At 39.1% G+C, this 144,179-nt stretch overlaps 6 protein-coding genes across 9 annotated transcripts; 4 read left to right on the top strand and 2 right to left on the bottom strand.

Moving 5' to 3' along the window:
- Nucleotides 1-4,456: 4,456 nt before the first annotated feature.
- Nucleotides 4,457-20,688, bottom strand: bmf1 (BCL2 modifying factor 1). Its single transcript, XM_077555379.1, has 4 exons — nucleotides 20,546-20,688; nucleotides 18,863-19,059; nucleotides 17,443-17,666; nucleotides 4,457-9,256 (listed from the first exon to the last, which is right to left on the bottom strand). The coding sequence occupies exons 2-4, from the start codon at nucleotides 19,032-19,034 to the stop codon at nucleotides 9,137-9,139; spliced, it is 516 nt and encodes a 171-aa protein (XP_077411505.1). The 5' UTR covers nucleotides 19,035-19,059; nucleotides 20,546-20,688; the 3' UTR covers nucleotides 4,457-9,136.
- A 37,618-nt stretch (nucleotides 20,689-58,306) lies between these two features.
- cyp1c1 (cytochrome P450, family 1, subfamily C, polypeptide 1) lies at nucleotides 58,307-71,687 on the top strand. The gene is made up of 2 exons (XM_077555373.1): nucleotides 58,307-58,363; nucleotides 68,696-71,687. Exon 2 carries the CDS (start codon nucleotides 68,715-68,717, stop codon nucleotides 70,290-70,292), a length of 1,578 nt encoding a protein of 525 aa, XP_077411499.1. The 5' UTR covers nucleotides 58,307-58,363; nucleotides 68,696-68,714; the 3' UTR covers nucleotides 70,293-71,687.
- Nucleotides 71,688-73,499: 1,812 nt separating this feature from the next.
- cyp1c2 (cytochrome P450, family 1, subfamily C, polypeptide 2) lies at nucleotides 73,500-75,437 on the top strand. Its single transcript, XM_077555374.1, has one exon. It carries the CDS (start codon nucleotides 73,500-73,502, stop codon nucleotides 75,063-75,065), a length of 1,566 nt encoding a protein of 521 aa, XP_077411500.1. The 3' UTR covers nucleotides 75,066-75,437.
- Nucleotides 75,438-81,991: 6,554 nt separating this feature from the next.
- dnajc17 (DnaJ (Hsp40) homolog, subfamily C, member 17) lies at nucleotides 81,992-143,924 on the bottom strand. Of its 4 annotated transcripts, XR_013290477.1 has the most exons (13): nucleotides 143,734-143,924; nucleotides 137,457-137,526; nucleotides 136,033-136,091; nucleotides 135,844-135,931; nucleotides 135,625-135,701; nucleotides 134,748-134,865; nucleotides 133,962-134,011; nucleotides 132,725-132,802; nucleotides 131,296-131,376; nucleotides 130,555-130,656; nucleotides 111,595-111,783; nucleotides 111,428-111,489; nucleotides 82,223-82,336 (listed from the first exon to the last, which is right to left on the bottom strand). XR_013290477.1 is itself a non-coding variant. In XM_077555375.1 (11 exons), the coding sequence occupies exons 1-11, from the start codon at nucleotides 143,812-143,814 to the stop codon at nucleotides 111,652-111,654; spliced, it is 936 nt and encodes a 311-aa protein (XP_077411501.1). In that variant the 5' UTR covers nucleotides 143,815-143,924; the 3' UTR covers nucleotides 111,169-111,651. The 4 variants fall into 4 exon arrangements, 1 of the variants encoding a protein (XP_077411501.1); XR_013290475.1 differs by having other exon boundaries at nucleotides 81,992-82,336; nucleotides 111,428-111,783; XR_013290478.1 differs by lacking the exon at nucleotides 82,223-82,336 and having other exon boundaries at nucleotides 111,169-111,489.
- Nucleotides 106,284-109,035, top strand: gchfr (GTP cyclohydrolase I feedback regulator). Its single transcript, XM_077555378.1, has 3 exons — nucleotides 106,284-106,431; nucleotides 107,308-107,402; nucleotides 107,861-109,035. The coding sequence occupies exons 1-3, from the start codon at nucleotides 106,396-106,398 to the stop codon at nucleotides 107,988-107,990; spliced, it is 261 nt and encodes an 86-aa protein (XP_077411504.1). The 5' UTR covers nucleotides 106,284-106,395; the 3' UTR covers nucleotides 107,991-109,035.
- LOC144041954 (cdc42 effector protein 3) lies at nucleotides 121,340-126,652 on the top strand. Its single transcript, XM_077555377.1, has 3 exons — nucleotides 121,340-121,795; nucleotides 121,937-122,026; nucleotides 123,177-126,652. The coding sequence occupies exon 3, from the start codon at nucleotides 123,316-123,318 to the stop codon at nucleotides 123,928-123,930; it is 615 nt and encodes a 204-aa protein (XP_077411503.1). The 5' UTR covers nucleotides 121,340-121,795; nucleotides 121,937-122,026; nucleotides 123,177-123,315; the 3' UTR covers nucleotides 123,931-126,652.
- Nucleotides 143,925-144,179: the final 255 nt, after the last annotated feature.

The raw sequence follows: 144,179 nt of genomic DNA, 5'->3' as shown, positions 1-144,179 counted from the left end.
TCAGATTTGCTGCTCTTTAGCCCCAACAGAAAACCGCCAAGTAGAGTCAGGCAAGTAAGAGTTAAGCTGCCGTGTTTTGATTGACTTTGCAGACATAAACAAGAGCCGCACTTGTATGTGACCCCTGAGCCTGACCCCAGAGATAGAGCTTCTCTAATGGGTGTCTCTTTCAGCAGGAGGCCAGTCCAGTGGAACAGAGGAGCCATTGTTTGGGCCTGGGGAAGCCAATTCTCTCCCTATTAAAGAGCCCAGCCTAGAGGAGAGGAGCACTGGGGCTATGAAGCTGCGTAAACAGCCAGGCGGACCACGAACATCCTTAGCACGATGTCACATCTCGTCTCTGATACAAGCCAAATCAAGCAGATATGACACGTGTCCTACATTCCTTCACTTAAAACACCCAAGACAGGATTAGGAGGGGAACAGTTGTGTACACTAAGCCAAGGATGACTGAGGAAAAGAGCTGTTTTTCTCTTCTCTAACCACATCCTGCGCTTATGTTTGTGTTGAAGGGCTGTAGACAAGAGTGTTTTTTTTTCTTTCTTAGCAAGTGGCCAAACAGGTGAGTCAGGTATCAGCGAAGCGTGAAACTGTACCTGGCATGTATGACAATACGAGTGCCACGTGTCTACCCGGAGGTTATGGACTGGAAGCAGCATGCTTAAAAACAAAACAACGCATGTACACCCACAGGCCACAATAAAAAGTAGGTTTTCTACCTTATGCCGTTCTTTAATAATCACCATTTGAAAATTGGTAATTTGAGTGACGGAAGTTGGAAAAAACAAGCTTTTTGTGAAAAGATACACTTTCTGCACAACAGTGACTTTGCCACTAATATTTTTGTGTAGTGATGCTCTGTGAATTAGATTTAATGTGACAAAAGCTTTGATCAGTCACGTCATCCTTGAAAATGTAGTATTTCATCAGATTCGTCATGTTTCATTGTAATTTCATACTACCGGGAGCCCATTGAAAAGAGATACAATGCTTTCATCTGCTGGCAATAGTTAGTGTGGGTGTTTTTGATTTCACGAGCCCATTGACCAGGCAGCGCTGCACAACGCGTTGCACTGCCCACTGAGAAAGAAAAAAAGGAGTAAACGTCAATTAACGTTTTTGGTGGCATTCATTTGGATTTTAGTATATGTCATTAAACGTTTTTTGGGCGATAAAAGAGTTAAAGATCCAAATCGGCTCCATTTTAAATGACATTCTGTTTACAAGCAGTCAATAACCCTTTTCAAAACCCAAGTATTGAGAATATTCAAGTTTAGAAAGGTAATGTAAACACGTGCAAAACCTTGAATATGCTCTTATTTGGTTACCCCTTTTTGGACCTTTATCTGATTTTTTAAAGACAATCTGAATGTCTCAATTCCGATTTTTTTCAAATCTGACGCGTCACTTTTAGGGGTGCGCCGATCACAATTTTTTTTTTTTCTTAAGCAACATTCACCTTCAAGTGTTCCAAAACATGTTTTTTTGGAAAACATTGAACAAAATCTGTGAAATAATACAAATGTGTTGCTTTAACTGCACATGAAGTCGTTTTCTCAGATAAAAATGAAAAACCTATTAGTCATTCAGCAGAAGAGGACAGTGGCTAACTTTTTCAAACCTCTGAGGAGGGAGATGAGATCAGTGGAAAAGATCGGTTCATTTTGTCAGCGATCGGCCGACCCCCCCCCCAAAATTAAGGAAATTGGGGCCGAAAAATAGGCCGGCCAATTGACCGCACCGGTGCGCCTCTAGTAACTTTCATTTGTGGTCCTAGATTTACTACGTATCGAATTTTTCGCTATACAACCTCATTTTGAACGGACAGGTCGCATGTATCCGACCTACACGTCATCAAAAGCCCAATTCGTGCTTCAGGCAGGCGGGCGAGAGCGCATGAGGGAGTATAACTGACAATCTTAAGTAACAGTGTTGACTTTAGATTTGACTTTATTACATCATACTTGAAACACGAAGCATAACTGCAGAACCACACTTTTAGCAAACGAGTCTCCAACCACGGGAATAAACACATTAACGGACATTAACCATTGCAAAACTAACACCTCAATGTCATTCAAACTGTCTAATATTTCTGAAATTTTTTTGATGGCCTGCATCGGCTCTCTATTCTAATTGAATTAAAATACTCAGAAAAGAGTGCACTTTTGGTGTCTACGTTCACCAGTGATAAGCTGTAGAGTTTCATGTTTATGTGTGTCAGGAGTAATCAATCACTCTCATGCCTTGAGGGCATCCATGCTGTGGTGTAACTAATCTGTATAAGCTCAGCAGCCTCTGCCTTAATGCAGTGTGAGGTAACGCTCATTGGCTCCGTGCATGGGCTTATTTTGTTGTCATGCAACACTTGCCTGTGTACGTGTACGGGGCGGGCAACAGATATCGGAGAGGTTTGGAAGCCCCGCTGCGCTCGCTAAATTAACGACCTAACAGCGGGAGTGATGTGATGAGGACAGACCTTGCCAAATGTTTGGCCAGCCTCACAGGCCTTGTTACAACATACAAACATTAAGTTCATCCATCAGGTGGTTCAGTTTGCACAACATACAAACGAGGCAATTCTCAATATCCGCCATCTGATGTATTTTAACTTTTACATTGATAGTGACAGCAGCTAGTTATTGCACAGCGACACCAATTTTGTCTTCTGCTCTAAAAAAACTACAGAAACTAAACTATGTGGTGTAAAAGTTGATGAAGCCCCCCCCACCCCCACCCACGCATTAATTAACCCCTTCAGACTCATAGATCGCGTGTCTGATAAAACGCATAATTTGGATGATGTCGACACTTCTGGTTCATGATTGGATCTTCACTAACCAATCACAATTGCAAGTTGATTTGCATGATGTTTATGTTAAAAATGTTGCTACAGCCATATTATCCTGGCGTCAACTATAACTAAAAACACAAGATAAAAAAAATTAATTAAAAAATTCCATGTTGTTCTTATCAAAATCAGCCAAAAAAATAAATAAATTTTGCCTGGCAAAAAAATACATTTTCAGTGCACTTGCACACCTGGGGTCTATTTCACAAAGCATGTTCAACAAACACAGAGACTAATCCTGAACAGAGAGTTCCAGCTGATTTGAGGTCGTTTTATCCATGCAGAGTAGTTTCACCTGGCGTTACCACTACACTGAAAAGAAGACCACATGAATGGAGCCCCGGTTTGACGAGCCACCATGGCAACGGGGAAGCAGAGGGGGGCGTGTTTTTTACCCCTCTCAACTGAAAATCTTAATGCGATCATATGGCGAATTTGAACATGTCTTTAGCAAAAAAGTTAGTTTCAGCTTTCTGAAACGGAAAACGCAGAGTTTCCCACATTTCAGGGTTTCTTGACTCAGGGTTCTGACTAAACTTGCTTTGTGAAATAGAACCCTGCACACCATTTGCAACCCTTCTAATAGCATACTTGCCAAAGTCATATTACTACTAGTTACTACTATTATACTACTATACTATATACAATTTGTAGCAAGCTCACTGGTATATTTTATTGATTTGGAACATAAGTTAAAAATGAAATGGGAATTTACACTATTAGGCTAACAATTAAGGATGTTCAATACCACTTTATTGCAGATTGTTACCAGTACGAGTACTCAACGTTTGAGTAGTTACCGATACAAAGTACTGAATGATAACAATAGTACTTTTGATTTTGATAAATATCCCCCCCCCTTCCCCTCAATGACAGATCTTCAAAGATGAGAAAAGTACTGACATTCTCTACTTGAGTAAAAGTATAATGACTTGTGCAAAAAAAAGTTGGTAAAAGTAAAAGTATTCAAAAATTACTCAAGTAAAAGTAAAAAAGTACAGACTGAAATATACTTGACGAGTACAAGTATTGTAATTGTTTTCATGCATTTAAAAACAAAAGAGTAAGAAGTACAGATACTCATGTTAAAATGTAACGGATAAAAGTAAAAAGTAGTCTAAAAAATAAATACTCGGCAAAGTACAGTAACGAAGTATTTGTACTTCATTACATCCCATCTCAGTTATATCCCAATATAGCATTTCCACTTAAAATGCAGGAAATGAATGAACATTTTCTATTCTTCCAATTTGTTCCTGATCATAAAACAGCCACAAGTGGGCTGCTGATACTAGTATTGTCAGGTATCGACCCGATACCTGGTATCGGTACTCGTCCGTTCACATATATGTGTGGTGTATGTACAGTATGAATTAATGTATGTTTATTTTCTACATTGTATTGCTATTTATTTATTTTTTGCATGTCTGCACTTCAAAAACATTTCTTTAATCAAGAATGGGTTAGGATATGAATACGTTTTATTTATCTCTAGTACTCATTTTAGGACAAGCAGTACATAATAATAATAATATGAAAAAGAATACTATAAATGATCTTGCAAAGGCACACATTCATAAATACAGAAAGACTCAACGCCACTCGACACGTTCAATAAAATTTTATTGAAAAAAAGTACCAATAAACAACAGGAAATCCAGAAAAAAAAAGATTTGTAGAGCAAAGCTCCATATGTACAGCATATTGCACTACATAACACATTGTCTTTACTTCCATAATATATGAACAACCGAGAAAAACGACATATAAACACAAAATGAGTGCACAGTAGAGTCTCGAAAACACACAGTCAATGTTTACAAAAATGCTACATTTTCGCTGGGTCTCCTTTCTTGGTATACAGAGAGTGTGTGATAATCAAGACTTCATTTGAAACTGAGCAGTTAAAGGCATATTCCAGGGTTTTACAAACACATGTACACTCCATCGGGTCCCAAAAGAAGGGCAACGGAACACGCTAGATTAACAACGGTCAATTGTTTTGGTTTGCTTTACACGCTGCAAAGAGCTGTGCAAGGAATGTTGAAAAAAAAAGAGGAAAAAAAAGCCCTTGATATCATGGAGTCGCAAGGATCCTAGTCTTTAAAAATCAAATCCTTATAAAAACTGACAATTTTTTCTGTTAAGAAAATACATTTTAAAAAGTTAAGAAAGAACGTGAAGAAGGAATCTTATCAAAAAAAAAAAAATCAAAAACTTCCTCAAAAACTTCAAATTTATATAAAGTGGACTACAAAAATTGAAAGACACTGACGGTTTCCGTATAACACAATGCCCTCCCGCACACGGGGGCCGCTCCACTCTTGAGTGCAGCGCGGGAACGTCGTCGCAACAAAACGCACGTGGGGGGACCGCGGCAGATTGTTTCCCTTTCCAATAAATCAAACGTGTGGGCCGCCTTGGCCAATGCACGGATATACAGCTGATGTGACAAAACATGAACAATCCAAAGCAAACTGTACATCATATATGAACACACAACACGTAAGGGACCCAATGGGATCGACAGAAACAAAGTACTTTCCAGTGCATGTTGATTACAACACATTGATCAAGATTGCGGGACTTGAACGCATAAACCAACACCCTGTGTCTTCAAGGAACATGAATCCAACTCTTTTTCGATGGATGACTTTTCATTAGGGCAAAGATGTGCCGTTATAATTATTATGCAAATGAATAACTGCATTGAAACTGCTGCTGTTCTCAACCGCACACGGGAGAATCTGCTGAATTGAGCGGGATCTCTTTTTCGAGGGGCAAAACGAGCTCCCATGGATTGAAAGGCTATTGGACGAGGTTTTGTATTAAAGAAGAGGCGGAGCTGCTGTCATCAATAAGGCAAATGATATTCAAGTTGAAAGGCAAGATGTATATTCGAATCAACTTGAGCCAAGGTCCAAGTCTGGTTTTAATTGACAATGTGATTTTTGGTGACAGAGTGGGTTACTTTCGTCCATTTTGTACAAAACTAATTTTAAACTAAACTGCTCTTCATGGCTACAACTATCACAACTTGAAATTAGTGAAAGCCTTGTATAGCACCCTATAAACGAATAATTTCCTGAAAACACTTGAAAATGTATTAGTTTTCACTTAACTCGATCAAAAATGTTAGAAAATCTAATTTTACCAAATACAATTCAAAATACTGACTGATATTGTAATAACACTTTTATGACAATGTAATAACATTACATTACATTTTTCAGGTGTGTCTTACTTTTCTGTCAAAACTGATCATGTAAAGCAAGCAGATAATGTGTTTATTTCAGTCCAAAGTTCACATTTTGTGTTTTGAGAATCTATGACTATACGCATTCACAGTAAATATTGGAGTGTTAAAATGTTGGTGTTAAATTCAGAGTTGATTTCTACACCCAAAGTGTATTTTTAACACTTACTGACTGATTTAAACACAGGTCAGTGCTGAAGTTATTTGACAAAGCCGATTTATTTAGTGTGATACCAAATCTGCAGAGCATTGATCAAAGTAAGCTCCGCCCACTTGACTGCTCTGCCGCAAAGACCTCTGGGATATGATATACAGCAATACATCTTGCTGGTGCCCGGACAAAACCTCATAATTCATAATTTGGTAAATTTCACATTTTTCTATACAATTGGTCAGTCTACAGGTGCGGGTGTTTTTTTGTTTTGTTTTTTTACAAATTATTGACCAAATTATTGACTAATCGAAAGTGTTGTAAATGACTTGCTTTCTTTAATGATGTAATGTTAATGATTGAACAAATATGCGTTTTGGGGTCTCCTGAAAAGTGACGATTTTGGAGGTTTGGCTTGACGCCAGTGATATGATATAACAATGTAATAAGGTAATTACACTATCGTAAAAATGTTATTACAATATCAGTCTTTTTTTTAAATTAAATTATTGGTGGAATTATATGATTGGGTTTTATTACATTTTTGATCAAGTTTGAGTGCAAATCGAATGACATTTTCAGGAAATGATTGCATTGGGTGCTATAAGGCTCACAAGGTTAATAAGAAGTGATCGCACACACGAGTGTATACAGTAGAAAAGGGCAAATATACAAACCGAAAAAAAGAAAATAAATAATAAGAAAAAATAAATTACATAAATGAACAATAGGTGTGTCTTAAAGGAGCAGTACAAAGAGGACTTGAGAGCCAGAGGTGGGACGGGGCGCTACATGGACTGGCTCAGCATTGAGGATCCGCAGGAAACTACAACCACATTCAGTGCACATCACACGCCTCCTAACTACACGCTCAGTAGCCCCCGTCACCGCCTCCTAACAGTCAGCCTCCGACTCCTTGGTCAAAATGTACCTTTGTGTGGACGAACGGGGAGAAAAAAAAAAAAAAAAGAGTCTTAAGAGACGAGGTTTCGTCATGGGTGGCAACGCCGCTCTTCGTCTGACCGTTAAAGCCATTCTCAAGGTCACCAGTGGCCCACAAAGCCTTGTCCCTGAGATTGCAAGAGGAATCTAATAATGACGCAGTGATCAACTTGACACATTGTTAGGAGCAAGTAATTACAGACCCTTGACACGTAAATGCTCCGTGGGTCCAAAAGTTGGCATGTGTTCATCAATGGGGGGGAAAAAAATAACACAAATCTTTGACAGTGTCTTCAAAACATCGTGACTAACTATACAGTCTTTAGTGAATGGTGGTGCGGAATGAAACTGCCTCACATCTGGATCTGAGCACCAAAGACAATACAAGGGGGTATTAATCCCCTGAGAGTTGCCTGAGAGGATTTCGCCCGCGGACTGTTTGGTGTGGAAAACGACGAGCCATTTTCTTCCCAGCCCAGAACCCAGATACTGATTGAAAAACGGGATGTTGTGATCATCGACTGAGTGAAAACCTTCATATACAGTTAAGACCGGGCTTGGTTAGGTGAGTGGAAGTCTTAAAGGGTGTGCTAGTGCAAAAACAGTGGATCCACAGCTCCACTTCAAGGGCATGGAGGTCTGCAAATAACACGGACAGAACAAAGCAGAACGACGGGATGCAAGAGGATTTGGTCCTCTCACTAAATACGCAATTGGCTTGACGCGAGTTGTCATTTTTGCGCACTTACTGCAAATTGCAACTAACGTTTTTGTGTCTGTCGTCGGACAGCATTACAGCAGATGGGTCGATACGCTGTGTGGACAAAAGTATTGGGACGAGATACATGACACCTAAAGGAAAACTTAGAGGAAGACGCGAGTCTCACTTGTGCAGCTCTAAAACGTCTCACTTTTCGAGGAAGACTTTCTACAACATTTTGGAGTGTGTCTGGGAGGTCAGAGGTTGCTGTTCAAATTCATTCTGGGAAAAGAAAAAGGCCCTCCCTAAACTGTTGGTATGAATTTGGAAGCATAGTATTATGGAGAATGAAAATTTAGAGAAGTCTACAAAGAAAACTCCATTAATTAAATATATATTTCATGTGGCAATACGTGCATCTGCGAAAATACCAAAACTTGGTCTAACCTGCCTTCGCGTCGATTAAGACTGCGCCTTGCGCCAGACCTGCGCCGTATACGAAAATGGAGCCCAAAATTCTTATTCCTTCCAATCCGAATAGTTCCTTTTTACAGAAGTTTGGTTGATGAGTGAGCAACATTAAAGTTCTGCAAACTCATGGGATAGCGACATGAACTAAATGTTTGTCTTGGTGAGGAGACGTCATGTACAGAAACAGTCTGTCAATGTTTTTACAGCAAATGACTGAGTAAGAGAGGGAAATGACAAGCTAAAAACATGTCAAAGAAGATAACCATTAACTGAGGTGCAAAACGCTTTTTTTTTTCTGAGAAGTTGCCTCTTTGGAAATTATAAATCAACTTGAGTGGTTACCTGGAAAAACTTCACAAAGGTTTAAAAGCCACATTTCCTTTTGTTTTCTAACCATCGTGTAAAATTCTTTCAATACTCTTAATGGCAGAAAACATTGAATAAGGCATTCCCAGGATCTGTGGAGGTCATCAAAAATTGTGAAGTGCAAAAAAATGGAACTAATGATCTGTACAAAACTACTACACCACAATTATCGCAAAATATGAACAATGTCCTGTTGAGGAATCTCTGGGCATCATGGCATCTTCTTGGAAAGAAAAACCCTTGTATAAAAGTTGCGTGTCTCCGTCCCGCGGTGACCTTTTTCAAACACTTCCTGTGCCACCACTCGCCGCCAACAGACCCGTGTTAGATTTGACAGTGCCATCGGGAGTCCGCTTCCTCGTGGAGATGATTACAACGGACGCGAGGGGAAAGAGCGCCTCACCTCCGTCTCGCTCCGCCTCGCCCGGCCAAGAAGAAGCCCCTGTCCAAGAGTAGGCCGAGGACGGCCGTGGCCAGGCGCCACCACAGCAGCCCCCGGATCCTTTGGTTTCGATGATACTGCAACAACAAACAGAGCGCAACGTTATAAATAGGCAGGGGGCAATAAACATGGATTTGTGTTTGCTGAATGAACACAGCGAAAAGGTTACAGCGGCTAAAACGAAACCACATGCTGAAATGATGATATTTTCACAGCGGTCTTCTTTACCAAACTGCAAATCGTCCCTGAGACGGCCTTTTTCAGCAGACATTCCCAGTCCTACTGTAAAGGCGTCCGCACTTTTGTAACCTTTCTGGCAAAAAAAAAGCAGCAGCGATGCGGGAGGAGGAGACGCTCAGGTTTTGTGAGCCAGTTGGACTGTGCGCCATTAGCGGGATAATACTATCTCAGCCATTGAGTAGCTGAGATAAGATAATTGCGCCAAATGGGATTAGGGAGTTCTTGATGAGAGTCAGGGAGCCGCTGGGAAAGACGTCTCAGCACGCGAAAGGTACAGTAGCAGACCGGCGGCTCATCTCTGGACGAAAGGCAGACGCCGCCACGCCTGATAACGCAAAGGCCGTTTAAGACTCAAAGGGTTGTAAACAAGAGTTCAAGTGGTGGGATTCTTAGTGCGCTTTCACTGTGTAATTCAAATTTAAGCAGAAATCATGTCTTTGCTAACAAACGGTCGTAAAATTCAAGAAATCTTTGCCTCTAAAGTTGGACGAGTTCATGAACTGATTCACTCGCAGCCATTTTCACTGAAGCAACCCCCTCCGCTCCCGGCTGTTTTACTGGATTTTGACTGATTTTGCAAGGTCTACAGAACATTGTCTTCTATTGCTATAAAAACATGGAACCTACCAAAAGAAAGATTCGAGTCTCTTAAAAAAAAGATATTTGTATCTGTTTCCATTTGCAGCAATTAGGATTAGAATATAGCTAAATTTCATCATTATTCACAAACCTGTTGAAAACACTGGGAAAAATAGCTTGTTGCAACATGGTCCTGGCTGATCTCTTATGCTCTGCTGCCCGTTTACTGTAATAAAAACAATTGCTTTAAGCGACCTTTTCAGGTCAGAAGCTGCATCTATGCCTTCTGTATGCTCTAGCACAAATAAAAAACATTAAAAACGTATAAATACGTTTTTGGGAGTAAATGACAAAGTATTAAAAACATATTTATACGTTTTTGGGTTTGAATGAGTTAAGATGATAATGACAAGCGATTGAGATAATAAATGGGTGGATGTTCAACCCTGAGGCAGCCATTTTGCCTTGTACAATACTGTCACTTGCTGTCAACTGAAAATGACATCACAGTTGCTCAGGTAACAATAAATTAGAACTCAATTTGCGAATGTCACATGACCTAACTCAGAAAACAGGTGAACCGTGATTGGTTGTTACCTGAGCCCTGAGAAACTGTAATGTCATTTTCAGTCGACAGCAAGTGACAAAATGGCCGCCCCCTGAGATGGATAAAGTTTATATTCCACAAACGTAATATTAATCAGAATGCCATTTTAGACTACTGGGGGCGCATGTAACATTAATGTTTTTAAATTATTAAAATAAAAATTTTGTGGTTGACTTATTATTTTCTGTTTTAATATAAAGCTACATTTACGCTTACTGTTATATGACCATTTTAAATGCTCAAATATCACTTAAAAATTGCCTGTACGGTTAATAAAGGTTCGAACGTCCCATAGAAAATGCCCTTTCTTTTGGACAAAATATTTTGGAATCCACACAGACACATGGTCACAGGTGGTCTCCAAGTTATTGAGATGTTCTTGCAGTTCTTTTAAAATGATGAATTAATAAATACATTTGCATGTGCCAATCTCCTGCATAGACTCTAGCGAGTCATTCCGCTGTCTTTGCGGAAGGGAAGAGCAGGGAGCTGCTTTAGCCCACAACGGCGTAAACACCCTTATCTATCTGTGCTAAAAAAAAAGGTGTTCTACTTCTACAGTATTGTGGTGAAGATCTATGTGTTGTGCCGTAGACGGTCTTCACTGCCACCTAGTCGGGGAGAATATCGACCACAACCGGGGCACGCTGCGCTGAGTTTAGAGTATAGAAGGCCACAAAAGTTATGCCAACTGGATTCCGCACGTCTCATTTCCATGTGGAATCTTTAATCACCACCATTTTTTTTTTACCAAGGTGATTGCCATTGCAATACCGATTATAGCTGCAACTATTTCAATAATTGACTAAAATGTCAATTATTTTTACGAGTCATTAATGAATCAGATTTTTTTTAAACATGTTTTGCAATTTCTATTGTTTTATTCAAAATCAGGACTTTGTTTCAAATTAACAGTGCGGAAAACATGCAAACTTAAATTGATTCTGATTCTGTGACTGGTCCGTAACATGTCAGAAAATAGTTGAAAATGCTGACCGTTGCTTTCCAAAGTAAAAACAGATGTTTGCAAATGTCTTACTTTGATTCAACACAAAGATAATCAGTCTACTTTCATGGAGGATTGCAGAAATCTGAGAAGTATTTACTGTTGAGAGGCTTACACTTTTTGAAAGGATTTGGACATTTTAAGTTAAACAAATGATTAATCAATTATCAAAAGAGCTGTTGATTAATTTGATAATGTATTAGTTGTTGATTAATCTATTAGTTGTGCACCCTGATACACGGCAAAATCACTACTTGTTTCCTTGAGAACAGTTTTCCACAAAAGTGTCATCAAGCCAAGAGGTAGCACTAAGGACATCTCCATTTTTTTTTTTATTTATTACAGTTGTGTGATGAACATGTACAGTGTTAAGGTTAACTGACTTCCAACCAGGGTTTTTACATTTATTCCAAACTATTACTCACATGTTGTTCAATTAAAAAAATAAAAAGAAGAGAATTTTGGTGTTGTGAGTTCTGCCCTGTGTGTCTGGCCATGTGTGGGGGTACTTTTCAAGAATCTTGCAGTTGATGAGGTCACTCTGACACATCAGTGCTAACATGTCTGTGCTTGGTAAACTTTGGTTTTGCTTTTATGACAGCGTGCAAAAAAAGGCGGCAGTTATTAAGTCGAGGGAACAAAATGAAGAAATCTTTTGCACTGACGTACAGAAGTAATATAAACACATGCTAACGCAACAGACAACAAAAAAGAACAATTGGGCGCTAAATCCTGCTTACGTCCGATTCAAAACAACTTGTACATGACTCAGCATGTTAACTATTAATGATTCACTTGTTGCATCAATCAGCATAAAAAGTCCACCTGTAAAAGCAAGATTAAAGCAGAATACTGTAAACAGTGGTTCTTAACCTGGGTTCGATCAAACCCCCAGGGATTTGGTGATTCAGTTTCAGAGGTTCGGGCATGTCGAGAAAAAAAACAAAGTGGTCGGACGAATATGTGCAATAGGAATTCACATGTATAAACGGAACGTATGGTGTTCCACAGGGTTCAATTCTGGGGCCTCTGCTATTTTGATTGTATCTGCTGCCCCTGGCTTCCATCTTAAGAAAACAGCGGTGGTTCTTTTAAAGTGCTCTATAAATATAGAGTTGAGTGATGGGAGTCATCATAATAACTGCGTGATTTTCTAGTCCAGCACAAATAGCTTTCAAACAAAACGAAAGTAACACGTCCATCTTAAAGGTATGTGTATTTAGATGACTGATATGGATGAGTCAAACCTTTCACACTACTACGCACAAGTGTGTTTACTACAAACCAGATGAGAAGAAATTCATCTTGACTTTTGCACTTTACTCAATCAAACTGAAAAGAGTGACACTGAGACAGAAAGAAGCGAGGAGGCCTGTCAAAACTTCCAAATAACTCATGCCACCAACTGTCAAAACTGCTCTAAATTTAGCCGGCAACAGCGCACCAGAGTTTAGCCAGATGCTCGGTGTCGTCACTCCAACGCCGCACTGATGTGCTTTATCAGTGTCCCGTGTGGGCTGTCGATCAGGCCAGCTGCTCACAAGCTCGCCCTTATCTCTGCAGCAAAGCAGGCCCGCCTCCGAGCAAGAACAAACTCTCATCAGGGAGGAGACGTGGAGTCAAAGAAAAATAAACTTCATGACGTCGGATGCTAACTATCAACAAAAAAGCAGCACAAGTAGATATCCAAGTCACATTGGTGTGTTTTTATTTCTTCTCTTCTGCAAAGTGCTGAAACAGCAGAGATAAAGTCTCACACACACACACACACACGCACAAGGCAATATTCAAACCAGCTTTCAACACCTCCTATCAAAAGCAACAGGAGTCATTGGTGTGTTTAAAAAAAAAAAACACGGGATGAAACCCGACTCTGCTCCTTGCCCTGTGCAAGCTGGAGCCGTCTTCCTGCCATTGTGACTGTCATTATCGCTATGTCTCAAATGGCCGAGCGGCTAATGTTGGCAATCCTCTGGGGACTCGAGTGTCCCCTCTAGCCCTCTCTGACAGAAGAGCAATTTATCTGTCAGCATCCTCCGGCACTCCTTGGCTACCTAATCCCTGCTTTTGCCAAGGGGGCCGCCAACTCCCACGGAGGACCCTCACAGCCACAAGGCTCCCCGATCCATCAAACAGATGGCAGTCCAAGCACTTGGACGGCTCAGGGACAAGTGTCTGTACTGAATAACTGCAATCACCCACTGACAGGAATGAAAATGGATGAACACTAACACTATTATTGAGTGAGGCAAGTTTTTTTCCCCCTCTTTCACGGGCAAATAGTGAGAAGTGAGAAATGGCAAAAAGCTGATAAACAACTTGTGTTCGTGTACGAGCACGTGCAGCCTCAATGAAACTAATTGCACAACTGCAGCACAGAGTTGGAAAACCAATTACTGAGGCTGCAAAACCACACACACATTCACACATACAAACTGCAGGTATGCGATTCTCTAATTAATCGCATTAATTCCCTCGTTCTGCTCACCATGCAGCAACATTCACATTTACAAGGCCAAGTGCTGTCGCTGTCGAATCTTTTAAAAATCAATTATCCTATTGATTATTCCATCATAATTTTCCAGAATAAAGTTGACTTAAGTAACTTGACCTGAGTGCATATAAGTTCTCATAATTTATTATCTTCTATACACGGGCATTATTAAACACCAACAAAATTAGCTTATGCTAAAAGGTTAGCAATCACGATTAGCATTAGCGCGCTAGCGATTAACCACTTCAGGCAAACAAATACTAACGACCTATTTCTTTGCCTGTGTTCACACACAACTGATTATACATTACACATGTAATTGTGTCTTAAAAGCCACTTACAAACGATGCTTCAACTTTATTCCATGAGTAAACAAGGGTAGAGCTAGCTGTTAGCCACGTGAGGTCAATAACTTCCTGTTCCTGTCTTCTTCTGGCAACGTTTAATGCATGACTGCCCTCCACTGGTTATAAGATGAACACCTAAAACTGAGTGGCAGGTTATGTTTTGGAACTGTAGTACCCATTGTGAACAGCAAAGGTGTTAATCTGCTCATTAGAAGACGCTTGAGTCATAAATGGTCAAATCAAAAGGCTATTGTAAAGATATTTAAGGACAAATTCCTCCATAAAGCAGCTTTAAAACTTGCACATGTCTTAGTTTTAATTTTGAACAAAACACAAAAGGTGCAGAGAGTTCCCAGGGTCAGCGACATCTCTTATAAATTAACTGATTTTATTATTATTTATTTAGTCTGGAGAGTGCATGTTAATGAACAAAACATGAGACTCATGCATATAAACGCACCGTATTGTAACCTACATTGAAATAAGTAGTTCCTTAAGGTTAATGTCGATTTTTTTTATACTAACGTGGAGTGCCGTATGTATGAAAATATTTTAAAACAGATATTGCCTAATAATTTGGTGTGCCCAAGTTTCGAAAACTACGGTACCGTATTGACACAGTCCCATCTTTTAAAATACAACAAAACACACAAAAAAAGCCTTCTGAGGTCTCATGAGATTTGCTGACAAGAAGCTTTAGTGTGACTTTTTGGGTATATTTTTCCCAAAACCGTTGGTCCCATGTCAAATTTGACAAGCTTTGGAGCGTTTGAATTATAAGGTAGCACTGTACTTGGTAATTTGAGGTTAATTTCTCCACCTCACAACCTCAGTGACTGTAATACAACCTCCCCCACCCCTTCACCCCAGCCCGCATGTGTGTAGACGTCTTATTATGGTTTCTCAGCTGACCACTCCTCGCCCAGTAAAAGGGGCTGATCGGAGACTCCCTGGAACCGCAGCTGCTCCCCTCGGACTCACGCGCTGGGTTTCAGGTTACATGTTTACGCACTCCCGCCGCTTCTGCTTTTTTGTTGCGTTCAAACATACCATTAACCAGTTGTGCAACAGAACACTCGCGCTTTGCAAAAGAAAACCCGTGCACGGTTTTACAACCCGGCACGTCAAATACATAAAAGTGATGTTGCTCAGCGCGCTGGGTGACTGTGTGGACAGTGTGGACAGTGTCACCCTGACCACCACAGTACATTGTGCTTGCTGAGGCCAAGCATCTTCTATGCGACTTGCCGAAGAGAAAACAAGAGAGAGGAGAGTAATAAACAGGAAGAGGAGGCAGGGGAGGGCTTGGTGAGGTGGGGGAAGGGCTGCCCTGGTTCAGCTTGTCTTTGGCTTGGGAGGGAGGGGGAGCATACGCACGCACACACACATGCACATGCAAGCGTCTCCAAAACAAATATGGGGCTAACACAATAAAGGAGAACAAACTTTTGACCCAACATACTCTTTCTTTACAGTAAGTGTTGGAAGGTTACTTTTGAAAAATAGACTGTGCTCCGAATTGGGACAAACTTACAAAGATATTTGCTGATGGTGGCATTACTAACTATTTGCAATGACATAACTAACTTTGAGTTAATAGTTTTTGTTTGGGTAAGATTAGGGACGTTTGATACCACTTTAAGTACTCAACTCCTAAGTAGTCACCAATACTTATAACAAGTACTACTACTAGTACTTTTGATACATAACCCCCCTCCCCCCCCACACACACACACTAAAAAAAAAAAAATACATATATAAAAAAACACTGACAGATTTAAAGAAAGACCTATAAGGCCTATACGAATATAGCAATTTTCCTTTAAAAAAAAAAAATCTACTTCCTGATTGTAAAACGACCACAAGGCCATTGCGAATACCGACACGTTGGGTATCAGCCCGCCATCTTGTATTAGTATTCGCCCATCCCTAGGTAAGCTAATGACCCAATAAATAACATCAGATAAATTACATGACATCAGACTACACTTAACATATCATCTCTTAATGTTGTGAAGCTCTAAATACCTAATAATATCTCAGATTTCAATTGAGCTTGAGCATTATAATATTTCTACGGGCTCAGCTCTTGTATTTCTTCTCACTCAAATGTGCAGGAGTAACTAATGAAGAGGCAAGTGAGTGTATACTGTAGGGACGGGTAAATGCCAATACCTGGCAAGAAATGATAAATTACAAGAATAGAAAATTGCCATTAGTTTCATGCAATTTTAAGGATAAATGCTTTAAAAGAGCTCTTTTTTTTTTTTAATTGTCTGTCATTGATCTAATTGGGCGATTTTATTTATCAAACAGTACTAGTGGTATCAGCAGTATATACGGAGTATACGCACTTCTTTTTCAGTCAGCATTGAGTATAATGCTCTAGTTAAGTTTTATATTAGCTCGGCTGGTACTTGATTTTTAAGTACTGGTAAGTTAAAACACAAGAATGGGGACAAATAGTTTAAGATTCAACGCAAAAAGACGTTTTCCCACTATTTTTGTTCATTGTTCACTAAATATTGTAATTAGCTTGATAACACATACATTTTACATTATTTCAGGCTGCTTGTGTTACCAAACAGTTCTTAGCAAGTCATTAAATTGTATTATTGTGAGCAATTAAATTATCACATTTTTAATTCTTACATGCCACTGTTTTTAAAAGAGGACATTTTTCTGGACTACTTTAAAAAAAAAAAAAAGGTGAAAATTGAGAATATACCCACTTCTCCAGGGGCCACTACACCACTGGGTATCGGTACTTGGTATCGATGACTACTCAAGAATTGAGTACTCGCACTGGTATCGGTAAGAAATAAGTGATTTACATACTACATTAAGCATATGTATTTTGCCAACTGAGCTTTTGATGACTCAAAATAGAGGGATGTATACTTTTTTTTTTTTTTAAATCCATTCAATCCAATCAAAAGTCACTGCTTGAGCCAGTCCTATTTGTGTTTGTGTTGTTGATTCCTCCTCACCAGCTGTAAGTGTTCCCGATGAAACTGGTCTCCAATCAGCTGGAGTTTCTGACCGATGCAGGCCTCTATGCTGCGTGCCACAGGCTGCGGCTGCAGCTGCTGCTGCTGCTGCGGCTGCTGCTGGCGTTGCCGCTCCATTCCGTCTTCGCTTTCTTGCAGTCTGTCCTCCTGATCCCCGACAAGTTCAAAGTGGGCCGGGAAGTGCAATCGAAAACCTGCGTTACCTGTTGAAGAGTCGAGGTTTGGTCTTAGAATGTGTTAACGTGACACCTGATGGGCTTTTCTTTGTGTGTGTGTGTGTGTGTGTGATGATAAAGCAGGCAGAAAGTCAGTCTGCTAGGCTTCAAACTGAACTTTCACAGCTGCTGTATTTTCTCCTGAGCCAATCACAGCGAGTCATTTTACGGTGTTAAAAGTCACGCTCACCTAATGTGGTGTGAAGTCGGTATCTATCATCACTATGGAGCAACCCAGAAATGATTACATATACAGTATATGGTGCCATTGAAACTTCGCTGCCACTGATAATCAGTTACAGCCTACTCACACAGGTAGTCAGTCGCCCCTGTCATGTCCGCTCAGTCACAATGACGGGGGCGCCTTTTGAATAGCAAAGCAGCTGGGTACACTCCACACGCGCCATAAAAGCCCGCCGTGATCACGACTATCAGGCGCCACAGGTCACATCAGCGCAACAACACACTTTCACATTTCTCACATTTAAGCGTCACGCTTGCTTTTACAACAACTCTGTCACGCACGAGAAAACGTTCTCCGCGCAGTTTCTCGTTGGTGATTAGTAGTGATTATCGGCCGGCCTGATTATCTATTCTGCATTTTGACGAATATCAGCATTTTTTTATTTATTTGATGGACGATAATAGGTCAATTTAAAACTGCGTTAACGTCAGGGAATCTATTATTTAAATTAATAACTATTATTATTATTTTATATTTATATGTGATTATAATATATCATTTAACTTCTTCTTTTCTGTTTATTTTTTATTAAAAACAAGATAAATTAACATTTATTTGAAAAATATTTTGTAATTTTTGAAAACGTTATTTACTACAGAAAACAATAGGTAGCTATTTACTTGTTTAAAGTTTTTATTTAATTTTTAAGGCACATTAATTACCCTGGGAGAGAGCTCCCTAAACTATTTTTTAGAATTTGAAAACAAGGATGGTATTATCAAAGATTTTTAAAAAATTCAATATTTTACTTAATATTGATTTTTTTTCAGATAAGTTTGATTTTTTTTTTTTTTACGCCAATATTTTTCCCTTTTAGTGAAAGTGAATATCAGCTCGAAATATTGGTGATCGGCTTCCTTGACGACTAATAATCGTTATCGGCCCTAAAAAAACTAAAAACAATAAAGCGGCCTATCGCTAGTGATTAGCTCCAACTCACCGTAGAAGAGTGGTCTTGGCTCCTCTGCGACTCCACAGGGCAGCATGCCGTTGTTCGATGCCAGGACGGGGCCAGGTGTCTGTGTAGCCCGCTCCTCACACTTTATCTCCTTGAATGTGGTGCGCCAGCAGTGGGGGTCTGGCTCAAACACATCATCCTCCTCATCCTCCATGCGGGGACACTACACGATGAGCACACTACAAGGTTAAATGGGGGAAAGAGAGCGAAATATGAGAAGGAGCCCACAATGAGGACACACAGCAATTTGCTGATTGTATCAGACGTCTGCCTAATACACTCATAAGCATACTAGACAACCTGTCTGGTTTATAATGTGTGTTCTCCAATCAATAAAACCACAATGGACAAGCTGGGTAAGAGATGAGGCTTCCCTCTGTGAAGATGATAGTTGTGTTCCTTTCACTGTTTAAACCACACAGTTCACTGTGGTCAAAGATTGGCTTCTGAGGTAAAAGGTAATAACAGAAGGTAATAAAGGCAGTTATCAGTGTACATTTAACACAACACAGAAACAATGATACAAAATCTTGCAACTCTGCCGCCAAAAGGCAAAAGGTGCTTTTCTCCAGTGACATTATGATTTATTGCACTCAACCCTGAGTCAAAGAGTTATCAAAATACGGGTGACATACAAGTTGCATCACCGAGCTAATCCCCCAGTCAACATGGAGTTGTAATACAGGGTTAGACTACTACCACACCACCAAATTAGGGCTCACAGAAAAAGAGTAATGACAGTCTTGGTGGAAAATGTTCAATCCCTCTCCCTACTCTGGTCTGTCAGCTTGCCAACTCTCTGACATGAAGTTTTCATTTCTTCACCCCACACAAGCAGCCTGAACATGTTAAACCTTTTGATATACTCTACGGTATATACTGTCTGTGCCTTCACAATCAACACTCCAGGCTTTGTTAAACAAACATATTACAAGGACCATAGAAGACTCGGATGAGCCAGAAAAAAAACTTCCAGATAACCTGAGTTGCTCTTTGCAATGCAGTGAGCAGTATTTGTGTCATGGCTCCCCCTGCTGTAAGACAATGCAGCCAAGGGAAGGCGATGGGGGTTGTGCACTTTATTTATACTCTCCGAGAGCCTCACATCAAGATACTATCATTGTCAAATGAAAATACAATCATTAAGTTGACATATATACATATTAAGTTATGGCATTATAACTCGACTCGTTTGAGAACTAAACATTCCCATGACATTAGAAATAATCATATACACATAAATATGTTAAATAAAAACATCCTTAACACAATAATAATGACCCCAAAAAATTAAAGCGCACATTTCCAACGATTACACTGTTAAAAAAAATAATTAAAAAAAGAGGCTCGTAAATGTTTTATTGTATCGTTGTAGGCGTTTGGCAGTTAGATTGCTTGTTTGTTTTTAATAATAATGCAATTATAATAAATGTGAGTAAAGCACGCTATGTTTATATATACTTGTAGTTAGTACACATTGTTGTTAACACAGAAAAGTCAGTAAAGCGCATTGTAATCTTAGTTTCGGTTTCGACACGGTGTTAAGACTAAATTGGGTTATACGGGATAAAAGTGTTTTGATGCTAATTTACGTAAAACCCGGCTTGCCGGTCTGTTTAAAAAAAAAAAAAAAAGGCCACCTTGAGTGTATTAATCGGAACTTACCCGTTACACAGGCTTCCTTGTTAATGCTCAGAGAGAGAAAAAGAAACCGTAAACCGACGTCAATATCCTGCCAGGTCAACCAAGTTTAGCCCGTACCTCCGCCACGACAAGTTCCATTCTGTTGGGAAAACTGCAACAAGCCGATTTCATTTCGCCGACGTCAGCTGCAAAACTAAACTCCGCCGCCGAGGCGTGGCTCCTCAACCTGGTAAATAGACCCTCTTAAAGACGAACGTATTTATGTCGGTCATCTCCTATGGCCCCGGGCGGGGATGCAGCACTTCCCTTTAAGAGTGCCTCGCCGTAACCAATCGTCGAGTTTGTTGTGATCCCGCCTCCTCCATCGCGTCTTCAGACACGTGGACGGGAAATTCCCACTCTCACGCGAGCTCTTGCACGCTTCTACTACTGTGCGGTGCTTTTCTCATCTGGTTCCAAACATGCACTTGAGTGTGCTGCTTTAGTTGCCGACGCCTCCATTGTGCCCCAAGCAAAACATGGCGTTTTTGTCTTCTATGTCTGCCAATATTATAGATTATTGATAATTTATTGCTGCAAGGCAATGGCGGTAAAACATTAGTAGCATACTGAAATCAAGTACTACTAAAATGGACGAAAAAAAGAGAATCTAGCATGCATTTATGGTAATGGTATAGCAAGAAAAAGTCTACTTAATGTAATGTAGAATACAGCACTGACTCATAATGCAGTATTTCTAATAATTTGGTCTTTTTGACAGTGTTAATTAACTGAGTATAATAATTTACTTCAATGTACATTGTTCTGTATTCTACTACATGGGCAGGTTTACCTAATGTAGCGGCCACAAGTGCATTCTGACATTTCACCAACAATCTCACTGTGCCAACTCAAGTATTGTTGTGCAGATCAGGTGTTGCTGATCACCCCTACCCACAGGACGAGCACTGATCAATAACCCTGTGGCCAGCTGGTCCTCTCACCCTCAGCATTCTCCCACAGACCCTTCCCCCAACTCCTTTGCCCTTCATCTATGTCGTCCCCTCCACCAGAGCTGTGTGAGAAGTCATGGGTCCCTGCTTCTGTGTTTCTAGTGTTGGACATACCGTGAGTTTGTAACTTTGATCCTCCTGCCGTCCAGCCAGAATGAGTGGATGCAATGTGGGAAGAGCGGATTGGATTTCATGTCCACTGAGATATTGGAAAGCGGATCACTTCTTGCCTGAGCGATCGCTGTAAACAAGAAAAGATGTGCAAGCATTAGTTGCAGCTTCCCTTTGTTGTGCTCGAGCACAACAAAGGAGCTCCAGCTGACTGTCAAGAAAACATGTGAATTTACTAGAGTGAATTTGGCTTTTCAGTAGAGATAATGTATCAGGGTTTCTGGATTGTAACAGACGCAGCACAGTTAGTTTATCATAACACATATAAAATATTTATTCTTTATTATTATTTACTATTATTTACAATTTTACTATTAGGACATACATTTATCATGGAAAGCTTTCTACAATAGGCGCACCAGCTAATATTTCCAACTTAGTTAGGAGGCTAGCTATTAGCCATCTAAACAAAGCTAGCTAGCCAAACAAAATGAAAATATACATTTGTTAGACAAAATTAATGTTTTTTTTCCAGTCATACCACATGATGTCAATATTTGACCGCTACCTACCAGTTGTTAAAAGGGCAAAACCCTTTTTTTTTTAAGCATAGTTATGATCCTGCTTGTACAAACCTGATACCTTCGATTGTCTTCTGGATGATACAAACTCCTGTATTTAAATGTTTTTCAAAATAAAGGCCTCATTTGGTTATTTCACGTGATAATTCATAAAATGGGCATCTTATCAATTGCAGAAAAGAAAATAACAACAAGATGGGCATTTAAGTAGCACTTGCCTTCTTCTCAGTGTTTACAGTATATGACAGTTAAGAATGTGAGAGATTTACTTTTGTGATACATTGGCCCAAATAAAAGAATAAAATCACACACTACGCCGACATCAGTTCACAAATCGTAAGAAAACAAACATGATTAATTCATCACGCATTTAACTCTTTGTTTTAGCATTTGGCAGTTGCTGCCGAGAGCATTGGCTGCAAGGCAACACTCACTGCAACTCAATACATCATCCATTAATAATAAACATACAGTAGATGAAGTCCTTGCACCTCTTAACTTGATATAAATAGACTCACTTGATGTGTTTTTGACAGCGAGCTTTTTGAAAACACTGAAATCCACTAACACATATTACTTAATAATAAATAGCGGTGACCGTGCCAATACACTTTTTGACATGTGTTTTTTATGGGAGAGTGCCACATCGCATAAACAGGTTCACATGGACGCCCGAGATCCCTGGGAGAGAGCAGGCGGGCATCAGTTTATGTTACATCAGAGAGTCGTTTCCCAACAGCGATGCTTGCACAAGCGCCCTTGCGCGCACACACATGCATATGCACAAACACACATGGCTGCACAATCACACGCCCTACTTCCCCTGTAACCTCAAAAGCGTATTCTCCCTCATGATATCACCCCGTCTCTGTACGGGGCACGTGCATCACACACGTGCGCCATCCAAACAAAGCGGCAAATCCTGCCTGGAAACTGCAAAGCGAGATCATGGACAAGCTCCGTGGCAACCATGGCAACCCCATCCTGACTGCGGGTCTGTTAGATGAGACATGTGTGGCACACTGACCCAATGGCAGAGATGGCACTGGAGCAGTGACCTGATAACAACAAGGGGGGTGGGGTGGGGGTTCTGACATTCCGCTTGATATTATGAGCAAAACAAAACAACAATGCCGTAATCTATTTCCTTGCGTTTATTTCCCAACATTTTCAATAATGTTACACGATCAGGATCAGCCGAGTCAGATTAGCAAAAAAGGAGGCGAGCACGTCTTAATCTTTGTTTCAATGTTGGCACACACTGACTCGAAGATCCATATACAGTAAGCATAAATGTTAAAGCTCTTACGGGATTAGGTTTGTTATTGTGTCATCAAAGTGATCTGCTGTTTTAAGCCTATTAACGACTGCAATTTTAAGACTTTGACATGCAAGGCTCGTGTGTGACATACTGTGTTTATTACTTGTATTTAGCAACAGTCTGGAGTGGTTGCTGACTAAATTGGAGCTTAAAAGAGTAGTCTGCCCGCCCATGCCCCTCTTGGGTCTTCTCAGGTGAAGACGGCGTGAATAATAAAGTCGTGGGGGAGTCGAGTCTTTTTGGCTTCTTTTCGTCGAGGAGCGCGGCCTGGTTATGAAGCAACGCCACCTGATCTGAGCCTTGTAACTGAGAAGACGAGGCGGCCACCTCTGTGTGTGTGCCTGGTCACCATGCATCCCTGTATGGTCAAATGACCCCCTCTCAAGTAACCTTTCGGGGTTTCAAAAACAGAGTGGGAACTCAATCACGTCATTCTATTTTGCTTTGAAGTAGGTCCATTTGTGCCCAGCTAGTTTTCTGAGGTCCTTTGCTCATTATCTTAAACGGCGGACCATCTTGTGGTAATGATGGTGAAACAATATTTTTCAAATTTTTGTTTCTAGTCTTGCATTTGACAAAATAATTCGCCGTCGCCGTGTTGGGATGGATGTGATGTCACCGCGTTGACAGGCCGTCACTCACACCCACTAATGAGTGATATGCCAGATCGCTTGCTTTTGGATGTCAATCTGACATTCAGACTCGGATATTTATTCATTATTATTTATTTAAAGTGAAAGGATATAACTAGTGCTGTCAAAGTTAAAGTATTAACTGATTAATTAATCACAAAAAAATATGGCATTAATCATGAATTAACACAGATTCATCGTACTATTAATTTTGACCATAGATGATCCTTTAGCGTGACAGCGGATGGCTACGTTTAAGGTAGCACAGGTTGTGTTTGAGCAATAAACATAATTACATGCATTAAAAGTAAAGCATTTAATAAATGCTTGCGTATCACATTTAGAATATTTGTTTATGTCAAAATATTGGGGTCATTTTAAATTATGCAAGTAATTAACTGATTAGAAAAAGAGGAGGATGAGCGTGTGCAGGGGATCCAAAAATGTTGAAGACGTCCTCATAACATTAATTGTCGAAAGAATTAACACATGCTCTTCAAATTTGGCGGGGAAAAAATGTTGATAAAAAAGCCTTTTTAATTAAGCAATTAATCAAAATTCTATGATGTGATTATTCTGATTTAAAAAAATCTTCAAAAAAAAAAAGTTTTTTTTAAAGAATGTTTTTCTTGCATATTCTTCTGAGCACCACACGTACACTTTAAGTGACACAGTTCGCAAGGGTACGCGGGGGTTCTGGAGCCTATCCCAGCCCGCTTTGGGCAGTAGGCGGGGTACACCCTGAACTGGTTGCCAGCCAATCCAGGGATTATTACATTCCTTTGCGAAAATTATATTATTTTCAACTAATTTGAACATTAGTGTGGAAAAGTTTTCAAATGATTCATCTTGGTGATGTTTTTAAAAAAAAAATCACAAATACCTGGCATTTGAACAGGGGTGTGTACACTTTTGATAGCCACTGTATGTATGTACCTTGGTTCAATAAAGTTTGGGAAACACTAAAGAATAATGCATGGGGGAAAAAATTATGGTAATTTGACGTGTTTTCATGTTGACAATGTGCAAATGGCCCCTAATCGTGTTGAACAATCTGTAGACTGTAAATGATTGTTTTATTCATCTATTAATTGAAACTAATGGAGGTCCTCTTTTACTGGATTTGAAGAAGAAGGAAAAAAAACCCTCATAACTGTTTAAGTACTTTGAACTGCTCTGCATTCATTGACCCTAGCTTAGGGGGTCAAGCGTTTGATCTTCTCTGCAGGCTGCCGTCACGTCGTAGAGCCCGACATGATCCGCTGTATTTGATATCATGAATTGGATACATTCTACTTTAGCAGTTCACAGACTGCAGGTGATGCTTTCATGTTAAGTGAGAAGAATCGCTTCAAAACGGCGACTCATTTGCTCCTAAATTCCCTCCATAGATTGCCCGTCGGCTCCTCGTTGTCGGGAGTCATCTGGAGCAACCTAATGAGTCTTGACTGGCTGTCGAGCGACTCCGCTCGCTCTTTTTTTGGGCCTATGAGGACGATAAACAACGCAAAACCATCACGCCGCAACATGCACAGACTTGGATTGGATAACAGTGTGGGAGCTGACCACTTAACAAAGCCGGGCTGTTTAATGTGCCGGGCGCATTTAAAGCCCCGCAGCCTGAAAGCGGGGCATGTCCTCACAGCTGTGGACATGACTCTGCCTCTCCCCTCTGAAGTGTGGAAGCCCAGCGGTATCCAAAGAAAGAAGAGCTGGATGAAAACTTGGAAAGCTCTCGTCGTGAATGAGTCAATCTCGCACCGGGGTTATGACGATCCAAAGAGCCCTCGGAACCTTCGGCGCACACACAAAAGGGCTTTTACCCGCCATTAAAGGCGTCACACTGGCCTGTCAGGCTTTGAAATGGTGATATGTTTTTTGCAGGATTTTCATCATTCTTTCAACATCATCTAGCCAGAGGTTAGACTACAGATCAAATAAAAGTTACAAATAGCTTAATATTTAATCACTTGAACAATTCAACTAAAGCTGATTACAATCCAAAACAGCACTCGCGACGCCGTGCAGTCAGATTTATTTATTTGCAGCTTAATGAACTGGATGGTTCAAAGGCTGCCGCAGTATTGGAGGTCCGGCTTAGAGGCTTGTGAGCATTAATGACATCTATCATCAGCTACTAATTATGTTGCCAGTGGCCCACAATGGATCTGGTTTCAGCTTTGGGCTGCAGCCACCAAACACTTAGCAATCATATTTAATCACACTTTGTTATCGAGGAGGCTGGGAAAGCCTCACCTGATTGGACAAAAGATACAGGAGCAAAAAATCATTATAATCCGTCGCCTCAATTCTGTGCTTTCTCAACAAGATGGGCCTTTCATGCGAGAGATTTTCTTTTCTGTTGTTTCAGGTTCAAAGGGCAGCGAGAGAGAAAAAAAAACAAGCGCTAATCCTTTTAACCTCACAAAAAAAAAACGCTTGGGTCAGCAGCTCGGGGGTCATGACGACGTCACCTGCCCCAGGTGTAACGCAACTGATGCTGGATGTCAAATATGACCCAGGCCACCGGATGCCTTTGTTATTGTCATGCAGGTGAAACTAAATATAGTGACTCATGCCCTTCAAGTGTCCTGCAGCTCACGCAGTGTCGGGTTGTCATCTCTGCACAAGTGACAAGCATTCGCCGTAATGTTATGCTGCAACGAAAATGCTAAAACGCATCCTGTGACATGACAGGTTGTTACAATCAGCAAACTAAGGTCTTATATTTTCAATATGATGTGACACAAATTGCACTATTGCATTGCGTTTAACTTGCAAAGAAAATCGCAAACTTCCAGTTGGATTATTAATCAACATCATGCCTCTAATAACATCAGGATACTCGGGAGTATATTTAGGGATAATGATATCCTGTGATGCATTACCAGTAAAATAGCCCTCGGGTTGTTTTTGTAACTGATGCGGTAGATTATGAGCACAAATGTCAGGCAATAACTGAGGATGAGGATAATAATGTTCAGTTTTTATATGCACAACATCATAATTTTGAGTTAGACATTAATGTGTGTTTAATATCTTTGGGCTCTTATTTCATATTAGCATAATAGTACTGTAGGAGCACCTCTCTGTAATTAGTGAGGCTACTTGAAATGCACCACAAAGTAAGGCCCAAAGTATAACCATTAATAAAACACAGTCTACAGATAGGGGGGGGAGGGAAGAGGGTTTTAATTCTCAGGATAGTTTAATCTAATTGGCAGGATAGTGTTTGCCTGATTTGCAAATCCTTTTAAGAGCCATTCTGTGCAATTTGTACTTAACACTGGTACGGCTAATTATCCAGCGCTTGTTTGTCCACTTGGAGGACTTGAGCCTGTTGAAAGGGGAGACGCTTCTGAAAGATTCACAAGCTATTAAAAAAAACACAACAACAAAGCCAAACACGTCATTATTTGTTTTCTTGGAACACAAATTTAAATATGATTCTTTTCAATGATATCATTTACTTAATGGATGTGGATAATACATGTCTTACACCAACAAACTTCAATTAAAAAACTAGTCCACAACTGAACACACAATTAAAATGGAGTCTTTTTTGTATTTATTATTGATCCATTCATTGTTTTTAGATAAGTTACCCTATGTTGTTGATTACGTGTTCGCCATTTAAAAACAGACTTTGCAACATGCACTTAGTGGTCATGGCATTAAATCAATGGTGTCAAAAATACGGCCCGGTGGCGTTTTTGCGGCCCACCATCTGTTTTTCAGTGGCCCATAGCATACACCGAAAATGACATAGCTGCCACTACTACTAATATGCCACTAATAATAATAAATTGGTTCATATACTGTACTTATAGAGCTTTTCTAGATGTGCAAAGATAATTAAGTAAATATTTAAAACTTCCACTTTGTGCTGTGTCAAGATCCGATTTATGAACCTTAACAATCTTCAGGTAACGGTTTAAAAAATGGTCAGCTGACTACAGTTTGCCCTTACTTTGGTTCCCAAGTGCAGGGGTGGATCTAGACTAGTGGGAAGCAGGGCCGAGGCCACCCCGAAATGTTGAAATCTTATTTAACAGAAAGCTGTCATGTGGCAGTTTTTCAAAAATAACTAGGAAAATATAAACAATATATAATTGATTGCTTGATTGATTTGAGTGTTGTCAAAGAATTTCAAAGCAGCCTTTTCCTTTTAATATAAATAAAAATGGATGCAATAAATAAATAATAAATACATATATAAGTAAATAAATAAACACGTTTGGACACCCTTGCATTAAGCACAATGAGATCAAATACAAATTCTGTGTAAGAAAAAAAAAGTCTCCTATGAAAATTAATGCCCCCCCCACATTCATGCATTTAAAACCCCTATGAGGTCACTACAATGTTTAAATCACTTCACAGTATGATGCAATGCAGTTCCACATCATTGGACGGTGGACACAAACCACAGTATCAAGCACATTGTACCTGTTATTGCCTTGAACGGGAGCTTTAGATCTCGTATCAGTCCTCATTAGACTGTGCAGTTGTACCTAATGAAATGGCAAACGGGGGCACGTATAATAATGACAGGCATTTCCGTCATCATCAGTTTCACCTTGACTGTTACGTAACATTAGATTTATTAACAGCCGACACATTGTTTGTAACGAGCTTTACGCAACCTCAATGGTTCACTTCACTTGGGTTTAGAGGCTGGACGTGGTTGAAGAAGTGTAAACAAAGCATTTAAGAGTCATTTAAACCCCGTGTGGGGACAAGTAATCAGTGTGTGACCTCAGACGCCGTCGTCTCACATTTCTCCGGGCAGACAGGAGGCCAGGAGAGAAAGTCGACCTGCAAACTCCTCATGAGCGTACGCCGCACTCGCACGACCAGCTGATCTATAGAATTATTTTATATAGCCTAACTGTCTGGTCTTGTCTGTATCCAATTCCATGATTTGCGGTGCTAACTTTTAACATCAAACAGAACGTTGTGGTGAAAAGAGTGCAATGAAATACGCTGGAGGTGTCACAAGCATACTTTGGTCTCCAGCTATAACACTGAATTATTCATTTAAGAAAAAGCAGCCTGATAGAAAATCAATCATTCAGTCTTGATGTGATATTCAGGCTCCTGAAATATTAGCTGCGGGGAAAACATCACGTATCAGTCCGTGAATGCTCCTTAATGTACATTTCATTAAAAATTTACACTCTGGCCGCGAAGACCTGGGAGCGCGTCAAAGTATATGTCATGTGTATGTGACCTGTGTGAGTGGGGGCACGTCCATTGCCTGGGCTTGGTCTGGAGGGGTCACAAGGGCGGAGTGACCTCGAGCCGCTGTTACGTGAACCCCCTCGTGGATAGGCATGAAGTCAGATTAGTTAATCCACGGAAAACAAAAGTGCTGTCAATCACACTCCACGTCAACAACGGCGGCGGCGGTGTTAGCCTGGGAGAATCGTAACGGGCCGGGCGGGCCCTCGCCATACACGCCGTGGCCCACTTATCTGATATTGATGATGGAAAGATGGTCAGCTTTTACATTACTGCTAATGGTCTTTAAGTGTTCGGCACAGAAAATGGACTGTGTCTTTTCATATGTGGCCATTATATGTTCATTTATTAGGAGGTGCTCATTATGAGCGTGCCGCGCTTTGTTGTGAGTGCTTTCGGCGATTGATCTCAGGGTATTGAATGGCAATCGATGCTAGGCCTTCAAATCTGCATGAGGTGTAAATGTATGAAAAGCATTTATGTGGGAGGCATAAACAGAGTTATAAATATATTTACATGGATACAGATGGATTATGTAAATCTCCTGGATTTAAAAGGCATTTCTAGCATAGCTATGGAGTCAAAGTACTCCCTGTTCATGTGATGCTATGCTGTGTTACGCAGATGTTATTGTGCTATCACTTTTTTAATTGTCTTTGTTTTGTTTTTTTAAATCGTAATTAATTGTTTCGTATTTGGCTGAGACCACCAACCAATGGAGAAAAAACTGTGCAGTGCTGTATGAAGTTGACAACTGACAAATATCAAAGGTGGCCATTTTATAAAACTTTGCTGGTCCGTCATTCGTCATTCATATTTTCAAGCCGAGCCAAATTGTAATCGCCGGTCCGTCATTTTATTTTAACCACGCTTCCGTCATCACTTGGTCACCACTTCTTTAGAACCGACAGACAGAGGTGGATATTCTGTCAGTACAGTACTGTCTGTCAGTTCGTCCTTCAAAAAAATGTGTGTCTGTTAATGACGGACTGAGAGGTCCGTTGGTGCTTGACCCGGTTAGTGACGATTAAGCTAATAGGACGAAAACCCACTTCTGTCATTTTGTATTTTGTTATTCTTTACGTTTCCCGTCATTTGTCAGCAAAGCACTAAACGATATAACTTGGAGAAATCAGTATTTCTAAGTTAGGTTTGTTTAGCGCGTGGCAACGTAAGATGTCCGCCACACATGTAAGTAGTTAAAAAAAAGTTTCTTTGCGAGTAGACAATGTTCAATTTAAAGGAAGTACACCGATCGCGTTTACAGTATATGACCAAATATTTTTCAATTATAAATATTTGCTTTATTATATATTTCATTATATTTACAAAATATTTACTTAATCTTAAAAAACAGAATAAGTGTATTTGGGTTTTTGTGTGTGTCTACATGGCCTTTTAAAACCTGAATATTGACAATATTTGGGTTTTGAAAGGGTTATATTACTGCATGTAAACATAGTCTATGATGTTATCTGACCTAGATGGAGGGAGTACAGCAAAAGAATAGACAAAAAACTAAGACTAATTATATTTACATAGTGTAGTGGTCCACATAGTTACCACTCATGTACTGGATGTACCGGCTTTGGTTTTCATGGAAATGTATACTGTGATGATGTCATTGCAACTGCTTTAGCGTATGTTACGAATGGAACTCAGTTGTTAAGAAATTCCACTTTCAAAGTTTGTTTTCAGACAACTTTGAATCCCCACAAATCCCTCCCTTTCCTCTTCAAATGATGTCATTTTGAGAGCTTTGTTATTGTGTGTGAATATTTAACCCAGAGAAAGTGCCTCTCAGACAGGATGAGCCAAACAAGAAGGAGTCCCAGCACATTCCAGGAGTGTGATGTGACCACGCGTTGACTCCCCCACGAGGAATCCCTTTGATTGTGCTTATCTGCGAGGCGATCAATACATGGCACGATGCTGATAAAAGAACAGTGCGCGCATCAAAGCGCGCGCGAGCCACGAGGAGAGAGGGGAAAGTCATAAAATGTCAATTATTAATAGAGGGGAAGGGTCCCCTTTCATGTGGGAGAGAATTTGGATAATGAAAATCAAACAAAATCCAAGCACAAATAACATCCTCGGGGCATTCCCCCCCAAAAAATCCCTTTAAACTGATGCTACTTTAAGCCACATGTAAGCAAACTTCTGTTGTTTTATGTAGGCCGTGCTGCAGTGGCGAAAATGGAGCAACAAAAGATGAATGTAATCTCTGTGAAAGTTTCAGACTTCACTCCACAGCTGCGAGGAGTTTGAACCTGTAACCCCTACCTCCACATAACCCCGGTGTCTGCCTCAACCACAGTATGAGCGCGCAGATCCCCGCGCACGACGCACTTGAACTCAACACGCCGCGCCACGGCGCTTGATCAATATTTCCGTCCTGGAGTGGCGTTGCTCTTTCATGTTTGGATTCAGGTGGTCAGTGAAAGATGTTTGATTTAGTTTCATCCTGGCAGGCTTTTGATTGTCAAGCGCTATCATTTATTGATTGCAGTAAGATGGGGGGGGGGGGGGGGTGACATAGAGGTGATGCAGGGTTATGAGTTTAAGCTTACGTATCTGCATAGCTAGAATGTTAAATATTCATGGAGAAAGACTCAACATATGGATTAACATTCATATTTAATGTAGGCTGTCCCATATGGCAAGTGAAAAAAAAAACATTTCTTTGTCTTTCTGCCCTTTCACTTGCCCATAGGCAACTGCTGGCTGTTTGAGTCCTGCTGCGAAGAAACTCAACATAATCACTGAAGTAGCTGAGCGAGTGTTTCTGGGTCATTCTTTCCTGGGAAGTTCATACGAAGAAAGATTTATTGATTTCTCAGACCAAACAAATGTGCTGTGAGGTTTTCGCTCCCCTCCCACCTCGAGCCTCTGAAGCAACTCAACCTTCGTTGCTGTGAACATGCGGGAGGTCATCTTTTTTTCTTTATTACTATCTAACTATGAGACTTTTTCAATCTTTTTTTTTTTGTGCTCACAGAACTTTTCATTTGAGGGTTTATTGACAGTTTATGTGAAAATTGGGTGAACAGGAACAAAATGTGGTTTGAAGCCTACACCTGCTCACACCTAAATTGAAACTGATGGACAAATTTAAATGCAAATTATCTTATTACCATTTTAACACATTCAAGTTGATATTAGTTAATTATCAGAATTTACAGCTGCAAAGCAGTCACTGGGGGGTCTCAGTAGGGATTCTTTCCCTCCAGCCATCCCCGGTTGCCTAATCTGCTCCTTTTGACAGGCTAATGTGCTGACTCTGGGATTCTCCCTGCCTCAGCGGGAGGCTTCTGGCCACCTGCAACCGAGGACTGATCACGCTATTGTCCTCAACAATGGGATGCCTTTGAGGTCATGCAGGACGGCTGTTAAGGTTTCCCTTCGAGAAGTCAGGAGGGGTGAGGGATTGCTTTCAATCAATACAACGCAACAACAGCAGGGGCAAGTTGTGACATTGAAGCTAATGAATAAATGGGTTTTCAAATCTGCACCACCGAGCTGAAAAGTGGTGACAGGCGGGAAAGTGGATCCCACTTTTTATTACCTCCAGAAAGGGACAACTGTTGTGTCTCGTGTTTTCAATACGGCCGCAAGCAGAAAGAAAAAAAAATCAGACAACTGTAAACAAGACAATCACGTGAGCAAAGTCTCAGACGAACAAGGTTTCCATTGCAACAGTGTAGGGGCATATTGAAAGACAGCAAAGAATGTTTACTTCTCCAAGAATGCCTCGAGTCATAATGTGACCAAAACAATTGAGACACATCCTGTTAACTGACTGTTTCATTCAGGCTGTATATTTTATTATTTGTTTGTAGCCTATAGCATTACTACAACTCCATTTATCTAGCTAGCTAGTTACTAGCTATCTAGATATAGTCATAGTAGGAAGATAGCTAGCTAGAAATAATTCAGGCTGATATATAGCTATTAGCTAGATATTATTCAGGCTGTGTATTTTATGATTTGTTTTTAGCCTATAGCACTAATACAAGTCCATCCATCAATCTATCTATCTATCTATCTATCTATCTATCTATCTATCTATCTATCTATCTATCTGTCTGGATAGCTAGTTGCTAGCTAGCTAGAAAGGTGGACTTTTATTAATGCTATCGGCTACAAAGAAACCAAAAAATACACAGCGTTCTAGCTACTATAGCTATCTATCTATCTAGATATTTAGCTAGCTATTTAGCTACCAGCTATATATCTAGTTAGAAGATATCTCGCAAGATATCTAGCCAGCTCAAAATCTTAAGAAATGTCAGGAGTGGATAATGCAAAGGGGGTATCAACCCAATATTTTCTTCTACTTTCACTTCCTGATGGCCAAGTGTTCCAATATCTAAGTTTTTGTATCACTTTTTTACTCCAGCCTTTGCCCAAATGGTTTCCTCTCAGTCATGTATATTAAATATATAATATGTCTTGTTAAGGCATCGCTGAAGTTAAGGGATCATATAACTCATGGGCAATAATATACTGCAATATAACATCTTTCAGTTTTAGGTGACATGGTTGCATTCAACCTTTAGACAAATTATGTCCTTGGGCGCAGTGCCAGGCAGGGATTCCTGGCAGACACCGGGCAGACAGACAAATCAAGCTGCTGGCAGCTCTTCAAACAAATTACAGACAGTTACCAACACAATACTGCAGCACAAAGAGAATGATGTCATGCAGTCTGATGCCTGGCAGCAAGTGGCACTTCCATGACAATATTACACCAATCAAAGGAACAGTCTGAAAAAAGGTCCTTTTTTTCTGAAGAAATTGCTAACCACAGACTGCTGCCGCTAATAAAGGAAGTAAAGAAGTCTTGTGTCACATAGAGTCTATCATTTCAGTCAAAATATCCTGAACAATTCTGTCTGCCGCCTATATGAAACTCTACCCGGGTGATGAAATCATCACTTTGCAACATAAATGGATCTTTAAATGTCTCAGATAGTGAGATTGTGCCTTTTAAAAAAACAACAACAACAAAAGTTTTCCTATTGAGTAAAAAGGCAATGCTGAAGATGCAGTTGGTGATAAACTTAGCATTTGTGGTGACGTTTGGGAGGCTGGAATGGATGTGACCAAACCTGTTTTTAGCACCTAAATCCCAAAGCTGAAGTCAACATTTTCATGTATATGTGAATTACTGCTCACTTCATGACCTCTGTCATTATCTAAATAAAAGGTCATAAGCTACCCCAAAGATGTCCTGACCTCCCCCCGATGAACCATCATCACCTGCACATTCACATTCCTTTGCTTTTATAATGTCTTCACACTCTTCTGCTATTTCACACCTCTATTGTGAAGGGGGTCCAAAATTTGTGATCTTCAGTCCTTCGGCCCCCTCCCGAGCCCTTCACACCTCAGTGTGGTGGTCCCAGTCTCATCAACATTGGTTTATCACTAAAACCTCACCTCTACCCTACGCTGCCCCACAACACTATATTTTTACATGGTGCACTATAAAGCCATTTTCCAGTCACATGTACATTAACAATTAACTTTTTTTCCCCCAGTGTTTTTTTTTTAAAAAGTTTCACACTTTTACTTTTACTCTTATGTTCAAAATAATTTATGCTTAAAAAGCCACCCACGATGTCACCAAATGGTAAGAGAAAGAGAGAAAAACTAGATGAATGTAAAATCAATAAATCAATACAAGCAGATCATTAAAAAGTAACAAACAAACATTAAACTCACCTGAGTACAGGTATAGGACAACTAAAAGGGAGTATATGAGCAAAAGCAAATGGCCAAGTGAAACTCAACAGAAGCAGGGAACTAATAGAAGCAAACTAACGAGACAGTCAGAAACACCTGGACACAACACAAGTGGCTGAGGGAGTTGATAGGAAGACACAAGGTAGAAGAGCACAGGTGGAAACAAAAGACCTGACGAACGGGGCAAACTGTGAACCACAAGAAAACACAACGTAACATGAATCAAAACCAAAACCAACTCTAAATGAAAGCATGGATCATGGCAAGTGCTACTTTACATGTATAGTTACACAAGTGCAATCTTACTATCATGTTTATGAAGGCAAAACTTTGCTCTACCAGCTCACCATATTATCCTTCATTTAATTAATCATTTTTTACTTGTATTTGTTTTTGTCAAATTGCTTCTATTGCTTCTGCCACATTATTTCACGATTTTCAATTGCATATAAACGAGTAGTCAACATACACATTTTCTTTACAATAAAATGTTCAATACAGCCCCACTAGTCTAAACATATCATTCTGATTAATATTGCATTTGAGGAATATGAATTAAGGGGTACGGCCATTTTAGCTTCAAAATCCACCCGTTTTTATCCATTTAAGGGGGGCGGCCATTTTGCCACTTGCTGTTGACTGAAAATGACATCACAGTTGCTCAGGTCACGACCAATCACGGCTCACCTGTTTTCTGACTTTGGTCATGTGACGTCCGCAAGCTGAGCTGTGATTGCTCTTTGCCCGAACCCTGAGCAACTGTGATGTCATTTTCAGTTGACAGCAAGTGGCAAAATGGCGGCCCCCTTAAATGGACAAAAGCGGATGAATTTTGAAGCTTTAATCATATTTCACAAACGCAATATAAATCAGAAAGCTGTGTTTAGACTAGTGGGGCTGCATAGAAAAGTTTTGACTTTCCCTTACATACACATCAAACAATTGTTTGTATTTACCGCTTTTTTTTTATCACAGCAAAGGAGTAGTATTCCAGTTTTGTTGTGTACTTCAATAACAATAAAGGTTATTCTACTGTATTCTATTGTTTTCAACTGAAAGTGCAACTTAGTGACTCTTTTGTCCTTCCTTTCCTCACACTTGCCGGGCGACTCCGAAATAGCAATGTGATGTGAGGGGCAGCTGTGATTGTGCATAATAAACAGGCTTAAACATGCAGGGACAGCATAAAACAGGTGCACATCACACAAACACACACACATGATATGCCACATTCCAGCGCGACGCCAAGCAAGCTCCTCTTCCTCACGTCCTTCATCTCAGACCCACTCGGCTCCTAAATACCGAGTAATTCCGTTACACCGGCGACACGACAAAGAGACTTTTGTTGGAGGTGACTCTCTGTCATGATTACGGAGCGTGTTGTGTGGAGGATGAGGTCACCAAGCAAACGCATAGTTGCTTTGTCTCACTGTCACTTTCTTAATTGGAAAGACAGGCTGGGTCATATCTCTCTTCACCGAAGATCTTAATCGGCTCAGCCGGATTGGTGCGGACAATGTTTCATACTCAGTGGACATAAATATTGACATGTGTCCAGATGTATGCGGGGTGACTTATAATATGACGCAGAACCTGCGTTTTTATAGATGGCGGCTGATCCGGTGGCCTCAGCGATGACAAGTTCGTCCACAGGGCAAAACAACCAGCTGCGTGCTCCGGGTGGCTTTTGTGCTCCGCCATTGACTTCCACATCACTACCAGTTGTCTGTCAACTTTGTAGCCAGGCCGCCAACTGCTCTGATGAAATCTGTGCAGCTGTTGAGCCAGACCGGCAACCGAATTCACCGGGGGAAGCACCGAAAACGGATGCCAAAACGTGGCGCTGGGCTGCGAAAAATAGAGCGGCGGCACGAGGGCGATGGGTCCATTAAGGGCCATCAAATATTCATCTGCCATACGGCACTGAGGCTTGCCTCTCTCCCCACTGCGGCGTTAAAAAAGAAAACCCAGCGAGAAAAGTGATGCGGAAAACAACAACAAAGTGAGGACGCCTGCAGTGAAGTGCCAAGACACAGCTTTAATGAGACTTCACCTCCACCCAGCGATGCTGATTTATTCATTTGTGAAAGCTGGCAAGGCTACAATCAATACAAAGCAATTCATGTGTTAGTTATTTCAGACCATCACAAATGCAACCAAATAGAACTAAAGCAATTATGAAACACCTTGGCCTTCAGAATATCACTAAAGAGAGAGAAGAAAATGATAGCGCCACCAGATGACTTAGTCAAATTCATGGCTCACCACTGATGGGAGCCAAAACAAGCAATTACTGCTTCTTTAACAACACATATATACTGTATAGGCACAATAATGCACATAAGAATGACATCAGCCGACTGACCACATCCTTCAAGTTAAGCCCGCACTGTCAATAAAAACGGCATTATTGAAGGCAACCAGGTCTAGCGCGACCGCGATTGAGTCTTAAACGCATTTAGCGTTGCTGCTGCTGCCGGAGCGCTAATTGCCTCAGCAGGCTAGCAGGCTGCCTGTAATGATGTTAGCAACCTGTTAACAGACAAGCACAACTTGCGTCTCCAAAGGCGGAACCATCCATCAACGTACGCTCACTTGCACTCTGCTTATCACGGCTATTTGTTTCAATCGCTCGTGCTTTCGGGTATCGTTTGTCTTCATGAGTCTTGTTTGGATACGTCTCTGATCAAATGAGGTCTTTCTAATTCTGTGGAAGCCTTTAGTTGAATTCATAACTACTTAAATATGTTAAAAATAAGGAAAGAACACATCCATTATTATTATTATTACAATACATTTAATTTTGAACTGAGCATAGACAGTTCAAATGCTTCCATAATAATCCTAATCATGATCAAAAACATGTAGTATTTTGAGTTTACTTTCTTTTTTTAATCTAAGTGCATTTGTTGGGCATGTTCACATTGGTTAATTTTCTTAAAAGTTGTATGAAGCCTCATAATTAATTTCGCACCTCCTCCTACGTGTTTTTTTATTTTATTTTTTTTATTGCTTTATTTAACAAATTGAAATCAAAAGCCAAACATGACAAACATTAGGCAAATAAACATCATCACAGTACACAACAATCTCAGAATAACAGTAAAGGAAAAGGGGAAAAAAGGGAGGGGGGGGGGGTAATGTCAGGGGTCTTAAACTAAGAAATATTAAAAACACCAAAATGAGAACACAAATTTAAGGTCTTGATAGCCTTCTTATTTTTGGAAGTGGAGAAATTCCCTCCTACGTGTTTTCAGAAGGTTAGCGTGTGTAATGACATCTGTATGTGTTACACTGTCGCCATCTTCTGGTCAGTATTGGTGGCGACTTCCGGTAATCTAAAACAAATCTAGGGACCATCTATTTGTTTATTGTGCTGTATTTTTTTTTCGTTTCTGGAATATAAATTGAAAATGAAACTGTTTTTACAATTTCTCTTAATCGTCCGTGATAATAATCAATAAAATCAGGCTATCATTCAAATTTGGTGTTTCTAATTTAAATAATAATAATTAAAAATAATAATTAAAATAGAGTCCTCGTTTCCCCCGCTTTTTTTCTTCCCCCTGTTTTTCATTGCCTTTTATTATTATTTCCAAACATAATACCCAATTACCAAAAGAAACAAGGACCTTTTTGATTGAATACATGTTTCTTCTTCTTCTTCTCGTAATGATTGAAGACATGTGTGACAATTAAGTTAGTAAGATATTTGAAGTGAAATAGTGAGACAAGTGAGACGCTTCTCTCTCTCTCTCTCTCTCTCTCTCTCTCTGTAATTGATCAATTTTGCCACAGTGTCAACAACTGTTGACATATCAGTAAGTATACATTCACATAGCCTACATTTCTGACGTAATCATGACAACAGTGGCCCGCTACGATGCATGAAAACGTTCAAAATTGACTTCACAATGACCCGCCATGTTTATATACCCATGGGATGATTTACAGTGCCTTTCATTCAGTCGATGTTCATGTTTTCAATAGATCTACATCTTGATTATCTGGTTCTGAAATGTTAGCAGTATAATTGAAATATGATGAAATACCGAATGTAAATCATCTCACAAGCCATGAAAGCATGGAAATGTGACATGAAAACACCAATAATAATAATAATAATAATTTGAATTTACAGTTAGAGGCATTTGCTTGCATACTGATTTATTTCAATTACAATGACCACATTATCATACTATTTTAACAGGCCTCCTTCCTATCTCAAAGTCATTACAAGTCGCCTTTTGAGTTTGTATTGTGACTTTTGAAATGCGGGGGGGGGGGGGGGGGGGGGTACATGAAATGGTCTGCCACAAGAGGGCGACATTTAATTGCACATAGTTAAGAACAGACAGACGTCCTAAAACATGGATCGTCCTCCTCATTCTTTTTTCTTTCTTTTTTTACATTAATGGCATTTCCTTTTCATGACTAAAGACTGGATTGGTTGAAAATGAATAATTCAGATGTTTTCATCAAAGAAAACATCCAACTGAGGCCCAAGAGAACATTTGTGAACCTTTATTTATGCTGATGACTCAGTTTCCGACATAAGTCTTATCTTACTCATTTAGAAACATGCAAAAAATGTTGTGACTCACTGAGAATAGGCATTTTATTTATTCTATTAAAGTATCAGTCATGAATAGGAATGCAATGAATAATTTTAACATGAAAATACGTTTTTGCTGTGAATTCTTGACCTTCACTTTCTGTAGGATGTTGAAAAGTTAAGCGGAGTACACATGTACTGATGACGGGCCAAATTGAGCATTTTCCCTCACTTCAGAAGTTCACATCAAAGTCAATTATGACCTGGTAGACACATTTTTCTCCTGATTCTGTAGACTATAAAAGAAACTTTCACGCCATCTCTAAGCAATCTCATGCCTCACTGACAGACACCTACACAAATTGTAATAAAAGCCACTTGTGCTGCAAAACACGTTGAGGGTGTGCATATTTATGCAACATGTTATTGTATGTTAAAAAAATAATAATTCAGTTATGCTGCACAGGTTTAAGGTCACAATAATGATGTGAAAAGTTTTTAAATAATTTCTCTTGGTCTATTTTTTTTAATAGCAAGAAAACGTTACATTTGAAGGGGTGTGTAGACTTTTTATACCCACTGTATGTTTATGTGTGTAGTGTGCTTGATTGGCCATTTGGAGTAACAGCAGTAACAAGACCAATTTTCCTCATTTTTTAGGTATGTCATATTTTTTTAAAAATTGGTTAATACTACTAATAATATTAAAACTAGTTTAAAAACAACTAAAATTAAGCATTTCAAAAAAACTAAAATACTAATGAAAATTAGAACAACCACTACATTAACCCTGGAGAACCCAAGAACCCTTTTCTTCTTTGGAAAATTATGAATTATACATTAAATGACTGCTATAAATTCACTGAACACCAAAATATATGTTTTTTCAATGTTTTTTTTTCAATTTATTCCCTAATTTAGGATTAGGGCGAAATTTGACCCTTTGGGATTTAGGGGTATCATTTCGAATAATCTGAATAACAAAAACTGTCAGTAAACTATTTAGAATTTAAGAAAATAATCAATCAAATACACAGCTACATTGAACAATATAATTTTTTTTGTTTTATTTGTTGCATTTTAGCCATCTTGTCACCACCACTCTGGGTCATGTAAGTGCAATATTTATCCACTAGATGGCCCCATGCAGGGGTCAGAAGTGGCACTCTGGACTTTTGAAGTTAAATTTGTAAAAAAAAAAGAAAAAAGGTCTTTGTTATTTGAGTAGCATAATTTATAAGGGGCAAATTTGACCCCGTGGGTTCTCCAGGGTTAAAAAAACACACACACACAAGTCAAAACAAAACAAAAAATAACTAAAGTATTATGAAATCCACATAACTAAATCTAGCACCAACATATAACAAACATAAAGCAAAGTTATTAAGACAGTCTCAGATCTTTTTCATTACCATTTTTTAATGAAATCAAGGTGGGATATGCTCAATAAATTGCATCAGAAAGTGATAAAAGAACACCTTTTCCATTTATTGAAAAGTTTTCTTGGTGCCATTTCAACTTCCTGACCCGAGCTTTAATTCTCCAGCTATATGACCTTGCAACTTTTGTGAAAGTAGCTGTTTGCTGAGGAAATTCTGGGGCGGGGGATCCTGCTCTCGTGTGGACAGACATAAGACTGTGACAAGAACGGTGTTTATTTATCTATGACTAATTAATCTTCTAAACGAGCGGCTTTTGCCAGGCGAAAAGTGCTGCAATTACTGCCATACACATCTCATTTGCGTTTCTCCCCAAAAAGGCCTTTCATGCCACGCACAGCAGGTTTCTATGGCGTACTGGTGAGTGTGCTTAAATGCGTGTGTGTGTGCGTGTGAGTGCAATTCCATGCAGCCCCGTTGAAATGAGCACACTGATATGATATGTAAAAAATGAAAGCGCTACATACTTGAATCGGCCCTGCGGGGATTTCTTCACAAAGCCACAATCGTTTTTATGCGCTAATCTGATTAATACACTTAAAAGTCTGTAAAGATCGTCACGCGAGACATAAATGATTTAACGTGTCGTTTTATAACTTCTCTGAAAAGCAGTTTGAGGGTGGGGCGGGGGGGCTGTATATATGCAGCAGACTTTTGAGAGGAATGCGTAAAAGGAAGCTCTTGTGTCGAGGCCAATGGGAACATTTTAATCACGGTGTCAATCCAAGTCATTTCATAATGAGACGCATGAAGAATGTTCAACTTTCACGCCATCTCGTAAAAGTGTCAAATGCGGCCGACTGATTAAAAAGCCAAACATGCAAAGTTGTGTTTCCGTCAGTGGAGGGGAACGGAGAAAACTCTTTGAATGCTTCTCAGCCTTAAACCAGATGGAGCGGCGGCTTGGGTCTTCACCAGCGCAAATCTCCCGACGTTTTAAAAACGCCACCAAAATCTCCGTAGCGTGGTTGGATTGCATGTCATCTGACCGACCTCAGTGAATTATCCCCCGTCATCTGCTTCTTTAGGGTTTGTTTGCTTAGTTTTAGTGGGACAGGATGAAGAATAATTGGTGTTTCTAATCACAGCCAACGTGTGAATGGCTTCGGTTTTACGAGTGGCGTATTTCAGGTGCAGGAAAAGAGACGTTGGCTTTGAATGTGTTTTATGAATCGCAGTCTGGATGGAGGCCTGCCCTATAAAATTCAGAGTGCAGATCTCAAGCCACCTATAAAGCCTTGAGGTCTTGTTCCTGGAATCTCGCATGTCTGCACCAAATATGATTTGGCAAATGGAAATATGCCGGAACCTCAAAAAGCAAATAAATGCCCTCGAGGTTCAAACAGAAGTAAAGGCCCAAATGTTGGGTGTCTCTAAAATATTAGGGTAATCGGCACTTCCTGTTGATTTGGGGGCATTTCAGGTCACTTCCTGTTCAATTTGGGGCACTTCCTGGTGATTTTGGGGCACTTCATGTCACTTCCTGATGATTTTAGGGCACGTTTGCTGATGCTGTTCAATTTGGTGCACTTCCGGAGGGTGAAAGCAAGCCTTGTCCGTATTTAATAACTTAAAAAGTTTACTGTCCGATTAGAACTTTTGTTTTTGTTTTCTTTTTCTTGTATCTTGTTTGACAGCACCATTTATGTGCTTAGTTTGAATTGGATGTTGAAGTGTGAATTAATAAAGAAAGCAAAAAAAAATAAAAAATTTGGGGCACTTCCTGTTGAATTTGGGGCACTTCCTGTTGATTTTGCGGCACTTCCATGTCACTTCCTGAACAATTTAGGGCACTTCCAGGTCACTTTCTGTTCAATTTTTTATATATTTTTTGCTTTCTTTATTAATTCACACTTCAACATCCAATTCAAATTGAGCACGTAAACGGTGCTTTCAGAAAACAAAGGTCGACATTTAATAAATCTACATTTGTGAATACATTGTTTTGCTATTATTGTCAAAGTATTGATCATCATTTCCCTTGTTCTGTCTTGTGTTACAATCCCAAACGTAATATTCTTAAAATCCAGTGTTACTTCCTGTTCAATTTGGGGCACTTCCTGTTTATTTTGGGGCACCTCAGGTCACTTCCTGTTCAATTTGAGCCACTTCCTGTTGATGCTGGGAAATTTGACACCCCTGACCTGGCATACCGTTTCACTCTCTCCCTCCTGTTAGGAGACTCTGTCAAATGACAGTCCAGAAAAAAACAAACTGGTAAACAGTACATTCATTTCTTTATATTTCTTTGAGTTAAACATTTGTATGATATGTGTCATCCGTATTGCAAGTAAACTAATCTTTTTTTTTTTTTTTTTAAACAAGCCAACTTTCAACATGTAGGAAATATAGTGATCTTATAGGGTAAAAAACTAAACAAAAAAAAAAGTGTATGCACAAGACGGTATTGTTAAATTCCTGTTTCTCAAAATCAATAACAACAATAAATATATGTCTTCCTTTTAAAATTCCGAGTGAGCTCTACACAACTGGATGAAAGAAACTAAATGTGACGTCACAATTATGGCAAAAATGAAAATCATAAAGTTCTTATACTTTGTTTTGAATGGCTTATCAAATTTAAACATTGGACATTGATCCCCCCCCCCCCCCCAAAAAACAAACAAACATAAGAAATAGCACAACTGTGCAGTACATAGTCAACTATACAGCATGTAAAGAAAAAAATCTGCCTCCGCTCTTGTCTCCGTATATCATAAATCCTCCAAATGATTTATTTCCTAGTAACTGCTCATGAAAGTGATGTCGAGTGAGGCCTTTGGAGCGTCTGGTTTCCCTGCTGGCTGCAGTAAAATCAGTCTGAGGTCTCCTGGCGTGGGGCAGCGCTTGCGTGACTGCAGAGTGTCGGGGGCGGGGGGCGGCGGGGCCGGCAGTAAGTTTCGGCACGGGGGCACCTGTGAGAACGCGTATCCTCGCACGGGACCATGTGGGACCCGGACTCAAAGCGCCGCAGCTGATGGAGCGCAGATTTATGACAAAGCGTGTCGTGCAAACCTTGTTGCTTTTGCACGAGCACTAAATTCAAGTAGGATGGTCATTTCGCGAGGACAATATAGGCATGAACATTTATGAAAAACAGACCTTGAAAGAAAAAACAGGCGATAAACCATCATCTTTTTTTTTTTGTCCAGCTCCACCATCAACGGTAGCTACACTTTTTTTTTTTTTATGAGATATTTTTTTGTCATATCTGTCAGTAAGATAGGGGCTTTAGGACCCAGATGTGGGAAGGCAGAGCAAGGAGGCAGAGGTGCAGTCCAAAAAGAGGTTTTAATTTCTAATCAAAAAAAGCTAACTTCAAAATACAAAATAAACTGAACTAACAAAACATGAAGCTAAACATGACAAAACAACTAAGGCCAGACTAACAACATGACATGGATCCTAATAAGGCAAAGAGGTCAGCGTGACGTGGCGAAAGACTTACGACAGTGGCAACAATGAACCGACACAGACAGGGGGGAGACAACCGACTAAATACACCAACACTAATGACATAACAAGACACACTATATAATATAATATAATATACAATATCATATATTTAGCTGTTTTTGGCCCAACTCTTACTCAGGCAAATGAAAAACAATTTCAAAACAATTTCTTAATAAATCATTTACATTGAAACAAAGAAAGTTACATTTTATCTGAATACTCATTTAATTTTAGTATTACGCTAATTACAGTAGCAAAGTTGCTAATCGCTGATAATGTTAAGCGTTCTTGCTCCTCGGTTAACTGGTCAATAACAAAATTTTGCGATAACCAGGGATGTAACGATAACCAAACATCACGATACAATATTATCACGATATAAACCTCACGTTATGAGGAGGTTGGTGATATAAAAAAAATCTCACGATACTGTAAAAAAAATACTTACAATATTGTAAAAAAAAAAAAAGGCTCAAATTGGCAAAAATAAATATATAAAAAAATTTAAAATAAAAAAATATATATAGTTTTTGTACATAACAGCAATGACAAATAAATAGGCTTGGCCAGTTATTTTATTTTAAATATCTCATTTATACAATGCTAATTAGCTGAGGTCATTGCGTAGTTCAAATAATACATGCAATACAATAACCTCAATGCACATAAACACTCACTAATAACACTTAATACTGAGGCACAAATTGAGTTCCTTGCACTACGTTCCCCTTGACCTGATGATTAGCGTGGGTCTTAAACGTAGGTGGCCAAAACATGCCTAATTAAAATGAAACGAACCAAAAGAGGGTGCTTTGGGACTGCACAAAAGGAAATCAGCGTGGCTCTTTTATTAACGGACGTGCTGCTTTTAATATTGGGACATGACGGTTTTTAATTTCGCAAAATCTCAATATTGCTGTTCGTTGTTAACTCCCTAATAATAATGTGAGCTGCTTTGGTTTAAATGACACACTCCATTACAATGGAAATAATTAAAAATGTGTAAAATAGAAAAGAATTACCCGAGGTCTACCCACGGTCCGTGCAATTAGCTTGATGATGTCACTTTTTTGTCTTCCTCTAGTTAAAAAAGTCTATGAAACTGAACGGAGATTTAAAATATATTTAATCTGTTGTGCAGTATTTGATATCCAAGTTAAACATCAGGAAAGAGGGACAGGAACTATTTGGCATTCTAAATCATATTTCAGAATCACTTTAACCACAGCTAGTTATATTTTGTCACAGGGTAACTATAATCGATGACATTTTCCAAATCGAAAAAAAATGACCCAGGAATGTTGAAAAAGGTGCTTTTAGGTTATTCGCGACACAAACAAAACCACAAACAACTCGCTCTCATTTTGATGTAGATAGCTGCAGATCATCAGGTAGCAAAAATGATGGAGGAGTCGTCACAGAGGGGAAGGAACTAAGGGGAGGGTGAGGTGACCGAGGTTACGACCTTTCTTCAACACTCACATGGAAAACATGATGTGCGGATTTCATGCTTCTCCTCCCCGCAGTTGCATGTCGGCCCTTCGCACGTTATGCGCCGTAGCAGGAAGGCTCATTCTGTCTTATGTTATTATTATGGGCTCATCTTTAGCGCCCCCTTTCAATACAGACTCCCCGCCGTGTGGAGCCCAAGGTACGATAAAAGCCGATAAAGCAGGAGGCTGTAAATTCTATTCCATCCGTGACAGTCACGTTCACAGAGAAACTCTCCCGCACGCGAGGTGTCACATACAATCCTGGAGGAATCTTGCAAAGAAGATAAATATTAATTGAAAAAAGATGACGGGATTTACGATTTCCTGCCATCGTATTCTTATTCAATAGAACCACAATAAAAAAAACAACTGGCAGTAGTAGGAAGGATGTTTTTAACAGTAAAAATAGTTTGCCCCCCCTTTTTTTTTTTTTTGCATCACGCTCCCCATGCAGTTTTTAAGATGCAATAACTTTTAACCCTTATTACAATAAAGAAGTTCAAAGGCATACATTTTAATAGTGATACTTAACATATGATCACTACTTTAGCCACTGCGTTAGAGAGCTGAGAGTATAGTTTGATTTTTTTTTCCACACAAATTTGAAGTTCATTCTATATACTGTACTTGACATTTTTTTTAAAACTCATTAAAATCGGGCAAGTGTGTCAAATTTACAAGACATTTTATGTTCACTTTGCTGGGATTTTGAAGTGTAAAGTGCCAAATCCAGGTCAGATCAGCTAAAGGTGGTACCTTATTGTCTGTACCTAATTCATATTTTGTTGTTAACTCATTTATCCCAATAACGTGTAAATACGTTTTTTTTAAAGTTTTTTTTAAATGCCAGAGTATACAGAAGGTTTTGATGCAGCTTCTGACATGCGAGGTGGCTTAAAGCAATGGTAGTTTTATATTTAAAAAAAAAAAAAAACTAATTCCGGTTACTTAATTCTGTCTGTTAGCGAGAGCCACTACATCGTGATAACTTACATTGATGTTTCTGCATTTGGCAATTTATTATTATATTATATTATTAGTATGGGATTTTTTTTTAATGGGCTTTAGGTGAACTGATGAATACACACACGCTCGCACGCACGCACGCACACACACACACACACGCACATACACATACTCACCCACATACAAAAAAAAAGTATATATATATATATATGTGTGTATATGCATATATATATGTATATGTATTTAAAAAAAAAACAAAAAAAAAAACATTTATTAAAATTTTTTTAATTGATTTGTTGTTTTTTTTTTTAAAAAAAAAAAGGAGAGCAATGATGATGTCAAATCGAATGAACAATACTGAGCTCTTCTGTAAAAAAAAAAAAAAAAAAAAAAAAAAAAAAAACGGGCAGCAGTGTTGTATAAGAGACCAGCCAGGGCCATGTTGCAACAAAGCTCTTTTTGCCAGTGTTTTCACCAGGAATGTGACTATAGATGACACTATATTCTAATGCTAATTGCTGCAAAACGGAAACAAATACAAATATACTTTTTTTTTTTCCTGATGAAAGAATATCTTTCTTTTGCTAGGTTCCATGTTTTCATAGTCATAGAACGCAATATTCTGTGGGCCTTGCCAAATCAGTCAAAATCCAGTTAAACAGCCGGGAGCGAAGGGGGTTGCTTCAGTGAAAAGGGCTGGGAATTAATGAGTTGAAATATTTAGCTAAATGGGAAGCCAACCCCCAAAATTTCTTTACAACAATATTTTCTATGCAGCCCCACTAGCGGTGTTATGGTTAATATCGCATCTCTGGAATATGAGTTAGCAAAATCCACCTGTCTTTATCCATCTCAGAGGGCGGCCATTTTGCCAATTGCCCAGCTACCGATCAATCACGGCTCACCTGTTTTTCAAAGCTGTGCCGTGTTTGGTTGTTACCAGATTGCCCTATTGTCTACTTGACACCGTAAGCAAGTGGAGGTCTGCTTGAAGTTCCTTATAAACACACTTTGCAAACCTCCATCTTCTGCAAGGACTGCAGTGCGTTCCTCACAAAGCTGATATACTTGGAAGGAAGCCATGACTTATTCTGTGATCTGAATGGCAACAGTTTATTGTACCTTCCGCTGTCTTAAGGAAGAGCATGTATTTGTTCAGCATGATACATCGCTGGCATGGATAGATAAACAAAGTTACAGTTTTGGACAATTAAGTGATATTTACCCTCATTGATGCATACTAATGTGTAACGGTCACCTGGTTGGGAAGCACTGGTCTAAATTGTCTGCAAGGATGAACACTAGGGGTGGAAATCTTTGAATGTCTCATGATTCGATTGCGATTTTTGGGCCAGGGATTCGATTCAGAATCGATTTTCGATTAAGAACGATTTTTGAGGTCTAACCTCCTCATAAATCACATTTTAATGGAAAAAATATCTGCCTCAAATAAAAAACAAATATCAAAATTTATAGAAACATGGTCTACGGATATAGAATTTTTTAACCTAATTCTGGCTACTTAATTCTGTCTGCTAGCGAGAGTCACCACATCGTGATAACTTACATTGATGTTTCTGCATTTGGCAATTTATTATTATATTATATTATTAGAAACGGATTTTTTTTAATAGGCTTTAGGTGAACTGATGAATACACACACGCTCGCACGCACGCACACACACACACACACATACACATACTCACCCACATACAAAAAAATAAAAAATATATATATATATACAGTATGTATAAAAAAATATATATTTTTTTTAATTAAAAAAAAAAAAAAGGAGAGCAATGATGATGTCAAATCGAATAAACAATACTGAGCTTTAAAGAAGAAGAAAAAAAAAAACTATTTTTGATTCTAAATGATTTGATTGACAAGGATTTTTGCTTCAATCTATAGATGTGCAAGGAATTGTAATGATCTACTCCAGACGCGCTAATGCTAATTAGCGCACTACTCTTGGCACGTTTATCACTCAAAAGAACGGCTCCACACTGCAAAAAAAATACTTTTATTGGAATAACTTGATCGTGACTTTTTTCTTTTACTTTCTAGTGTGGCTACAACTTAACAGTGTATTAGACCGCGTGGAACCACACTGCCCCTCAGTGGCCAAATTGGGTACAACATAAACAGTGCTCCCAATAAAGGCACACACAGACAAAGGCAAGACAGTATAAAATAATTTAAATAAAATCGATTTTGGGACATTTAAAATCGATTCTGAATCGTACTGAATGAGAATCGCGATTCTTATGAGAATCGATTTTTTGCCACCCCCCCTAATGAACACTGCCGCTCAGCCGTAGCCACATTCCTCCGTACCACACCACTCAAGGGAGCTCTCCATCACCCTTCTGCACATCCAACAGTGACAAACTCTTATTGCGTGTAAACAAATGAAGTAAGAGAAGACAAACCGAGGAAGCCTCCATGCTGGAGCCAGTCCTAATCAAATCGTGTTTGTATCTGTTTATTTGTGTTTGGGTTAGTGGCAGCGTAACGTGCGGAGACCACCAGGAAGTCGGTTTCCTGGAACAGCAGACGACGCTCGCTTTTTCATCTTCTGCGTGGCTCATTTTTAAGGTCTGGTTTGTCATTGACGGCCATGTCAGCACATAAGGTTGCGGCTCTTCTGTTGGCGCAGGGGTCCGAATATGTGGCCAGGTCAAGCTTGACGAGCTCCCAATTTCAAGCAAATAAATGCTAATGATTTTGTTTGCAACACGATGACAATGATATCAATCAGCCGGTGGAGAGAAATGCGGAAAACCATTTGAGTGTCAGTATTTAATAGCCAAAGAGGTTCCTTGACAGAAACGGTGGCAGAGGTTAATCAGGAACGTATCCTGCCGTCCCAAAATCCCGCAATTGCTCCTTGCCTTCCCCGATTTAAAGGATTAGCGAATAAACCTGGCTTCTCCAGGAGTCAACGTACTATATCAAAAGTTGTATGACTGCATGTGTCAATACCCCGGGATAATAATACACCCAAAACCTTGGCTAGTAGGAGGTCCATATTGTTGCTGTGTTGAGTCTAATGATCATACACTAAACACTGTGGTGAGTTTGATCAACACAGCCAGTTTAAAGTCTCCGAGCAGGGAATGAATACCACATGTGCACATGCAGTCATTGAACATCTTTAATCACAATCACAAAAGCTTTTGCGTGAACAAAAAAAAGCCAGGAATATTTTGCGACTCTCTTGGTCTCTTAAGGGAATTTTGCTTTGTGGTATATTTAGTCATAACTTGTGCCAGGTTAAATTCTGTTTTGCCATTTTTTTTATGTTGCTTAAAGATGTCACCAAAATAATAAAAATGACTCTCTTCTATTAACGGTTATTTGTCTATAAGTGCCATGCAACTGGCTGGCCACCATTCCAGGGTGTACCCCGAATTTCGCCCAAAGACAGCTGGGGGAGGCTTTAATGACCCTCATGAGAACAAGCAGTACAGAAAATGGATGGGTGGATCTTATTGTACGCCTTTTAATAGAACTCCTGTGGCAATGTATCATCCTATTTTTTTTGGCATTACTGTCAATAGGGATACAATAAAAAGTTGGAAAAAAAAAAACGCACCACATTGAATTTATCACTCAAAAGTCACGCTAACAAAACAGAGAGAAATTTCATTTCTCACTCTCTCAATTTTGAATCTCTCAATAAGGCAGAAAGAACGTACTGTCACATCGAGGGATGCAGCAAATTGGAGACTGTGGACCATTACGCTGCAGCATCTGCTGGGAGAAAAAAAAAGTTTGTTGACCACAAAAATTGGTCGATGCAAAAACGTATGCCTCAAAACTATATAATAAGCCTTTATAATCGTTTTAAAGCGTATTTGCGATGCCCGGAACCATTGTCCCGTGTTTCCGTATTGACAATTGTTGTCGTGGATGACGCACATTGTACTCTTCAGGCTACAGAATTTGGAGTTGTTTTTGTCCTCAAAATTGTAAAAAAAAAGTTTCTCAGATCTCGTAACTGCGGCGCTGGGGTCGCTTGCAAATGGGAACCCAGACAGGTATGTAAACACCACAGTGACCATATTTTGATTTCTTAAAAAGAGGACACTCGGCCTGGCCTTGAGACACTTAAATAATTCTCAAAGTTGATCATACTTTACATTATAACTATTTTAGCATATGCCAATGTATGCATAGAAAATAGCGTTGTTTCAATACCGCTTTTTGTCCCCCGATATCGATTCTCATACCCAATTCGATGCCAATACCGTACCGATACCTACGTTTTTTTCTCAACATGACAAAGCTTTCCTGCCATTGGTTCAGAGCATTCAAGGGCCAATAGGACATCTCGGCTCGGCATGCAGTGAACACGTCACACATCAGTGAATGTCGTGCACGAGCAAGACACAAGATGCTGCATCCAAAGTCCTATATTAGCGTCGAAAATAATGGTATCGGCATGATACTTGTTAGTACTCGCCGATGCCGATACCACTGTTTTTAATGCAGTATCAGGGCCTCTCCCGATACCTGTATCGTTATCGGAACAACACTTGTAGAAAATAAAACAAAAAATATAACTCTCCATATATATATATATATATATATATATATATATATATATATATATATATATATATACAGTATATATATATATATATATATTTTTTACTTATTAGCACCATCTAGTATATCCTACCATTGCTTGTTAGAACACACTATATTGAAAAACTTTCCGCTATTTTGGACTGCAGGATACCTTTATCTCCAAACTTGTGTTTGCTAGGTGACCTAACAACAATTGACTTACCACATAAACAATTTCAATCTACACTTGTAGCCCTTACTATCGCTAAAAAAACAATTCTTGTTAACTGGAAAAATAAACAAACTCTGAATATCGACCAATGGTCTAACCTCGTCATAAATCACATTTTAATGGAAAAAATATCTGCCTCAAATAAAAACCAAATATCAAAATTTATAGAAACATGGTCTACGTATATAGAATTTTTTAACCTAATTCTGGTTACTTAATTCTGTCTGTTAGCGAGAGCCACTACATCGTGATAACTTACATTGACGTTTCTGCATTTGGCAATTTATTATTATATTATATTATTAGTATGGGATTTTTTAAATAGGTTTTAGGTGAACTAATGAATACACACACACGTACATACACATACTCACCCACATACAAAAAAACAAACAAAAAAAAAAATATATAAAAAATATAATAATAATAATAATTTAAAAAAGGAGAGCAATGATGACATGTCAAATCGAATGAACAATACTGAGCTCTCCAGAAAAGAAAAAAAAAAAAGAACACACTATATTGTATTTTGACGCGAGTTACTAGTGAACTTAGCATACTAGCTAGCTCAAAAAAAAAAATTATAGCGCTTGAGTGTAACGTGATGTGATTAATTGTAGCAAATATCATACAGTGTGTAAGAAAACGAAAGCTTTAAAAAGTCCTCAGGTCCGCTGGAGTCATTAATGGCCGCATTAAAAACGTTTGTAAAAACGTCACGATGCAAGACCCTGGCTGTTGTGTTTGTTTCTTAACAACAATGTTTATGAATTAATGTAACCCATTCTAATATTTAATCATTAAAAGCCAGTAGACTAAGGTGAATGCATTTTTTTTTAATTCTAGCTTTTCCAGAGACAGATGTGCTAATTAATCACTGTGCTTCCCTTCATAGTTGTCCAAGTCGTGATGTTGCTGTTGTCATGAAACATTTATGACTGTAAAAAAAACTACATTATAAAATATAAGTTTTTATTTTTTTTTAATTTTGTTTTGATTAAAAACATCCGATATGCAATGAGTGTATTTTTCATGTTTACAAAAGTGTCAATTGACAGGAAATGACCGTGTGAAGCTCTGTTGTCGCGTTCTCCTTCGCCATCTTCACTCGGAATACAATACAGGACATTTGGCAGCAGACATGAATGTTAGCGTGAGCGTTGTGCGGATTACATCAGTGGGAACAAGCGAAAGTTCCTCCCAGTGATCATCATGTTCCCTTTTTTTTCCCCTCATCGGTAGACGGGACAAGTGGGACAGTAAACTCTGAATGACCTGCTTGTGCATGTCACTCCCCAAAAGTAGATGGAGTGGACCTTGTCTCCTTTAACCAGACGCTAAAAGGTCACACGCTCAAATACGCCGCGGCGCACAAAGTTCTTTCTGTTCCGCACACGGCTACCTCGCGACACCTCCGCTCTATGCGATGACCCCTCTGTGAACATTGTCACAGAAAGTGCCTTTCACACGGGCGGGCGGCCAAAGCAAATAAACCAGCACCGTGCCAGCTAACGAGGGCACGAACAGGGTCAGAGGGGGGTCCCGCAGGAAGGTGCCAGGAGTGACGGAGCTGAGGGACATGGTCACGCAAAGAAAACAAGCCCAGCAAGAACGAGGTGGCCTTCTCACGCAGGGGCCCAGACGCGTGTTTTGTCATGCACCGGCCGCCCCCACTATGCCACATTAGGGTCAATGTAGGTAATAAAGCACAGGGAGCAGACGAGAAGATGACCAGTAGGGGTGTGGCAAAAAATCAATTCTCATTTAGTACGATTCAGAATCAATTTCAACCAAAATCTATTTTGTTTAAATTATTTTATACTGTCTTGCCTTTGTCTGTGTGTGCCTTTATTTGGAGCGCTGTTGTACCCGGTCTGGCCACTGAGGGGCAGTGTGGTTCCACGCGGTCTAATACGCTGTTAAGTTGTAGCCACATTAGAGAGTAGAAGGAAAAAGTCACGATCAAGTTATTCCAATAAAATATATTTTTTTCTAGCGTGGAGCCGTTCTTTTGAGTTGATAAAAGTGCCGCGAGTAGCGCGCTAATTAGCATTAGCGAGTCAGACTAGACTGGAGTAGATCATTACAATTCCTTGCACATCTATAGATTGAAGCAAAAATCATTGTCAATGAAATCATTTTCAATCAAAAATCATTGTGAATCGAATCGCAAGCCCCAAAATCGGAATCGAATCGAATCGTGAGACATTCAAAGACTCCCACTCCTATTGACCAGTGTCCTTAAAGTCAGAGGGGGCAACAAAAACAGCGGTATGCAGAGCAGAACCAGAACCATCTTCCCTCATCCTCCGTTGACTTTCAGTTGAGTTGAGCTAACAACATTTAGCCAGCCTTAAGTGTGCAGTTTTATTTTAAAATGATCCCTCAAGGGAAATTGAATTAACATGTCTCTGTGACTTCTAAGCACTGCGCCACTGCACATTTAGCGTGCCGTGCAAAATCATCCATTTTCACTTTCTGGTCTGAAAATCTTTTATTTACTACTAACAATGTATCTTTGTTCATCTATCTATGGCAGTGACCTCTAGTGACAGGCAGAACAATTTACTGAGCATTGACAACATTTTATTAACATGCCCTTACCTTTTTTTTTTTTTAACTTAACCCTTAAGCCAGGGGCGCATTACTGCATTTCTACCACTAGTGCCGGGAGCACTGTTGTGCATTTCTACACAGTAAATTCTGTAGAGTAAATATGACTCTATTTAGATAGGGACTCAGTTTTAGAGTAGGCTAAGATTTACACTAGGAAGAGAGTAAAATAATTGAAAAAATAAAAATAAAAGTCACTCAAGGGTTGAGGAACAAACTCAGGACCTTTAGCTTGGGAGACTGCCACACTACCACCTGAGATATGCCCCTCCTACTGTTTGCCTATGTCCAAGAGACCAAAGACATCATTTTTGGAAGATTCCAGCTGACATGAGTGATATACTAACACACAGCAGGAGCTGCGTAGCTCAGGGAGTAGATCGTCTGTCTCCCAAGCTGAAGGTCGTGAGTTCGTTCTTCCACACTTGAGTGACTTTTATTTACTTGTTTCCCAATTCTTTATTTTACTCTCTTCCAAGTGTAAGTAACTATTACTCTAAAACTGAGTCTATTTGGTCCTACTCTAAATAGAGTCAAATTGACAGAATTTACTGTGTGCCTTCAAAACCGGAAAAGCACATCCGTCTCTTTTTTTGGACCAATTCTTGTTATTCTAGTCAATGAAATGCATCAGAATATACACGTGAGGGTGATGTGGGCCTGGTAGCATTTCCTGGAATTTTTTCCAGCTGTTATGGCAGACGCGCAATTTTTTAAATAAGTGACGGTAGTGATATAAACAACACGCTTGAGGACTTTCAACCATAATGGTATGGAATCAAACCCACAACCTCTGGGTTGCGAAATGACCACTCTACCACTGAGCCATGCCGGCCCCAATGTCAGGGAAATACAAACTGTACGCCTACTCCAACACTTCCAACTGTCTGTAAATTTTGGGGGTTTTAATATGGCCGACCAGGATTTTCATACCCATTTTAAAAATCTGGCCAGGCATCCATGGCAATCACGGCCTGTCTTGCGTTCCCATCCTCTCTGCCACATTTTGTCACATCCATCTCGTTTCCATCAGCTAACATAGGTGGTCCGAGCCACATGTGGAGTCGAGGGTATACCTCTCGGCCCCCTGAGAAAGAATGTGGAACACATTGTGCATGGGAGACTTTATTTACCTTGTGGGGCAGCCCCCACTTTTCCCTTAAGGAATTATTTAGAAACGTATCACCTTGAGGGGAGGGTGCGACATGAGAAGGGAGGATTGTGGGGAGAACTGAAAAGGTCAAAAAAAAAAGTGTTGTTTGTGTCGAGGTCTGCCGCCATGGGAAGTCCGAGGGTGGCGGGACTCAAGATTTGCTTTAAGATGTCATGCTGTTGGACATTTTTGATCTATGCTCTTTGAACTCTTTTGTTCCCCAACGTGTTTATATGAATAAATTACAGCAAAACATAAACTACACACAGGGAAGCCGAAGCCCAGATTTGAACGCAAGGAAGGTGTGCTAAACCATTCAGCCACCATGTTGCCCTTGAATTTTTTTTTTTATAATCAAATTACAAATAAATCATTATTGAAGCATTTTTAATAATAATTATTCAAAAAACATGTCTACAATGTGCATCCATTTTTGTTGCTAACATAATGACACAAATTGATGCTTACACACACGCGACCTTGTGCTTGCTTGTACATAAACACCAAATTTAAATTACTCGCAATGGGGACTTGCAGAGAGACGCCTTGAAAACGAGAAAAAAAATGACCATGCTTATTTTATCTTGCATTTGGATTTCATGACAAAGTGCCTTTTGTAGCATGCAATTTTAGAGCTCTGGGAGAATGGACTACACTCCTTTTTTTTTTTTTAGGGTAGACTTGACACATAAAAAACAAACAAAAAAACAGTTGACTCACTCATTCTTTTCTTGAATTCAAAATATGACATTAACTTCCTTCTCATGCATGAAATCTATAATTGGGAGATCGTGGGATGGAATTAAAAATATACAAGTAATAAATAGTGTAATCAGCAACATCAGATTTGGAACATGTTCTCGTAAAATTTTTTGTTTATCTTTCCTCCAATTAGTTGTAAGTAGTAGAAACACATCATTCTGGGTGTTTTCTTTGGAAAAACTTAACGTGTGTAAATATGTACAGAATATGTATGAATGTGTGTGTGTGTGTGGGGGGGGGGGGGGGGGGGATTGGCCAATAGGACAAATGGCCAATTAACTGTTTTGTGTTTACATTCCATAATACTAGTGAAAAGTATTAAAATAGAATCCAAAATGCAGACAAGAATATACACGGTGAAGATAAAGTGGCTGTAAATGTATTTTCCTTCTCTCAATTCCTGGCTGAATGCAGCGGGCCTGACTATGTGTGAAATGGAAAGTATGAACTTCAGTCATGCTAGCAGAAGTAGAATGACACAAATTGGATGTGTGCGTGTGGCAAACTGCTTGAAATCATCTTCATGGCAACCGTGCACATGGTGGTCAAACATGCATTGGAAAATGAAGAAATAAAACCGACTACTGTAGTGGTGATGACATAATGCGACACGATTATGTGTGACAGATGAACTCTTGGTACGTAAATAAATGGTGCACTTTGTGAAGATCCATATCACCTTTGTCTTTTAACACCACATAAAATAAAGAATGAATTTAACGATCACCAATTGCTTATGGAAAAGGTCAAAATTCACTTTTTCAGTAGTAACATTAATTCCATTAAAGCATATAATGGAAGCAATTAAACGTTATATTAACCAACCACAGACAGCAGGTCGACTTTTCTTTTTTTTCTATTTTGAACAAATACATTTCATTTCATTTCAATTATTCGTGAAGTACCACAACACATTCAAATACAATAATGCTCTAAAACAGAGGTCTCAAACTCACGGCCCGGGGACGATTAGTGGCCCGGAGGATGATATTTTGCGGCCCCTACTTGACATCAAAGTTCAATATTAATGTGGCTCCCAGGGTTTTTTTTTTAAATCACTTAGAGCTACCGTAGCTCAGGCTCATGACAGCTTTTTAATTCCGAAGTGAACCATTAATGTTTTGAACTGTAAATAAACGTTGAAAAGATTGGATTAGTTGCATTTTTTTAATTTATTGTCTACCCCTGCATACTCACAATTTGACACCCAGGAATGTACATATTTGTGTGTGCGCGTGTGTGTGTGTGTTTTTCCCACAATTTCTTTTTAATATTTTTTTTAAATACTTTTGTTTTTTTCTGTTGAGATTTTTTACCCAATTTTTCCTTTTTTGTGGAAAATGTATACTATATGCAATATATATTGTTTTTTTTATTTTATTTTATAATTTTGGGTGTTTGTAAACCCCCCCCCCCTCCCCTCACACACACACACAGTGACCCCAAATTTACAAAAATACTACCTATACTTCACATGCATATTGGATTCATATTATGCATAAATCTTAAAAATATGTATACAGTATATACAAATGCAAATCATCTTACTTATCTTACTAAAAAAAAAACACACATGCTTGCTACTTTGTGGAGTTAACAGAATCCCAGGTGGTTTAAATACATTTTCTTGGTCCCAAAAGTATAGGCATCTGTGTAAAAGAGGAGGGATCACCCTAGGATCCATTTTTTTTATGTACAATACACAGCATTGTGTTATTGATGCTTAGTCATCATTTGAGCAAAGGAATAAGATCACGCAATAACATTAAAATGTGAGAGCGACCTAAAACATTCCGTGCTAACAAGGAGGCGTGAACGTTTTAACATTCAGGCGCTCAGAGGCCCCTCATCAGTCAACTGAAAGCAAATATGACACATCGCACTAGCGGAGTGCACCAGAGGACAAGAGGCCGTGAGAGATGTGTCATCACCAAGGATCACGCTGTGATTATCCATCAGCTTGCTGTGAGTGCTCGTCAGTTACATACAATCTATGGAGTAAAGTAGCTTAGCTCGGTAGCTTCACAGTAGCTATTCTGATCCCTAAATAGCAGAAATGTAAGCACAAGACTAACGCCCGAGGGGAAAAAGGTCAATTAATAACCGGGCTGATGACCTGCCAAAAAGTGTTAAATGCTAGCAGATGGTTTACAAAAAATGTGAAATCCTTAATTCATGTTTTTGGAAAGTGGCAGCAACTCCAAAGAGAATTTCCTTGCAAGTGTATATACAATATAGAACAGCAGATTGTGCACACTCAGCACTCGCACAAGACAGTTTAGAGAAGCGCTTGTCTGGTCTAGCGTTAGGATGACTTATTCTCCCCGAGTTGTCTAGCATAAGTGAGCTCTATTCTCAGAAGGGCCAAGGTGGAAACAATTATATTAGACAAGGTTACAATTTATTTTTGTCTCCCACTGTACTTGGCTGGTGCTTTTATCAGACAGGAAAATCGTTTTAATTAATCAATGCCTGTTTGCTTTTGAGCAGAATTATGTAAAAAGTGCTGAACCAATTTCCAAGAAATGTTGTCCAAACGTTTTATTTTGGTGCAAATCCAGGGTTACTGCTAATTCCATACATACTCCTTAATTAATCAGTGAATAATGCTGAGGTTTGAATTAAGTGCGCAAGAAGCGGGCATCCGTCATTGATGGATGCCCACTTCTTGCGCACTTAATTTTTGCGCTTTGTTGACGAATAAGGAATGACGGTAAATAGCTTGACATTTGGCCTGATTACCGCAACGCTACAATAATAGCGGCTGAAGGCAGACGGCAGCCATCTTGTGTTGCCTTCTACTGCCAGCTTCTGTCAAGGAGAAGGAGACGAAGAAGAAGGAGGAGGAGCTGGAGGAGGAAAGAAGAAGAAAAAAGGAGAAGAAGAGGGAAGAAAAAAGAAAAAGATTTGATTTGATTTTGAAAAAATACATTTATTTGCCGCTCTTATTTGTCACGGCTTGAGAAGGGCGGACCCAGATGCAGTGAGGAAGGCGAGCCACGGCAGGGATGCGGATAACTTTGATTTAATGTGGCGATAAACGCAAACACAAACTCACGCACACAGGCGGACAAAAATAAACACAAACTCACGCACACAGGCGGATAGCAAACAAACACAAACTCACGCGCACAGGCGGATCACAAACAAAACTCAAAAGCACGCACAGTGGCGGCAAAAAAGGTAAATCATGGGCAGCAGGAGTAAACATGTAAGACGAGTACAGTCAGGTCAAGAGAGCGGCGTCTCGGGGTAATCACCCGACACTCCTTGCTGTGTCCATCAGGCTTTTATTGAGGTCTGATTGCATGATGGGCAGCAGGTGTGTATGGTGGGTGGAGCCCACCAGCTGACCCAAATCATGACATTATTTACATTATTCTCCTAACACACAGCTCGGCAAGAACAATTAAATAAATAGATAAAAAAATAAAAAAGCTTTTACATCAAAACTAAATCACTAAAACATAGCGCCTCCTCATTCACGTCGCACAGTGCCCCGTTAACAGTCCACATCTCACAAAACCGATCCAAATCTCCTGCTCTCTTGTAAAAACTAAAATCAATAAAGAGTCTGGACTTTATCAACTTTAGGAGGAGGAGGAGAAAGCGGAGGAGGAAAGAGGAAGAAGAAGGAGGAGGAAAGAAGAAATGAAGAAAAAGAAGATGGTAATGAAGGAAAAGAATGAGGAGGAGAAGGAGAAGATGAAGAAAGAAGGAAGAAAAAGAAAAACAGAAAGAAGAAAAAGAAGAGGAGGAGGAAGAGAAAGAGGAGAAGAAGAAGGAGGAGGAGGGAGAAAGAGGAGGAAAGAGAAAGAAGAAGAGGAGGAATGAACAAGAAGAAAGGAGAAAAAGAAAGAAGAAAAAGAAGGAAGAAAGATTTGATTGATTTGATTTTGAAAATTGACATTTATTTGCCGCACTTATTTACATTCTATTCTTAACACACTGCTCGGCAAGAGCAAGAGGAAAAAGAAGAAGAGGAAGAGAAGGAAGAGGAGAAGAAGATATGATGATGATGATGAAGTTGAAGAAAGAAAAAAAGAAAGGAGGAGGAAGAGGAGGAGAAGATTTGATTTGATTTTGAAAAAATACATTTATTTGCCGCTCTTATTTACATTCTATTCACAACACACATCTTGGCAAGAGCAATTCAATAAATAGTTAAAAATAATAATAAAATGCTTTCACATCAGAACATCACTAAAACACAGAAGAAGAAGAAAAAGAAGAAGAAGACGGGTGTCTCGGCCACTGATGAATGACGGACCGTCAAAATTAATTGACGCGCTGATTCAAATTAGGATTGTTTATCGTTTATTCTCAACATATTGTGATACAGTAATCCAAAGTGACATAATCAGCATTAGCATGGAAAAACAAACAGCTGGTGCGTCAACAGTAGACCAAAACACTTCTCCTTTTACTAGCCAGTGTACCGTAAAAATGGATCATTTCTCTTAAATTAAAAAGCAATTAGTAATAATTGCAGATTTCAGACAAATCGCAGGGCATTTGTAAGAAAGCAACAATAGCTGTGAGATTACTCTTGAAGCGCCGAGAATGAACTCTGCCCTCAGTGCACTGCCCCAATCTTGCGGCAATTCCATCCACTCATCTGCAGAATTGGAGCAGCGAAGGGGGCGGGGGGAGCTTAGGAGGGGGGATATCGTGACCGCACACTGACCCGGCTTCATTTTCAGGATACTAAAATGCACAGAGCCGCTCATGCAGAACACATGGAGGTGCAAAAGAGAGGGAATCACGGAACTTTATCCGCCCAATTACACAATGAGGAGAGCAACCTGCTGCTCGTATCCATACTGCACGGAACGCTCCGTGCGCCTGAGGCCGAGCCACTGGCCTCTGCCTCCCCACCTGCCGAGCCTTGCACAGACACAGACAAAGGAGCTCATCAAAAATTGCCAATCAGTAACGAAAAAAAAAACGATAAAAACAAAAAACAGCAACGTCCTGTTTCATAACAAAGACGACGATCTAGTTCATCACAACAAACGGCAGCAAAACAAATAAATAGGAGCAAAACAACATTAGCATGCACTGGGTTTAAAAAAGCAGTCTAGTCAACTCATTAGCTGCTTTGTCGCACTTCACATGTTGCATGAAAACACTGTCTGGTTCCACAGCTAACAAACTGCTGGTAATTAGGAAGTAATTTAGGAGCAAAGAAATTGAAAAAAAAATACAGTAATTAAAAAGGTAGGAACGTCCTGTGTTTTAAGAAATTAAAATTAAAAATTTTTTTTTAAAAGAGAGAGCAATGATGATGACATGTCAAATCGGTACAGAATGAACAATACTGAGCTCTCCAGAGAAAAAAAGAAAAAAAAGAAAAGAAATTATGGTGCAGAATTTTTTTAAATGTTTTAAAACTTTTTCTGTAAAAGTTTGTGTTCGTCTATATGTAGAGCGCCAAAACAGAATGGGAGGATACGACCTGAGAGTTTTTCTACTGAGGTTGGATTTAAATTAGGGCTCATGGAGGGTCACTTCAGAATAGTCATTCTTGGGTGTTTTTTACCTGTGTTTTGGGTCATTATCCTGTCGCAAGACCTGTGACCCGTGACTGACACCGGGCAGCACATTTCTCTCTACAATACCGTGATAGTCTGAGATTTCATTGCACAGATTCAAGACGACCCCTGACAGATCTGAGCAGAGCCTGTTTCTGATTTCACAGTTGGGCTAGTGTTCTTTTCTTTTTATGGTTCAATTTTGCATCTGTGAACATAGAGCTGCCAGATTCGTCTCTTCTTTACATAGGAAATTCTTCCAGAAGCTTTGTAACTTGTCAACATGCACGGAGGCTTACTGCAGCCCCATGGATCTTAAATTTCGGAATAATTCCTGCAACTGCAGTCACAAGAACATTAAGCTGCTTGGAGATTGTCTAAATAGCCTTTACCTTTAATTTGCATTTCCATCATTTTTTTCTAAGCTCCTGAGACAACTCTCTCTTTTTCTTCCTCTGGTCCATGTTTAGTGTGATACATTTTGTTACTAAGCAGCACACTGACAATTCAAAAGCAATGCCTGATTTCTATTGGTCAATATTCATGATATTTTGTATTTATTACAGGGAGTCCTCAATTTAGGGCAAAGTTCGTTCCATTCTTACGCTGGCGATGTAGCCCGAATTTCGACTTAAGTCGGATTTCACCATTAAAGTCGATATTTACATAAAAAACTTTGTACATTAATTTTAAAAAACATATTTGCGCGACCCGGTAGAGCCGGAACCAATATTTCACATCTTCGCACAGGCTTTCATTGCTGAAAGACGGCACAGCGGAGCTAAATCAAACTTAAAAATGGAAATGTGACGCGCCTGATGGCGAGCCGACCTGCTCGATGGACGTCCGTTGCTGGAGGTAACAACCACACAACTTTAAATAACTTTAAAATGGCGTGATTACTGTGGGAAACTACAATTCGATTCGATTACGATTTGTGGGCCTGCAATCCGATTCAGAATCGATTTTTGATTAAGAGCGATTTTTGATTCAAAATGATTTGATTGACAATGATTTTTGCTTCAATCTATAGATGTGCAAGGAATTGTAACGATCTACTCCAGTCTGACTCGCTAATGCTAAATAGCGCGCTACTCGCGGCACTTTTATCACTCAAAAGAACGTCTCCACGCTGAAAAAAAACCAACTTTTAATGGAATAACATGATCGTGACTTTTTCCTTCTACTCTCTAATGTGGCTACAACTTAACAGAGTATTAGACCGCATGAAACCACACTGCTCCTCAGTGGCCAAAGTGGGTACAACATGAACAGCGCTCCAAATAAAGGCACACACAGACAAAGGCAAGACAGTATAAAATAATTTAAATAAAATTGATTTTGGGACATTTAAAATCGATTCTGAATCATACTAAATGAGAATCGCAATTTTTATGAGAATCGATTTTTTGGGCACATCCCTAGTACGGACGAGGCACGGGTGCCATAAAGTCAAAACGACGTAGGTCGCGTACGACGTAACCCGAGGACTCCCTGTATTACTTTTGTCAGATGAGTTATTTCTGTGTGTGTTTTTCTTTCATTAACAGTGAGAAACTAACCATTTTGTCAATGTGTGTATATAGTATGTAGCAAATACAGCTAACCAGGAGAAAACAAAGTATTTCACATTCTGTCTTTTTTCTATGCAAAAGGTGGACGGCCAAAGAAGGACAGAAAATTACTGTAGGTATAAAACACTTATTTGCACCATAACACAATTATTGAGGGATCTATCATCTCTTTTGTATTAGTAGGTCGAGATCTCCTCTAGAGTGATTCCATTTGTATTATTCAGACAGGAGGTGAGACACCTAACAAAAGTGTCCTAACAGCGCCTTCTGATGAGCTCACAGACTCGGGGGTCATCTGGAAGCCATTTCTCCTCACATTCTCTCCCTCGTCTCATTTTAATCTCTCGGTACAGCGCCGCACCCCCTCCTCCACGCAAGCCCCCACCTCCTCGCTCCCCGCTCCCCTGGGTAGCCGGAGTTCAGTGGCCGAGGTCCGCGCACGCCAGGCCGGCGCGGCACGCAAGCTCATCCCCGCCCGGCTCCCCAAGCACGCAAAAACTCCACGGCATTAGAAAGAAATCTAAAAAATATATAGAAAAAAATATTTAAAAAAAATAAAAAGAGAGCATTGATTGATGACATGTCAAATCGGTAAAATTACCAAATGAACAATACTGAGTTCTCCAGGAAAAAAAAGAAATATCTCTATAGTGTACATAATACATGGCTGCTGTGCTGGGTGCCACGCAGCGAAGTTCTATCACGCAGCCTGCATGCAGCGGACGGAGGTGAGAAGTGCCCAAATAGCTCAAATGAGCTAGGACGGATTGGAATTCAATAACTGTAGTTATCTACTTAACAACAAAACCAGAAGTTAATGGTGTCTTTGTGCGAGTCTTTAACCTTTATAGTGTGTGACTTAGCATCTTATATAAACGTTAATGTTAAGAATTTCAGGGCAGCCCTGTAGTGGTTAACATGTCTGCCACACAGTTGCGGGATCCCCAAGCAACTCATCTCATCATTTTTAGTGGAAAGCGTTTACTGAATATTCATTAGAGGCTATTGAAGAATTTTTGGCGGTATTTAAAAAATAATAATAATAATAATAATTAAAAAAGGGGGCTATTTGACATTGACAATGACAAAAAATATGCTGTCAATTTAATATGTATATCATTTTTAAGAAAGCAAGTTAATAAGACACCTGGGAAGTGTTAGAAATTATACACAAAAAGTGTCATTCTTTTTAAACTTATCGAACGGCTTCAACCCGTATGTGCCAAAACAGCGTGTTCCTAAATGACCTGGAGTAAAAGTTGAGGTCACACAAAAGTATAACCATGCCCTGCTTTGCACTCTGTTCCTGCTATATTTATTCGCACGACCTCATAAAAGAGATTTTTGGAAGGCATCTGCAAATCTTGAATCATTCCTAACATTTTCCAAAATGCTCGTCTCTCTTGGTCATGGTTGATTTTTTCTTTGGGTCTGACACAAATGAAATAAATATTTCACAATAACCAGATTCATTGGCTTTTTATTTGTTCCAAATGAACACAGGGCCTCAGTGACGTTGTAATTGAGCCAATCTTATATCAGGTTGCATGTACAGCTGCACGCAAAATGATCACGGCCGCTTTGTAAAATTACACAGTTGGCAACAAACTGTCACGCTTCAACTTCAAATTATAAATTTATTAGGGGGATTTAAGCACCCCAGTTCATAAAAAAAGATGGAAAGTGACATTCCGACAGCGGAAGAGTACAAATTGACATTCTTTAGAAGCAAATTTTTCACATTTTACTTATGCACTTAACCAAGGCTGGCACGTGAGACTGACCGCAGTCCTTGAAGTGTTCCCCTTCAGTCTTGTAGGGAGGGGGGGGGGGGGGTCCTTTTTTAAAGCATGTAACAAAATACTACTTACATACCATTTTAGATCACTTTGAATGCCTTTTTTCCACGCGAACAACAATCATGTCTGACATTGACAATGTTCCTCAGTTAACTTGCTTTCACATCGTGGTCTGGCATGTAAAGACGTGACCAAGTCCAAGCGCAAATGCCCCGTGGTTGCCTCCTGGTTGTCTGCGGAGGTGCTTGCCCACAGGATGTTTTTGTTGGTGTGTTTACAGCTTTTCAGGAGAGAAAAAAAAAAAGCTCCTATATGCACGCTACACTACTTTTTCCTAAGTTTCGCCAGCTCCCCAACTGTCTGTTGGACCCCTGGCTTTGCTCTCACTGCCCCCCCCCCCCCACCTAACCCAGTCTGATCCAAAACCCGACCCCCTTTCCCTCTCTTCCGTCCTCCCCGTCGGTGCTGTGCGTGACAGTAGCTCACTGAGAAGTGGAAATGAGACTAGTAAACAATGATTAGCTCCAGAGCCAGAGCAGCCTGGTCTGCCATTGGTCCTGTCTCCGCATACTGACTTCCCCCACCCACCAGCATATGCAGCATATAGACATCCCCCCCCCCCCCGCACCCACCCCCCCAAAACCACACACACACGCACATGATGCCTTCAGCTAGAGTCAACGCCGGGTCAGGGGCAGCCTCCCACAGCCAGGTTACAAGAGGTAATCACAGGCAAACACAGCAGCCACACGCAAAATGAACACATGACACCCCCCCCCCCCCCCACACACCACCACCACCGTGACCGCCCCTCCCACCCTACCCCAACACCCTACCACCCTCTTCTTCAGCCACAAACCTGGCTCGAATTAGCATGATGGGGATGCAAGTGGCCACATGTGTGCGAGGAGCAGACTAAGGCGAGGGGAGGGGGGGGGGGGGGCGCCCCTATAGGAAAAGAGAAGAACCAGTCATCCCCCCGTGCAGTGTATTCAAAGACATTGCTATTTCTCTGGTTAACCCAGGAATCATTGTGGAGGCTTTGGTTCCTCGCCATGCCACATTTCTACAGACAGACAGCTTCCAGGCTGGGAATCAGCACAACTCCGTATCTGTAAATTCCCTCTTGTCAGCAATTAACATCAAAGAATGACACATTGTGATACACCAAACGTTTATTGTTACCTTCCTGTTTGTTTACATAATTTAGGCATGAGGACATTTTCACTTAATTAAAAGCAAAAGGTTTAAACCATAGGCGTGTCTAGCCCATTTTGGGGGTGCTGAAGCACCCCTTAAAACTTGAGAGATCTTGACATTTTATTTACTCTCTCTTTTTAAAAAAAATAATTATTAAACAAAATAGATATGTGTTAAACTTAAAACCATACAGTACTTGGTAAAAACTTAATATTTTATAAACAAAAATACAGCAAATACACCCCCCCCCGGCCTTATTTATTTTATTGCATAAACAAGGTAATGTGGCAAATTTCTTAACTTGTACCACTCAATATCGACTCATTTTTATCATTACCAGCCGTTAGTTTTGCCGTATGTAACAGTTCATGTTACTAAGTAGAAAGTAGATGATATTTTTTCTACCGAGGAAACGTTACAAGTGGTGGTCTTGGTTTGGATTTGCAATGAGGAAAGCACACTTTTGGCATATTAATGGGTTCATCTTAAAGCCAGGGTGCTACTGACTACTTAACGGATGCCGATATTAAAATTGATATGCAATTGTTTTCTGTTAAAAAAAAGAAAAAAAAGAAAAGAAAAGAAAATAAAAACAAAAGGCTATGTTCATGAAAGTACGTGTTTTTCCTCCTTTTTAGATAGAAAACACATTGTTTGGTTATCTTTCTATTATTTTTTTTATCATTCTTTTGCAGTAATTTTATCATTTATTATTCACCGGGCATTTGAACATCATGACAGAAAATAAACCAGCGGGTGAAAGGACACCATCACTTATAGAAACAAGCATGCTGTGTGTTTACAGTATTATTCATTATTATTATTATTAGTCACGCAGTTGTCTTCACATCATTGTGTCACAAAAAAAAGTGTTTTTTCATTTGTTTGAGCAAGTTGTAAATGTTATTCTGTCTTTATTGTCAAAAAGGCTCGGGACTTACTGGGCTAACGTGGAACAGGTATTATATTTTGTGCCAAATGTTGTGCCAATGAAATTCTTTAAATCCAATACACCCCCGTTGGACAAATGCCCACCTCAAAGTGGGCCACCTGAACATACTCAAGTAACCCCTGCTGTAGAATATATGTGCAGCAAGAAAGCTGACGATGTGGCAAAGTCGGTTGCATGCACTGGTGCATCAATATTTTATACGTCTGCACATATTTGTCTCTCATCTGGTATTTTGATGTTGTTGTTTTTTTTTTCATTGTACTGTCTTTCATTGCTGAATTTCCCTGCAGTGTGGTCAGTAAAGTCGTATCTTGTCTTATCTTAATTATTGTGCATTGTTTATTGTGTCAGTCCTCAAGCTATTCTATACGTTTTATACGTTGTTTATATTACATTTAATAGTTTTATTTTACTGTTTGTTTATTTGTGCTGTTTTTTGAAATTATATATATATATATATATACATATATATATATATATTTCTTATTATTAAATTTATTTAAATAAATTGTTAAAACAGACTATTATTTTTCATCACATATTATTTAAAATGAACAGGTATTTTACACAAACAAATATTTTAAACATGTATTGTAGAGTTCATTAATAAACTAGTTCACATTCAAAGTGCAGCAAATTCCATTTAAAACATGCACACAGTCCTCAAAGTCCAATTCCTGACCAAAACAAACTATTACCACAATAAATCACTCATCCACAGTGTACACATTAACTTCAACTGCAAACCAAAAGTTACACCAACCATTTACATATATTTTTTTCTGATCACAGTCAGCTTTCCAATGACCGAAAAAGAAGGAATTAAAAAGGCATGTCAAAAAAACGTTGCCAGTCTTCCAATTAGTCAAACAAACTGGCGCGACGCTCTCTCCACTAAATCTTTCACCGGTTGTAAAGTCTCTACTCCTCCAGCCCCGCGTGCGCTCCCACTGCGGCGCTCGCTTCTGAGAGCGCTCCGTGTCAGGGAGATCATGTAATGGGGGTCTGCAGGACTTCCTCAATGGGAGGAGTATGACATCTATTCCGAGCCCTGCCCACCAACAGCAAAATATATAAGGTGGAGGGAGGCAGTCAGCCACTCAAACCTTAAATCATCTGCAAAAAAAAAAAAAAACTTTAGACAAACTTATTTATACTAAACTTCCTGGCATTTACGGAACATTTCTCCTCAGAATTGAATTCAAATTTTTTCTTCTTTTTTTTTTTTTTTAAAGCAGTGTCTGAATATCCGTCCCAATGGCAGTGGACGCTGACTTTGCTGTGGAGAGCAGCAGCATCATGCGCGAGTGGAGCGGACAGGTCCAGCCAGCTCTTGTTGCATCTTTTATCTTCCTCTTCTGCCTGGAAGCATGCCTCTGGTTCAGGAACCTGAGGCTGAAGAGAAGACTGCCGGGACCCTTCGCCTGGCCCGTGGTGGGCAACGCCATGCAGCTGGGCCAGATGCCTCACATCACCTTCGCCAAACTGGCCAAAAAATACGGTAACGTGTACCAGATAAGGCTGGGCTGCAGTGACATTGTGGTGCTGAATGGCGACCGGGCCATCCGTCAGGCGTTGATACAGCACAGCAGGGAGTTTGCCGGCAGACCCAACTTTCTCTCCTTCCAGATGATCTCAGGAGGAAGAAGCCTGACGTTTACTAATTACAGCAAACAGTGGAAGGCGCATCGGAAAATCGCCCAGTCCAGCCTGAGAGCTTTCTCCTCTGCAAACAGTCAGACCAAAAAAGCCTTTGAGCAGCACGTGATGGCTGAGGCCATGGAACTGGTGCAGGCGTTTTTGCGACACGGCGCAGACGGACGATATTTCGACCCGTCTCACGAGTTCACGGTAGCTGCTGCCAACGTCTTGTGCGCTCTTTGCTTCGGGAGGCGATACGGGCATGACGATGTGGAGTTCAGGACCATGTTGATGAGGCTGGACAAGTTCGGAGAGACGGTGGGAGCGGGCAGCCTGGTTGACGTCATGCCGTGGCTCCAATCCTTCCCCAACCCGGTCCGCAGCATCTACGAAAACTTCAAGAATCTCAACGAGGAGTTCTTTGCCTATGTGACGGATAAAGTGGCGCAGCACAGAGAGTCCTTCGATCCAAACGTGACCCGGGACATGAGCGACGCCATCATCAACGTGATCGAGCACGGGGAAGAGAGCGGCCTGACGAAGGAGTTCGTCGAAGCCACGATGACCGATCTGATCGGAGCGGGCCAAGACACGATATCCACCGTCATGCAGTGGATCGTCCTGCTGCTGATCAAATATCCCGAGGAGCAAGCCAAGCTGCATGACCTCATCGACAAAGTGGTGGGTCCCGACAGACTGCCCTCAACGGAGGACCGCGGGAGCTTGGCATACCTGGACGCCTTCATCTACGAGACCATGCGCTTCACCAGCTTCGTCCCCATCACCATCCCTCACTCCACCACCTCGGACGTCACCATTGAAGGTCTCAGCATCCCCAAAGACACGGTGGTCTTCATCAACCAGTGGTCCGTCAACCACGACCCCTTGAAATGGAAGGATCCGCACATCTTTAACCCCTCGCGCTTCATGGCTGACAACGGAACCCTCGATAAGGACGTCGTCAACAGCGTGATGATTTTTTCAATAGGTAAGAGGCGATGTATCGGCGACCAGATTGCAAAGGTGGAAGTGTTTCTATTCGCGGCGGTCTTGTTGCACCAGTGCGGCTTAGCGAGCGACCCCTCTCAGCCCGTCACCCAGGACTGCGCCTACGGGCTCTCGTTAAAGCCCCTCAGATACTGCGTCACAGCCAAGCTCAGAGGAAAGTTACTTGGCTTGGTTTCCCCAGCGTGAGCCGCATGCGTCGGAAATGTGACTCAAGACCAGCAGAGACTTCTTCACACTTCTTTCCCCACCAGTGGCATCTAACAGTGCTTAGTCTTCTTGTAAAATGTTTCTATTTAAAGGGGACGTCAACAACCTCCAAAAATTCTTGACAACAATATGTTATATTCAGCCCCACTAGTCTAAATACGGTATTCTGGTTATGAGTTAAGCAGCAAAATCCAGCCGTTTTTATCCATGTCAAAATGACATCACAGTTGGGCAGGGCTCAGGTAACAACCAATCACAGCTCAGCTACAGAAAACATGTGAGCTGTGATTGGTCATTGCCTGAGCCCTGAGCAACTGTGATGTCATCTTCAGTCGACAGCAAGTGGCAAGATGGCCGCCCCCTGAGATTGGTAATAACCAATCACAGCTCAGCTTCAGAAAACAGGTGGGCTGTGATTGGTCATTGCCTGAGCCCTGAGCAACTGTGATGTCATCTTCAGTCGACAGCAAGTGGCAAGATGGCCGCCCCCTGAGATGGATAAAAATGGTTTAATTTTGCTTCGTAAATCATATTCCACAAATGCATGTCATGTTTAGACCAGTGAGGTCGCATACAACATATTATTGTCCAGAAATGTGACTCCTCCTTTAATGTATTTGAACATGCATCGGGAGTGTGTTGAATCTGAATTCAGGTTCGTGCAAGAAGTTCAACAAGTTCTCCAAATGTTCTCCACAATGTTAAAGAGTTTGTTTGTTTTGCATGTAGATTCTGCACAGGGGCATCTACAGATCTTTAATGCCCATTTCAAACTAACATTGTAATGTAATAAATGCTTGTGAATGTTCCAGTCACTTGTTGACTCACTGTTCTCAGTCGTAATATGTAATAAGAATATATTTAACCTTTGTCACATTTACAATGTGGTTTTATAAGTTTGGGGTAAAACACAAAATATAAGAATATCTGTCTACTATCATCTACTGTATTCAAAGCATGTGAAGACATTGAAATAAAGCGGGATGATGAAAGGGAAAAGAGAACCTGGAAGTGAAGAGGAAGTCTTTCATCAACATCCATCAGAGAAAATGTGCACAAACTTTTTTTTTTTTGCGGCCGGCCAGTGTTCCCCCCGAGCACCGCCTGCCAAACACGCTCCCACCAATACACACAGCACAGATGTGCGCCATGTTTTGTTTCCCCTTGAGGCATTATCATGACTATGTTTGTTTACAAAGTTTTCAAAGCTACACGGATGTTCCTGCACCGGTTTTCGGCCTGCACGCTCAGTGCACGTTTACCTTCTGCGACCAACTACTCAGCGGGGGCTTCAGGTGACGGCTTTAAATGATGAGAAATAATAAGCTATATCTGAACTTAATACTGATAATGACAATAAAAAATGTTGAGTGATTTCTGTGTCTGGATTTAATTTCATGTTATTTTTTGTAATGACCTAAAATCCCACAGTAGAGACTGACTGACTGACTGTGTGAATCTATCATGTCTGCCATGCAATCAAACATGTGACAGCCACCATTGTCTACTTGTTTGTCAATAGACATTGTTTTTAAGTGCTATTGTTTATTTGTTTGACATTAGACATTGTTTTTTAAGTAAAACAAACCTTGATTTGTGGCTGCGTAACAACCAGACCACGAAACAATGACTTTTTAAGTCCTTCATATTGTTGCACAAGCACTCACATGCACACATGCTAGAGACTTCACAACTGTTTGAAATTAACGCAATACACATAACAGACTCTTTTGGACTGACCAACACATTACGCAGGGTCGTGATGAAACTTGTATTGTATTGTATTGAAACCTTAAAACTAGGGATGGGCGGATACTGACACCGGGTATCAGTATTGTGCCAATACAAGCCTTATTTTAAGGTATCGAGGAGCTAGAAATTAAAAGAAAAGAAAAAAAGCTATCAATTTCATACAATTTTAAAGCAAAAAATGCTATTTTGGGATATATAGGTGTGTCATTGTTTATTTTTTAATTTAGTTTTTATTTTATTTTATTTATTGGATTTAAGCATTATATTGACAGTTTTTCATTTTTCGTAGTAATTTGTTTTTATTTGTTATATCGTCCAACTCTATGTGCTTGTTTATAAAATGCGCTATAGAAATAAAGTGGATTGGATTGAATTGGATTTTTGGGGGGTAAATTTATGTATCAAAAGTACTAATGGTATCTGTACTTGGTATCTGTGACTATTCAAGCGTTGACTCATATTGGCATCAGTCTAAAAAAAAGTGGTATCAATCATCATTACTTGAAACCCTACACATTTTATGGAAATGTCCTCGTATTATTTATTATGAATGTTTGATACCACTTTTTTTCAGACTGATATCAGTGCATGTACTTAACTCCTGAGTAGTCATCGATACCGATACCAAGTAGCGATACCACTAGTATTTCTGACATATAATCCCCCCCACCAAAACAAAAATATTTTAAAGAAAGATAGACACGTCCCAATATATTATTTTCCCTTAAAATAGCATGAAATTAATGGCCATTATTCATTCTTCTAATTTCTAAATTCTAGTCCCTGATCATAAAACGGCCACAAGAGGGCAGCCAATACAGGTATTGTCAACCTCGCAAGTACAATATCTTGAAATAAGGCCTGGTATCGGACCAATACTTGCCCATCGCTAATACAAAATTTGAAGGAAAGCAGTCAGCCTCCAAAATAACACCGTATAATACACAAAAAAATATTTATATTACAGTTTAGTAGAAAATGTTCCATTTCGACATGCTTATCGTCTTCATACCATAAATCATGAATATATCTAGTTTTTGGCAACATGGCGTGCAGTCTCCTTCTTTGCTGTCATTCTGCAAGGGATGCTGCTGGAAGGAGGCCTAAGTGGGACTAAGGTCTGCAAACTGTGGTCAAAAAGGGAGGGGAGTAACTGTTAAAAAAAAAAACAAGTGTAGGACCCCTCCCACCATCGCGATACATATAAGTGAAGGCTTGAATCTGCTTTCTTCTAAAGTGGTGATCTGAAGACGAGCTGCACCACAACTAACTGCGCAGCCTAATCGAGATCTTGTCATAAACTGCAGTGGCGATTGTAAGTGCTGCCTTTATTTGGGCTGATCATGAATGAGCACGCACAAGAACGGCCTTGGCTGTGACCTCTTGAAATTTCAAGTGAGTTGTCTTTTCTCTGGATGCAAAGGAGGACGGACGATGGCTCACGTGGACGCCGAGTTTGCCGTCAAGGGGAGCAGCTTTGCTCGAGAGTGGAGTGGACAGCTCCAACCTGCTCTCCTGGCGACGTTTATTTTTCTTATCTGCCTGGAGGTCGGCCTGTGGGTGAGGAACCTGAAGCTGAAGAGAAGACTGCCGGGACCCTTCGCCTGGCCCGTGGTTGGCAACGCCATGCAGCTGGGCCAGATGCCTCACATCACCTTCGCCAAACTGGCCGAAAAATACGGTAACGTGTACCAGATCCGGCTGGGTTGCAGTGACATTGTGGTGCTGAATGGCGACAGGGCCATCCGTCAAGCTCTGATTCAGCACGGCAGGGAGTTTGCCGGCAGACCCAACTTTGCGTCATTTCAGTGTGTGTCGGGAGGGAAAAGCCTCACTTTCAACAGTTACAGCAAAGAGTGGAGGATGCACAGGAAAATTGCTCAATCTACCATCAGAGCGTTCTCATCTGCCAACAGTCAAACCAAAAAAGCTTTTGAGTGGCAAATTGTGGCAGAAGCGAAAGAACTGGTTGAGATTTTCCTTAAACTAGGTGCTCAGGGTCATTATTTCAACCCTTCCCATGAGCTAACAGTAGCCGCAGCTAATGTGATTTGCGCCCTGTGCTTCGGAAAACGTTACGGACACGATGATGCGGAGTTCAGAGCCTTGTTACAGAGGGTCAGCGACTTTGGACAGACGGTCGGAGCTGGCAGTTTGGTGGATGTGATGCCGTGGCTGCAGTCGTTCCCGAATCCCGTCCGCAGTGTCTTCAAGAACTTCAAACATCTGAACAAGGAGTTTTTCAAGTTTGTTCAGGGTAAGGTAGAAGAGCACAGACAGACTTTCGATCCCGAGGTAACCCGGGATATGAGCGATGCCATCATTGGGGTCATTGACGAGGCCGAGGGTGACATGGGCCTCACTCAAGGCTACACTGAGGGGACGGTGTCAGATCTCATTGGCGCAGGTCTGGATACGGTTTCCACCGCTCTTGACTGGTTATTACTTCTTCTGGTGAAACATCCTGAAATCCAAATGACACTCCACCAGCTGGTGGACAAGGTGGTGGGGCCAAACAGGCTGCCCTCTGTGGAGGACAGAGGTCATCTGGCCTATCTAGACGCCTTCATCTACGAAACAATGCGGTTCAGCAGCTTCGTGCCCGTCACCATCCCACACTCTACCACCTCGGACGTTACCATTGAGGGTCTTCGCATTCCAAAAGACACAGTGGTCTTCATCAATCAGTGGTCCATCAATCATGACCCCCTGAAGTGGAAGGACCCGCAGATATTTGACCCCTCGCGGTTCCTTGACGAAAACGGCTCCCTGGACAAGGATCTCACCAACGATGTTATGATCTTCTCCGCAGGGAAGAGACGTTGCATCGGCGACCAGATTGCCAAGGTGGAGATCTTCTTGTTCTTTGCAATCCTTCTTCATCAGTGTCACTTTGAGAAATGTCCTGATGAAGACCTGTCCCTAAATTGCGCCTATAGTTTAACGCTGAGGCCTTTGGATTTCAAAGTCACTGCCAAGCCCAGGCGAGAGCAACTTTAAACTGAAGATGGTAAAATGTATAAGCTTAAATGATTTTACAACATGCTGTAAACACTTTTGACATTTTAAATCAGAACAAGGATAAAAATTGTACAAGTTACATTTGAGTATAGTTATAGTGTTATTGGTTAACTCAGTGGTGTCCAAACTACGGCCCGGGGGCCATTTACGGCCTGCCATCCATTTTTTTTAGCGGACTGCGGTATATACTAAAAATAACTTTTGACATGGCCCGCAATGCTATTTTTTGTATTCTTATTTTTAAAGTGGACGGACATGAGTGATGGGAACTAAACATTTCTAGCCATGCAAAGATACAAATTAATTTAAAGCTGAAATAGTAACAGAAGCTCTCTTCATAACACTGATGAAATAAAAACAACTTTCAGAAACAAAAATTGTTTCTCCCCTTTCTGCTTATTGTCAAAGTCCGATTTGCGAACATATCTGCTGCTCAGTGGAGTACAATAAGTGTTAAATAATAAAATTAATGAAATAATTTAACAAAAATGATAACATAAATAATTAAAAACTGTATCTTTGTATTTTTCTGTAGTTTGGACACCCCTGGTTTAACTTATTTCACTGTCTGTGAATGGACACATAAGCAACCCTGTGTGTACTTGTTGGGATTGTTGTGTTTAGAAATTTACTGTAAATAATGCATAGCACGAATATATCCCTGGCCACTTTATTAGGTACACCTGCAAATTATGATGAAGTGCAGTATGCGCAACACTTAAACTCACTGTTATTAAGGTTAGAGATGGGCGAGTAACGATACCACGTATCGGTATCGGGCTGATACATTGCCATTTTTCAAGGTATCGGTACTCACAAGGGAGACCGTTTACGATCAGGAACTGGAGAATAAAAGAGTAGAAATTTACCATTAATTTCATGCAACTTTAAGGAAAAACGTTGTATATAGAGTTCTTTCTTTAAAATGATCTGTTATTGTTTTTTGGGGGCGGGGTCATTTATGTACTGTCAAAAATACTGGTGGTATCAGTACTTGGTATCGGCAACTACTAGTATCCGTCTGGGAAAAAAAGTGGTATCAAACATCCCTTTTCCACATAATGTACCAAAATATTTTAAATAAAATCATCTCAGCATTAGACGTAATGCCTCTAACATTGTTAACTCATTTGCTCCCAAAAATGTATAAATATGTTCTATTGTAAAAGCTGTAAATGTCCCAAAGACATATTTATACGTTTTTTATGCTAGAGCATACAGAAGGCTTTGATGCAGCATATCAACTGCAGAGAACGGTTGAAGAAATTGTTGCTATTACAAAAACGGCCAGCAGGTGGCAGCAGAGCAAAAGAGATCAACCAGGGCCATGTTGAAAAAAAAGCTAATTTACTCACAATTCTAAATAGATTTGTGAATAATGATGAAACTTAACTATATTCTAATGCTAATTGCTGCAAAACGGAAACAGATAGAAATATATTTGTTTTTCCTGGTGTAAGAAGTGGTTCTAATCTTTGTTTTGTAGCAACAGATCACAATATCATGTAGGCCTTGCAAAATCTGTCAAAATCCAGTAAAACAGCCAGGAGCGAAGAGATTGCTTCAGTAACGTACCTAATTTTGAGACCAGGGTAATAGATAACTATTTTTGTTTTATTTGTACATTATGTATAGTACAATTATGACTAATTACCACATTACCCGAGAAAAGAGCTGAATATACTGTATATAAACAGTAGTTTCTTATAATAAACTTGAGAAATATATACTTTGGAGTGTGACTAAAACCTCACAGGTAAAATAAACATCTCCACTGACTTACAAGTGAAAGTGTGGTGTGTCAGCGAGGGTAGCCAGAATTCCAAAAAAGAAAAGTCCGATGAGGTCAAGGAGATAATAATAGCACCTCATGTCTGGCGTTGTGTTGTTGTGAAAGATTAATATGTGTTACTGGCCGATGTCGCGCCTGCACTGAACCCTTAACCAGCAGGCCGTGACTCACTACATCAGCCACTCATTAATGTTTAACACAGGTCTCTCGGTTCATTTTTTTTGTGTTTTAGGTAAATTGAGAGCAGACGAGTTATTTTCAGGCCTCTGTCGATACAGTGAGTTTTATATCCTTGGAAAGAAAAAGGTTGAAATATTGTAGTGATTGTTGAAGGAAGGCAGTTTGAACGGTTTGACAAATGGAGGACAGGCAGCACAGTCCCAACACTTTTAAAAATTACTAAATCATCTTCAGGTTCTGTGACAAGTAGCTACTCCACCCTTGATTGGCTCCTGTGAGTTATCCCACTTTGGTAATTATGACAATTTATTGAATGGGGGGAAAAATACTTTTGGCTGACCTTTGCAGCTTTGTTTCTCGTGGAAAACTGTCTCCAAATTTCTGTTTTGGTTAGTTTCACAATGTTTTCATTTTTGCTGTTGTAGATGCAACCAACTGATGATATGTTATGTGCAGAATGTGAAGATTCAAAGGGGTGAATTAAGTGCATCACAACAACAGACAGTAATAGGCATAATATATATTTCTGTATATATGTGGTATGTTCGATACCACTTTTTAGTCACCAATACCGATACCAAGTACCGATACCACTAGTACTTTTGATACATAAAATTTACCCCCCAAAAAGAGACAGTTTTAAAGTTAGACCTATATATCTAATATAGCATTTTCTTTTAAAATTACATGAAATAAAATGGCAATTTTCTATTCTTCTAAATTATACTTTCTGGTTGTAAAACAGAGACCCGTATCATTCACCAAGTACCAATACCTTGAAATAAAGCCAGGTATCAGCCCATACCCGCACATCTCTCATTTTCAGTTGACAGCAAGTATCAAAATGGCCACACCCTGAGATGAATGCATGAAATTTATGGAAATTTTCTATTCTTGTAATGGCCACAAAATGCCATTAACAGCCACCGTTGTGAATACTAATACCTTGAAATAAGCTGGTGTCGGCCCGATAATCATACCTGGTATCGGTACTCGCCCATCCCAATATATATTCACTATAGTACTCATGTCATAGTCAATCATGCAATTGTACATTTTTTGTATGCACATTTTTAGGTGGATTGTTTTTTTTAAATTTGTTATCATATAATATGGTGTTTGTTTTAATATTGGACTGAAAATGTTAAGGAATTTAATATGTAAATGCAATTGTCATTTTGGCCACTGGGCAGAACAACTTCACCAAAATTGTGCTTTCTCCTCTATAGAATGAATGCATTAGAAAATCCAGATGGTGGGATAAATTGTGGTTGCTTTTCTGGTTGTTAAGTTTCAGTTTTAAGGTGACATACATCTGTATTCATGACTTACATAGAAGTAAACAATGTGTCACAGCAGCTAATTACACTTCTCTACTTTTGCCAAATAACATTCCAATATTGTGTTTACGTTGTGTTGAAATATGTCCTACCTTAAAGTATATTAGATCAATATTAGTCCAAGTGTGCGTTAGCTGCTTATCATCCTTATCATAACTTTGGCTTTACTTTACTTGGTGCTAAATCCCCCTCGCAGGAGCAGCCCTGTGAAGGAAGCTTGTTTTTGCTGACATTCTGTCCTCGACAAGTTCTCCATCACGTTCTAACTTTTGCTCTGACACCGCAAGGACCTCAGAGGGAGGAACGGGCAGGCCGACCTCCCCGGTTTCCAACTTCCCAAAACATACATGATTTCTGTCCAGTTGAAAGGTTCCCTTTCACCTCCTGAGTTTTGCGGCCCCCCCACAGCTTATGACCTGCAAAGTTTGACTCCTGAGAGAAAAACAAAATATGTACAAGCTGACAGTTTTTCTCTTGGGGGTTATTCACATTGCTGCAGAGCGAGTCTCCCACACGCATGTCTCCGCTAACACCATTCCAGCTCGGCTGTCGGAGCTCTGCCAGTTTTTTTTTTCTTCTTAACATGCACACGAGAGTCATTTCTAGATGACACACAGTGGGGTAGAGTTATTTCTTCCCTCATCTTCTACTGGAACACATGCGGAAAATTGTGTCTGCGTATTGGCTGGTGTCTGTCAGTCTTTCCTACAAGGCTGCCCTCGACACCAACGTATTCACCGCAACTTCACTTCTTATCCAAATTGTTGCCGACAAAAGAAAATACAGCTGTAATTCTGCGGGTTCCGAGCCAAAGCATAAACATAAAAACAGAATGAATCACTCTTTTGTTAAAAAAAAGAAAAGACATACGGTATCCATAGAAGGGCAAGAAGTATTAGTGTCATGATTAAGAAAATAAGTACATATAATAATGACAGTTATATCACCATCTTCAATCAATCAAATGTGTTTAAAATACTTAAAAACAAGTATGTGCATTTAATATGAATTACTCCAGTGTATTCGAAAGAGGTTCACTCACTTTATCCCATTTGAATGACATGCATAAAGTTAATGTATTTACAATACCTCAAATCAATGCATTTCAAATTTTTAACCAGACATTTAGATTTTCTTGCATACAAAGACCCCAAAACGGCATATTTGTTCAACCATTAAAAGAGGAAGTCAACCTTAAACATTTCTTATGTGTGACCTCACTAGTCTAAATATGACATTCTGATTAATACTACATTTGTGGAATGTGTTATGCAGCAAAAAAGATTTGCATCTCAGGGGACGGCCATTTTGCCACTTAGTGTCGACTGAAGATGACATCACAGTTGCTCAGGCAACGACCAATCACAGCTCACGTGTTTGCTGAAGCTGAGCTGTAATTGGTTGTTACCTGAGACCTGAGCAACTTTGATGTCATTTTCACTTGACAGCAAGTGGCAAAATGGCCGCCTTCTGATATTGATAAAAACTGCTGGATTTTGCTGCATAACTCATATTCCACTAACACAGTATTAACCAGAATGCCGTGTTTAGACTAGTGGGGGCAGGTAAAACATATTGTAAAGAAAATATTTGACTTGACTTTAAATAATACTCAATAGGGGCAAAACATTACATTTACGAATGAGTCAAAACATACATTAGTGGTCGGACTAGATAAGTTTTCAACTTCTTCCCAAATGAAAACGACATCACAGTTGCTCAGGGTCAGGAAGCAATCGGTCATGGATCACCTGTTTTCTGACTTTGTGTCAGGTGACAGTGAGCACACAAAAAAAGAAGCACCATTTGAACATTTTCAAGTAGTAAAAATTGATAGTCATAATTAGAGAGAAAAAAAGATCGCATAAAGATCCAGTGACGACAATCCTGCATTCCTCCATGGGTTAAAAAAAAGAAAGAAGATTATTTATTCCCCAAACAAATTGTAATTTGCACTCTGACCATAATATATTCCATTGTTTTCCTGTGATGTTCCATTGGTTCCCCTCCCAAAAAAAAAACATTTTCCCCATTTCCCACTGTGGGATTATGTCATAGACATAAACACTAAGTAAAAACCTTTTATATTGTTCCAATTGACATCATAATGACTTTGCAGCACCAATGTCTGGTTGAATCTATATTGTGGTATGGGTCAAATAACCAATAAGCCGTCAAATTGTTCCTGTTTTGGAAGACAAGCAATTGTAAAACCGTGACGTGAAGTGACCCGTTTCACTAAACATTCGCCCGTGAGCTCTCAGGGCGTAACGCTGAGCACCGAAGGACCTTTTCTTATAAAATCATACTTTCCAAGCGATTATTTTCAAGAGGCGTGGAAGAAAGTGCTCCATGTTGATCAGTGTGGCCAAACGCTAACATGTATTCTGTCATTGTTTATGTCGTGTGTTTTTTTCCCTTTGGTATGGAATCATGGCAACAATGTTGCTATTAATCTGACGTCTAGCATACACTGACCAGCCACATCATTAGGTACGCTTGCCAGTGGGGGTCAATACAAGAACTAAAAAAAAAAAGCCCTCACAAAGGTGATGCTCAATTTGAGGCCAGTTTTACTCTTTTTTTAAATTTTTTATAATTTTGTCTCTATTGTGACAAATGTTCATTTCATGGCCATTTCATTTCTGTCTAACAAATCATGCAAGTGATTTGATGTTGTGACATCTAATTTTATTGGACAAACCAAAATAATTTTAATGCATGCGTCAATGTCCATATCTTTTTTTTTTTTTTTCATCCACAGAAAATTGTATCTTGATTTCAGTCCATAATCAAGAAATGTTTTTTCTTTTGTTTCTTTGACAAAAATCTACAAGGGGTATGATTCTCAAAAGCAGTGCAAGAGGTCCCGGTTTGAGATCCTGGACGAGCCCCCAATATGTTACGGCCAGCTCTGCTCCACAACAAATAAAGTTGTCACTGTTGTTTGAACATTTTAGTTTAATATTAAATAGTCAATACTGTATACAAATAATATTGAAATTAAATGCATGTTCTTATTGCACTTAAATATAAAATATTTGTATTAATATTTATATTAAAGGTGTCAGGCGATACAATTTTTAAATCGTAATTAACCGCATGACTTCAATAATTAACTCACAATTAAGCGCAAATTAATATCACATTTTATATCAAAATTTATATCTAAATTTACAATAAAATGTACAATAATTTGTTCCTCTAATTTTTCATACTCTATAAAAGTGGGAAGAAATGCTAACCTAATAGAAATATGGTTGACTTTTTTTTTTTGTCATTGATACAGTAAGTCATAAAATTGTTTTAAAATTAAAAATATGTATTGCACTGTAAAAAACGAGTGTGACATTGATTTGTGTTGAGGTCATTTTTCTGTCACTCCATGGCATAATTGCGTTTGTAAGACAATGGTGAAAGCTCAGTGCATTTTTCTTTTCATATTAAGAGCTATCTAATCTTTAACATGAATTAACTTGTGAAATTCAGCATTTTTTCAATTTTATATGATTTTAAATGTTTATATTACTTGAAAATAGAATTATAGGTAATAATTTAAAAATAATTATATTGACGGTCGAATTTCAGCCAATTTTTGGTGCCCCCAAGAGTCCACGGTGCCCTTTTCATCGGCCTATCTTGTCTGATGGGCCCTGCACTACGATATAGTGCATCATCTGATATATGTAACGTGTGCAGCGGCCCAGGCAGAATTTCTGACTTACTTACTTAGAAAAGGATGTAAACTACACACCCACTCACAAATAATTGATGTTCTCACTTATCTCCTAATAAATCGTTGTGGAACTTTAAAGCATGTGCACCTGGTGGTCCAGCAGCGTTGACGGACCGTCAATCTCGTGCGTTGTCAGAGACGGAAGGAGTCGACCCAGACGATGACGAATCGCCAGCACCATTCCTTTGGACAATCGTGGATTCTATTCAAGACACAGAGCAGATGTCTGATGTGTTTTGAAATACATTTTTGATTTTTTTTTTTTAATTTATAGCTCTCTAGGTTATATCACGTAACAGAATAACATTGAGAAATGCTCAAGGGAGTGATTTTGCCTCCCTTATTGGTAATTTAAAGGTCTGCAAATCATCAACGGACAAAAAAATATATCTTATGTTGATAGTAATTTGACTCACTGTAAATAATAAGATTCCGAAATATTTTCACAGTATTGAAAAGTTTATTATATTAGGTATACATTTAATTTATGATTATACTAGTAATTTTCCACATGGTTTGTTTTAAATAAAACAATTCACAAGTTTCAAAGCAAAAAAGCATATGGTAACAAGATAAATGTAACTGTTATTGTGACATTTAAACTCAATAACAGTTCAGAAAGTAACAATTCTGAGACAACTTGTAAAGTATGTAAGAATGAGAGACACTTATTATGATGAACATGCCATGACCTCAGGATGTTGATTATTTATGGATATACTTCAGTTTCATGGTGTCCTCACATATGTATTGCATATAGCCCGTTATTTAACAAGCCACCAATAATTCATCGCCAATACTGCAGCATAAGCGTTGCCCTGTCTGTCACTTTCACGCTACTCTGCTCCAAGCTCTCGTCTCAAAACTGCTTCGAGCCAGACCAAAACAATTCAGCAATAAGCTATTTGCGTCTGCGGCGTTTAATTTTCGGTTGTTTTCGCATGCTCCTTTTGTAGTGGGCTCTGATTGCCTGACAGAATTCCCGCCACTCGCTGAGGAAATAACGGCTGACCACTCTGCTGAAAATATGTCGCTCTGTTAAGACTCTGAACATGCAGGCATGTTGTTGACAGCGTGAGTGGTTTTGTTTCTGAATGACAATTGAATCGGTTTCACTTCACTTTCGCTTTACTGTGACTAACTTGGCGGATGAATAAAAAAAAAAAGATATTGACATCACATGAAATGAAAATGTATTCATAGTTTCTTCAGTATGTTCACAGTGTGCTACTCATATATACCTACACCGCATAATTGGTCAACTGTATATTATTTCCACAAATTCCCTGGCAAGGTCCACAGTAGCTTTTCCTGTTTAGGCTTATGCCCCAAAACGCTTTGGGTTAGGGAAATATTATGGCTTGGTTGTCTTGGTTGCAGTAACAACAAGAACTACAAACAAACAGCTCCTCTTGCATTTAATAGCCTTGTGTTTTGTCAAAAGTGCACGTTATTTTGCAGCAGGCGATGTCTCCCGTTTTGGTGCGGCCTACACCTCACTTCAGCTCCACATTTCTTTTTCTCAAGAGATGCACCTGAAACATGTGCTGTCTACTGAACATGTAGTCATGCTACTGAGACATAATGTACCTTATTACTTTATTCAGCATGCATAGGAATTAGCAAATCGAGCTCAAAAGACACCCCTGCAACAAAATTAGAGCTAACTTGCTCAACAAAGTGAATTGTTTCTTATGGTTAGTGCACTGTAGCATTCAGTGGTGGAAAGCCACAAAAAAACAAAAAAAAATTCTATATTTTGTTAGTGTAGATTTTCAGGTATCTTTACATATTTTTTTATTTTATTTTTTTTACTTCAACTTTTAGTTACTCATGCTGCATTCAAGGAAGGTCAGGACTCGGAAGTCGGATTTGTCCCAGTAAGCTTTACCTCGTTCCAACCAGAAAGTAAACAACCAAAACGGCGGATAGTGATACATTTTTTTTATTTTGGTCCTCAAAACTTGCCTTTGTGTAATTTTGCTACATTTATTGTATTTATCTTATTCCATAAGCCTTCCTTACAGTTCAGTAGCTCACCGTATAATTTCAGGCAGGGAGACAGCGGCATATTGTCACGCACGTTGTGTTACGTCAAGTCATGTTCCGTCAAGTCATGTTCCTGGTTTGAAGTCGGAAAAGTCCGACTTCCCACTTTCCTCGAATGCAGCACAAGTTCACAATATTAGCAAAACTAAGTGAGCATATTTTGATAGCATAAAAGTCAAGCTAATGCTAACAAGCTCTCAAACTAGGTGAACAGACATTACCAACTTAACTAGGACTATCCCCTATTCCCGGGTTTTGTCCCGATATTTATGCAGGTCCCATCCCAACGTCCTGTATTTTCAGTCCAGTCAGCAAACCAATTGTTTGGGCCATGTGCCTGTCAATCACACAGTTGTCATAGCGATTCATATGTGTTTTCACCATAGCGGAATTAAAGAACTACTTCCTGATTCTGTGTCCAAGCATCATGGGAAATGTAGTCCTACTAGCCTAACACTGCAGTCTCCAAAAAGGTTGTACAGCATAATGGTGAGTGCATGGAATTGTTTAGCGCTGTTGAACTGTCAACCAAGATAAAACTTAGCATTAGCTAAAGCAATAACACAACCACCGGTTAGTTCCTGGTGAATATTTATTGTATAATTAATTTTCAGCAAAATTGCAGTGTCCTGATTTTTCTTTTTGAAAATATGGTAACCCAATCGCAACTTGCAAGCAACAAAATGTGACATGTGACCCCCCCCCCCAGTTTGCCAGGTTATTGAATTTAATTATCTTTTACACTAAAGTTTCTTATTCAAGTATCTGTTGTTCTAATTCTTCAGTACAGAGTGTACTTTTGCCACCACTGGTATCGTGAAATTGGCCATATTTTCCCAATGTCATCTCACCATATTAATAAAAAACACGCTTCCAACAAAAAAAACGCCTACTTCATCAACTCAAATACGTCTGTGTTTGTTTCTTGACTCAATTATCAGACAAGTTGGAGAATCTTTGTGCGGGACTTCATCCACTCAAATACGTCTGTGTTTGTTTCTTGACTCAATTATCAAAACAAGTTGGGGAATCTTTGTGCGGGACTCTATGTAAGGAGTAAGGAGGCCTTTCAAGATGCATAGAGTGCGTCTCAGAAGGCCACTTGAGCTGGAGCGGAGGTGTGGATCATAAAGAATAACACTGAGGATGAAGTGTGCTTATAGGGATGATGGTTTCAAGGGTTTGGAGACAAACGCTTACTCCGCCTGGCAGCATTGGAGGCCTTGGCTCGGGTTCGACTCCAGTGTGAGAAGCCCAGCTCTAATCCTCCCAGGGAAAAACTGAGGAGACACCAAAGCCGATCATGCTTCGACTATTTATGTGGCCTTATTGTGTCCACCAAAGTAAGCCAAAGGAAAAATACGACATGTCAAAGCCATGACTTGCCAATATGTGTCATATGCAATAATAGCTTTACTGTTTAGAGTTATTTGTTGCAGCCAGATCATCAGCACCAACCACTTAGATTTTGGATTGAGCTGTTAAGTGAAGAACAGCATAATGGATGACAACAACAAATACACATTACAGGATCCAAGCTGTGACGGGTGACTTCATAGCATTATGTAATGCTGTTGGCCTCGTGCCAGACCCCCAGACAGCGACACTGCAGAGACATTCAGGTGCATGTCGCACAGCACGCAGCCTAGACTTGAATCCTGACACAACAATGCGTGACTGGGTGCCTCTGTTGTTCAGGGTTAATAATGTGTATGATTGCCTATACACGAAACATTTCTATGTACATTAAAGGCCACATGCACAAGCATGGACATTTTGACTGTATTTTTTATGCCACACTATTTTCATAGCTGACAAAGCTTTTCTCAATCCCGCCTAGACACCCTGCATTCAGGTCAGAATTGACCAAAACTGTATCAGATGAATACTGTGTAAAATGAATACTCTACTTAATGGAAAGATGACAGTCAAAATTATACTTATTTATATTTATTATATAAGTATATATTAGGGCTGGACGATTATGGAAAATAATGTAATTTTTTTTCCTAAAAATTGATTGCAATGCGATTTTTTTTTAAATATCTAAACTATATTTCAAGGTCTTACTCTCTTGTACAATTGATACATATCTCGATATATTTCAAAATGCACTCAAATCTCTTAAATTAAAAAATGATTTTCCAGTTTAAGCCCATTTTTGTTGAGGTTGTCAGAACAATGCATTTTACCTGAACAATCACACCAAATTGCTTGAGCTTCAATAAAAAAAAAAAATATATTTAAATACTAAAAATTAGGGCTGTCAAAACCAAAGCGTTAATTCTGGAGATTAATTTAAAATCAAGCGCTAAAAAATTGTACTTAGTTAACTCGGTTTTATTTACTTCCTGTTATGACCAATAATCTGCAGCCAAACTTCGGCACTGGCGTGAAGATGGACAAACACAGACTACAGGTAGTTTTACTTTCAATTTTACTCGACATTTGTTGAATGAATTAAAGTCAATTAATCACAATTAATTAGGGAAAATTATGCGATTCATTTAAAAAAATGTAATCACTTGACAGCCCTAGTAAAAATGCAGGAGTGAACATTAGGGACCTCAAAACGTTTCCCAATATGAACTTTTTGAGTTCAGTTCCGCTACATCGCTCCGTTTGCAGTGAGCTAATCTTTACAGCAGCTCACTCCTGGGGGAACGGAGCTCAAAATGAAGGACAACAGAGACAATATTTAGTTTTGTCAACCAGTGCCCATGGCGAAACATGAGGCATCCACAAACTGCCCTCAAAAAAACAGCTCCATCCAGAGCACACCCCAGAGACGGGAGTCGGGGTGTCTGCTCCAATTCTCCAAACCAGCATCACATTGCGGGGAGAAACCATTAAGCCAGTGCTGGACTTTGGCTGACTCTCCAGTAGCACAGGCGTCGAGGCATACCACCGCAACCCTCCCTCTTCTCTTCCCTTTACTCCTCCCACGCTCACTCCCACCCCCTGCCGTGTTGTCTGCCAGGAACGGAGATGTATGGGCCTCTGCTGAGAACTGCCTCCAAGGTAGCCGTCCTCGCCTCTGCCAGCAAAAATAAGACATTCTGCACTTTCTTTCACTCTCTCTCACCTTCTCTCCATCCCGTCTTTCAGCATCACAATGGTCAAAAAGCTGCCAGGAGCTGCAGCCAACAATAGTTCAATCCACTTTGCCCCCAATTCCCCTTTTGGCTTCTGGACTTGGCCCAGGAGAATTTATACCGAAAGGGGGCCAACAGTTTTTGTGTTCTCAGAAATACGTTACTACGTACACACTGGAGCACTTGTTGCCTGAATTGTTAGTTTGACAAAATGAGTCCAATACAGCACTTTGAAAATGAGACTAAGCCAATGTCTTCAGCACAGATGTGAGATAAGACTACACGAATATCAGCGTGTACAAATAAGCCAGACACTTAAACGCACGCAAAATCACCGTGGTAGGAACGCGCAATTGACCTATTCAGGCTGTAAGGCCCCCGGCGATAATGGAAACAGCAACAACGACATGCTCCTCAGTAATCTTTATCCTAACTTAAACCTGAATCCAATCACGACTCTCTTCCAAATTCTTAATCCCCAGACAGCCACTTTTCAAACTCAGGACAAGAGTTCCTAAATTTGGACGATATTTGTTATTCCTGGGACATGTGACCATTCCAAGGATTGAAGAGGAAGGAAATAAACAGCACAGAAATTTTGGCTCAGTTGGGAAAAGGAAAGCTAAATGTTCTGCAACCTTCCGCCCATCCATCTATTTCTACAGTGTTTGCCCTCATTAGGTGAGCTAGAGCCGGTCCCAGTTGACTTTGGGTGAGAGGACTGGTTGCCAGTCAATCATGGGATACAGGTTTGGAGTTTAGCACATCTGCCTCATATTCCGGGGTGCGGACCTCATGCGGCCTTCCTGTGTGGCGTTTGGATTTTCTCCCCGTACGTGTGTGAGTTTTGTGTGGTGACTCCGGCTTCCTCCCACATTCCAGAAACCGAGCAGGTTTGAAGACTTTAAATCAACCATAGGCAAAATGTGATGGTGAATTGTTGTTTGTCTATGTTTGACCTGCAGTTGGGTCAAAAATAACTTAATTGGGTCAAAAAGGGACCGACCCAATGTTTTGGGTTATTTCTTAAACCAAGAATTTGAGTGAAATGAATAACACACCAAACAACCCAAAAACTGGGTTGTAAACATTTTCTCTTCATTTTTTTTGTTGTCAAAATGAATAGACCACAAAACAACCCAAAACCCAAACAACCCAAAATATTGGGTTTTGGGGTTGTCCTTTTCACCCAGGTTTTTGGTTTACATGCATAACCCAAAGATGCTGTGGTCCCAAAGAAATTGTGTTGTTTTGTGGGTAATTCATTTGACCCAACTTTTTTGTTCAAATAAGTAACTAAAAATGTTGGGCTGGTTCCCCCAAAAATGTTTTGGGTTAATTTCTTAAAGCAAAAAGTTGGTTGAAGTGAGAAACACACAAAACAAATCAAAAAGTAGGTTGTAAACATTTTCTCTTAATTTTTGTTGTTGTCAAAATGAATAGACCACAAAACAACCCAAACTATTGGTTTTGGGGTTATTTTTTTTCACTCAGCTTTTAGGTTTACACGCATAACCCAAAGAGCTGGGTCGATCCCAACAAAATTGGTTGTATTGTGGGTTATTCATTTGAACCAACTTTTTAGGTCAAATATAAAAACCAAAATGTTGGGTCGGTTCCCAAAAAAATGGGTTTTATGGGTTATTCATTAGACCCAACTTGTTTTAGAAAAATAAACCAAAACATTGAGTTGGTCCCTTTTTGACCCAATTAGGGTTATTTTTGACCCAACTGTTTTTAGAGTGTGTATATATAAACAAATGTCATCAAGATGCAGTGCAGTTCTATACTATCTATTTATTTAACTAGACAGCTGCAAAGAAATACTGATTTTTATTTTTATTTTTTGTGTCAGTGTTTTGACAAGATTAATTATGACTACGTTGATCCCTGATGAATACATCCTTGCTGATTTCTCACTCTGGATATATAAACATTCATGAGCTAGCTTGTGTTTTCCTGAACAGAGCAGCTGAGAAAACAGCACTTTCTACACAACCTGCAAGAGGAGGAAACTCTGGCAACAATGAAATTGTAGCGCTCACATCCCATAACACTCATTTGGTTTGTCCCCATGTGGCCGTCACTCCTTCTCCTCAATTCATAAAACACTGCACGGAAAGCATGCAGTCTATGACTGATTTATGAGCAATCATCAAAACTAAGTACTGATGCTGGTGTAGCACATGAGCTCTGATTGTGAAGACGAAGAACTCGGTTGATTTCACAGGAAAAACATACTCATGGCGGCAGTCCAGCCAAATCCAGTTCCATAATAATGGGAGATTTGTTTTAATTTCAAACCGAGAAATCTAAGGGCTGAACAATATTGGGATTTTTTTTTTTTAAGATTAGAAGAATTTTCCATTAATAAGAAGTGGTAAAAAAAAAAAAAAGTCTTATTTCTTCCAGTTTTTTTCATACCAGGTTCACATCTGCATGAAACTTTTACTAATGCAAAATCATACACAATTATCTTAGTCTTAATAGGATGGACTCTCAAGTCAAAAAGATCACTTTGATCTACGAGTCAATATCTGTATCCTTTTGCCAAAACATTAAAAGTTAATTTTGCTATTTGAAAGTTGTGCTTATTTCCAGTTTGCACAAAATCACTTGGACAGAAACACGTCAGTAATGACTCAGCTGTCCCCTCAGCTACAATCGTTTGTCTCCAACACCACTTTTTCTTCACACTCACTGTCCTCATCATCAGCCTCGTTTCCAGTCCCGCTGCCTGGCCAACAACAATTCCCAAACCAAAATAAGATGATAATATACAATAAATTACAACCATTCATCTTGCCTATGAGCCATCAAACTCGATTGATAGTGCTTTATATGTCATAACACATCATTACGACTTTAACTTAGGTCTCCAAGTACTGATTTATGTAGCTAGCCAATATGTGTAATTGTGTATGTGAAAAGGGAAGTGAGCTTTCATCAGGTCTGTCGTACATTCCGATACAGTCACACATTTGCAAGTGCTTATTGCGTTAAATGCTTAAACGCTGAAGCCAGCAAAATGTGTCTGCTTTACAGGTCCATTAAAATGACTTGCTTCATTGGAGGCACTGCAGGATAAAGCCAGAATGTTTCTGTATTGAAAGTGACTGCACTCGGGCTGAATTTTTCTACAGCGGTGTGCCGGAATGGAAACATTCACGTGACGGAGGACGAAATGTACATCAAATCTTCTGACCTTCACATAGCTGAGTTATGAATGCTGATGACAGAATTGCAGATATGAAGTCAATTTAAATCCATTTGCCGTGCTAGTACTCGTTGGACAGCTAATGCCAGGCCAAGTTTGTGGAAATTTCCTGGAACATATATTGTTATGTATTCTTATTTTAATAATAAGTTAGACTACCTTTGTGAATGAGAGATGAGTTTTCATGTATTTATTTATTTTTGCAAAAACAAAGCATTAACTGTGACAATCATTCTCTTTAATCAAACTTTGTTTGACTGAGGGCTATTAAAACATTTTTATCATGGAGTAACTAATGTTTTTAAGGAATTTGAGACAAACATCTCTTCACTAATTACAGGCCAGCCGCCTTGTTATCACAATTCTCAAAGATTTTTGGAAAAACTGTACGTTATATTATTTGTTTGAGACAAATAAAGATCCGATCAGATCAAATCAAATCAAATCAAATTGCTCTTTGGGGACTGGAGAGCATTATTAATTGTTAAGTAGGCTTAAAGTACATTCGGAGGAAACAATGCGAAAATATAATGTGTTGTGTATATGCAGTTCAGAAAATGTAAGCTTTTATCTCTGAAATGCTATCTTATTTATAAAAATAAAAAAAAGGGAAAACAGAACCGGTTTCATACTCCAAATTAATGACCGAGTTTTACACTCTTGATGATGCATATTAACCAATGACAGAAGTGACAAAATAATATACTGCAGCAGGACAGGAGAAAGCAAACTTGGTTATTAAACGGTTGTTTAATGAGCCCGTTTTAGTGGGTTGCAATTTTTAGGAGTGCAATATATAAAGGTTTTTTTTTTTAATCATCACATGCTTATTTTGATTACAAAAGACTTTTTGACTCGTGAGTCATGATTGTTGAAATGCATTTTCTCTTTAACAGAGCTCAATATTATGACCAAAATGTCTACTTGTGTCGCCTCACATGACTTAAAATGTCTAAGTAAAATAAAATGTACATGAAGTAGATGGAAAAAAAAAAATTCAAGCCCTTTATTGCTTTTGCTGGGTTGTTCACTTGATTTGCCAAATTCCTATGGCTTTACCAAAGTTATACTGATGTTGAAGTGGTTGCAGCTTGCAACATTCTTCTCAGATAAGTGCTGAGAGGAAGCAAAGTTTTCATGTTCCTAATCAGACTCATTCGCTCACCTGGCATTCTATTGAAATGGGTGGCACAAGGAACCCGGGGGGAAGGGAGTATGTTTTTTTTTTTTTAAATAGAGGAACTACACAGGAAGGCAGAGCATGCATGAAAGAAAAATAATCCTCCCAAATGAGCGCAACCGGTGGGACAAAATACATGCGCTAACCCGGGCAAGCGGCCAAGTCAAACAGCCATAGGGGGGCAAAAGGGAAAAGTGAGGGTTCAAATAGAGTCGATGGAAGGTGGAGGGGGCTCATTTGCATAAAGATAGGGACAAAACTAAGACGCCAGGTGGGGCGCTGGGAATTGTGCTGCGGTTCTTTTATGGGAACAGTGTGTCTGGTTGCACGGCAACATGGAGCCACTTGTTTAATGGTGCTTAACAAACACAAACGAAGAAGATTACTTTGGAAATGTAATTGGTTGCAGTTACAAGTAACTAATTACATTTGATTACGTTTTGCTTTAAGCATTTTCACCTAATATATGGTCATATATGACCATATATTAGGTGAAAATGTGAAAATATATATATGACCATATAATAGGGGTGTCAAAATGAGTGTGTTTCTTTATCAGCACTACTGTATTTTTTTAACGTTCGATTAATGACCGCCACTTACTTGGAAAGCCTGTACTGGGAGAATTGAAGTCACAATGAAGCAGACACGTCAAAATTTAGCAGTAATAAATTGAATATTAATGCATATATTTGTGGAGACTGGGTTCAAGTTGTGTTTTACAATTATAATAATGTGCAGAATTTGTCAACTTACTTCATGTTAAATATTAGATAGCACTGAGCTGTCACCAATGTCTTACAAATGCAATTATGCTATCCAGTGGCAGAAAAATGACCAATTAACACAAATCAATATCACACTCGGTGCATCTTTTTAATTTTAACAAAATTTTCTGAATTATTATGAAACTACTTAATAAATCAATGCAGCAATATTTTTTATTAGTTTACATTTTTTTCCCATGTTTATGTTAACAAGAGTATAAAAACGTATTTAAAATTTTAAATATGTTTTACTATACATTTCATTGTACATTTAATAATGATATAAAATTTGTGATTGTGTGTAATTGTGAGTTAACTATTGAAATCATGTGATTACTTATGATTAAAAAATGTAATCGCCTGACACCCCTAATATACACACACCACCAGTCACCGCTGTTGATGATAATCCCAAATTTTTGTGGCAATTTTTCAAACGTAACTAATATTGTATTCATCAAAATTACCAAAAGCAACTATTATTTAATTAAATATTTTCAAATTTAACAGCATCTCTACTACAGACTTTTCCCTTCTTTTCTTACACACACACACACACAAACACAAATACACACACAGATGTACTCACGCATTACAACTGTGCGCTGTGTTTCCAATGCAAAGCAAAGTACTGCCAAGTCACACAGCTTGTGCAGCAGGGAGGTCCGCAAAGCCAGAGGGATGGTACGTGACAGAGAGCAGGCTGAGCATGGATGTTTGTACGAGTCCGTTTGGAGGTTCAAACAGGGCCGTGTGACTGATTGCATAAACGTCTCCATACTGCATGTATATGATGATGAGTGGCAGTGTGTTTTCGCAACGATACGCACGGCATGGCTTAAATTCATAACATCATCAGCCTTGCACCTCGGAAACATAGCATTAAAGCCTTATTATCCAAACCAGACTTTATTTATGTTGAGGTAGTTTGACTACTTGCATGGCATTCTAGCAGGACTCTCTAAACGAGCGGAGACCAAAATGCTCGGATTCGAGTAGAACCAGCAAGTAAGCTCAAGTCTTATGCTCTTTTGGTTGGTTACCCGGTGGGTAGTAGGTGATGTCTCGTCGGTGCTAGATTTCACTTTTCTTTCTTTTCTTTGATCCTTCCTCGGGTCTCCTGACAACTTCACGACTCTAGCGGGATTCTGAACTATTCGGTTTAGGTGCACGGTATGGGATTTTTAATAGGTTTTAGGTGAATTAATGAGCACACACTCACACGCACGCACATATGCACACACGCAGACACGCACATTTAAAAAAAAAAGAGAGGGATAGAGCAATGATGATGACATGTCAAATCGGTAAGATTACAGAATGAACAATACTAAGCTCTCTCTCTCTCTCTCTCAAAAAAAAGTGTTATGCTCGGGTCCATTTCAGTCAGACAGAAAGGCCTTTACTCTGACTATCAAGTCAGGCTGAAAATAGTTTCAGAATTTGTGCCTTTATTCTATTTTTTTGTAAAGAAATGTGAATTGTGATTTGTGAATCCTGCGTATGAATTGTGTTGTCCAAAGGGCGCGTTTGTTTTTGTGCAAGGAAAAGGGACAGAGAGTACACTGACAGACACGAGACACATCTGATATGCATATGTTAAAATTAGAACAAATTAGAACTTTTTTTTTTCCAAGTTTGTGGTTTTTGGGGGCTTAGTAGCTGACTGGGAAATTAAAACCCAAAAATACATGCACATAGTTAGTCCTCTCTTTGTTGATTTGGTTAGGTATGCATGTGCATGTGTATACAAACTGTCTCTACCACAAAGTAGAGAAAAGAGGGCACACGGTCTTCATGGTGCACCAACTCCATTTCTTCAAACTCTGAAAGTGATTTTCTCACTGTATCTCAGAGGAAATGATTCATTAGGCCGTGGCCCAGTTGGGATGGCTCTGATGCGGAATAAGAAGCAGCCACCTCACCCGAGGCTCCTGCTTTTGGAGCGCGTACCGAGAAGGATGATGGGAAGCAGTCGTGAAGGCCGTGATGAGAAGGAGGAGTGGATGCGAAGAGAGGACAAGCTGGAGGAGAGGAAGGTTGGAGACGAGGGGGACCATCTGTGCTTTTTGAGCACAAGAGCTTTCCTTTCCTGGAACACCACGGGACATCTCAGCACAGAAGAGAATAATATCATGGACTAATCTTTCTAAGGTCATCTTGCAAACATCTTTGTCTGATGTTTGTCCAGTCTCGGTACTGCAGTGGCGGTGATGCTGTGCCAGAACGTTGCTCAATACAGTATTCATGTCTGATTAACCCATCATAGGGCACTGAATGGACGAGTGCACTTACTCCACTGCGCAATGGTTTTCCTCCATTATTATTTATTTATTATTATTATTATTACACAGTTCCATTGTTGCAATAGTGATCAAATGGTGAAAATAGATTCCTGCACCTTCATCCAATTGCTGAAAGTGCTAAGACTGAAAGGATTTGGAACTGTCCAAAAAAGTGTAACTTTGCTTTTTATCTTACCATAGCACGTTTTTCCAAACATCTTTGGCAGATTACAAGAGTGTTTTAACTATTCTTTGTGAGATAAGGATACCATCTTGGCACCCTGCTCCATAGGCCAGACTAAGGCTACGTTCACACTGCAGGTCTTAATGCTCAATTCCAATTTTTGGGGTGAAATCAGATTTATTTTTATTTTTTCATTAGTTCACCTAAAACCTATTAAAAAAAAAAAAAATCCCATACCGTTCCCCTAAACCGAACACTTCCAGCCAGAGTCGTGAGGCCGTCAGGAAACCCGAGAAAGGACCAAAGAAAAGAAAGGAAAGTGAAATCCAGCACCGACCAGACACCACCAACCAGAGTCCTTCACCAACCCCAGAGACATCTAAATTTCTACAAATCAGGGAGACCTCGAGAGACCAAAGGAGAGACTGAGGAAAGGAAGGAAGGACAGACGAAGCAGAGTGAGATCCACAGACACCAGCCTCCACAGATTCAATGACCTGAGGAAGATTGTGTCTGAGTTTCTACAGAGTAGTGATGCAGGAGATAGAAATAATATTTTGTGAAAATGAGGCGAGCCTGTTTGAGCGCCTCAGCTGACGGAGACCTCTCCTTTTTTTCCCTCCCTAACGATGACGTCACGTCATTGCCGCACGTAATAAATGAGCCGTCTGCGTGGCTAGATGACCAATATCACCACCACAAATGTCATCTTTAGACTTCATGTTTTAAGTGGGATTAAATTAAAGTCAAATATGCGGAGCGCATATTGGATTTTTGATGGCGGCGAGGTCGGATATATGCGGCCTAGCCGTTCAGACAGATACATATCGGATCAAGGACCACATATGAAAGTGACCCAAGTCGGATATGAAAAAATCGGAATTGAGCCGTTAAGACTGATATAAAAAAAAAAGTCAGATACAGGTCACATTTGGGCAAAAAATCCGATCTGGGTCGCATTTGCCTGCAGTGTGAACGTAGCCTAAGATGGGAGATTGTTGTTGCATGTATTAAACAGCCAATACTTGCCAGAAATTCCTTTAACTCCACATTATAAAGAGAATTTTAAATAGTACATTTTACTGATGAATTCATAAAAAAATATATTTTATTACACTCCTATGAAAATGTAACAGGCCAGTTTTATTATTCGAGCAAAGCAACTATTAGACAAATAGATTTAGCTTTGAAAGGAGTTTTGGCTGTTCAGCTAACAATAAACGGTTTATGGGACATTGGCTGTTGAAGCTTTTGAAAAAATAATTGAATCGCTCTGGGAAGCTAAAATGAGCAAACCGCCATCCCTCAATATGTTGTAATTTCCGAATCTTCGCTTGACAGCACCATTTACAGCAATGTTGTCGTTGCAAAATTGAAGGGGAAAAAAAGTTGTATCTGCTAGTTCCCTGCAATGCTGTCTCTCTTAAAGAGTTTCAGCACCATGAGTGCTGACAGGAGATAAGGAGGATCTGACTTATTGCTTATCGGGAATGTGTGGTTTTTAACAAGGACAGGAAAATTGAAGACATTCTTTTCCTAGAAGACGAGAGGAAGGGGGTAAGAAAACAAAAAGGAGAGCAAAGATAAGATGAGAGTTCTGGATTATATACACTTGTGAGCCTCCTTTCTCAGGCCTATTTAGTAAAGTGAGCGATAGAAAGAGGGTGAGATAAAAATGCAGACAGAAATAGCTCACTCTGCATCCATCCGATTTCTACACCGGTTGACAATGTTCAGGATCACAGAGAACTGCAGCCTATGGAAGTTGACTTTTGGCAAAAGCCAATTTACACAAAAACTGATAGAGACAGAGAGAGTGAGTGAAATATTCACACTCACATTAAAGCAAGTAGGCGGGTGTACCACTACATCTTCAGTGGCAAGCCCAAAGTCATATAGCATGTGTGTGTGCCGTGTGGGTGTCAATGTCTTCTCAGTGACCTTGCTCCTCAATGACAGCCTGTAATAAAGGCGGCAAATTATGAATTAGATAACTGTCAGTGAACTATTGGTCTGGAAAAAGAGAAACCACACCGTATTTAAGAATGTGCCTCTCTCTCCTAAACTTCATCTATCATTTTGTAAAATGAAAACAGCATGTGTATGTATGTATGTGTTCATCTGTAGAGATGGGAAAATGATGGGAAAATGAAGCCTCATGAAGCCTCATGAAGCCTCATGAAGCACTTTTACAATTTTTGTTACTCCTCTAGATGGTGCTCTTGGTTCAAATATAAAGGCTAGTGCAATGAAAATGTATTACATTTCCACTGCCTTTTTAAACCAATAGTGCCATCTAGAGGAGTCAAAAAATATCACAAGTGCTTCATGAGGCTTCATTTTCCCATCACTACGTACTCATTTTGGTTGTTTTTATACCTTTTTCTATCTTAGTTATTATTAGGGGTATCAAAATGAGTTAATTCAAAGTGCCTTTAACGCCGCTAATTTTTTTAACGTGCAATAAATGACCGCCCCTTACTTGAAAATCCTGTACAGGGAGAATTCGAGTCGGAATGCAGCAGACACGTCCATGTCAAAATTTGGTAATAATAAACGTAATAAAAATGTATATATTTGTGGAGACTGGGGTCAAGGTGTATTTTACAATTTTAAAAAAAATAGCTAAATTTCACAAGTTACTTGATGCTAAACATTAGATAGCTCTTAATATGAAAAGAAAAATGCAATGAGCTGTCACCAATGCCTTACAAACGCAATTATGCCATCTAGTGGCAGAAAAATGACATTAACTCAAAGTCATCAGAGCTTCCACACTTTTGGAAAATACTAATGTGATATTAGAAGGACAATCTCTGTTGTAGCACATCCCAAATGTGGTTGATAGGGTTGAGGTCAGGGCTCTCCAGTGCTGCCACACAGACCTCATTCAATACTTTGCTTTCAGTACTGGGGCGTTGATGTGAGCTTGAACGACTACCATGTCATCACAATATCTGACATTTCTTTCCCGCTATGTTTTTTTAGAACAAGAACGGGCCAAAGTGAAATGTTTCTCTTTCCCAACTGCTGACAACTGCACTACAATATAAAATAGAACTCTGCGTCTGAATCATCTGTTCTCACATCGTATGCCGAGTCATACATTTAGCAGACAGTAGGGATCATCCTTTGAAGCATCCTCTGATTTATTAATAGTGAACCATGTCGGGCCTTCAAGTGGGACAATGTTATGTCTGCTGACGCACAAAATTTCACAGTCCAAATAAATCCCAACCCCGTCAGGCCTCTTTTCAGCGGTCGATAACAAGTAGCCATAGTGACTGAAGAGAGAAATACATGACATCAGGTGCTCCTGGAATAACGGCAACACACACTGGCGTACAAGTGTTTAGAAATGTTTCAGTGTAAACTACTCGCCGCAAAGAAGGAAAGCCGCCTGCTATGCATTAAACAAAGTCAAGCTGTCCCGTCCCCGCTGCCAAGCTCATTGTCAGAGTTGTTTCTCTAAGAGGAGCCGTTCCTCTTGAAGTGAAGCTGCAGTGATACACTGAGCAGATTACGTACTCCCAACTTGTTCGTAAACAAAAAACACATGCTGCTGCATTATAATAAAATCATGGCGATGACCATGGGCCTGATGGGAATCGTGATGTGACTCAGGCCGGGCTGTATGCAGCCATGCTGTCATTCCTTTCTCCAATTAGTCTTCCATGGCCGTTCACGCTTTACTTAAACACACTCAGTGATTATGAGTAACTGAATGTTGTACAATGTGAATAAGGATTACATTCAATTAAATACAAGTACCTTTACTTTGACCATAAGACTTTTAAGAAGAAGTACAGAGCAATCCAACCATTGTCTGCCACCGCGATAGGTGCAGCGCTCTGTGATGACATCTCGGCCCATCCAATAGGAGAGATGGAGGCAGAGTGACAAAAGAAGCCAAGTGGTAGCAATGTATGATTTTAGTATTTCTAACACACACAAAAAAATGTTTTATTAAAATAAAATTTACCATAGCCACTCATGCGTCACTCCTCCTCATCATTATTATAAGCAAAGACAGGATTTTCCACTGTCAAATACGTATTGCAGAGCTACGGCCTTCTTTATGTCCCAACCAGCCGGCAAAAGCACCAGGCTACTTCCTGTTTGGTCACATAGCAACCAGCACCAAATATGGGCATGCCTGTGCCATACCACCATCCTGTACCTAGATTGCGGCACCATGAAAACCAAGACTGAGCTCACAGATATAATTACATAGCACCATGCGATAATTTAAAAAATAATAATAATCACAAATTTTAAGTGTATCAAATCAAGATAATGACATTCAAAAATCATTCTAATAAGTTGTCTTGAGGAAGGAAAAAATATTTAAAGTGACACCCCCATTTGCTGTTTTTAACAAGTGAATTTTAATGAGATCTTGTTATCAATAAATTTACGACTTCTCATTTTTAGATGTATTTACTGCATTGGTTTTGATGGGCTATTTTAATATTTTAGTCATTATCATTGAAATTATTTAAATATTTAAACTATAAGTGTAATGGTAATATGTGACCATTTTATTATTTTATTACTTAAGTAAATAAACTTCAACACGGATCAATATTATTATTTTTTTAATTTTCAATATTTTTAACGCACATTACATTACATGATTTTTGTGTTTAAAAAAAATACAATGAAAAAATGTGTAAGGTTACAAGCAGAGAAAATGCCAGCATTTAGTTTAAGTAAAGAATTAGTTAGTCCTAAAATATGTCTATTAGACTGAAATGAAGCAGGATTCAGGCATAGTGTGAAATTGAACCCCCAAAAAAATACAGTACACACAGTAACTAACAAGCACTATAGTAATTGTGCATTTTGTTTCTTGTTAGTAAGATGCCAAACAATTCTGTATGTGAGGTCTAAATTGAGATTATAGGACAAATGTGTGTGATGAGTATTGTTCCAATTTCCTGACATCACTGCTTGTAATCGTTTGGATAAAGCATCCCAGAACAGATGACTGGCACCAAATGCTGATGTTATCCAGACAAATGTTTACCTGTTGACAGCGTCGTGCACATACAACAATCATGTGTTGCGTTGTGTAACCATCCGTCAGAAAAAGTGGCAGAAGACATAGAGCTAAGGACGGGGGTGAAAAAAAGAAACGGAGACGTAAAGGCTGCTGGATAATATCATCAGCTCAGAGACACTTTACGTAATACATGGAGTGTAATTTGCAAAACAGCAAAGGAAAGGAGGTTGGTGATCTATTTCCTTGCAGCGGAGGCCCTGCAAAGCTCTTCACAGGGAAACAATAAAGGCCTAAATAAAGAAGTCTCAAGAAGAAACACATGGCTGCCCAATACAGCGATTAATCACAATTAAGGAGATGTAAACCTATACGGTGCGTAACCCTAACACTCCATTCATCAGAGGGCTGACTGGTGTCTTGCATCTCCCACAGTTGAAATTTATCTGCGGAATATTGTAATATCAGTCCAGCGTACACCTACGGTAAATCATACTTAAATGCGCACAATTCATCCCAGTTTGCTCACTGATTAAAGCGATGGATTTAGCAGGTGGGCTTTTCACCCACTCGTATTCAACAAAATCTGTCTGCCACATTTATCACAACGGGGTCAGTGCTGTGTGCGTGTCTGTGGGGACGGAGGCGTCTGAAACAGGACAAATTTGGCATTACCAGACACAGTTTGTTTTATTAAGAATGATTGCGCCTACTAGAAGTGTAATCCTAGAAAACTGTTATACTAAACAAGACAACTCTTAATTAATTAGAATCTAACATGCAGACCTCCTCCGAGGCAAAATTATCATAATTTGGTTTAACATGTGTTCCCCCAAAATTATGCGAACAAACAGAATGAAAACACAAACTTGACGATCAATCAAGGGTTGGGCTGGATGCATTTGTTTCTTCAGTTTGTTACTCTTTTTCAGTAGATTTTTTCTAGCATCTTTATTTGAATATTTATTTTTTGGATGACTCTTTACTTTCATTGCCTACATGAAAACGGATAGCTGTTTACTGATACTTTGTCAAAATAGGCCCAATACTTATTCAAGACAGATAATAAAGCTGATTGATTGAAACGTGGGGTCTTCTTATAAGGCGGAAAAAAACGTTGGCGATGCCGCAAAAAATTCAAAGAAAGCAAGATAATCTCCATCAATGTTCTTATTGAAGAGAATTTTGTTGATGTTGTCGGCTAAAAGAATTATTTGTGGCAAATACATTGTACCTAAAACCTTTAGATTCTGGTATTTGAATCAGTTTGATTTGGAGAGAAAAAAAACATGCAGGTTAGGTTAGTTTTTTTTTGTTTTTTTTACAATTGCTGACAGAAGCAAGATTTTTATTTATTTTTGTCTTATTCACTTCACAAAGTTCGAAAATCATTGGGAACACGTTTTGATGTGTACATTTTTTTTATTCTTCTCAGAAGCACTATGGAAGTTTTTTTAAATAATATTTTTAGTGTTTACTCATGATTGGCGAGCACTGAGACCAGGTATGGTATCAGGCCGATACCCTTATTTCCAGATATACTCGAGACGACGGCCTACACTGTAAAAAAAAAAAAAGAAAAAGAAAAAAAAAGAAAAAGAAAAAAAAAGTAATATTTACTTGAAAAAAAAAAAAAAAGAGTAATATTTACTTGGAAAAAAAACTTTTTTCACTCAGAAATTCTTTTTTTTTTTATATATACAAAAAAAAAAAAAAAAATATATATATATATATATATATATATATGTGTGTATATGTATATATATATATATATGTATATATATTTAAAAAAAAAACATTTATTAAATTTTTTGAATTTATTTGTTTTTTAAAAAAAAAAAAAAAAAAGGAGAGCAATGATGATGTCAAATCGAATGAACAATACTGAGCTGTCCTGGAAAAAAAAAAAACTCAGAAATTCTAAGTAAATTTTACAAAGGAGAGTTTTGAGTACAGTATACCAGTTTATTAAAAAAAAATAATAATAAAGTTACTCAAGCGTTGAACGAACTCATGACCTTCATCTTGGGAAACAGGCTCTCTACCACCTGAGCCATGCCACTCTTGCTGTTTGCCACTATACTACATTGCTGGTGTGTCCAAAATGAGACCAAAGGGTCTTGGAAGTAGAAGGATTCCGCCTGACACCATCAATATACGTACTAACACACAACCGTTTTATTTATTTATTTTTTAAATAAACCGGTAAAATGTCCTCAAAACTCCTGTGGTAAAAATGTACTTAGAATTTCTGAGTGAAAAAACTTTTCTAGTTTTTTTAAGTAAATATTACTTTTCTTTTTTTCCGTGATAATGGCAGTATTATGATGAGGAACTAGAAATGATAAGAATAGAAAATTGCCATTAGTTTCCTGCAATTTTAAGTAAATATGTTACATTGATATGGATGGTACTGAAACACAATAAATATTCTGCTCCTTTTCATGTAGATGACAGGCTTGATTTTCAGGGAGGACAATCGGCGGGTGTACAAATAAATCTGAGAGGACATGCCAAAAGTCGCAGCAACAACAACGTAAGTACATTTCAAAGTCTGTATTTTTATGTAGGTAGAGTAGTATCAGTAGGCTTCTTCAACTTACTGTAAGGGTGGCATGTGTGCTTGTGCCATTTTTCAAAGATTTCAAGTGCAGGTTTCAGCAGGGCTTCAATGCATTGACTCACTAATTGTTTGCTCAGGCAAAGAGGTCAGGAACCGGGTTATGGATGTTGGGTAGTTTGAAGAGTTGATACATAAACAACACTAATCCTTTAGGCTTGAAATAGTGCAGAACAACGGTCAAATAATGCTTGAAAACCTTAAAGAGCCAAGAGGCCTGCCTAGCATATTGTCTCCTCTCCCACACACGCACACACAACCAGAGCTAAGGCAGCCATCTTGCTTTTAACCTTTTACCCTAGCAGGAAGTGGCCAATGGGGGTCATACTAAACATAAACTACCACACTATGGTCAAGATTTCAAAAACAAAGCAAAATTAACACAAAGGTACAACTTCTATACTTGCTTATTTCAACTTAACTAATCTTAACTTCTCTATCAATTCAATAATGTCTTAATTCCAACAATATGAATACTTTTGACGTCCGTTCCAATACTTTTGCTCACTTGAAAAGTGGGTGGCTTTAAACAAGAAGTGCTCTGTCCTGAGTTGTTTAACACATGTAGATGTCAATACAATGAAATAAAAGCCGGAATTCTAAACTTTTGTCTCATATTCATCTTTTAATGTAAAAACCAAATATCTTCAGCATACAACAAAAACAAATGGTACTTCATTTATATAGCACTTTTCCACCTTGCAAGGCCCTCAAAGCGCTTTAGATTCAACTATTCATGATGCAGCAACTGGGGGTTCAGTATCTGGCTCAAGGATTCTTCTATGTGGTCTCAATGACCTGGGATTGAACTCATAACCTCTGGGTTGGGAGACAACCACTCTACCACTGAGCCATGCCACGCCAAAACAACAAAGGAATTGTCCTTGCCATTTCAATACTTTTGGAGCGGACTAAAGATGTAATTTTGACAAAAACCTTTGGGAAAACGCACATGACGTGTACCGTGAACTTTCCTGCAAGATAGTGAGGCTTACTGCAATAACGTGAGCTTGCTCACAATGTCTGAATAATTATTACACCGTGACGTCAATATCACAATAAAATCAAACCGTGAATATCGTTACATCCCTATTGATAATAAGAAAATATTTTTACAAACAAAATCAGGGTTTGCCTGATTAGAATGTAATTCCAGCCCACAATTGAGTTGTTAGGGGAAAAAAATGGCCAAGGGCCAAACTAAAACGACAGTGCTGTCATTTTTAGTCATTTCAGACAATACCACTCCCTATAATGTTGGAATAATTTGACAGTGTTCCAGCACGATTGTGCCCCAGTGCAAAAATCAAGGTTGAACTCCATATATCCTTCCATTATAACTTTCGGTAAACCCGATGGTGTTTCAACAGTGTCTTTTGTTTTCCCAATTTCATGAAAACACATTGTTCTGAGCTTTGTGTTCATTAGGTTACAGAGAGTTTATGAAATAAATATGAGGGAGCATTATTTCAACATCACATCACAGACTAGCTGAGGAGGCTTGAGTTCCTCCTCAAAAACTTCAAACCGTTTGCTGTGGAGTACATGAAGACCTGTGGGTGTAAAGGCCACATTTATGGGTTTTTATTAAATTTTTGTGGTCTAAAAGTCCTTTTTTCATTCTTTTTTTCAACAACTGCATTGTTTTACTCAAAGTGGAAAGTTATCCATTAATACTGCAAGTAGTAGAGTGGAAAGTATTGAAATGTCAATATTTTGGACAACAATGATCTTGGAAGCCAGTAGGTGGCAATATTTTCAGCTGTGCTTAAAGAGCACCTGTGTAGGGCCTCCAGATTGAAAGCTGTTGATATATTCTGGAGTGCTTGTCACATTGTGGTGTCTGATGATCTCATCAGTAAACAACACAGTACTATGAAGGAACTAAATCATGATGGAAAAATGCTCAAATTCTAAACAAAGTGCAACCCAGTGAATAAGTGACAGATGAATTATATCTGGTTTGTTTAGATGGCACATATTGTCCCAAATAATTAAACATGACTGTGGTTGAAATAACTTTCAGCTCTCAGAACAACACGATGACGATATTATGTCCAGCTCATATAAGCTTTCAGCACATAGCATTTATTGTTGATTGTATCAGTACCTGCCTTGGTTGTTTGCCTGCGGTCTTTCATTTCCTCCCATCAAGAATAATTCAGCGCCATGGAGGAAATAAATCCATCACTGAGGAGGAAATTACATCTCCAGATATGGTGAATGTAAGGTGATGTCAATATGCATAAACGCAACATGAATTAAACAAATTCATTTCAACATGTTTTCATTTGTACCTAACCCTCGAAATGCTCCCGATATTAAGAAATGCACACAGAGAACCATTTTACTCTTTAGTTATATGGTTTTCATTGTTTTTTTTTAATTTTCAGTGTGGAACTGCACTGTATTACACAGGGATATGTTTCTAATAATTTGGCTACCCTAAATAACTGCGAGAGAATAAAAACACATTTGTTGCATAAAGACAAAGAAATGTTGCAACGACACAGGCTGTGTTAAATAATGCTAATCGAACCTAACCAAATATTTGCAAGATGTAAAATATGATATTATTGTGGGTTAACTAGTTTGCAATAATGACCTATATTGCATCTAGTTGCAGTTAGTTACCAAGGCTGGGCAAAATTCGGAATTGAAGTGAGAATAACACCTAAATTCAAATGTAATTTTATTTTATTTGAATTGAGATGACAATCAGGAAGCAGAATTGCAATTTAAATTTGAATTGCAGGAAATGAAATTCAAAGAAATGCATGATACAAAATTAAAGTGTATTTAACAATTATTTTTACAGTAGGCTATATAAACCTATTTAAAGCAACAAATATTATTCTAAGGACTTTATGTAGACCAGAGGTGGGCATCGAGGGCCGGAGTCCTGCAGGTTTTGCATGTTGCCCTTCTCCAACACAGCTGATATATGATCAGCTCATCAGCAAGCTCTAAATAAACCTGATAATGATCCTGTTGATTGGAATCAGCTTGTGTTGGAAGTGAGAAACCTCAAAAACCTGCAGGACTCCGGCCCTCGAGGACCGAGATTGCCCACCTCTGATGTAGACAATACTTTTAGCAAATAGTAAAGTGCAGTAAAAAAATAAAATAATTGTATTAATATTTAACGCCTACTACGATAAAACAGATCATTAAATTGTAAAACTTTTGAAATTGTTTGATATGATGGCGGAACAGCACTTAATTTCCCAGGATACCTTGCTTTATCTACATTTTTAAGATGGCTAGCTAAACATTTTGGACATTTTGTTTGGAGAACACTAGTGAAATACATGTTCTTATTCTCACTGATATGTGATGACATTGAGTTTCTCTGAATTGCATTGAATTCAAATTCCCCTTCCTACCATTTAAGTTCAAATGCATCCATTTAATTGAATTACATTCTGAAACTCTGAATTTTGCACATCCCTATTAGCTACATTCTAAGAGGTGGTTCTAATACAACTTACATGAGCCAAAATTAAAGATATAGTTCTCAGTATTATGTACTGTACATTTTTCACAAACAGACTTTCAATATCTATTTATCTAGTATTATATTAGCTGCCATTAGATTATATCCTTTTACCAAATAAAGTGGGTGTAAAAAGAGCTGAAATGTAGAGCTACCTGCATGTTTGCTTTCAAGGAATCCCGAATTTCATGTTTAATAACACGCTCACGCAGAGGCGCGCTGTGATTGGTCCACCGCGGTGGGTGTTTCCGCGTTCTACAAATAGCTGTCAGCAGAAGCGCACTTTGAGAGAGGGGAACTGTCGCGTCTGAGACCTCCTCGGTGTCAATACTCGAGGGAATAGAGGTGGCGAGCTACGGAGGAGACATGCCTTACATACTGATCAGCACGCAGATACGACTGGTGCGTAAATTCAGTGGTGTTGCTGTCTTGTCTCGTGTTGTGCTTGTTTAGTGAGGGTGGAGCTACAGATCAATTGTGTTTTTAAGGTGGCATTGCAACATTGTCCTCACTCACAAATCTAGTTTGTTTACGTTATATTAACAGTTCTGCACAAACAAGATAGATAGATAGATAGATAGATAGATAGATAGATAACATTCACTTCAACATACATGTCATTTATTATTTTGATCTTTGTCATATTTTAATAACAACCTCCTGGTTATGAGACAGCGCTCCATTATGGTGCAGTAAAGTTACATATATGCAAACTATAACTACACGTATTGCTAAATTAGCATCCGTCACAAATTAGCAATTGTTTTTATTCTCACTAGTGGCATGCTGAGTCCCTCTAGTGGTACGCAAAAGAATCACTGCTCAAGTGCAGTTCTTAATTTTTTTCGTACAAAGAACGGTTTGTTTTTAATGTCGAATATCGATTCAAATTTTATTTAACTTTTATGTATACAATCACTTTAAATTTGCATCGTCAAAGAGAGAAAGCCATTTAAAGCACTTACATTGGTCAGTAATTTTTGAAAACAGACCACCATGTGATGACTGACCAATAGTAGAGATATGTTGGGGGGATTAACACCAGTGAATTTTTTTTGAAAATTTGCATATATAAAATAAATCCTAAATGTCACAATGGTAAATAAAAGATTAAATAAACATTGCCTTCATTTCCTTTGTTGCCCGCACAACTCTCACAACCTAATTCAGCTGCATGGCTGCGAGAATTGGATCACCTATTTATAGGTGGTCCACTTATTTAGGGATTAGTATGCACACCAGTCGATCAAAATTTAACACAAGTGCAATGTCTTTCAGGAGAACGGCCCAACCAATGTGGGAGATGAGTATTCTGATCCAGATGTCATGAATTACTTGGGAGCAAGGAAAACAACCATGCTGGGAAATAATTTGTGAGTACCGCAATGCGTGCTTCGCCATTGGCTGCTGGTGGACTTAAAAAAGGTACCTGCAGCAGGTAATAGTGTTAAAGAAAATAGACTACCATGATGTAATTATATTTGGGGGATGCATTTCCAAATGTACAAAATGGCGTTCAATGTGGCAACAAACGCATCCGTGCTGTCATCAGAACACAGGCACATGGAAGGACCTCTTATGTGGTCAGAAGGGGAAGAGTGCTGCTTTGCACGTTTTGAATAAGGCAAGTCAGCGTGATGGGAAACAGACTAGGGAGGTGTTGTCATTGGCAACCAGATCCAAACGCTGCTGGGAAATGGATGAAGGTGTGGAAGGAAGTGAACAAACAGCAGAACAATTAACAAGATTCGAGCCTCCAAACAAAGTTCAGTGAGAACCCACATGTGCGGACAGTACTGGGGATTAACTCTGTTTGTCTCATTTAATGTAGTTCCGAGTACCATGTGGACGAGCCCCCTCGCCTGGTGTTGGACAAGCTGGAGAAGATCGGCTACCGCATGCTGACGATGACGGGGGTGGGCCAGACACTTGTGTGGTGCCTTCACAAGGAGCCAGAGTGATATTGAGACAAGTGGACATAGGAACATGATTTTTTTTTTTTTACTGTGAAATTTTCAACGCTGCCAAATTGTCTATCCATCTATCCATCCCTCTATCCATCTTATATTGTGCTTGACCTCATTTAGGGTTAGGCTAACCTTGTGAACTTTGATTGTAACTGGTTGCCAGCTAATCATAGGCTGACAAATTTAGAAAAGTGAAATATGATCCTTTATGATTTCTTCCATTCCTGTTTCATTTACAAATGATGACCAAATGTACATTAAGGGACTGTCAGCGAGTTTTACGGTCTATAGGTATTTATTTAAATTAGGGGTGTCAGGCGATTACAATTTTTAATCGCAATTAATCGAACGACTTCAATAGTTAACTCACGATTAATTGCAAATTTTATATCTGTTCTAAATGTACAATAAAATGTACAATATTTTATTTCTAAGTTTTCATACTCTTGTTAACATTAAAGTGGAAAACATTTGTTAAACTAATAGAAATACGGCTGCATCTTTTAGTCATTGATCCAGTAATTTCAAAATAATTCATAAAATAGAGTTAAAATTCAAAAGATGCACTGTACTGTAAAAAAAACTGTGATATTGATTTGTGTTGAAAACATTTTTCTGCCACTAGATGGCATAATTGCATTTGGAAGACATTGGTGACAGCTCAGTGCATTTTTCTTTTCAGATTAAGATTTATCTAATCTTTAACATGAAGTAGCTTGTGAAATTCTGCACATTTTAAAAATTATAAACAACTTGACCCCAGTCTCCACAAATATATGCATTATTATTACATTTATTAATGCTAAATTTTGATGTGGATGTGTCTGTTGCGTTGCGACTGGAATTCCTCCAGTGCAGGTATTCCAAGTAATAAACACGCATTAAACACAAAAATGGCGTCAAAGGAACTTTAAATTAACGCACTAATTTTGACACCCCTAAATTAAACACAAACCGCCAATGTAAATCAGTGAAACACTGTGCTTGCAAAGGTTGTATTGAAGTCTCAAATACTTATGATTAAATACTTACGTGTGGATTTATTGTGTACTTATTACGGTAAATAATTGCACAGACTTATGGAACATTAAACAGGGTAGCTGTAGAATAAATATTTAATATTATATTAGGCATGGGTGACATAGGCCCAATATTATAGAAAGCAATGATAAGATATTGTTATTTTCCGATTCCAAATCATTTTTGTTACACCCCTACTAGCTGCATCTGTACTGGCATCTTCAGTAGAGGCAGTGTAAAGGTTGACAAATCCTACCATCCTGGTTCGCATGCAAACCACTGTGGGCTCAGAGCAGGTCTGGCGGTGAATCGGTTTCCTGTAATTGCATTTCCTCTGTTGTCATTTCAACAGATTTTTTGGGTGTGTTTGTGGAGTTTTTCTGTTGTTCAAAAAAACAAAACAAAAAAGCCTACAAATAAATAAACCCATGTGATGAACGGCTATTGCAGGAGGAGAAGAGCAGATGTCTTCCACCGCACCACCATGTTCCACAGCTGGACATTGTGTAACAAAGCCGCACAACAGAGGTGGGAGTGGCAGGGAGAGGTTGGATGCTGAGAAGCAGCCATGTGGCTCCCAAATAACACAATGTCTACAGAAAAAGCCACCGCACGGGCTCACTTGTACCATAAAAATTTGAAAAGAAAGGGGAAAACAAGACCGTTTATGACTATTTGAAAGGATATAGACTACTGACAACTTCTTTAGCGGCACCTGCCTAATCTAATCAGAAAAGCAGCGTCATAAAGTTTTGATTGACATATTTGTATTATTGTGGTGTAATCTGTCTCATATTTTCTAGGGATGTCAAAATTAACCCGTTAATATCCAGATAACAAATCTAATGCATGCGCCCCGGTAGGCTGCCAGTTAGCAGTTAGCGCTGAGCAATGTAGCAATAGTTCTCAAAGGGGATCTACATGGGCATTCCCTGAGCAAAGCAAAGAGTCTGTTACTTGGAGTGGTTTGCTGAAGCCCCCCAGCCTTGCAAATGGTCTTGTAACCTTTTCCAGACTGAAAGATGTCAATCACTTTTTTTCTCATTTCTTCTGGAATTTCTTTGGATTGTGACATGATGCGGGGTTTTTTTTCTCATTTCTTCTGGAATTTCTTTGGATTGTGAGATGATGCGTTTATTCTTGAAATTTTGTAGCCTATTTCACTTTGTTTAACATATTTTAGTGATGTGATTTCTTGATTCAAAAAAGGTGGTGTCAATCAGGTTTGGGTGTGGCCTGTGATATTGAACTCATCTTTCCCAATATTGTGCTTAGTCACAGTTGCTTTGTGATTTACTACAAATTCCATCTTTACTGTAGGAAATAAGAACAGCTCAGAGTAAGTAACACAGAAGTAAAAACTTGGCTAGTACTATGATAAAATATGTACAGCAAAAATAATAGCAAATCCCACGTTTTCAGCATGATGCGGATGTGCGCTTGAGCAGATCATATCGTCACCCTCTTAAAATTGTTGCCTAACTGACTTTGTTGCAAAAAATAATAATTTTTGCCTAAATTATCTCCTCATGATGCAAATGGTTATTTTTTTTGTGTTTCCTGAAAAAGATCTGAAAACATGACTTTATCAATATCTGAATATAAATGAATAATTCAATGTGTTGTGATTTTGGGTTAAAAAAAATCCCTAACTGTTAACACTTTAACAAATTGCAGCTCAACAAAAAAAAAATCAGAAACCGACAGTTGTATTAGTAGTGTAACTGGCTGTTCAAATATTCAATTGGCAAAGTGTTCTTTTCTTTTAGTAATGTCTCACTTAAAAATAAACAATAAAGTATCATGTATGGAGTCTGGTGTCTCCACTGCCTCCTAATAAAGGAACATTTCGAAGGCATGAATAATCACGGGAAGCAATGATGATGCTTTTTATATGTTTGCATTTTGTCACGAGAGACCACAAAACTTCTAAAGTTCTATCTATAACATTCTTAGGTTAGCTCGAGGCTTGGTTCGTGGGGGAGAAACGACTTCCACATAGTCACGGACTGTGGTTTGGATCGCTATGCATCTCAGCTGCTTTCACTGAGTTACTGGACAAGTACATGGGCATGACACAGCGGAAGGATTTTGGCTATAGTTTGCCAGACAAATCATACCCATCTGATTACATTAAAGTTTCAACAATGAGTAAATTGCAACTGGATTTAATGGTTATTAAATAATTTTACTCATGCATTTATATTCAGAACCTTTCACAATGGTGCATGGGAACATATTGTTCATTTTTTACTTGAATGTTTTTTTTTACATCAAGAGGAAAGAAAGGGAGCTTGTGAAATAAAGCACTTTCATTTACTTTTGACGAAATGGTCCACCTAATGCAAACACCGGTATCCAAGTATCCATACAATACATTAACCTAAGACTTTATGCAGCATAATCCATACCTGCTTCCTGTTCTCTGACACCACATGACTTAACTCTGAATCCTACCAGCACCCTCACTTCACTAGAGGAGAAACACAGCACACCAATTAAAATGATAAGACTTTCTGGAGTCATTAAATATTTATCTGCCTTGATTGACACAAAACAACACAATGAAAAATTCAACCTTAAAAAAAGGTGTTCTGCTTAATGGCTGCGGACTGCCGAGCTAAGTTCACTGGTGCTAGGACGTAGCTCCTTTTTCATCATCATCATCCTCCTTTTGCATTTGCTCAATGAGCCGCTGTCGTTCGGCTGCCTGTCTCATCTTCATCATCACCACACTCTCATAGTCGCGTTCCTTGGTCATGGAGCCCTGGAGAAGAGAAACACACACACAGACTGTCAAAAAGGTGATCCATAACAGATTCTTAATAATGATTATTGTCGCATGTGATGGGCAATACAGAAAAATCCAATCCCTCCTCAACAAATATTAGACTGGCACAAAGTTACTGGCCACTTGTTTATTCATTTCATGGCAACAGCATCTCAGGACGCAAAATTGTCCGCGTTCACTGTATGTTTGCTTTCACAACCATTCTGCATGCTCTCATCTCCTTAACCATCGCCATGACGGCAGGCAGAGTGAACATGCAAGAGACAGCAGCCTGGAGAGCAAGTGTGACAGGGTAATTCCGTTGCCGGAGGTCATTATGCAGCTTGCATTAGGCCTGGCAGAGGCCTGGCCTCTAACAGTATGCTTGATTGCTTTGCGAGGCTTGGGCTTAGACAACGAGGACAAGAGAATCTCCTTGCTGTGGGAAATTAGAGGGAATGGTCACTAGGATAGATGTCACATAATCACATGTGTGATTTAGAACGTTGCACAGCAAGCAGCACAACACAGCGATAGACTATATAGCAGAAGTCAAGCAATTATTGTAAATGTGATCATTTCTTTTTAGGGTTTGGAGGCCAAGTGTCCTCAGAGAAAGCCGTTGTCTTATATGATCATAGCCAGAAAGTCTGGCGGGCCAAAGAAGTGTCTCTTTAACGAGACATTGTACTGCAGGAGAGATCAAGTGGGTCTGTGCGTGAAGGTCTGGGGGAGAGCTCCAGAGGTAGGTTTTGTCAATGCGCTCACTGCACTACGGCATCTGGAAAGCATCACGGGGACTCCAGCATCCATTGTGCTGAGCGAATGAGGGTAAGTGTCGAAGAAGAGGAGAGGGTCGGTGAGGGGGAAGTCCCCCACTACTCCCCTCACCGTGCGGCCCCTGGATTGAGGAAAGCTGCTATTATCATTCCAGCAATGTGAGCTCAAGCCCTTGTCTGACGCGTAACTATGAAATATCACGCAAACGCCATTAGATAGTCTAAATACCTCCTGCATCCTCAAATTAAACAGGACGCAAGCAAGTATACAAGCAAGATGTTGGCAATGCGCAGTCCTATTTGGCAAATTAACTCCACCTCGCCCTCTATAGGTCAATATGATGACCTGCAAGTCAGAACAGATACGACCTTTTCTAGTGGTGCAAACGATCATCATTGATCCGTGGTCGGTTTTGGATCGCGCACGATCTGCGGATTGGGTGTTGAAAAAAAAAAGCAATATGATCAGTCCACATTCACAATAATAACAGCAGAGGAAGTTGAAACCTCTTGTGGATCACGTAAGTCGCATTTATGGGAGCTTTTTTGGCAATTTTAAATTAGTTCTCAAATTAATGATACAGGATTTTTTTTTCTGCCTCTTGTCTCGACACCATTCAGACATGACAAGGAAGCTGAAACATACTCAACGTAACACGACGCCTACGCTAAGGCCAACTTCAAAATAAAGCTTACCACATAATACATTGACGACTTTTACTTTGAAGTTGCCCCATGTCATGGCGTGATGGCTAATTGACTTCCCTTTTAGATGTTTAGTTCTTTATTGTTGATTGACATTAAAGTTGTGACCAACATCAACACAATGCTATCCCAAACTCATATTCAATCACTAATTTAGGACGCTAAGAAACCGCTAATTTATTACGCCCTCGTATGATACGACAGAAGTCTCCGACATAAGTGGCTACCGGCTAGCAGCTAGCTGCTAGCATTATCAACGAGTGCCTGGCTGGTAGCTGTAAATGAGTTTGACTGCTGGTACCACTTTAATTCTTTTTCAATATTCTGGACCAAGGCTACTTTGCAATTCACTCTCCATGTTTAAAGGAAGGGAATGTGCCTTAAATTGTACTTTGAGGTCTTTTCATTAAAAAAAAAAAAAAAAGATAAATAGAACTTTGTCTTCATTTATTTTATAAAACACTTTTTCCCATTTAAATAGAAAAACATTCAACTTAAAATGTCAAACATAGCTGTTTAGATTTTAGGAACACAACTTTTCCTTGTTATTTACACATGGACCATGTATACAATAAGAATGTTTCTGCCTTATATTGTACTTAAACTATGTTTTTTTTCCCCCCTGATCCGAAATAATCTGTGCCCCAATCCGTGATCCAAACCAAATCCAGAGTTCTGTGATCCGTTGTACCACTATCCTTTTCATTACCAGGCCATGCCAGGGAAGTCAGGTGTTTTCTGGGCAGTGTGACACATTTCTTGTAAGGATGAATGATGTTTCCTTGCCCACGGTGCTAACTAACAATGTACATGTTTAGCCAGTGCATCACCCTGTTAACTCAACACTTGCTGTGCACATATACATGCATGTGTGCGTTGTTACAATGCTGGGGCCCGGAGTGAGTAGGAGACCGCAAAACACAAACAAGGGGGTCTGCGCAAAGTCAAGGGAGGTGGGAACAAGGCCGCCGCAGAGGCAGGATGGCAGTAAAACAAACACACACGCACATTGAAACAAGCTGAGGATTAGCCCTGTGACATCAGCACATGGCTAGGCCTCAAAACAGCACACATCAGGCTGACCCCAGGCCAGTGATGACATCATGAATACCTCCTGTGCTGTGAGTCAGTAGAGTGTGCAAACATGCATTCATAGTCTGACGCTACTTTTCAGACACAGCAGGTGGCAGCTCGTGGTGCAGGTGGCCACTGTGCTTCTCTAGCATAGGTTGTCAGATCAGCTGTAGATTGCGTGTGTAATGCACACGTGTGAGCGGAAGTGAGTGAGGAAGGAACTGGGCTAAGAAAACAGAATACCCTACAAAATTACAGACTATTAAGGCAGAAAAAAACTTCAATACCACTTATTTTCAGACCGATAACAGTACAACTCATCAGTATTCACCGATACCGATGCCAAGGGTTGATAACACGAGTATTTTTGATTGATACAATTTCCCATAAAAACAGTTACAGATAACTTTAAAGAAAGGCCAGTTTTTTTCCTTAAAATTACACAAAATTAATAGCAGTTTTCTTTCCATTTGTTCATAAAATGCACATTTTGTATAGAACATACAATAAAATAAATTTAAATAAATAAATGATTAACATTCACTCCCTGCCATTTTCACTGAAGCAACCCCCTTCGCTCCCAGCTGCTTTACTGGATTTTGACTGATTTTGTATATATATATATCTGTATCAGTTTTTGTTTTGCAGAAATTAGTATTAGAATACAGCAAGTTTCATCATTATTCACAAACCTGTTGAAAACACCGGGAAAAAGAGCTTGTTGCAACATGGCCCTGGCTGATCTCTCATACTCTGCTGCCACCTCCTGGCCATTTTTTGTAATAACTATCTCAGCTGACTTTTGGCGACAGGCGGGCCAGCCAATCACAGGGCACATACAATCATTCAGAGTCACATTCACACCGATGGACAATTTAAACAATTTTAAAGTAATAAATGCATGCTAGGGGTGTCCCGATCTAATATTGACGTCAGATACTAGTCCAATTAGCCCAACAAAAAAAACAGTATCAAATTATATCGTTCTACATCCAAAATCTCAGATATTAGCACTTATATACAAGCAGCTTTATGTAACCCAAAGATTTGGAATACTGTAACTGGGCCATATTTTCTCATACCAAGTGTTTCTGACTATTGTTCTTTATTTGAATAGGATCACTTGATCAAGTTTTTTTTAAACATTTCATACTATAAAATGAATAAAAGCATGTATCATTCCTGCTGGTATTGTATTGGATAGATAGTTCTCTAGGCAGCAATATCGGTATAGTATCGGAAGTGTAAAAGTTGGGACACCCATGCTTTTTGGGAGGAGCCAGACAAAACCCAAGCAGAGGGATAACATACCAACACCACACCCACGACTTAAATCCAGAACTTCTCCACTGTGAGGCAGAACTGCTAACCTCTGTGGCGCCTCAATGAAAAATACTAAATGAAAACAAAATTCAACTTAAACTACACAGTTCTGTTATGAACTACTGCAGCAGATTTTATGCCACCAAGAAGCTAAAACAGAAACACTTGACAACTCACATTCAAAGCAGTAGCCAATTTCAGACAGAATTTCCCAAAAATGAATGCATTAGTTAAATCATATTAGAGCTGGCATTTTTTCCCAGGTTTTTTTTTTTTCAGAACCAAATTAAGTGGGTGATTGCCTTGTCTGTATGCGTACTTACACAGTGGCATGGATTCCCAGGCCGAAAACAAAAATCTGATATGTGAGGATTTGTGCTTCTTCTTACACATGTATGGGAGTTTGTTTTTTTGTGTTAAAATGGTAATGTGAACATTGCTTGTACCGTTAAGAAAGGTTTTACGAAGGCAGAGACCCTACAGTAACTTCTATAATTATTATTATTATTATTACCAGGGAAAAAATGAAATCCAAACAGATCAGAGGTCAATAAGTATCCTTGAATTTATTGTTTGACTTAAAAAAAAAATCCAAGACTGAAAAAAAAACACATTTTTGTACCTCTTACAAAACGGAAAAGGAGATGCACTTTAGATTAAATATTACACGGTTATTGTGTCCTAATCTTGAAGTCACCAAGGTGTTTAGGTTGTATTTGACAATGGATTACTCATTAAAGCCATCAAATACTTTAAGTTGAATCCTCTCTGAGCCAAGCACTCATTTTGCAAGCGTCACTACCAAGACAAGAAATGGCAGCCTCATGTGCAGACAAGCTTCTCTGCCTCTAATGCACTCGGCTGAATTTAATCAAGGAACTATTTATCTGGTGGCGTGTGTTGTCTTTCTAGGACTGCTTGTGTCACAGAGATACGGAGAGGATGATTTATGTGGCGTGAACCCTCATCTAGAGTTTATTTGTGCGCAAGCGTGTGTGTGTGACCTGCTGAATTAAACAAACAGGCAGGCAAGCAGGGGTAACGCACATGCAAAAAGGTGAATTCATACAGACAAAGCTCTGGAAATGGTGGAGGATTAATCATCACTTATTATGAAACTCGGCAGTCATAAAACCCCAAAGGTCTGGTCCATTACGCTGTTTTTGTTAGTGGAGAACAAACACTACACACAGATTACAGTCCAAATCTACTTCCTGCATTTAACCATTTACATGCATGTCTTGAGAACATCTGGTTCCCAAATGGAATTCCAGTACAAGACCTTTGATAAGGCATTAAAAGCGAATGCTATTCTGCAGACAGTCTCAGTAAATACCTCCTGCAGATCATTGACTGTGACAACTAGTTATAAAGTTTGAAACACACAATAAAATAAAGAGCGACATATTTTAGATCCAAAATACATAAGGTATGATATGAGATATATGATATATGGTGTATGATCCAGGGTGCACATAAGTGGTGCGCAGGTGCGCATGCACACTGGAAATTAAAAATTGCGCAATTGAAGTCTGTCACTGCACATTTACGCACCAAGCATTCTGCTTTTTTTGTCTGGGCAGTCGGAGAGTTCAACAGAGATCGAGTTTTGTGTCATTCGCGAATGACTCATTGTTTAAAAGGAGGCCCTGGATTCTGCCGTTGGCCAGTGTACAGCGAAGGATCCAGCAGATTTTCTAAGTTATTTTAAACAAAAAAGAAAACCTTTCCATAGGTTGCCGTGGCTGCATTATGTTGGTGTACACTCAGATACGTTTTCAAATCAGTGAATATAAGGGTTGGTAAGGCATTGGACAATATATGGGACAGATAAAGTACTATATAAGTGCCCTCCATTTACTATTTTGATTTTTTTTTTTTTTTATGTTTTAATTTTGGGGATTATGACGTGTTTTTCCACATACAATTTTAACTAATTCAAGCTATGGGGATTTGCTGATTAAATAGCAAAACGGGCACCCATGAAAACAAAACCATACTTAAACGCATGATTATGTTTTATATTGACTTTGTAAAGGCTACAAGGGCCACTCAGAGACAGAGTGTGAATAGGCCCTACTTTGCCCAAATGTGCTGTAAGTTTTTAAGTTCATCTATGCGGTCAGTGGGACAGGGCAAAAAAATATGCACCAAATAACCTCTGACTGATTTTAAGAACCACAACAAAATTGTGATTTTGCCCCTGTATATTATACACAGTAACATAATTGTGAATTGATTTTCCAAAGCCGTGACAAACAAGTGAAGAACGACTGAGTGCAGGTAATCACAATTGCGTGCAGACTGCAGATTTTGTAACAGTGAGAAGAGTAAAAGGGGGGGAAATGCATATGTGCAGACGTGTATGTGTATGTGGTCACAATATTGGACAGAATTGAGGCCTTTGGACGGAACTGTTTGGAAACTGTTAAAGCAAAGGAAATAAACAGTGAAAAGAGAAATGAACTCCTGGTGCCCTGGCATTTCTCATGATGGATGGGCTCAAGGATCCCAGAATAGCAAGTGTGTGGGGGTTTGGCTTCTTTAATATCCAACAATATATCGTTATAAAAGCAAAATTATGTCTTTCACGTCCTAGCCTTCCAGGAAAAGCTCGCTGATTACAACAGATTTCCTACTAAAGCAAAATCGGCCTAAGTCTGCTAAGAATGCTGTCTCAGGCTTAGAAATGTGAAAAAGAGGTCAGGCGTGGAGAAAGAAACAAGAAATGCAAGTTCCAAATAAACAAACGTGTAGTGTCCGTTTAGTCTGTGCTGCTATGTTAAAAGGGCCTCTTATCGTTTATAGTGCAGAACTGCTGGAGTGTATCCATGTTGCATGCTGTTTACTTGAAAGCTCTGCTCTAAATGTAAATACAGTATCATGATGTAATAATTACAGTAGGGCCAGTAATTATGGCTTTACATTCTAAGCCTGACGCCCCCATATTTGCAACAAAAAATAGGTGTGTGGATTGAAACTAGGATGTATGATACCACAGCTGAATTTTGTTTCTTCTTTGGCATTTTATTTTATTCCAAACGATGGATCAGCCTCAAGTATGCGAGAAGAGAGGAATGTTTTCCCACTTACATCCAAAGCAGTAGCCTTTTTACACAGATTTTCTGCAAAATTATCTAATTAGATGTAATAACAGAGCAAAGCCTAATGGGCAATCTCTAACTAAATTGGAGTAACAATGGCTTCTTAAGTGGCGTTTAAATTAAATATCATACACTAATGTAAAGAAAGATGCAACCAAACAACATAATGACACAAACCACATTGCCAAAACCACCAAAAAAATAGTTTTTACTTTGTGCCGTTTGCATCAATACACGTGACGACATCACACCATTCGTATTTTGTAATCAAGCCTATTCATTTTCCCACAAGGCCTACAATTGACAACTTTGCTGAGTTGATGAGAGGCTACTGCAGTATAAGCATTGTTAAGTCTCACCCTAAGATTCAATAATGCCACACCTGGACTTTGACTACCGGCGGATTAGTCTGTCTTGTGACCGTCATGCCGCAGAATTTCTGCACTTCTTTTTTCTGGACTTTCCTTTGAAAGTCAAATTCAGCTTGGAGTCATCACAAACACCCACTGGGATGTTTGTCATCTAAATTACTGTAAAGTGATTATAAAAGATAACTACTTGGAAACTACTACATGTGTTTTAGAGATGACTACAGAAACTGGGCAACTACTCAGCTATTCAATTTTGAGCAGAGAAAATGGGTGTCTTAAGAAAATATCATAATTTGAGAATTTTGTTTGGACTAATATGTACTATGCGTCTTCACTTGTCTAAACACAGCATTCTGATTAATATTGTGTTCGTGGAACATGAATTAAACAGAAAAATCCGCTCATTTTTATCCATCTCAGGGAGCGGCCATTTTGTCACTTGCTGGTGACTAAGAATGACATCACAGTGCTTAAGGGCTCAGGTAATGACTGCCAAGGCTCATCTGTTTTCTGGGTTTGGTCATGTGACATTTGCAACCTGAGCCTGAGAGATTGATAAAAATGGGTGTATTTTTATGCTTAATTCGTATTCTACAAATGCAACATTAATCACATTTCTGTGTCCAGACTAGTAGGGACGCATTTGTAAAGAATTGTTTTTAATTGACTTCCCCTCTAAGGTAGGTACCCTACACACACAAAAAAAATGTGCCACCATTTTTTTTTTCATCCATAGATTGGATGATGGCAAGCACACAATAACAAGACCCCCCACCCCCTAAAAAAGAAGGAAAAAAATCAAGAAAAGCCTCAACATGGGTTTCTTGCAGGAGTCAAACCAATGTCTGTAAACAGTTCAGATCTTGTGACAACGATAATACGCAGCTTCCAAGATTTCAGACCCAGCATAGCTGCAACCAATACACCGGCCGCTCTGGTCAGGAGAGTTGCACAGAAATCCAGTCAGGGCTAAAAGCATCAGCCCAAAGGCTATGTAGCATGACAACAAAGCTAATAAACTAAGATCATCCTTGTGAGTCTGGGGTTATGTCATCTCATTCCCAAATACAGTGTTCTCTCGTTTTCCGCTGGGGTTAGGTTCCAAAAATTACCCGCAATAAATGAAGCCGTTAGCTTTATGTTTTACATTTACTATAAATGTTTTAAGGCTCTAAAACCCCTCACCACACAGCATTTACATTTTCTCCCATTCCTCTCTTGTTTAAACATTCTCAATGTTCAAACCTTCATACATTTTTATAAAATAGGTATATTACTGAAAAAAAAATAGCATGCAAAATTGCACACACAAAAATCTGTGAGACCACGAAAAGTGAACCATAGCAAGGGAACACTGTACCTCAAATAACACTGGCTTGACGGGAGCATGAAAGCATTTCTGTTTCTGTGGTTATAGGTGGTTGCAGGAGAGGGCTTCTCAGAGGACTAACGTTCATTAATGTTGTGTTTCACTGTTGAGTAAATGTTATGATAATTTCATTTGCGTGAGCAATTGCATCTGGAGTTCTGGCATCAAGAGCGTGCAGCAGGAGAACAAGAGGGGCAACGCCTATCGTTTATTAGATCAATATTAAAGATACCACTTGTCCATTTCCATTGTATCTTGCATGTTTAATATTAGTGAATAAGAGGAAAGCACTGAATATGGATGAACTCACAGTTTTAGAAACATGACGGTAAAATCAAAGCAGGGTAGTAACCTCAATCAATAAAAGGAAGAAAAGACAGCTCAAAAGGCATTTTAAACACAAAGTTGCAATTGCTGCCAATAAAACATAATAAAGGCTTTTGCCCTGTCATTCCCTGTGATTTCCATTCCTGCATCACGATTGCATTCCTAAGTCAAAAGATGTGACAATTAGAACTGAAACCAGTTATCTTTGCTTTTATCGCTCTTGTGTAACCATTGCCGCCTGCACACACATGTCTGCGTGCGATACTGTGCTTTGATGACACAGTAGGCCTCCAGTCAGGCAGACGGGCTTGTCGAGGTGTACGACTTAGGGGCTTTAGACAAGCCAACGGCAGTCAGGAAATCATGAAATCAGCAGAGCAGCGGGACAATGACATGGAGATTAGGGATCAGTTAACCTCCTCCTCTGGGTAGCTGGCCCGTTTGCTCACTGACCATGACTTCCTGCTTTTTACAAAGGCGCACACACGCTATGGAGCACACCACGCACACTCTAAAACACAACTTGTGGCACTTTTGAAATTTGACCACTCTATAATGCAATTACAGGCTGGGTAGTTGTGTACTTCAGTCTTTCACCCTGCGCCCACCCTCTCCCGTAGCTGAGAGGTGCAGCCAAGCTTCCGGAATGACTTCCGTTGACACTGGTGACTAAACAACCAACTAACTTTCCAACCTGGATGACATCATCTGGCGGCTGGCAAATATCCGAGATTGGGATGAGCGGAAAGTGAAGTATATAATAATACCTAAAAAAAAAAAAATGCTTCTACCTGGCGGCTTTATGATGTGCTTGGACTCTGACCTCACCCGGTTTATTACTCATGCAAAGTCTTTCAACGGCAACACACCTGGAGAGATCTACAGAGAAAATGGTAGTTGGCACAAGGATGGATTATTGAAGAAAGGACCGGAGTTTCAATGGACTGAAAGCAAAAGGTAGATACAGTATTTTAATTCAAAAACTCTGTTGTGTCACTGAGGAAAGCCCCGTTTTTATCTTAGTTGCTTCATGTCTCAAGGTTGCGTATTGAAGTCTCTGCAACAGTTGAACAAGTCCTGTCATGTCATGTTTTTCAGTGTTCAGGTACGAGGCACAGCCAAGTTTCATGGCAGTTTCGAGTGTGCAAGCTTGGAGTTCAAATATCCAGTATTTGCTCAAGAACATAGGTAAGAAACAATCAATCTTTTTAGGAAGGAAAAAGCTTTAAATAATTTATTCTTCCATGTTGGCTAATGTTTTTCAAGGGCTAGATTCCTAATCTTAAAAGGTGAATCATTTATGGCAGCATTTAAAGATCATTTAGAGTGTTTCTTGGCCAATCTGCTTTAATGGGCTACTTTAATTTAAACTTGGCTACGTTGAGCGTTTCCTGGACAAAAATTCAGGGCTGAGTCTCCTCCTTGGCCAAACTGACATGTTGGGATAGGAATGCTGCTCTGTCCGTGCGCTCCAATCTCCCGCTGCTACCAAAGTGCCGATTAAAACCTTTACGGGCCAACAAAACCTGTTTGCTGTAGTGGCTGACAAATTTACAAAGTGAGTGTTTCAAGTCACGAACATAGCTCTAATGTGGCCAAAGTTGTTTGGGAGACCGTAAAATCACAGACCCTGACATGATTATCTAATCTACATGCCAGCATTGGTCCGCTCAGTTTGGTTTCATTTAATACAATAATTATAAGTCACGAAACGTGAAAGGAGTTTCATTTTCTTTCCACATTTAATTTTTACTTCGTGTTTGTTTGATTGCTACCAAACCACTATTTTTTTCTTGAACAATTTTGAGCTCAGTTTAAATTATTCATGAAGAAAAAATTTTCTCATGATAGAGTTCCAAGCTATTATTACAGAAATATCAGTAAATAAAATTATGAGCTCCACAGACACGCAAGATGGTAAATTGTGTAGCTATTCTTCCTGGAAATCTTAAACAGACTTCCACTGAAAGATGCACAAGAGACCACACCTGCTTTTAAAGGAATAATGTGGATCTGAAAAGTAAAAATGTTTGATGATGAAAGCTTCAAAGTACACTTAGAACTCTCGGACCAACCAAATAATATAATAATAAAATTTAATTCAACAAAAAATCATGTGCAAATGCCACATAAAGGCTGCCTATTTATTTCAAGCCAATTGATATAGCCCAGTTTCACATTAGGACCTGCACAATTACAAGAACATAACCAGCACTGACGTGAACTCAAACAAACTATTACATTAAGTTATTCATAAAAGATATTTGACAGATACCAAACAATAAAATATGACATTATAACCATGACAATTAATTAATGCTTCTTTGTTTTTTTGCAGATGGCAATGATGCTTCCAAAACATCAGATTCCAAGCGTTGACTGTTGAAAAAAGGAAATACAAAAGGTTCTACGACTTTGCTGATCATATTAATAGGACAAATACAAAAACCCTGAATTTTTTAATAAGGACTGCCAAGATGCCACTTAGAGCATCCTTGCACAGAAAGCCAACCACTAGCCGTTGGTCAAGCAGACACTCAAAGCGCAGAGAGGTCCTCTCTGTCAACATGATCAGTCTACCGCTGGCTGATTTCCGCCATATTTCACATATTAAAAATGACGCCAATAGAGACAGCTTTGGAGACCTTTCCTTCTTAAAAATGGGCCATAATCTGCTTCTACAAAGCTCTCAAAGTGAGCAAAATCTCTTCTTGGCCTGCTCTCCACCACCAAAGCCCCCTCGCCTGAATATGGAGGCCGAGGGTTCAGAGGGCCCGGACTGGCCTGTGGACTACCAGGACAACGCCAGTCAGAAAAGGAAGAAATGCCGCTCTATGCCACTGCTGGACAACGAGGAAGGTGACACTGAATTGGTGAGCAGAAATGAAAGAGGAAACAACGTTGTGACCAATCAATTTTCCCCAGCTGGATGGAGCGAACTAAGTGCAGACGTGAATGGAAACTCCTCGGTGGTCGGTGACAAGATTGAAAGACAACAGAAAGAGGAGGACTATGGTTTTTCTTTTAGCCTGGACCTGGGTCCTTCCATTTTGGACGATGTTCTGCAGGTGATGGACAAACTTCAACAGTGAATGAATTAGCTAGCAGTGCAAAGAGAAAAGAGGGCAATCAAATGCGAGTCCCTTTTGAGAGACAAACATCATTTTGTCATTGTAGTAAAAGTCAGGGTCAGCCAAAACTCTTGGATAAAGCACGTTAACAACCAAGATATAAATTTGCTTAAAAATGACTGCATTTAGTCTGCAATGTTGAAAACTGATTGGGAATCATGTCTTTGTGGAGATATTTTACTGATATTGAACGATAAGATGTACATTTTCATCTTTGTGTAATGTGTACTTCCCTCTGCTATTTTTGGTATTCCCCAAACCACACTGTAAAAAATGTTGCCGGCTGTAATGGTTTAAGTAGTGTAGTGCTTAGAAAAGCTGCAGTTAGAACCCAAAGTCATGGAGTTGTGATGTCTTGGAGTGCTTGCCAATCTGTTGTGTGCAGAGGGCAATTTTTCCTCGCACGCATTACTGAGGCCCTACTCAAAGGTAGACCAAGGTACCCCCCGTCTCTCATTCCCAACAATGTAGTGAAAACAAACACTTAGCTCTGCTTCCAATAAAAGTCATTGCCAGTGGTGGCAGGTTTCACTGTAGCCCAATCCAGGCCACAGGTCCAAGAGACCTCAGAAACTAGAAAAAACCTGAGCAGGCTGTTTTCTTAGCTGCAAACAGAGTCCCATACTGTGAATGGCACACGAGAAAGTGGTAAATGGTAAAGCGATACTTCCACATATGCAGGGGGTGCGGAGGGAAGAGGACCAGATACATCCATTACAGCTGTGAAAGTCTTGATGAGGATTTAAACACAACCTTCTGACCAAACAAACCTCCGACATGAAAAATATATGCTTGTATGTCACACACTCTTGACCTGCTTGAAAAAGGGAAGAGAATACATGTAAATGTGGGCACACATGGAATGAAGAACAGAAGATACACCTCCAGTCAGTCATCTTTCAGAGCAGAAAGAATGATGGTAAAGTCAATTGTGGGTTAACAATGAGCCACATGTCAAAGTGCCACACTGGTAATGTGCGGACCACAAGTGTCCCATTGCGAAGAAATAGACTTCTGTGCATGGCCAACAGAAACAACACGTCTGCACTGCATCTGTTTGGCTTGCAACTATTTTAAGTGGAGTGTCATTGTCCCCCATTGTTTTTATATTTCAAATCAGAAAAACATATTGTGAAATACTTCTGCATCCAAAAAATGTACTGTTTTGTATTTTGGAGCAGTAAAGAAATGCATATTTAAACATTTCTACAATGATGGTTTTGTGGCCGAGACTACACTTTGTCAGCACACTCGGGACCTTGATGACAAAACATTAAATTTATTTATTTTTTAAAGAATAATCTATTGTGAAGAAATAAGTCTTGGTTTGACATGATTTGCGAAAATTGATGCAGAATGAAAGAGCTTCCCGTCACTAAAACTAGAAATCAGTGTACAGTGGGAGGAAAAAGTAGGTGAACCCTTGGGAATGTCTACATAAATTGGTCATAAAATGTGATGTCTTTTTTCAATATCACAAGAATAAACAAACAAGAGTCTGCTTAAACTAATATCACACAAATAATTACTGAAAATATTGTGAATATTTTTTTTGCTTGTCTTTTGAGCTCTAACTTAACTTGCAAAATATCTTGATCGACGTGAATTAATTTTTCTACTGCAGATAGGGATCTGTCCAGGCCCTGAGATAGCAAATCGCACCCAATATCATGATGCTCCCTCCACCATGCTTCATGTTGGTGCGCTGTGACATTTTTCCTCCACGCATGTCATTGTACGCTCCTCCCAAACATTTCAACTCTGATTTCATCTATCCAAGTATTCTTGCTAAACAGCAAATGGATGTTCAAACGTGCCGCAATGTTTTATTTAGGCAGTAGCCGCTTCCTCCTTGGTGTTCTCTCATTAACCCCATTCTTGTTTAATGTTTGACGTACGGGAGCTTTGTCATCAGAGATGTAGGCATGTGCCAGTAATTTCTGTAAGTCTTCAGCTTGACACGCTACGCTAACATCATTGAGCATTCTTCACTCTGCTGTTGCAGTCATCTTTACAGGATGGCCACTTTTCTCCATTAATGGACCATTTTTCTTATCGTGGACGGTGGACTGATGAAAACCAAGACATTTATACTTTTGTAACATTTTCCAGCTTTATACAACTTTAGATTCAAGGTCCTAACCTCAACCCAATTGAGAGATCCCAGGAATCTGCTAAACTGCAACACTTTTGCAAAGAGGAATGGGCCCAAATTTATCCTGATCGTTGTGCATGTCTTATCGGCAACTATAGAAGATATTTGGTTGAGGTTACTGCTGTCAAAGGAAAGCCTACCAGTTATGAAATCCAAGGGTTGATTAACTTTTTCCTCCCTCACCTGTGAATATTACTTTCAATAAAAGTATGAATACATGCAATTGTTTCTGTGGTATTAGATTATGTAGACCTTTTTTCGTTTATTCTTGTGATTTTTATGGGGATTAGGCCACATTTTATGACCATTTTTTGGAAAGTTTTAAGAAATTCCCAGTGTACATTCAGCAGTGTTCAGCAGTAAGATCAACTGCTAGTTGGCAATATGCATGTAATGATGTGGACATAATTCCCTGTCTGATACAAGGACGCGTTAATCAGTTTGATTGTCAGAGAAAAGAATCGTGAAATGTTAACTCCCAATGATGTAAAGCTATATTTGAAAAGGCAAATACAATTCATCCCGGTATATTTATGTGAAGTCATGTTTGTGGAGGTAAAGTGTGACAAATCCCAAACTATATCTCAACAAGTGGTCAGCTACATGATTCTCGGGGGGGGGGGGCAAATCCAATGATATTGCCTGCACAGCATAAATTTCAATCACATCTGGTACTACTTCTCTCCATCCAAACATCTAAACTTTATGTCACACAGAATACAGTGTAGTTATTATGATTTATGAATTCTGTCAGGGACAAACTAAACACTGAAAATATTGTTTTGGCAAATGAGAGATGTGTCCTTCTAATGTACTCACATCTCCCAGCACAACTTGATGCTACTGAAATATATTTAATGTTTCGCACACATGGCCACCCTGTGAAACTGATATTGTTTGAGTTGTCTGTCAAGTCATATCAGAACATTTTATCAGGTTAAAGAGGGTTGGGACTAAAGAAATACAAAACAGATATTTAGGACAGGCTCATAGCACAATAATTTTGACATCTTGACCACACTAAAAATCACATTGGATCTTTCCAAAACTAATACCAATGCAAACATTTCTTTTCTCTACATCGGTACATTTTACACTAATCAAAACCAGTGCATCCGTCCTGTAAACTAGGACTTTTTTTTTTCGTTTGCTTGAACCCCAACTTCACATTAAATAAGAATGTGTTCTTGTAAGAATTTGGCCAGAAATTGTATAAAAGGTTAAGCTACATTACATTCACAATGAAATGTTTTTTTCCCAACAGCATGGCTGTCAAGGCCTCATTTTTGTCACAGGCCACATTGTTGGTATGGCTCCTTTATTTTATGATTGTGAAACAATATAGATGTTTGATCGTCGCATCACAATATTACAAACGCACAAGAGCTTGGACTGGTACCCAAATCCACATAATTGTTTTGACATTAACCAACCATTCCCGAATCAACTCAAATGGGTTAGTAATTGTACTTGTTCCAAAAAAAACTTGTCATACTCCAAAAATAAAAATACAAATCGACTTTGATCATAATGGTAAATGTAGTGCACTTGTATAGCGATTTATCAACATTGTATGTTTTCCAAAGCCTCATATTTAGTGTACACCGTGTTGTGTTGACGCAGGAGTACGGAAAGATTTTCCATTTTAGTTTAAAATAACTTATCGGTACTTAAACCCCCAGGATCCCTCATTGTATCCTAGCCAACGGCAGACCCCAGTTTTTGTTTTTCTTATCCATCCCAATGTGTTATACCAGCCTTGTCCTAAGATGAGATAGCGGACAAGCTATCTTGAATACCCGCCAAAATGTTTGATGTTTTTGAATTGAGGGCATTAGGTATTATATATATATTGACCCTCCAAACTAACCTGTAGCACAACAATTTCATTAGATGTAAACTGTGAGTAAGCTATTCTTGGCTGTCCTTATAAAACGACAAATGTCCATCACCTATATTTAAAGAGGCACGCTATATACACTTGATGACTTACTTAAAAGTTTATTTCCTCCAGACTTTCAGTGCTAACTTGGGTGAAAGTATGCCATTTTCAAGCACTATAAAACTGATGAGCTATCAAAACAATTCCAGAGGGGATGATTTGCTGCATTTGGTTTGTGTCATGACAAGTCGGCAATGCCTCTCCAGTTCTTGTAGGACGAACCAAGTGTGGACATGCACAAACATAAACATAATGGATTCCCTTTAAATATGGTATACTATTGTAGAAGATGCAATAAATACCTATTCACGATGTAGCGTGTAGCACATCTTTGTGCAGAAGCATTACTTTTGACAATTTGTTGAACGTGATACTGTATTATAGAGATGTGAGTAGTTATGCATCATTAAGAGTGATAGTTTATCTCAGTTTCATTCTGGATTTTCTGATATTCTCTAAATAAAAATAAAAAAATATGACAATTTACCAGAAATTATTTTTAAATCAGGATCATGGGAATGTTTCTACATAAGAAGGATGGAAACCTTTTAATAAGTTCACATTAATAATACCCGCAGTAACAAGAAAATAGGTGACAGCAACATGCATCTACTTGATCAACCAATCAATCTGACTTCTGGAAAAAAAAACACCACAATGACAGAAAGAGCAGGTGTCATCTGTTTTGTGATCTGTGGGAGACAACAGCGTACCTTTAAAAACACTACGTTACAATAATAATTACCGGTAGAACCCAGTTGATACTGAGGCAGAGTCATCAAGGAAAACGTAAGGCCCCCACTCTTTTAGGCCTCAATTTTGGCCTGTGAGTCTGAGGTAGTGTACTGAATATGTGTGCATGTGTCTGCTCCCTGTGGAGAGCACTACATTTGGACTGGAAGCTATTCCACACAAGAGCCTTTCCTTGTGTGTTTGCAGCTGGCTGATGTGAAGAGGTGATAGTGGGATAAATAACAGGAGAGGGATCCAATTGTTTGATTTCAGATAATATCCAACGAGATGGGTCCTCTAAGGTTTTGGCCACTGACCTTAAACCAGATGTGGATCAACATTATGTCATGAGGGTCCTTATTGAGAACACGTCCCAGAGAAGACTAATTTGAAAATCCCCCTACAACTGTGTTGTTTTCGGTCTCGGGTGCACAGTTAAATCTATGAACGAATCAGCCTTGGCTATCAGTAAGGCTAACTAGGTTACAGTAATAACATTTCAAAAGATTAGAATGACAATTCCCAGTGCACAGTCAAAATCTCACTTGGCAAGGGGGCTTGAGAGGGTGAAACTGAGTTTGTTATCTCTAGAGACTCAGAGAGGTGGTGGGATCATTTAAGTAGTTGATTAATTTATTACACTCTCTTGGTTTATGCAGGTGCAAAAATCCCTCTAGAAATGACGAACATGGACTACTGTGTTTTTTAAAAATTCATTGGCAATACATTTGCACACAGAATACACAGAAATATCAAAATTGCTTAACTCATTCACTCCCAGCCATTTTCACTGAAGCAATCAGCTTCACTCCCGGCTGTTTGACGGAATTTTGACTGACTTTGCAAGGCCCACAGAATATAAATAAATAAATAAAATATTAGAGTCTCTTCTTTCATTAGGAAAGAAAAGTATATTTCTATCTGTTTCCTTTTTGTAGAAATTAGCATTAAAATATAGCTAAGTTTAATAATTTTTCACAAATCTATTTAGAATTGTGAGTAAATGAGCTTTTTTTTTCAACATGGCCCTGGTTAATCTCTTTTGCCTTGCTGCCACCTGCTGGCCGTTTATGTGATAACTACCATTTCTTCAACCATTCTTTGCAGTTGAGAGGCTGCATCAACGCCTTCTGTATGCTTTAGCATTAAAAAACAAACAAACAGAAATACGTATAAAAACGTCTTTGGGACACTTAAAACATTTAAAATAGAACGTATTTATACATTTTTGGGAGTAAATGAGTTAATGAAACGAAGTAACGTAGAGAGCATTCCTTCCTTCTTCAATCTATAGGTTTCGATTTAAATGATCAAAAAGATTGTATCAATTTGAGGAGCTACAGTATGCAAAGGGTACATTGCTACCATTTAGTGATATGTGCTAGCTTAGTGTTATAGCACACTGCACCACCCTCTGGGTTACTGTGTGAAGAACAACATTCCCGGGGGCCCTCCAGGTCAGGACCATAAATGAGCAGCGGACCCAATATGGCCGACAGTCTCTCGACTTTAAAGCAAATAAACTGAAGATCATTTCACCAAACAAATTGTTCAAAGTCAGGCAATAGTAGCAAAAGCTGAGAGCTGATGATACAAATTTAAACCGCAGAAGGTTTACATACCTCTCTTTTGTGAGACAGTGTTTAGGAAATTATATTATTATTGGAATCAGTACCATGAGAGGATTTTCCTAATAAAAAGCTGGTGTACATCTTGGATAGAATTCCAACACTTTTGAGTTGCTATAAATCTGTACCTGTGTAGACTGAGATGCAGGAGCAACTTCTGGCTGGCCTTCAAGCCACGAAACCTTCAATGGATTTTCACACAGGCCACTTTCATTCTTTATTGCCAGCTCCTAAGGATAAAAAAAATAATAATCAAGAGGTGATGGTAGAAAGATGTATCCTTATTGTGATTTCCAGATACATAATTTTTTTTACATACATATAAAATACATACAGACAACATACTGAACATTTATCATCTAAAATAGACAATGAAAGAGAATCCACTACTTGTGTTACTATTAAAAACAAAAGCTGTAACCTAAACATCGGTGGTCAGAGACAAAAGAGACTGCACCAGGAGAGTGGCAGATATGTTCGGGCAAAAATAATAATAATAATAAATAAAACAATTGCTGTGGTCAGGAAGCAAAAAAAAGCAACAACAACACGTCAAAAGAAGGCCTTTGGTTATAGATAGTGTGGAAAACTGACAAAAACCCTGCACCCGCAAGCTCAAATTCGCATTAATTATATTAACTTCATAAAATGACTAACCAAACATTGAGTGACATAACAGATACGTTCCTGTGGGTAAAGAATCTGCGTTGGGTGTTATGGTTTGAATTAATCAGACTACATTAAACTTAGTAAGATGGGACTTCAAAGAATCAATGTGTGAAGAAATGTGAAACTATGCAAATGTTGGCATCATATATTATTTGTTCTTAACAAGCAAAATAAGAACTGTTAGAAGAAGAGGTACTTACAGCTGCCCTCACAGTCGCAAATTCAACAATTGCGCTTCCTTTCTTCTTACTTGATACTATCACGTTCAAAATATCTCCATACTAGAAGTAAGAAATGAGAAATGAGAGGGAAAAAAATGTCAAACAGTGGAAGAGAGGAATATAAAAACTAGAAGATTATTTCTAATCCCTTAACAAGAAAAATCTTGTTTGGAATACTGATCACTGATAACACTTCAGAACGAGACAGATAGTGGAATAAACATTAGGGTTCAATTTGTACACTGTCGATTTCCTGTGCCACTCAGGTAAACATTTTATCTGCGCCGCCAAAGGAGGATACATGTGATCGAATAAGATAAGATATGTATGCTTACATCCAGGCTACTGTAGGCAGGAATTAATAATAATAATAATAATAATAGCATAATATGAAACTTTCTGAACTGACTTCTAATGTTAATGCTTATCAAATACACTCCAGAGCTAGCCTGACTGTGACAAAAAAAATATTCTCAAAGGGGCCCATTGCATGAAATAAAAATATCTGAACATTACAACCACCACCCACAAATGAAAAGGAACAATGAAGATGTATTATTCTAAACGCCACAAGGACACGTACGCAGTCTTCCACATTCCATACTTGTTTTCCCACACAGCGGTGGCTATTTCTCTTACTCAAACTATTAACTGTCACTCATTACAGCTTGCCATGTCAAACAAAAACTTTTTTTTCTCCTACATTTCTTCCAAAAAAGGCAACAGCCTCATTTTCCACAGTCTTAACCCTGACACAGCCGTCCTACCTAGATTCTTCTAGGAGTGCGTGCTAGGGAGAAATTCAAACGCCTTTTTCCACACAGCTTGACGTCAGTGACACTTGCCCTATCCTCATTTCAAACCGGCATATGCCTGCAATAGCCATGTGAGGGATGGAACCAGAAGGTGGTTGCATGAGTTGCATGAGAAGAGCACATTTCCTCGTGCCTCCCTTGGCACTGCTTAATCACCTGGTAAGAGGGGCAAGAACAATGGCGTGCACGCCTTTAAAAAGGGCACTGCAACATTGCCCTCAGCACTTTCACCACAACAAAACTTAATGGGCCTTGTTTAAAAGGGGAAAAAAAACTATACACAATTCTGAAGTCATGCAGCCCCTCATATGTGTGCATATTTGTAAACAGGTTTGATACCTTGGAGCGCTGCATTGGAACACATTAAAATGAGCAGCGTTAAAAACATTTTGTAAGCTCCACAAACTATAAGTAAGATTATGTGAATATATGTTTTTATTTTACTATTTTTTTTATACATTTTACTCATATTCTTCCTGCAATATTTTACGCAAACAATCTTGCCATGGTAAAGTGAGTAGGTGTGTTTTATTACAAAATCTTATCAGTAACTTCTAACTTTCAATGTCCTTGCAAACCTTATCTGTCGTTACCTTTTGTAGAAGTTTAAGAATGAACTCTTGACAGTAGCCACCATTTCTATCGTCATCCTTTTTACACTTCCACTTCAACTGAAAAGAAAATGAAAACAGAAGGGAGGTTAGTGAGAATGATACACAGAATGAAAAAAAAGTTATTATAATATCTTATCATGCGATCGGGAGATGCTGGGAGTAGATTCATGGTATTATGTGTTTAAAAAGTGTTTAAAAGCTTGATATCCATTTGAATGAATATTTTTTAAGACACAGGTTCTATATTTTTTTTAACTCCGGCTTGATTCCCTCCATATTACATGATGTTTTAGAGATTACTGGGCAAGCCTTCTTTGGAGAGGACTAGCTTCTACAAAAAGCTTGCAACACAGGCACGATATTCATAAATTCCTGTGCTGCTAAAACCAGATCTTACGCAACCTCTCCAATCAATCACAGTGTTATGGCCCAGCAAATATCACAAAATAAAGCAGTATTATTGATGGCAAGCACAAAATGTTGATTCCACTCCAGTTCTCTGCTCGCTGTCAAAGAAGAAGCCGGATTTCTGGGAATGTGAATGTTTATGCAGCCTCGTTTACCCACAATAATGGTAGAAGTCAATGTTAAGTATTTGCTAGATGTGATGTCTTGGGTTTCAGCTCAAAATTCTCTCGGTTCAAAGTGAATAAAATATTAATATACAACCAAAAAATGTTTATATGAATTTTAAAGCATACATTAAAAGGGAATAAAATAATTTTAACTTCAAAGTGTTGTCAAGGATGAGAGGTGGCTGAAAGAATTTAGAGTCTGACCATATATAAAACACAGCCTTTCCAACACAAACTCAGTACGCCTGAAATACAATGCACTTAATGCTTCACGTACATGAACGAGGGCCCTGACATTAACCGCCACCAGGCTGCAGTTTGTTGTTCTAACTGAGCACAAAAATATAAGGGAATTCCCTCCTGCGCTGGACAGCTATCAAATTTGGAAACCAGATTTAATGTTTAAAAACATTAGCTAACATCCCCAGTGTCTGCTAATATGTCAGGCCATTACTAGGAGTAAAAAAAAAAGAGAAAAAAAAAGGCCCTTTTTGGTCATGTCTTCTAACATCAACTGAGATTGTTAGAGCTCGTCCTGCACTTTCAGAAATTTCAGATGAGGGATTGGAGACAGAATCTCAAATCTCATCATTTACTTTCTTCCCAGCCTTGTCATCCGACTAAAACCCACACAGATCTACCTTTAATTTAGGAGTGACGTTGCTTCTGGAACATCTTCCTGGTCCAGAGTCTGAGGGAGAAAAAAAAAACTAAACATGAGGCATTAATTGAAAAAGTCAAAAGATAAAGAAACAAATGTTTTGTTCAGGCAGACATGGGACTAATTCATATGGATAGCCGTTTTATTTTGGCTGTCACATGGTGAATGCCACAGACTTATGATGTAGAGAGTGCCTCTTGAGAGCGAGAGCGCAGCTTCAGACTTTGGGGGGCCTGAGTGCGTGCAAGTTGAAGATGTGCTGACTTCGCGTGAGTAATTGCGCAACCACAAAAAGAGGTCTAATCTCGGGCCAACACTCCCGACTTCCCTTACCTTCACATACATCCATACAACTGATTTATTAGACTATTTTTTTCCCCTCGCGTCTTCAACATGGGAACACACGAGTTTTCATGCAAAGATGTGCTCACGAGGTCAAATTCGAGGTTGGAGTGCGTGCACGCTTGCATGTGTGTGCTTGATGTTCGGCATTCCTAGAAAAACATGCCAAAATATCTTCCTGCCAAGAAAATATACATCTACTTATTGTTTTTGAGTGTGCGACTAATATTTGGTTAAATCACAGGCCACCTGGTGAATGCTGATAGTTGTACTGACAGTTTGATTACAGGGGTTCACTCAAATAAGAAGTAAAACAATTTTGTTAGTGCAAATTCAACTCAAGCAGGCAAGACAGAACAGACTTGGTCTGTTTGCCCCGCGAACTAACACAATGCATCAGGTTATAAATTAAAAATGTAAGTACTTCTGTGACGGTAATCTCCCCCGTTCTGCTGCTCTTCCCTTTCTCTTTGGATTCGCTCTTTGATGAGCCTCTGTTCTTCCTCAAGCAGTCTGCATCCCTCCTCCCTCAAGCGAGTAATCTGGTGGAAAAAGACATACAATACAAAGATGAAACAACTTACAGGGATGGAAAAATATGAATCTTGGCTTTTTATTTAGCGGCAATAAATCAATGTCAATAAGTAAAAAAAAATTTTAAAAAACATAGTAACAATAACAATCATAATAAAACGATTAGAGAAGATGAAGTTTACAGAGGGGTAGATAAGATAAAATTCCTATATTCACGATTAAAAGTAAAACATTTCCAATCATGAGTGAGTAGGAGATGCAGATATCTACAAGCTGATAATATTGTTCGAATCGGCTTTGCAAAGTAATATTTATGTAAAAAGAGCAGTCATAAAAAAAAAAAAAAATTAAAAGAAGGAAAAAAAGAGTGAAATCTTGGGACTTGATTGAAAATAGGACGGTGCCCCCTACTGGTGAGTTTCTGTCCACACCAAAGGCAAGAAGCCATATAAGCATCATATAATATGACTCAACCTGGAAGCGTGTACACCATTTTCATTTATCACTGCCTTTCTGAACTGTACCGAGCCATGCAACATCACCTAATGGCTTTTTACACATTATTGTGCTATGGCAGTGAAAAGATGATGCATCTGTTTATGGCCCCAAACTTTGGAAGCTTTCAACGCAATAAGAATCGGGAAATTGATGGAAAACTGAATAAAGACCACAAGTGATTTTCTTGTAATGTACTGTATTGGAATAAAGTTGGAAACAAATGTGTACTCTCAGCCTCTATGTTCTCTCTTTAGCCGGTCATTCCTCACCTCTTCTTCAAGTGTTCTTGTGATTTCCACTTCGTCTTGAGTCTCAGCTTCTGCTTGTCGCTCTCTTGCCTCAAGATCTGTCAAGAGATAAAGGCCCTCTTTGAGAGTGTATGCGGTTCAACACAAATAATTTTTTACAACACTTTAAAAAAAATATTTATGTGATGCATTATAAGTTGACAAACCAGTTGCCATTGGCCTTTTCTACTGGGAACCTACCAAGCTTAATCTTCTTTCTCTTGTCATCAAGTTTGCGGTTTCGTTCCTCAGCTTGTTTTTTGGCAGCGCAAACTTTGTCATAGGCGGCCTGAAAACACCATCGTGAATGCCGGGATAAATGATTTGTGTCTTTGTGAGTGTGCATATCACAAGCCATGCAAGAAGTGTAGGGAGACTTAGTGCACCTACCTTGGCGGCAGCATCAGTAAGCACCTCCAAAGCCTGAGACAACTGGTGGAAGAGCTCCGCTAGACCAAAGCAGAGGGAAGAAATAAAACAACATTGAAACCGAAACCCACAAAATGTGTTTCTCAAAGAAAATCACACAGCTCAATTTGTAACTTTGATGCACAGGTTTTGAGAAGTCTAGCGGCCTGATGTCGTCAAGTGCCAAAACAGCCACAATATCTCAAGTGACGAGCCTGCAATGCCGCACCGGCTCCATGTCTTCCATTAGCGCGCCGAGAGGGGCCAACGCCGCAATCATCACTACCACGCGATATTCCCCACCGTCTCAGTTGTCATTTGACACACACACAAAAGCATACAAGAAGACCACAACTGCTCCCTTGTCATGCAACGCTGCTGCACCGTACCAGCCAAACTTAATTATCGTCTTATGGGAGGTCTGGCAGGGCGGCGCGGTTACTCCCGGTTGGGATTGGCAAATTCTAACTAACAGGAGGATCTGGGTCAGTTAGGCAACAATGAAACTCAGTGATGCCTAAAAGAGGCAAATCAAGGGGATGGACATGGGTGACCCCGAACCAAAAAAAAAAAAAAGCATGACCCCTTAACTCACCTCACAAATGCATGCAACCTTCCCCAGAGAGCCGGCACATCCCAGACTGGTTGCAGTCTCGTGCGATTGGGACAAAGTCTGTCCATATGTGGGTTCAAGTGTTGAGGCCCTCCAAACCGCTTCTTTTCCATTTCTGGGAAACCGACCCCCTGCTTTTACATTATCCCACTCAAGCCCCAACCCCACCAATTTCCCATTTTCTCCCGCATGACATAATCAACAATTGTCTGAGCCATCCAAAAGCCACATAAACCTCACTTGAAATACTGGACAGCCTTTTTTTCAAGGTGTCTTTTTGACAGTCTGACAAAAAACAGATTTCCTTGTGTGATACATTTATGGGTTTGCAACTGCCAGCCAGACGATTTAAAAAAGCAAAATTGTAATTTGACTGGTCCATTTGGCTAGAAATTGTAGATCTTAATTGACCTTTACGTGGGTGAGTATGTGTGTGTGCGCGTGTGTGAGTGTGTGTGTATTCATTAGTTCACCTAAAACCTATTAAAAAATCCCATACCGTTCACCTAAACCGAACACTTCCAGCCAGAGTCGTGAGGCCGTCAAGAGACCCGAGGAAGGACCAATGAAAAGAAAGGAAAGTGAAATCCACTCACCCACATACAAAATTTAATAAAAAAATTTAAAAATTTAAAAAAAGAGAGCAATGATGATGACATGTCAAATCGGTAAAATTACCGAATGAACAATACTGAGCTCTGCAGAAGAAAAAAAACTTAATTGACCTTTACATTATATGACTGACTGGTTGATGGTTCGAGGGGTACAATCACGCTCAAAAAAGTTCACTTACCTGCTTTTGGGTTGTCGGGGTTCTTGTCTGGATGGCATTTTAAAGCTTTCTGTCGGTAGGCTTTTTTGATCTAAAAGAAGAGAATAACACTTACTATATGGTACAATATGTAGTGGAACGTGTTCAAGAGGACACAAAAACAACTACAGCTACGGCATCCACTTTGGCACGGGTTTTTGGCAAAAGTTAAAGTAACATTCTATTTTTCACAACCCTGTCTGTTTAAGTTCACATCAGGGTTGTGTTCTTTGGATGAAATCAACACCTGAGCTGATCCTGTTTCTTGTCCCTCTGAGACATTAATACAAAGGAACCGCTGCGCCACATAGCAACTAATGTTGTTTTGATACCAATACCGCTATCGGGAGAGGCCTCGATACTCTGCATTCAAACAGTGGTATCGGCATAGGCAAGTACTAAAAAGTAACCTGCCGATACCCTTTTTACCGACGCTAATATAGGACTTTGGAGGCAGCATTTTGTGTCTTGCTCGACATGTTCACTGCATGCCGTGCCAAAATATCCTTCTTTTTTTTTTTTTTCTGAAAAAATATCCTATCGGCCCTTGAATGTTCTGAACCAATGGCAGGGCAGCTTTTACACGTTGAAAAAAAAACAACTAGGAATCGGTACGGTTAGTTTTATATAAATGTGAGATGAGCACTACTCCATCAATAGTTAAACTTCTTAAAAACGCTAAAATAACAGACAGACAGACAGATTGCCATTATCAAGAATAACCATGGGAATGCCACCAATATCAAGCTGGTAGACAAAACTTTTGTGGGGCTCTTTTTTTTTTTTTCTGGAGAGCTCAGTATTGTTCATTCGGTAATTTTACCGATTTGACATGTCATCATGATTGCTCTCTCTTTTTATTTTATTTATTTTTTATTTTGTATGTCGGTGAGTATGTGTATGTGCGTGTGTGTGTGTGTGCGTGTATTCATTAGTTCACCTAAAACCTATTTAAAAATCCCATACCGTTTCCCTAAACCGAACACTTCCAGCCAGAGTCATGAGGCCGTCAGGAGACCCGAGGAAGGACCAAAGAAAAGAAAGGAAAGTGAAATCCAGCACCGACCAGACACCACCCACCGCCCTGGGGCTCAGATAACTTAATGGTTTACTTATAAATTGTGTTTAAAAAAAAAAAACAACTTAGGGTCATTGGCTGGAATGTGAATCATACTTTGATCAATCTTGTAATTAGTTATGGTCAAAAATAGCTCTTATTATTGGAAGAGAGTTGGTGATGGTGACACTCTACAGCTTTCTGCGCACACACAAAAAAAAACATCATTGTTTTTGCACAAGTTATAATTATACTCTTCCATTGGTCTCAGGCAGCTTTGCCTCTGTTCTGCATTATGTTCCGATAGCCCCTTTCAGCATTAATCAGTCTCCTGCCAATACGTTACAGGTCAAATGAAGCACCCCTCATTAGTCATTTTAAAACAAACACCTTGGCCCCTTGGCATGAATTTATTGTTGCTCTTTTCGTGCTGACTGGTGGTAAGAGCCATAAATCGTGTCTTCTCACTCCATTTTTTCATGTATGGTTCAAACAATAAATAGCTCAAGGAGAGAGCAGTCATCATTAGGCAGCTTTTCGCCTTGATGCTTGGCAAACACTTTGTACGGCTCCAAACTGACACGCAAAGCTGGGGAATGGTGCCATACACGCGCTTATTATTGTCCTAAGCCTACTTTCCCCCTTTCGCCCCCCTCTGCCTGTTCCTCTTTTTTTCTGTGTCCTGTAAATCTCAAGTTGTAACAAACTGTAATGTACTGACATTTAAATATTATGAGATTGGAACAAATTTTAATTTATTGACATTCAAATGTTACTAGAAAGGACACTTGGCCGAAGCACATTTCACAAAATCAAATGAAACAGCAAAAAAAAAAAAAAATCCTTTTTACGAGTTCTTTTGTTTTTTTTTGGCTCAAGCAACACTAAAGTATGTTCAAAACTTTGCCTGCTATAATTCGCATCTTGCAAGCAAAGAAACGGAGTATATAGTGTACATTGTTTCATATTTTTATCGACAAAATATTTTGTAGTTTTAAACACTTTTTTTCAAATGTTCAATTTATTTTCTCTCCAGTGTCCAGAAGAGTTTGTAACAACATCCTTCTCACAATGATCTACAGGGAAAATGGATGACTTCAGTAGTATACAATATTCAGAGACTACGAACAAACGTGGCTTACACTGCATTAGACTGAATACTGCTATAGTTTGCAACAAAACAACTACATTCAATAGGGATGTTCAATCGATACCACTCTTTTTAGTCCAATACCCGTACGACTCAAGTACTCAACTCTTAAGTAGTCACAGACACCGATACCAAGTACTGATACCACTAGTACTTTTTAGGGCTGGGTTTTAAAAAATTGAATGATCGATATCAAATAAATGTTCCTTTTTGAGCCTGATATTGATTCATAAAATCATGAATCGGTTATTTTAATATCTCTTTTTCCCATAAATTCATAAGAAAATAGAATTTTAAAGATTTTTTTTAGTCAAACTGGTTTCTAGAAATTTGCTGTTCACATTAATTTAAAATTATTTTCTTACATCTTTGAAAGCATTGACTTATTGCACTTTAGGACAATAATTCAGAATATTTTACATTTATATTTACAATTATTGATTTAGAATTATGAAAATATTTTGATATAATCCGTGCTGATGTCAACGTTTGTCTACTGTGTACAGTAGACTTGTTTTTATCATGTCCCTGGTATTTAAGACGGATTGATGTTCCATAATGAATCAATATTGGATTCAATTAAAGTGAATCGAATCAGGAAAAATCAAAATCGAATCATTTAAAATTGATTCTGAATTGTACTAAATGAGAATTGTGATTCTTATGAGAATCGATTTTTTGGGGCACACCCCTAGTTCATTATATCATCATATATCATATTTGTCAAAACACTCACAAAATGAAGTGAAATTCTGCTTTAAATCAATTGTGGCCTGCAATACATTTTTGTATTGGCACTTAAGTTTTTTTTTTTATGAGCAAATGTGCTGCTCAGGACATCAAATTAATGTGCTGAAAATAACCGCGGCGGAAGTGTACATATAAGGAGAGAGAACATAAAATATGTTATAAACACGTTCAATGAACTGGGTAAAAAAAAAAAATTACCTCCATGTAGTGGGTTTAAATCTATTACAAATAATAAAGTAATGTCAGATGCTCTTACTTAGCAAATATATCTTCCAGGCATGTAGGATGTCTGTTAACTGCAACACACCAGGTATTCCCATATTTAAGACACAACACACCACAGGATATATTGTGGTTTTAAAAGGTCTACACACCCCTGTTTAAATACCACGATCGTGTGATATAATTTTTTTTTATACTTTTCTAACCGTTAATGTGACCTATAATTTGAGTCAATTGATTGTTTTTACACCATTTCAAGAGAGGAAATAAAAATAAACAACTCTAACCATAAGGGGTGTGAATTGCCTAATACCTGGCGATTCGATTCGTATCACGATTCATAGGTTTACGGTTCAATTCGATACCGATTAATCCCGATATGAATCTATTAATTGATTATTGTGATTTTTTTAACCCAAATTTAGAAAATACTAATCAGTAAACTTGTACATGTACACTGTAAGATTTGTATGAAAATGTATTTATTATCTGAAAATTCAGGTTGCAGTCTGTTTCATGTTTGAACAGCACTGAAAAATATTAAGGCTTAATGTTCCATTAATATAACATTCTTCCATACTTAATGTGTAAATCCTAACCCCAAGTAAGACGTTTTGTTGAATATTCCCATAGAAAATTGATTTTTGAAAATCGATTCGGCCGCATATTGAATCGATTCAAGAATTGTGCGCTGTAATATTGCGATATATTGCCGAATGGATTTTTCCGAACACCCCTAGTCAGCACACACTTCACTATTATTAAAAGTACCTTTTTAGTAAGTAATTTCTCTAGAAGGCTTTTCTTGAAAAAAAATGTTTTAACCTTGGCTTCATTAGACCAACACAAAATTGTACACTCAAATGTAGGAAAATGTGTTATTATGGTCCCATGAAACCAAGGTTGAACCTTTGGCTATATTGTAGCCAAAATGATGTTTATCACAAACAACACTGCTTAAGATCGCCAAACAATGAAGCATTATCGTGCCAACATCTTGCTTAACCCCTGGGCGTTATTATAGTTTGATTAAATTCTTGTAGTTTTTGCCAAAATCTGGCATTTCCTTTGAAGTGTGATAACTTAGTCATTTATGAATATTTTTTTTTCACTTTCAACCGTTCAAAATGTTCACTGGCATCAGACCTATCTATTCATATATAGTTTTTAAATTTTTTTTTTTTTTTTAATGCCCTCTATGGACAATAATAGCAGTATTATGCTAACAGCAAAATTAACTATGCTGTATAAAGGAAAAAATAAAGGTCTAATTTGAATATTTCATATGACATATTTAGAGGCTTGAATAAGTCCATAAGTCATAACAATAAAAAAAATGTATGCATGCATTTTGTATTCATTTATTAGCCTTTGACGCCACCTAGTGGATTTTTGTGTTAACACTCTAAACACACAAATTCCTCTATTTTCATGTTTATGACTCGTCAAAGAAGCGATTGCATCAGTAATCACGGAAAATGCATTATAACACATCAGGTTAACAGCATATCAAAAACTGTGATTTATAATGGGAGTCAATGAGCCAAAATCGGGCATTATTACAACAACTTTGTGTGACTCTCTCCCTGCTGTTTGGTAATAATTAGAAAATACAGCATGGCGCCAATTTGAACTTCTACATTTTTAAACAATCCTGGTAAAATGTCAGGTCCCTAGTGTATTTTTTTCAAATGCTTTTTCTTTGATGAAAAACAGAAAAAAGCCAGAAAATGGACAAATAACGCCTAGGGGTTAATTAAGAGTGTTTTTTTGTTTTTTTTTTACTTTGTCTCACCAATAGTCAAGGTTAAATCTTCCTTGAGGTCATTGTGATCTAATGCTTGTTGATATACATGGGTACAAAGTAAATACGTATGTGCACACTACTATTATAAAATTGGCCAATCATAGACTCGAATGTGCCAGCTACCGCAGCATTCATCAGTTGACAGAAGTGACAACAAAATGGAAGCGCAAGATGAAGAATGCAAATCTCGTATGTCAATGCAGTAGCATTACAAGCCATGATGAAATCCACAAAAATGTGATCTGGGATGAGCCACTTACCTTCTTTGTGATCAACAACATGACAGACAGCTGTGGTCGAGGAGGAGGCCAAATAACTGCCCATCAGCTGACATCTGTCTTCATTGAAAAGCCCCCCACAGACTAAATGTACCGGCCACAAAAATGTTGCATCCCTCTCAGCAATCAACAGACCTCACAGAACCGGTCGGTCTACAGTACTTCTTAATTCTGGCCCCAAAACAACCACTAAGTTCTTCCAGTATAATTGTCTGTAAAAGAGGACTTTTTTCCAATTAAGAAATTGACTGCTTCCCTTATTTTGGCAACAATGTTGATTTGCCATCGAGCTTGTGGATTTTATATGTTGGATGTTTAGAAGGGAGATGATGAACAAGGGGCCGACAGTAAGATGGTGAACCACTTTGGAATGTAGAATAAGATGAAGAGGAAATGGACAAAAGGAAGGAGAGAAAGGCAATTTGCGACCCTAGTGAGCATAAACCGTACAAATAATGAATGAATGAAAGGATGTTCAGCAAATGTCAAATCAGCCACACATTTACATTGCCATTCGAATATAAAATTACCACATTATCTTTGGAGATTATTTCAGAGATCACGTCCGTCAATGTCTAACTTTATTTGATTCCCTTCCACTTGACGTTACGACTAAAACTCGTACAGCGTCGCCACCTAGCGCCCTTCTGAAATAAACACGTGCGATACATGCTCTGTGTTTGGCGTTTTATTATTGTTTTTAAGACCCTATTTTTTTCCTGAATTGCTTAAGAGGCAAATTGTTGACACGAAAATAATGTATGCATTCATTCAGCCATGCAGACAAAAGAACACTGAATACACGCTCCATGATTTGTAGTTCACTGCTTACATACATGAAGTATGTAATGGTTATGCTCTCCTTTTTTCCGTGGGATTTTCCAGATTTGTAAGCAAATAAATACTGTGTGTAGATAATACAACATTATTATTATTACACGTAGCACCCCTTAGTAAAACGCATCAACTGGTTAGCTAGCTTATGCAGTACGTACCTCCTTCGTTGTAGCAGTGTTTTCAATTCCAAGCAAACCATAAAGATCCAGTTTCAGAATATCCTTTGCCTTTCCAGACATTTCTTCCCACTATAAGTTTCCGTACAAATGCCAGATATCAATAAAAGCTATAGAAAACGACGCCCAGTGGACTGTTTGGAGGAATGTTTGTTGTGGCTGGCGACTACTAATGACGTAGAACCGGCAAAGCACCCTGGGAAATGTAGTTTTACGTATTTGTTACGTCACTCCAAGTGTAACGCACTATTGTCTTAAGTTCTTCAAACATTAATTACATTTCACATTCATAATCACTGAAAAAAACATATAGTAATATAGTAATATATAATACAGTAATATAGTAGTTATCGTTCCTTACCAACACTAGAAATGTATTAACTATTTATAACTTTTTGTCAAGGGGAGACAAGAGTAAACAAAAAATG

This window comes from Vanacampus margaritifer, chromosome 1 (genome assembly GCF_051991255.1).
Source record: "Vanacampus margaritifer isolate UIUO_Vmar chromosome 1, RoL_Vmar_1.0, whole genome shotgun sequence".
NCBI classification, from domain to species: Eukaryota; Metazoa; Chordata; class Actinopteri; order Syngnathiformes; family Syngnathidae; genus Vanacampus; species Vanacampus margaritifer.
This window is presented reverse-complemented; position numbering and strand designations above follow the sequence as displayed.

Coding starts and splice junctions, on each gene's coding strand:
- gchfr (XM_077555378.1), top strand. CDS start 106,396: ATGCCTTACATACTGATCAGCACGCAGATACGACTG. Junction 106,432..107,307: donor TCAGCACGCAGATACGACTG/GTGCGTAAATTC, acceptor AATGTCTTTCAG/GAGAACGGCCCAACCAATGT. Junction 107,403..107,860: donor ACCATGCTGGGAAATAATTT/GTGAGTACCGCA, acceptor CATTTAATGTAG/TTCCGAGTACCATGTGGACG.
- dnajc17 (XM_077555375.1), bottom strand. CDS start 143,814: ATGTCTGGAAAGGCAAAGGATATTCTGAAACTGGATCTTTATGGTTTG. Junction 135,932..136,032: donor TTACTGATGCTGCCGCCAAG/GTAGGTGCACTA, acceptor TGGTGTTTTCAG/GCCGCCTATGACAAAGTTTG. Junction 130,657..131,295: donor TTGCGACTGTGAGGGCAGCT/GTAAGTACCTCT, acceptor TTTTATCCTTAG/GAGCTGGCAATAAAGAATGA.
- cyp1c1 (XM_077555373.1), top strand. CDS start 68,715: ATGGCAGTGGACGCTGACTTTGCTGTGGAGAGCAGCAGCATCATGCGC.
- LOC144041954 (XM_077555377.1), top strand. CDS start 123,316: ATGCCACTTAGAGCATCCTTGCACAGAAAGCCAACCACTAGCCGTTGG.
- bmf1 (XM_077555379.1), bottom strand. CDS start 19,034: ATGGAGGATGAGGAGGATGATGTGTTTGAGCCAGACCCCCACTGCTGG. Junction 17,667..18,862: donor GCCAAGACCACTCTTCTACG/GTGAGTTGGAGC, acceptor ACTCTTCAACAG/GTAACGCAGGTTTTCGATTG. Junction 9,257..17,442: donor ATCGGGAACACTTACAGCTG/GTGAGGAGGAAT, acceptor TTGTTGTTGCAG/TATCATCGAAACCAAAGGAT.
- cyp1c2 (XM_077555374.1), top strand. CDS start 73,500: ATGGCTCACGTGGACGCCGAGTTTGCCGTCAAGGGGAGCAGCTTTGCT.